The 144,179-nt window shown below is 40.7% G+C and overlaps 4 protein-coding genes across 17 annotated transcripts in view; 3 read left to right on the top strand and 1 right to left on the bottom strand.

Annotated features, from left to right (window-relative positions):
- Maml2 (mastermind like transcriptional coactivator 2) overlaps positions 1-8,492 on the top strand; it is a 318,636-nt gene extending 310,144 nt beyond the window's left edge. For both annotated transcript variants that reach the window (XM_052189129.1, XM_052189128.1), the window contains 2 exons: positions 1,133-1,244; positions 4,600-8,492. In XM_052189129.1, the coding sequence (XP_052045089.1) occupies positions 1,133-1,244; positions 4,600-5,612 (1,125 nt within the window). In that variant the 3' untranslated portion in view covers positions 5,613-8,492. The remainder of the gene's footprint in view (positions 1-1,132; positions 1,245-4,599) is intronic.
- A 37,922-nt stretch (positions 8,493-46,414) lies between these two features.
- Positions 46,415-101,760, top strand: Mtmr2 (myotubularin related protein 2). 5 transcript variants are annotated; one of them, XM_052189115.1, is made up of 17 exons: positions 46,533-46,620; positions 52,769-52,839; positions 54,019-54,136; positions 77,942-78,047; positions 81,370-81,445; positions 84,180-84,274; positions 84,612-84,722; positions 86,953-87,054; positions 88,177-88,260; positions 90,186-90,335; positions 90,743-90,931; positions 94,229-94,414; positions 94,918-95,124; positions 97,058-97,150; positions 98,606-98,719; positions 99,930-100,106; positions 100,499-101,760. In XM_052189115.1, the coding sequence occupies exons 5-17, from the start codon at positions 81,400-81,402 to the stop codon at positions 100,658-100,660; spliced, it is 1,716 nt and encodes a 571-aa protein (XP_052045075.1). In that variant the 5' UTR covers positions 46,533-46,620; positions 52,769-52,839; positions 54,019-54,136; positions 77,942-78,047; positions 81,370-81,399; the 3' UTR covers positions 100,661-101,760. The 5 variants fall into 5 exon arrangements, with proteins under 5 accessions (XP_052045071.1, XP_052045076.1, XP_052045075.1 ...); XM_052189116.1 differs by lacking the exons at positions 52,769-52,839; positions 54,019-54,136 and adding an exon at positions 68,296-68,363 and having other exon boundaries at positions 46,527-46,620; XM_052189114.1 differs by lacking the exon at positions 54,019-54,136.
- A 1,125-nt stretch (positions 101,761-102,885) lies between these two features.
- Cep57 (centrosomal protein 57) lies at positions 102,886-121,980 on the bottom strand. Of its 7 annotated transcripts, none has more exons than XM_052189123.1 (11): positions 121,894-121,980; positions 117,703-117,859; positions 114,585-114,764; positions 114,056-114,177; positions 112,537-112,653; positions 111,894-111,971; positions 109,286-109,396; positions 108,531-108,608; positions 105,770-106,005; positions 104,984-105,128; positions 102,886-103,962 (listed from the first exon to the last, which is right to left on the bottom strand). In XM_052189123.1, the coding sequence occupies exons 2-11, from the start codon at positions 117,821-117,823 to the stop codon at positions 103,729-103,731; spliced, it is 1,422 nt and encodes a 473-aa protein (XP_052045083.1). In that variant the 5' UTR covers positions 117,824-117,859; positions 121,894-121,980; the 3' UTR covers positions 102,886-103,728. The 7 variants fall into 7 exon arrangements, with proteins under 7 accessions (XP_052045083.1, XP_052045081.1, XP_052045080.1 ...); XM_052189121.1 differs by having other exon boundaries at positions 117,801-117,859; positions 121,894-121,965; XM_052189120.1 differs by lacking the exon at positions 121,894-121,980 and adding an exon at positions 121,446-121,885 and having other exon boundaries at positions 117,801-117,859.
- A 270-nt stretch (positions 121,981-122,250) lies between these two features.
- Fam76b (family with sequence similarity 76 member B) lies at positions 122,251-141,195 on the top strand. 3 transcript variants are annotated; one of them, XM_052189127.1, is made up of 10 exons: positions 122,251-122,594; positions 123,293-123,357; positions 124,280-124,334; positions 125,308-125,463; positions 127,213-127,412; positions 130,600-130,647; positions 130,835-130,915; positions 131,576-131,711; positions 134,544-134,645; positions 137,278-138,682. In XM_052189127.1, exons 1-10 carry the CDS (start codon positions 122,508-122,510, stop codon positions 137,338-137,340), a joined length of 993 nt encoding a protein of 330 aa, XP_052045087.1. In that variant the 5' UTR covers positions 122,251-122,507; the 3' UTR covers positions 137,341-138,682. The 3 variants fall into 3 exon arrangements, with proteins under 3 accessions (XP_052045087.1, XP_052045086.1, XP_052045085.1); XM_052189126.1 differs by lacking the exon at positions 137,278-138,682 and adding an exon at positions 138,689-141,195 and having other exon boundaries at positions 122,252-122,594; positions 131,579-131,711; XM_052189125.1 differs by lacking the exon at positions 137,278-138,682 and adding an exon at positions 138,689-141,195 and having other exon boundaries at positions 122,253-122,594.
- The last annotated feature ends 2,984 nt before the right edge of the window (positions 141,196-144,179 follow it).

Genomic DNA, 144,179 nt, shown 5'->3' with positions numbered 1-144,179 from the left:
ATTACTTGGTGTTCAAAAACACTCTATGAGTCTTTCAAGTTTCCTTTTTTTTTTTTTTAGAAACAAGAGATGAATTTGGTTTGTTGTTATTTTAAGGCCCTTCCCTGCCCCTTCAGAGCATACACATCCTACTCAGAAATTCAGAGCTGAGTGGAAGTTGTGAGTTGGGGGTGGGGAGCGCTGAGCACAAATGCCACATTGGCTCTGGCTAATGGCCTCATCGGTCTGTTACAGTTTTCTCTGTGTTTATTGACTTTCCTATAATTACAGTCTTCTGTCTCTACCTATGCCAGTTATTCTTATCTTTAGAAGTAGATATTGCTTTATAGTGTGTTCAGAATTGCACTAAAGCAATTCCAGAAAGTTCCCAAATGCACACTAAGAAAGAGAAGGAGTAGGCATCCTTGCCCTAGGCTTATAGTAAGCACACAGCTGAGGCATCGTGTTTCCTATATAACATAAAGCCTCAATGCGTGCCAACCTCAGACGGGGTTATTCTGATATCATGATAAACTAAGACCAAATAGGCTACTTCATAATATTTTCTAAAAACAAACAAGGTAAATATGTGACCCCCGCCAAAATGCTAAATGATATCCTCTCCTGCTAATGGACAATAGCCATGTCCCTCATCAATTTGGGAAAATAATCCGGGTGTTCTCTGTTTTACCTGGCTGGCCAACTATTTTCCATAGTCAATAGACAAGAAAGCTCATCAGACATACTACAACACAAAATAAACCCACAGACATGTAGTTATCACTGAAATCTAATTAACAAATGAAGGAAATGAGCATGCTCAATAGACACAAAGCAGGTGCGGAAGTGCGTGGGGAGCAGAAAGGTCAGATCCATACAGGAAGTGACTCAAACTGAAAGTCCTGCCTCTGGATTTACACGACCACCTAAGGCAGAACCGGAAACCCTCTGCCCTAGTCCTCACTATGGAGCCTACGCTTGCTTCAAGCCTGTGATCTTCCTGCCACCAGTCCAGAGCAATGGGATGTCAGGTGTACTTCACCCTGCGTAGACAAAATTATTCTTATGCTTGCACCCTTTGAACTTTATGCAGATTTTTTTAGGTGAAAAAAGTGTTCACTCAATTCAATATGTTTTCATTTGTGTTTTCAAGGAGAAACACTCCCCTCAGGATCAGATGAACCGACATCTGACAAGGCCACCCCCAGACTACAAAGACCAAAGGAGAAATGCGGGCACCCTACAGCCAGCTGCTCAATATTCTGGTAAGAGTTCTTTGACACAAATACACACCGTAGTTGTGAAAAAGAAAAACGATTCTATTCCCACTACTTCCTTTCTCCATCTTGGAGACTATACCTGCCCTAACCCTTTCTCTAGCGCCCACCTAGTTTTCATCCAAACATTTAGAATGCAGTGTTATGGCTCACACCTCACAGCACCTCACACACTCACAGCACTCCCGAGGCAGGAGGAGCACCGTGAGTTCAAGTCCAGCCTGAGCTACATAGTAAGTTCCATGCTAGCCCAATAGTGTGAGATTCTTTCTTTGTCCCATCAACTTCAACCCCACCCCCAAATTCAGCCCTTTCCTGAGTTCCCCGTGTCCTTGCTCTGGGCTTACGTGTTCACTACTTGTGAGAACCTTAAAAATTTGACTATTTTCTAACTGCCTTGTTCATCCAATGTTGACTTTGACCCAGGGAGTACAAAGCTAAGTAGAAAGATCTCTCTTTTAGAACATCCGCTGGCAATTTTCACGAGGTCTTTCCTCATTCTTCCTTTGAGCCCGCCTCCCCAAGTATTCTCCTCCAAAGACAATACACCCTGCCAACAAGGAACTGCTAAAACACAGATCATGTTTTTAAAAAGGTTCTCTTAACCAAAGGTGAATTCTATTTAAGTCACAAAACCAAATTTTTTAATCACTCTCTCTCAGAATGAAAGGGGTGGGAAGGAGCGGTGGTGGCGGTAAATCTCTCTCAATCTCCAGGACAGGAGCCAAGGGTCTCCACTTGGTGTCAGAGTTCAGGCTTCTTTTGTCTTTCTGCTACCTTAGCATGTGGCTCCCATCCTAAGGGCTGCCCTGTAGCCATCACAGCAGGGAGGGAGAGGAAGGGAGAGCAGGTTAGCAAAACTCCTGGGGGATCCACGCCGCCCCCTCGGAAAGCAGTCTGCTGGGGCCTCTGCCTGCTTTCATCTCCTACCGAAGGTGTTCCTGTGGATTTTCCACCAGCAAGAAAACTTATAGTATGTGTTTTGTCACATAACCGCATTGCTATAACTATCAGGGCACAGGACAAGGACACCCACCCAAGAGCTCCTTCCAGGGAAGGCCTATGCGTCTCCTGAGAGCCATCTTTTGCATATCGATGCTGACCCCAAAGTGAGTAAGAACATTTCTTCCTGAACCTCCGAGATAAAGCAGGCAGCACCAGAGCAGGATGACTCCCTTCATATTGCTTTAAATCTTAACATTAGTCTAGAAACAATTCTTTCCCAGCTATTATATCAAGGTAAAGAACAAAAGGGATCTTATATCACTACTTATATCTACCACACATTAGGGCCATCTAAGTCTTAACTGCTGTTCTGTGTGCTTTATGGAAATTCTCTCTGCTCTGGTTCTTTTCAAATGCTCTTTTCCAGGCCGGTGAGATTGTTCAGTGGGTAAAGGAACTTGCTGCCAAGCCTGATGACCTAAGGTCCACCTCAGGGACACTGCAAAGAGAGAACCACCTCCCACAACTAGTCTTCTGACTTTCATATGCATGTGGCCGCATCCCCATGCCCAACACACATACACAAACACACACAAAAGTAACCAAATGTAAGATGCAAAACAAACAAACACAAAAACCCCTGCCTTCTTCGTCTGTGTAGGGTGTACTGTTTCTAACAAGACAGCTGAGTATGGTTTTGCTGTGGAGGGGATTGAGCCCAGGGTCTTGTGCTTGGCAAGCATTCTCCCATCAAGCAGCATCTCCAGCTTTAAAACTTCTTATTTTTCCCCATATTATTTGCATAGAATAAATTCCTTTGCCACAAAAATCTTCAATTGCAAAGATGACATTGCTTAAATTCATAGTCTCTTCCTTAGAGTTAGTGTGATCATATATTAAAGTACAGCACACCATAGAGGATCTTGGGTAAGGAGGTAGAAGAGACTCCTTCTGCACTGGAAGAACTCGTGGTCTGGTTAGGGTTGCATTTTGCAGTACAGAGCAAAACTACTGCGTTGTCGTGGCCCCTGTCTTTTGAGTTGTACAACATAATGCATCATCTTTAACCAACAGGTGGTTTCTTAAGTGGTCACTTGTGGGCATGATCTTCACTTTACTCTTATTTCATACATGTGTTCGTGTGTGTGTGTGTGTGTGTGTGTGTGTGTGTGTGTGTGTGTGTGTTCTGTTTCCACATCTCCATGAGAATCTTGTTCTTCCTTCGATCTCTTTCATTAAATCATTCAAAATTCAATTGAATTGTCAGCCATTGTACTTGGAGTACAGCTGTAAACCAAACAAGAAAAAGGGTCTTCCCTTGTGGAATTTGTCATCTAAGCTACTTCTTTCCTCTCCATTTTTGCCTCTCAATCTGATTTCCCAGGACTACTTCAAACCTTACTGAGCCAAGGATATTTCAGGGCATTTATTGGTCACTGCATGTTGAATGGAGCCATCCTGTTAATCAGCTTGGGATTGTCCCCCCCACACACACACCAATTAGTTGCTGACAAGCATCAGTTTAACTGGTAACCCTTTTGAGGCTTGCTGGATTCCCTTTTGAGGCTTGCTGGATTACCTCAGTGCTCAGCGGAAGGGTCAAACAGAAAACAGCAGACAAAGAAACAAGGCAGGATGTTAGGAAAAGCGTCACACCAGAGCTTCAGGCTCAGCCTGAAACCTGAGGAGAATATAAGGCTCCGGAGCATAGTGGCCATCTTGGGAGCAGGAAACAGATGAGCAAAGGTGGCTGGTGGAGTATTTCATCACGGTGCAATAGCAACTGCACATTCTCCAGCCAGTTTCCCATATGGAAATAATCAGAGCACAGATTACATCAAAGTCCAGATTCTTGAGCCTTTGTTTGCCCTTTGGATGCAGGGAAGCCACTCACAGCAGCTTCCGAATAAGAGCAATACAGATAAAGAATGAATCATGATTGTCTAGGCCACAAGCTAGGGATATCAGTGTGGTAGCCATGGATAGGATTTATCCCCCATTTCCTCATTGCAACCCTGGGGTGAAGAGTGACCTGGATTCCATGACAGCCAGCTAACCAAAGTTGTAATCTTCGAACTTGGAGCATAATAAAAATAATTCAAAAAGAAAGATTGATTATCACCTCAGTGACTTCAGGAAACAAATAAAATAAAAACCATAAAATAGAACCATTCTATTTCACTGTGCTTTCTGTATGTGTAGACTCTTAACCAAGGAGTGGCCCAGGGCAACTTGTTCTCCCAAATCTTTTCTGTTCTTTTTTGCAGTGTGTTTGATATATGTTATTTGTCTAAATCATCTTGCACACGAAAGTAGTTCTGGAGATGATAAGTTGTTCGAGCTGCAATTAGAGATGCTGTACTGTCATGAATGAATGTGATTCTCTTCTCTGTCATAGGTGGCTCCTCTACAGTGAGTTTAAACTCTAACCAGGCCTTGGCAAGCCCAGTTTCAACACACACCATTCTAACTCCAAACTCCAGCCTCATGTCTACATCTCATGGGGTGAGAATGCCCTTGTTATCCACGGTTCAGAACATCGGGATGTATGGAAACCTGCCTTGTAACCAGCCTGGCACCTACAACATCGCTTCAACAATGAACCAACTGACACAACAGAGAAATACAACTCAACTGATGACAAATCAGAACAACCCTCTGATGTCACGGCCATCTCCCTTAGGGGCAAACAACGGTGACACTGTGGCCACCTTTGGAGCTGGATCTGCTGGCAGTTCGCAGCAATTAAGACCAAATTTGACTCACAGTTTGTCAGGCATGCCAGCCCAGAGGTCATCAACTGTCATGATCACAGCCAACACAACAGCAACAAACTGGGCTTCTCAAGAGGTGACAGGGAAACAACAGGAAGCCCTCAAATCTACAGGAGTCCGCTTCCCAACAAACACATCTGCAACCTATTCCCCAAACCAGTCTTTGCAACCAGGAGTAGGGAGCCAGCCATTTTCCCAGAGGGCAGTGGCACCCCCTAGCCAGTTAACGCCAGCAGTGCAAATGAGACCTATGAACCAAATGAATCAGACATTAAATGGGCAAACCCTGGGTCCACTCCGGGGTTTGAACCTCAGACCTAATCAGCTGACCACCCAGAGTCTGTCTAATATGAACCCATCAGGAACAGGATTGAATCAGTCGAGGACAGGCAACAACCAGCCTCCATCCCTGACTCCCAATGCTTTTCCTTCATCCAACCAAAGTTCCAGGGCTTTTCAAGGACCTGACCATAGCAACGACTTAGCTTTTGACTTCCTCAGCCAACAGAGCGACAGCATGGGCCCTGCCCTAAACAGTGATGCTGATTTCATCGATTCTTTATTGAAGACAGAACCTGGAAATGATGACTGGATGAAAGATATCAACCTTGATGAGATCCTGGGAAGCAATTCCTAGGAAGGAAGGTGGTCCAAGGCTCCCAGCAGGGTTTTCCAAGGATACTGCGACGCCAAACTGCTGAAGTCTGTGGGGAACTACAGACATCAAAACAGAAGGTTGGCAGGAACCACAGTGGTGAACATTTTGGTTCACATGCTTGTTTTAAGAAATTTTGAGCCTGAGTAAAACATTGGGATTGTTTTTTCCCTGCCTGAACTTCGGGATGTGTTATCCAGTTTGTCCAAACACAGCTGTGATGCTGATGTGTAATTAATTGTGTAAAATGGTCTTCCCGAGTTCCTTTGCTCAGTGAAGGCAGTACAATGGAACTCGAGACCTGTTTCAATCCCATATTGTCATGGACAGATGCTTGTTCTAAGCGACAGGCAGCTAACTGTCAGCTATTGACAAACATGCTTTGACTTCTCTGCTGTTATTTGTCTTAAAGCTTGCAGGAGAGATTGAAATGTTGCATTGTTTGGAGTAACCTACAGGTTATCCTAAGAAAGAGGGAACCAGAGAACCTGAAAGCTATCCAGCAGATTAATTAATTTCTTTCCTAGACGCACTCCTAATTTTTGTAATCTTCCCATGTGTTTTGTATTTTGGTGAGATGCTGTCTCTCATGATAACAGAAATGCAGGGCTTACAACCTGACTGGGGCTTCCCTGCCCACTTTTATAGATAACCAAGACTGGTTCTGATCACGGCTGAAATACCAGTGCACACATGCCTGCATCAAACTTCACTTCAAAAAAAAAAAAAAAATTAAGCCTTGCCGTGTAGGAGAAAAACATGGCGGTGGATACCCAGCGGTGCTGCTCACTGTGATTGCTAGCCACTGGTCTGTTTCCAAACAGAATGAAATTGAGCCTCCTAGTTTTTTTGGTAGTCAGAGACTGGTTTGTAAAAAAAAAGAAAGAAAAGAAAGAAAGAATGAATGAAATGGAAGTGTGAATTAGAGTCAGATTAGAGAACATTCTATTTTGGTTGAAGGTAAGAAATAGGGAAAGGCATGAGAGGGCACAAAGCTATTACACAGAGCTCAGAGGAAGCAGTAACTGACAGACAATACCGCTTTTCCTTGGACATAACATGTGGACTTAGGTGGGCAGCTGAGCCCAGTGTGGTCTCTGTCGAGCCCCCCACTCACTATTCCTGATGCAGGGAGCCCTTGCTGTATGGTGCCCTTCTTATCCAGGTTTCCTCCCTCAGGGCTGAGTGCTATAGCAAAACGTGCATGTGCCTGGGTCACTCAGTGCCCACATCTATGTACACTGCAAAGGGGAGCAGGTATACAGGTTTGAGAGGGTTCTAAAAGACCTCTACCACCCTCCTAATCCAGAGACTCAAAGGCTAGCTACTCTCAACCTTTGAGTTAGACATCCACACACTAAAATACCAAGTATGACTGACTTCAAGTCATTTAAGCACCTGATCTTCACAAACCTGTTCAGAAAAGGAGCACATTTTCGAAAGCTCTGCAAAGTCCGCTTCTTGTCTTTATGATGCCTTTGGGCTCTCTCTGTCTTTCCCACTGCACCAATATTACTGGCCCGGAATACTTTCTGTGCTGGTTTGTAAATATTAATAAATTACTTGTTTTGTAAACTTTTGTAAAGAATATTTTGGTAGAAATACTTAAAACATATTCTTTGGATTATATTTATACATATGTGAAATAAATATACTATCGAAAGGTTATATTTTATACAAAAAGTAAATTGTTACCTTTTGTATGCTAATATACAAAGTTTTGTATAATACAATGGTTTATTTTTAGCTCTACATTTAAACTATAGGTGATGGAGTGGAAGCTTTGAAAAACCACCAAGAGGCTTGTTAAGCAAATGTACATCCTGAGACCTCACTCGGAAAGCATTCCAGGTCGCATCCCTCCCTGTTATTGTCATTTCCAGCTCAGATCCTTTATTAAGCCCATAGTTCTCACGTCTCATTTGATGATTCTGCTGTGCACACCGTACCAGTCCCTGTTGCCTGCGTCCTACTGTGTGTCTCCCCATTATACAAAACAGTGTTTCCCCATGAAAAAAGAGAGGAAAAGCAATGTGTGTGTGTGTGTGTGTGTGTGTGTGTGTGTGTATAAACGCTGTGATTGTGTGGCTCCTCCAGATGACTGTACATATCTTCAGGACTTCTCAGTCATAATTCAGCTTGTTTCTCCCAACACAAACAGGACATTCTACAGCAGCTGTCCAGTCGTCCAACTGAAGAGGCAAAAGAAACAAGGCTGGTTTTTCTTCTATCTTAATGTGAATTTCATAATTAATGTCTATTTATTCAGCTATTCATTAAAATACAGGATTCTTTGGGGGGGTTATAACCTATAGTTTTTCTGTTTGTTGGCAGCCTATTACCAAAGATGATGTAATTTTCCTGAAAGCTGAGATAATGACAATTTGATAGACAAACTTAGTAAGAGCCTCAGGATTTACAGTGTCAGAGCTATCGGGCGGGACACAAACTCCCGATTATAGACATGCCGGACTACTTATTACTGACATTGTTTATCACTCTGACATATAACAGAAAAGGTAAGAATCATTTCTCTTTCTTCTATCTTCTTCTTCTTCTTCTTCTTCTTCTTCTTCTTCTTCTTCTTCTTCTTCTTCTTCTTCTTCTTCTTCTTCTTCTTCTTGTCTTCTTCTGCTCCTCCTCCTCCTCTGACTAGAAAGTAATGTAGGCAAATACTTCCTTCTTGGCTCTGTGTTCAGCCCAATGAGTGAAGTCACTGAGTGAAATACTGATGTCACCTGCATTGCTGTCCTGAACCCACGAATGTAAAGATTTCAACTTGTAATACAAGCATTTTGTACTGTGTGTAATTCCATGTGTAAAAAAAAATAGTTTAAAACAATTCAAAAGTGGTTTTCTTCTATGAAGTCACACTGTCAGTCACCAATAACATCATTACAGTTGGGATATCCAATGTTAACAGTACTGGACACATATACACAAACGGTTCTTTTTAAAAGATTTATTTTATACTTTTAAATTATATGTATGTGTGGTATGTAGGTATGGGTGTTAGTGCCTGCCAAAGCCAGAGGGTGTCCTTGAGATGGAGTCGTCACAGGGTGTGATGAGCCAGCTGTTGCAGGAACTGAACCCAGGTCTTCTGGAAACAGTGAATAGCACTCTTAGCTGCTGAGGTATCTGTCCAGGCCCCTGCCAGCTGTATTGTACAGGAAGCTTTAGACAGGAGTAAAATGCAGACTCGGCTCTTTTCAATGTTGGTCTGTTCACTGAGAAAGCTTGTATTTTATATACTTAAGATAATATATGCAGGACCAGGGAGATTGCTAAGTTGGCAAAGAGATGGTGGTAAAAGAATGAGGGCATTTAAGTCTCCAGCATCTGTGTGAAAAAGCTGGGTGTGGTGGTGCACACTACTGCTGGAGGAGCCGATCTAGCGTAACTCCATGCCAGTGAAGGATACTGTCTGAAAAAAGTGACTAGTGTTGCTGATGCTGGCATCTGAGGTCACAGTGTGGCACACACACACACACACACACATATTCATGAGTACTCACCCACATCAACATGCACACACATGCAGGCACACACTCACACTCATATACAGAAATAAAATAATAAAATTTTATATACGTAACATCTACTAAGTGCTGGGAATGCACTGATTACTTTTAAGGCACTGTGGTCATTTGTCTGCCCTGGTATGTGACCATTTGGCCATAGGCCGTGTGAACACAGAGTTTAGTAAATACACCTGACTGTACATGTTTACACAGCCTTCAGCAGAACCAAGACGACTCAGAGAAGGAACGATTCTCTGTTCTCCCACCTTCCTAATTATGCTGGTAGGGTTCCATGTCCTTTCCCCTCTGCCACAAACGGAAGTGTATGGCACTGATGGAACCATGACAAAACTGATATTTTATGTGGCCTTGTCCCAAAGAACCTGGAAGGTTGGATGAAAGACAAGATCAACAGCAATAAGAATGAGTACTATCCACATACATTAGGTAAAGACATGCGCAATTCAGAGCTGACCTCTGAACTCCAGCTTCTAGCCTCAGAAGGGAATCTGAACAGGAGGGAGTGAGAAAGGGGGTGCGGCTGACCTACAGCAGGCTCCTCCTATGGCAGATGCTGAAGGCAGGGCCAGATTTTCATCATGTTACCCACAATGACCACATTATATCTATGTCTCACATTGAGATATGTCTCATCACCTAAGAAAGTTGGGGGCGTGGCTGAGTTTGAAACAGAACATCTGGACTCTAAAACTTGGTGATTTATTTTCATTTCACAAAACTAAAGAGACCACCAAGGGGACTCAGCAGCATTCTTTTTAAGAACCTTTCAGATTGCCAGGCAAGTTCATGCAACACAGCAAACGTCTTCTTTAAGGTTGAATCATAAGCAAAAGTGCATCGAAAGGAGGACAGATCGAGGAAGGGGGCAAAGAGAAAGACTGTGTGGTGCCCACACTGCCAGCCACTACCAAGCATGAGGAGTGTGTAGGAGGAGGTCCTCTATGTCCATGCCCATGAGACATCACAGAATCCCGTAAAGTACACCTCCGTAACAGGGAGGAGAGAAACGTGTCTTTGTGTATTCATCAGATTCTCATCCCTGTGACAAAACACCCAAGGAAGCAGTTTAAGAAGGACAGATCTGTTTCAGACACACTGACAGCTTCCACCTGTAAGGAGGGGCTGTGGGCAGCGCAGATGACTGGGGTCCCCTCCCGGGACGCTCGGGAGAACACCCAGCCTGCTTTCCACTTCCCTCCTACTCCTCCAAGCCCCAGTCTTTAGGATGAGTCTTTGTTTATCCTATCTCTGACATCCTCACCTAGAGGTGAACTTTGCCAGTGCCCTAGGTGCTTCTCAGTCCAATCTACGTGACAATCCACCAACACGTACGGGCAGCAAACTCCACTAGTTAAGTAGTAATGAACATTTGTGAGTTTTCAGTAACTACGTAAGCTATTTCATTTTCTACTGTACTCTGGTCTGCTCTACTCTCTTCTCATCTGTAACCCAGTTAGGTTTTGCACTTACAAGCAGAGGATAACTTTGAATTTCTTGTCTTTCTGCTTCTACCTCAATAATCCTGAGACTACAGGCATGTTCCATTATGAAGAGGTTTTCCAGTTCCAGGGATTGAACCTGGAGCGTTGTGAATGCTAAACAAAGACTCTACCAATTGAGCTACATTCCTAGACTTTCGGAGGTCGGTTTGTTTTAAAAGAAAATCTTTTGAGTATCATTCCGAAGTTCCTCAGTAGACAGTGTATAGGTCTAATCACTGTAGGATCAGTCTGATTCAAAGCACCGATATATGTAACGCCCTGTACTATGGGAATTAAGAAATCACATTGACTTTGAAACTAAATGCTCCCATCCCTGGCCTGCATGAAGTCATGGCGGAGGACTTTTGTTTACAAAAATGGTATTTTAAGTTTCCCTCTTGACAAATTTAAGTACTTTTTAGTAACAAGAAGTGTGTCAATACACAGCTATTGTTTATAGTGGTTACAATTCTTTCATAGAAAAGGAAAAGAAGACAATATATGAACAACTCTACCTGAGCCCAAAGATGCCTCTCACAGGGATCTATCAGTGCAAGAGAGAAAGAGAAGGAAAGAAAACACATCTCAGAAAGCTTAGAGAAAGGGATTGACTGAGAGGCACAAGTGAAATTCCTAGAAGATAGCCCTGGGTTGGGGCCTCACTCATCCAGCAGTTCCACAGTGTCCCTGGCCGTTGGGGTTTTCTCTCACCTCTGACTCCCATGTCTCTGCTACAGCCTCGGCTGCACTCCTGGAGGGCTCCTAGGAGCTCCAGACTCACATCTATCTGTAAGTTAGCACTGACAATCTGGAATCTTCTCTTACAAAGCTACCGTGGTCACCCACGGGCTGAGCATAGCTTGCTTCCTCCCCTGAACTAGGTTGTGTTAACTTTATGCAAACCACACGGGCTGAGAGTCAGAGAAGGGCGACCTCACGAAGGAAGACCAATGTTTTCCTGTCAGAAAAGCAATCTGAACAACCAAACCCATGAACATCACAAATGTTTACTCTCATTTGAGTTGCTCTTTTCTGTTCATAGTTTCCCCCACACTTCCGGTTTTTCAGTCTCACTGATAATCTTGGCAGCTCTACCTCCTACCACAACAGCTTTCAAATCTCGTCCCTTTTGGGCATCCACCTCCTAATTCAGCTCACCTGAGGCAAATGCTTCTGCAGGCCTGAGCTGAACCAGTGACCTGAGCCGGAAAGGCCCCTGAACACAGTGTGGCTGCAGGCATGTGGGTAAGAGAAGAATGAGGAGCTCTTCCTGGAAGATGTGGTTTGAACAACGCGTGCACTGTAGTCTTAGGCACCGAACACTTGCACTCGGTTGTTGGCACTGCCTGGAGGAGGTTTGGGAGGTGTGGCCTTGCCAGAGGAAGAATGTCACTGGAATTTGAGATTTAGAGCCGCCAGCACTGACTCTGCTGCATGCTCATATCAAGATGCGCTCTCAGCTTCCCGTGGGCTTCGCTCCAATGCCCTCTGGAACTACAGGCCCGAATCAACTGTCTGCTGTACGGAGGAGCCTTGATCAGGGTATTCTGTCACAGCCACAGAACAGTAACTAAGACAGATGAGAAGTTAGCATGTGTTCGCCCCATCCTGCTGAACAAGACTAAAATCTGTTTTACCTTTGGGCCTTCAAATATATCCAAGAATGGGGGGTGCTGAGCCTGCCCCGCCCCATTTGCTTTGCCAGTCAGCTTTTCCAGTGGGAATGATTGTCTTCTTATGTGTACTGCCACCTTACTGTAGTCTATTCTTGGGGTGACCAGGGAGCCTGAGTTCTTTCCACTCACACGTACATCTTCTGGCGGAATACCTGTTTCTCTGATTTGGTGCCATACCTTTAATCTTAAGACTTGGCGCCCAAGCTCAAAAAAAAAAAAAAAAAAAAGCCTATTGAGGGAAATAAAATTCCTTCAATGTTTGCGGGAGGTGGGGTGGGGGTGGCGGCAGGGCATGTAGCAGAGAGTTAATATAAGAAGTTGGGAACTCAGAGGACAGACGAAAGCTACAGTGGGAGTGGAAGGTGCTACCCAGACATAGCAAAGGAGGAAGCCATTACAATTCCCAAGGTAGAAGGGAAGAAGGTCAGGATGGGGTTCAGTTGGTAGAGTATTTGCCTAACTACATGGAGCCCCAAGTTTGATCTTCAGCACCTGGAGGTAGAGGCAGGAAGATCGGGCATTTCAAGGGCATCTTTACCTACATATTAAGAGCTAGGCCAGCCTGGGCTACATGAGAAAACTCTCTCTCTCTCTCTCTCTCTCTCTCTCTCTCTCTCTCTCTCCCTCCCTCCCTCCCTCCCTCTGTCCTTCCCCCACTCCCTCTCCCTCTTCTTCCCCCTCTCTTTCTTTCTCCTTCCCTCTCCCTCTCTCCCTCTCCCTCTCTCTCTCTTTCTCTCCCTCCCTTCCTCCCTCCCTCCCTTTCCCTCTCTCTCTCTTTCTCTCCCTCCCTTCCTCCCTCCCTTTCCCTCTCTCTCTCTTTCTCTCCCTCCCTTCCTCCCTCCCTCCCTTTCCCTCTCTCTCTCTTTCTCTCCCTCCCTTCCTCCCTCCCTCCCTCCCTCTGTCCTTCCCCCACTCCCCCTCTTCTTCCCCCTCTTTCTCCCTCTCTCCCTCTCCCTCTCTCCCTGTCTCTCTTCCTCCCTCCCCTCTCCCTCTCCCTCCCTCTCTTTTTCTCTCCCTCCCTCCCTCCCTCCCTCCCTCTGTCCTTCTCCCACTCCCTTTCCCTCTTCTTCCCCCTCTTTCTCCCTCTCTCCCTCTCCCTCTCTCCCTGTCTCTCTTCCTCCCTCCCCTCTACCTCTCCCTCTCTCCCTCTCTCTCTTCCCTCCCCTCCCCCTCCCTTTCTCTCTCTTCCTCTTCCTCTCCCTCTCCTCTCCCTCTTCCCCTCCCCTCCCCCTCTCCTCCCCCCTCTGTCTCCTGGAACTTGCTTTGTAGACCAGGCTGACCTTGATAGCAAAGCAGCAGAGGTCACAACTTCACCTCCATCCATCCTGTCTCCTTCTCCAGGAAACTCATTTCATACACTGAGCCCACTGGAGTATCGTCTGCCTGCTGAGAAAACAAGCCCAGAATGAGGCTGCCTCCATGCAGGCCTGGGCTCGGCAAAAGGACCCTGGAGACAACTGGGTGCAAAACAAACTTTCTCAGTAAAACTCAATCCTGCTATCAAACTCCTTATGTGCTTGTAGGTATAACAGTTGACCTAAATGTATTTATTATAGAATGATCCCAATAAGGAAAACCCGGATGAATGTGCACAACCCCCCTCCACACACACACCATAATGGGTCAGAGAATGGTATTTTATATTTCACTGACTCAAAGAAAACAAAATAAAACAACCAATGTCCTGCATTCTATAGTGCTGGTCATCACCTGCAGTACACGTGAGAGAAAACATCGTGTTACCATATAATATAATGCTATCTCCGCGGAAGGTAGACTAGTAGAATGTGGTCATGTCTTACAATAAACAGCATCTTTGATTTGGTGACCTGCAGCATGTGTCTGACACAAGCATTCTAAGTGCAGTCCTCACTCTCTATGATGGTCAAACTCGACTACCAGGTGACCAGGCATTATCACCTTTAAATCTGTCATGAGGATGTTCAGGAGCCTTTTCCTCCTTGTCATCTTGTGGTAGCAACATGGTTGTTCCAGCTTCTACTCAATGTCCCAACCTAGAAAAGAGAGGAAAAGAAAAGACAATGAAAAGGGGAAAATACTGCTGTCTGTAGAAACCCTTGCCTTTTCATTTGGGCAAGGCAGCCAACCCAGAGACTTGTGTAAATACACCTCTTCAGCCATGGCTGTGTTGTGGGCTTTGGGATCTTTGGGAGAGGCTGAATGGTGAGTGTTTAGAGTTGTAGGTGCTGTAATAAAGGATGAAAGGGGCAGTGGTCGTAAATGACCATAAACCAGAGTGTGAAGACTCAGTGGAGAAGAGAGCCATGAACTCTAGGTACTGATGGTCTGAGAAGACAGGCCGAGCAGCGCATTGGGGACGTGCAGGGCCCTCAACAGACCTCTGCCCTGCTTCCCACTCCCTGGAGACTCCTCTGCTGGGGTGTCTGCATGGCTTAGCATGTTACAAAGCATGAGAACACAGCTGAGGCAAACACTTCTGATTTCTGTCAGTAGCAGTCTGCTGTGAGGAAAGAATTATCATCTTGGGCTTATAATGCTATGAAGGCGATACAGAATGGAAGTACCTTCTAATAGAAGTAATTAAAATCCTAGATTTAAAAATGAAACTTACTGAAAATCTACAGACACAAAGATGGTGTGGTATCACACAAGCAGAGACTTAGGAATAGATGTAAAACCCATGTTTATGGCTAACTGACCTCTGACAGAGCACCAAAATAATTCAAGAGAACCAAAACAGTCTTGGAAAAATAGATTTCTGCAAGACATTCTGGAAGAAATGTCTTTAACATTTAAAATGTCGTGACAAAGGCTGCAAAACTCTTAAAAACACTCAAAATCACTGAATTGTATTTTTTTAAGATAGAGTCTTTCACTGGGACTGTGTCTGCAGTTAGACTAGCTGGTCCATGGTCCCAGGGATCCTCCTGCCTCTGTCTCCACAGTACTGTGGTTGGAGATGTGCTTGCCTTTGAAGAACTTTACCCATGGCACTATCTGGGTTGTGTTCTTTGTGGGGAGAGACATGCCCGGCTGAAAAGTGCCTTTCTTTTTCATTTTTCTTTTTCTTTTTCATTTTTCATTTTTCATTTTTCATTTTTCTTTTTCTTTTATTTATTTATCTATTTATCTATTTATTTATTTATTTTGTACGAGACAGGGTTTCTTTGTGTACTGATTGACCTGAAACTCAGAAATCTGCCTGCCTCTGCCTTCTCAGTGCTGGGATTAAAGATATGCACCACTGGAATTGTGTTCTTTATAGGAATATATTTTATGGTCTGTAATTTATAACTCAATAAGGTTGTTCTAAAAACAACAACAGCAAAGGTGTCTGCAAATACAACTGCTGAAGTAAAGACAAACTAACCCAGAGATGCTGTGAAAGCCAGAGTGTAAAGATAAGCATGTGTGTGTGTGTGTGTGTGTGTGTGTGTGTCTCGGGCTTTCCTGACAGACGGGCCTGGGAGGCCTTGAACTTGCTCCCTGGCCACTGTGACGGTGATACTGTGTAGGATGTACAAGGGAGGACCCATTCCAGATGAGACCTATAACACCAAGATCCCCCATGGAAACCTATCACTGTTACATAAAAACAGAATGGGGCTGCTATTTCACAGGATCCCATTTAAGAACAGTGATAATAAATCCTTGGAATCACAGAAGAGAAACCCCACCTTGAAGTCATATGAATACAAGACATCATTCCCCACTTCATGGGAAGGAAAGAGAGACAGAGAGAGGAAGGGAAAGAGAATGAAGGGGGAGGGGAGGGAGGGAGGAATCTGGAATTGAGAAACAGGGAGAAGAGAGAGAGAGAAAGAGCGAGGGAGGGAGGGAGAGAAAAGGACAGGAGGGAGGGGATGGGAAAGTGATTTGAAGTTTGGGGGGGAAGGTGGAAGTGGATTGTGGAGGAGTTAGGAACATGGCTGAGTGGTAAACATGATAGAATAGATTGCACGTATATATAAAATCACAAAGGATAACAATATATTTAAAATGTATATGTCCAAAAGCAATATCCTGAGTGAGAATAATTGTATGTGAAGCATCCCCTGAAATAGAAATAAGCACTAATCCTCTTAGAAGGCTCAAAACAAAAAAATTCCTACAAAGCTTAAGGAAAACCAGTATCACATCCCTTATCAAAAATCCTAAAGTCCAGGATGCAGACCAGAAACCTGGCACCAGGTCTCCAGAAGGAAACGCCACCAGAGACTGCCCCACCTGGGGCTCCATCCCATATACAGTTACCAAACCCAGACACTATGGTGGATACCAAGTGCTTGCTGACAGGAGCCTGATATAGCTGTCTTCTGAGAGGCCCTGCCAGAGCCTGACAAATACAGAAGTGGATGCTCTCAGCCAACCATTGGACTGAGCACAAGATCCCCAATGGAAGAGTTAGAGAAAGGACTGAAGGAACTGAAGGGATTTACAGCCCCATAGGAAGAACAACAATATCAACAACCAGAGCTGCCAGAGCTCCCAGGAATTAAACCACTAAGCAAAGAGTACACATGGAGGGACTCATGGCTCCAGCCACGTATGTAGCAGAGGATGGCATTGTCAGACATCACTGGGAGGAGAGGCCCCTGATCCTGTGAAGGCTGGATGCCCTAGTGTATGGGGAATGCAGGGCAGGAAAGTGGGAGTGGGTGGATAGGTGGGTGGAAGAACACCCTCATAGAAGCAGGGAGAGGGGAAGGCGATAGGGGGTTTTTGGAGGGGAAACCAGGAAAGGGGATAACTTTTGAAATGTAAATAAAGAAAATGTCTAATAAAAATATTAAAGTGGTAAAAAAAGAAAGAGAAAAGCAAGGAAGGAAGGAAGGAAGGAAGGAAGGAAGGAAGGAAGGAAAGAAGGAAGGAAGGAAGGAAGGAAGGAAGGAAGGAAGGAAGGAAGGAAGGAAGGAAGGAAGGAAGAAAGGAAGAAAGGAAGAAAGGAAGAAAGGAAGGAAGGAAGGAAGGAAACAAACAAGGAAACAAGGAAACAAGGAGAAGGAAACCGAGCTCGGTAAGCATACAGCCCCTGCCTCCACACCGACGCCTAGGCTCCTCCCAGCCCCGAAGCGGGCCGGGCCACACCTGCCTCCCTTCACAACCATGCAGGCTCCTGTAGCTCAACTCAAGTGCAACTCAAGTCAGAGTTGTGGCTGCTTCCACCACCCTTTCTCCAAAGTTCTGCTCCAGAACCTTGATAAGGAGTATATCGCCACCTGCTGGGAAGAGGCACTCAAGCGTCAACAAAGGATTAAGCTGAGGTCCTTTTATGCGGATCAGGGCTCACAGATTGAGGACATAGACTGGTTGCCACATTAGGTAGTGAGGTCTGCATCCTGAAGAGACTTCAGCCCCCAGTAACTGTGAGTTTCAGGTGCTTACAGCTTAGCGTCTTCCTTTGTGGCGGAAGGACTGTCTGCAGCATTTATCTTCCAACCTAAGGAAGCAGCTCCTATGGCCATCAGTACAACCAAGCTATCTAACAGTCACCGTCAAGAGACCAGCCCCAAGCTCTCGGGACAGGTATAAGTTTGGCTCTCTGTAACCCAACCTATACCATGACCTAGGCCCAGCAGGATCAGCACAATGCTAGATTTGGCCCAAGGCCACATTGTTTTGAATGACCTATTGCTGAGGGGGACACATAGCTCAACATAGGTGCACTTAGAGACAGCTAATAAGCCAGCAGGAATAAGGGTCAGGAGAAGCTGCTATGTGATAGCTCAGGTAGAGTGATAGCCTAACATTAGCCTGATAGTTTTGATCCAGTATGAAGAAGGGAAACGAAGAGGAGAAATCACAGAAACAAAACCTGTGGGGAAACTCTGCTAATCAGGGTCGAAGTCTAGCATTGATCGGAAAGCCTTCTGGTGCTCAGCACGTAATGGGGTACGCCCTTCATTAGTGGGGCTTCTCCTTCTCTGACCCTGTCTGGTGACTTCGAAGCCCCCATGTGAGGAATGTCATGTAGCCTCAATTAGATTACAGGATCAATTTCCTTTGTACTGATAAGAACCTGTTCAGCCAACGCCATAGATTCCTGAGATGCTTCCCCATGCTAATAAGGCAAATCAGTACCCTAAGACCCCAGCCAACAGCCCTTTCTCATCCTGCCTCGATGTTGCTGCCCTCAGCCCCCCAATTTTTTGTTTCTTTTTTTCTTTTCTTTTCTTTCTTTTCTTTCTTTCTTTCTTTTTTTTTTTTTTTTTTGATATTTTCTTTATTTATACTTCAAATGTTATCCTCTTTCCTGGCTATCCCATCCCCCCTCCTTGTGCTTCTATGACTGTGTTCACCCACCTACCCACCCATTCACTCCCACCTCCCCACCCTGGCATTCCCCTACAATCAAGCCTTCACAGGCCCAAGGGCTTCTCCTCCCACTGATGTCTGACAAGGCCATTCTCTGTTATATATGTGGCTGGAGCCATGGGTTGCTCCATGTGTATTCTTTGGTTGGTGGTTTAGTTCCTGGGAGCTCTGGGGGGTTTGGTGGGCTGATACTGTTGCTCTTCCTATGGGATTGCAAATTCCCTCAGCTCCTTCAGTCCTTTGGTTGGCCTTGAGCAGCCACCTCTGTACTTGTAAGCATCCACACTTTGGTCTTCCTTCTTCTTGAGCTTCCTGTGCAATGTGAATTGTATCTTGGGTATTCCAAGCTTTTGGGCTAATATCCACTTATCAGTGAGTGCATACCATGTGTGTTCTTTTGTAAGTGGGTTGCCTCACTCAGGATGATACTTTCTACTTCCATCCATTTGCCTAAGAATTTCATGAAATCATTGTTTTTAATACCTGAGTAGCACTCCATTGTGTATATATACCACATTTTCTGTATCCACTCCTCTGTTGAAGGACATCTGAGTTATTTCCAGCTTCTGGCTATTATAAATAAGGCTACTATGAGCATAGTGGAGCATGTGTCTTTATTACATGTTGGAGCATCTTCTGGGTATATGTCCAGGAGTGGTATAGCTCGGTCCTCAGGTAGTACTATGTCTAATTTTCTGAGGAACAGCCAGACTGATTTCCAGACTGGTTGTAACAGCTTGCAATTCCACCAACAATGGAGGAGTGTTCCTCTTTCTCTGCATTCTCTCCAGCATCTGCTGTCACCTGAGTTTTTTATCTCAGCCATTCTGACTGGTGTGAGGTGAAATCTCAGGGTTGTTTTGATTTGCATTTCCTTGATGACTAAGGATGATGAACATTTCTTTAGGTGCTTCTCAGATTTATTCAGCTGAGAATTCTTTGTTTAGCTCTGTTCCCCCCCCCCTTTTTTTAAATAGGGTTATTTCGTTCCCTTGAATTCTTTGTATATATTGGATATTTGCCCTTTATTGGATGAAGGATTGGTAAAGATTGTTTCCTAATCTGTTGGTTGCTGTTTTGTCCTATTGACACTGTCCTTTGACTTACAGAAGCTTTGCAATTTTATAAGGTCCTATTCAGCTATTTTTGATCTTAGAGCATAAGCCATTGGTGTTCCATTCAGGAAAATTTTCCCTGTGCCCATGTGTTTGAGGATCTTCCCCACTTTCTCTTTTATTAGTTTCAGTGTATCTGGTTTTATGTGGAGGTCCTTGATACACTGGGCCTTGAGCTTTGTTCAAGAAAAGAAGAATGGATCGATTTGCATTCTTCTGCATGCTACCACCAGTTGAATCGGCACCATTTATTGAAAATGCTGGCTGGGCGGTGGTGGCACACGCCTGTAATCCCAGCACTCTGGGAGGCAGAGGCAGGCGGATTTCTGAGTTTGAGGCCAGCCTGGTCTACAGAATGAGTTCCAGGATAGCCAGGGCTATACAGAGAAACCCTGTCTCAAAAAACCAAATCCAAAAAACCAAAAAAACAAACAAACAAAAAAAACAAAACAAAAAAGAAGAAGAAAGAAAGAAAGAAAGAAAAGAAAAGAAAAGAAAAGAAAAGAAAAGAAAAGAAAAGAAAAGAAAAGAAAAGAAAAGAAAATGCTGTCTTTTTTCCACTGGATGGTTTTAGATCCCTTGTCAAAGAACAAGGGACCAAAGTGTGTGGTCCCTTCACACTATTCTATTCTATTCCATTGATCTACCTGCTTGTCACTGTACCAATAACATGCAGTTTTTATCACAATTGCTCTATAGTATAGCTTGAGGTCAGGGATGGTCAAGTTCTTTTAGTGTTGAGAATAGTTTTTCCTATCCTTCATTTTTTGTTCTTACAGATGAATTTGAAAATTGCTCTTTCTAACTCTATAAGAATTCAGTTGGAATTTTGATGGGGATTGCATTAGATCTGTTGATTGTATTTGGGAAGATGGCCATTTTTACTACATTAACCCTGCCAATGCATGAGCATGGGAGATTTTTCCATTTTCTGAGGTCTTCTTTGATTTCTTTCTTCAGAGACTTGAAGTTCTTGTCATACAGATCTTTCACTTTCTTGGTTAAAGTCACCCCAAGGTATTTTAAATTATTTGTGACTATTGTCAAGGGTGTCATTTCCCTAATTTCTTTCTCAGCCTCCTTATCCTTTGAGTATAGGAAGGCTACTGATTTGCTTGAGTTAATTTTATATCCAGCCACTTTGCTGAAGTTGTTTATCAGGTTTAGAAGTTTTCTGCTGGAATTTTTGGGGTCAGTTCAGTATATTATCATATCATCTGCAAATACTGATAGTTTAACTTCTTCCTTTCCAAGTTGTATCCCTTTGACCTCCTTTTGTTGTCTAATTGCTCTGGCAAGGATTTCAAGCACTATATTGAATAGATAGGAAGAGAGTGGGTGGCCTTGTCTAGTCCCTGATTTTAGTGGGATTGCTTCAAGTTTCTCTCCATTTAGTTTGATGTTGGCTACTAGTTTGCTGTATATTGTTTTTACTATGTTTAGGTATGGGCCTTGAATTCATCATATTTCCAAGACTTTTACCATGAAGGGGTATTGAATTTTGTCAAATGCTTTCTCAGCATCTAATGAGAAGATCATCTGTTTTTTTTTCCTTTGAGCTCGTTTATATAGTGGATTATGTTGATGGATTTTCATACATTTAACCATCCATGCATTCCTGGGAAGAAGCCTACTTTATTGTAATGCGCAATTGTTTTAATGTGTTCTTGCATTCCGTTTGTGAGAATTTTATTGAGTATTTTTGCATCAATATTCATAAGGGAAATTGGTCTGAAGTTCTCTTTATTTGTTGGGTCTTTGTGTGGTTTAGGTATAACCATAATTGTGGCCTCATAGAACAAATTGGGTAGTGCCTTTTCTGTTTCCATTTTGTGGAATAGTTTGAATAGTATTGGTATTAGGTCTTCTGTGAAGGTCTGATAGAATTCTGCACTAAACCTATCTGGTCCTGAGCCCATGCAGGCTCTCAGAAACTGAACTGCCAACCATGAGCCTGACCGTGGTCCTCTGCACATATATTACAGCTGTGTGGCTTGATCTTCTTGTGAGACTCCTAACAGTGGGAGCAAGAGTTGTCTTGGACTCTGTTGCCTGCCTTTGGGGTCTTTCCTTCCTAATAGAAATTCTCAATACAAGAGGAGGTTTCCAGTTTTACTGAAACTTGATATGTCATGGCTGCTGGTTGATATCCAACGAAGCCAGCCTCTCTCTCTCTCTCTCTCTCTCTCTTTTTAATTGGATATTTTCTTTATTCACATTTCAAATGTTATCTCCTTTCCCAATTTCCCCGCTCCTGGAACCCCCCTATCCCATCCTCCCTCCCCCTGCTTCTATGAGGGTGTTCCTCTACCCATCCCACTCCTACCTCCCCATCCTCAATTTCCCTACTTTGGGGAATCTATCGAGCCTTCATAGGACCAAGGACCTCTCCTCCCATTGATGCCTAACAAGGCAATCCTCTGTTATGTATGCAGTTGGAGCCATGTGTACTCCTTGGTTGATGGCTTAGTCCCTTGGAGCTCTGGGGGGCGGGGGAGGTGTGTGTGTGTGTGTGTGTGTGTGTGTGTGTGTGTGTGTGTCTGGTTGGTTGATATTGCTGTTCTTCCTATGAGGTTGCAAACCCTTTCAGTTCCTTCAGTACTTTCTCTAACTCCTCCATTGGGGATCCCACACTCAGTCCAGTGGTTGGCTGTGAGAATCTGCCTCTATATTTGCAAGGTTCTGGCAGGGCCTCTCAGGAGACAGCCATATCAGGCTCCTTTCAGCAAGTATTCCTTGGCATTCACAAGAGTGCCAGGGCTTGGTGACTGTATATGGGATGAATCCCCAGGAGGTACAGTCTCTGGATGGCCTTTCCTTCAGTCTCTGCTCTACACTTTATCTCCATATTTACTCCTGTGAAGAAGCCAGCCCTTCTCTGAAGAGAATCAGACAAGTAGTTTAAGAGGAGTCAGGAGAGAGGACTGGGAGGAAAGGAAACTGCAGTTTAGGATGTAAAATATATAGATATATGTTGTGTATATTTTATGTATTTCACAATAAATAATTTATAAATGCTATCAGATTACATATGTGAAAATTAGGCTGAGAGATAGCAACAAAACAGTATTTCAATCACTAAAGATTTGCTTTAGAGTCTCAGATTGCTTTAAAGTTTCTTGGGTGTTCATTCATTTTAATACAGCCTATGTTTTGAAATAATAGAAAATGCATTATACAGTGACCTGCACAAGAATCTGAGTGAAGCCATAGCTGAAAGAAAGGACTCCGCCTGACACAATCACAACAGCGAATAATAGCTTTTATAAGTATTGACTAAAAAGGAAGTTTTAAGCTGAAACATTTACATTACTTAATTAACTATGCATGTAAGTAACTCTATTCCTTATCCAATTTTACTTTTGTATTTTAATTTAATTAGCTACTACTTTTGAATCATATCATGTAAAAGATAAAAGGGAGATCTGCTTAAAAATACCAAGCAAGCTGAGTTTACATATAGCTTTGAAATATCCATAAACAGAAAATGAAGTTTGCATATAGTCATGGAAGTAGTGGGAGGTGAGGTTAGAATGGTGTCGAGGCTGCATGTTTAGAAAAGTAGATGTTCTCTATTAAGTATTAAGAAAAGTTATATGCAACATGAATGTATCTAATATTAAACTATCTTTAAGGTTGTGTTTACTTATTCTACAGTAAACTTAAAGGTACATGTCACCCCAAAGCATTCTAGAACCAGTGTATACAGCAGAGAATGAGATCACCCTGTTCTGTGTAACATGTGCCTGTCTCCTCTTCTACGGTATGCCTTTTATCATTTCTGGGGAAGATATTCTCCATCTGGTCTTTGGTTAAAGTTACCAGAGCATTTCCCTTGGTCTTTGGGATGGTCAGTGATTTGGAGACTGCTCATAATCCTTCTTGGAGAGTAGCAAATCGCTGTCTTTGTTCATCTCATAAAACCAAACACCAGTGGTGTTTGCAAGGATTAGGTTTTTACAGTTCAAGTTAGACAACCACTTTAATATAAAAAACTATTCTGTATCTTATTTCTAACGCGGAACTATAGAAAGAGAGCATCACTGTAGCTATGTCACAAGGCAGTTGTTAGTACTGGGAATGAGAGCTTAGAAGACACAGAGCTGCTGTGCAAGAATAGAAGCTGAGTGGATCCGTTTCAGTAATAAACGGTCGTGCTGATGAGAGTTATGAAAGACTTCCACCAAAACTCAGTTCAGAGCCTGTCCCTTAGCATTTCAATGGTAATGGAGACTCTCTAGAAAGGGAGTTTCATTTTTTCTAAATAGAGTAATCATAGCTTACTCAAGCTAAATACACAGGCTTATAAAATAATGTCCACCTGGTGTTCTCCACACTGACCATACTCAGATGTCACAGGACGAGGCCTTCTCTTCTTACAGCCTAGTTTTCATTTCTAAGGATGTCATTCACATGACCAGGGCATCATTTGCATTCATCATGGAACTTGGAGAAGGTTGAAGGTCATTTTAGAGGTATGACTTGCACTTCTCTCTGTAGCAACCTCCTGTTCTCCATGGATACCATGTAAGCTGTTTTACCTATCATGTATGGTTTTATTTTCAATTAAAAATATATATGCATATATATATATTGCATATAGTGTGTGTATGTATGTGTGCATCATGCATGTAATAGTCCTGTGACACGTGAGAAGGTCTGTATTCAGAAGGCTTGTCCAGATACTAACCACCACCACAGCAAATGCTACATTCCATGTGACAAACATTATTGGAAGCATACGACATGTTCAGAGACTTTATAAGACAAATGTGACTATTTTTGATGCCAAAAGAGGTTGGATCATTTTCTGGGTACTGTACACATAGTGGACTCAGGCTTAAGTCAACTACCCCATGATCTTAACAATGCAGCATAGGTTACAAAGATACAACATATTATGAACTAGACTTTTAAGTTGCATTAAGGTTTTCTAAATATATAATTGTTAGCTCTGATATATCCATGAACCCTAGTTTCTAAATTCTAACTGGATTCACAGCCATTATATTAGTTTACCAAGACATTTGTAATACAAACGGTACTCCAAGAAGACAGAATTTTGTTGTTTAGCTGCAGTAGCTGAGATTGAGCCCAGAACCAGGGGCATGCTGAGAAACTTCCGCTACTAAGTCAATTTTCACTTGAGATAGAATCAAAGTTTGAGAGCAGAGGCTGGCTGTGCAGTAGTGAGAGTGTTAGGGGATAGAGGGGAAATGGAGGCCAGCTTATAAACCAAGCCCAGCACATGGGAGGCAGCAGTGGAGGAAACCCTTGGGCAAAGTTTCCAGCTAGACTCTCAATGAGCTTCAGTTTCCTGCTAGACTATCTCAATGAGCTTCAGTTTCCTGCTAGACTATCTCAATGAGCTTCAGTTTCCTGCTAGACTATCTCAGTGAGCCTCAGTTTCCAGCTAGACTATCTCAATGAGCTTCAGTTTCCAGCTAGACTATCTCAATGAGCTTCAGTTTCCTGCTAGACTATCTCAATGAGCTTCAGTTTCCTGCTAGACTATCTCAGTGAGCCTCAGTTTCCAGCTAGACTATCTCAGTGAGCTTCAGTTTCCAGCTAGACTATCTCAGTGAACTTCAGTTTCCTGCTAGACTATCTCATTGAGCTTCAGTTTTGGCTGTAGCAATAAAGACAACTGGAGATCTATAGAGAAAAACATAGAATGTAAGTCATGAGCCTCTACTTCTACTCACACATATGTGTCTAATATATGCAAATGCGCATGCATAGACACCACACACAAACACACAGGCACTCACTAAAATCAGTATTAATTTCCCTTGAATGTTATGGATATAAAAACAGCATTTCATAGTACAGTGTTGTGATTCTATAATCTGAACTTTGAGACTTAAACAAGGCTCAAAGGTCATTACAATATAATACAAAGATTGGCTAGGTTTCGGTCTTTATACTAGCACATAGATGTTATATTTTGAACTGATTAAAATCACTGTGAACAACATGAAAACACTAGTAAGAAATGAGTGTGAATTTTAGAATTAGACCTGGTCATGGGCAGACTCTGCAGAAAAGGAAGAATCCATGAACACATTCTAACAAGAGACACACTATTCAGGAACTTAAACTAAACATGCTCCCTTTCTGTTTAGGTGATCTTTTCATGAAGATTACCAAATCCTATCAATATTTTAAACTGTGAATGGCATCCATCCATTCATTCATCACAGTATCTTCTTGAACTTTTATCTCATGTCATTGCCTCTTGTACATGCTTAGGAAACACTGGTGGGCAAAGTTGATAGACTGTTATCTACAACTAGGGATCATATACATATATAATGAACAACAGACAATAATATTCTGATTATACTATAAATAGGTGAGGGAAGATATAACAAAGACAAAGGTAAATGAGGGAAGCATGAATGCAGAGTGAATGTAAAGATTTTAAACAGGATATTCGAGGTAGGCAGAAGGAAGGGGATATCTGGTTAGACTTGAGCATTAAGGATGGAATCATTGTTAGCAAAGGTATATCACTTTCTTTGGTTATGACAAGAGAAACTCAATCAAAAATAAGCTTTAGATTATTTTGACTCAATTTTATTTCATTTCTGAATGTTTCGAACTGAGTTGGGCCTTTTGTGAAGATATATGTGTTTTGATTAGATTTCAGCTAAAAATACAAACTTCATTTAAGGTCAGAGAGAGGTAACTGCTGGTGTATTCTCATTCATTGTTGTTGGTTGTAACAGACATGCAAGACTTCTCACACCACATAAATGTGATGTGCATTAGTCAGTGAATATTGGACACTTACGACAGGTACCAAAGCTTGGCAGTTCATATAACTCTCTCCAAGAGATGCAATAACAATATATCAAGACATAATCTCTTCCTGGACAAATTAATCCTTCCCAATATGCAAGCAATCTTTTATCTACTTCTCAGTGCTTGGAGCAATATATCAAGAAGTCATGAGGAGGCAGTGAATGTGAAAGTCATTTTAATGAATCAAAGGAAGATGGCAGCCTTTGCAAAGCTGTGGAGTTTAGTAACTAGGATCAAACTGAGATAAATCATTTTCTCAATGCAAGAAATAGCCATTGCTCAATTAAATTACAATCATATAGATCACATTACTTGGGATTTAAACCCAGAAACAGTTTTTCTGTAAAATACCTGTACATCATAAGAGAGGAAAAGAATGTGGGTGTGGGTTATAAGGTGTAAGAAAGCGTGTTGGGGAGGTTATAAGGTGAAAAGGTTATAGGGTTAGCAAAGGGTGGGAGGGTGCAGGGGGAGTAGAGTGACAGAAACACTCTTTGCTTAAATATATCACAGTGGTATCTTAAAATATTTACTATATACCGTGTGTGTGTGTGTGTGTGTGTGTGTGTGTGTGTGTGTGTGTGTGTGTGTGTGAAGTGGTTATGTCTTTGAATATTGTTCAACATGTCCCTGGGTTCTCTTAAAAAAAATATCCATGGGGATCTTCATGCAGTTCCAAAAGTATAGCAATGCTTAATCTGCTGTGCCCTTTCGGTCTGCCCCACGCTGTATGTCTACCTTAATGCAGCCAAGAGTCTTAGCAAATTAGAGTTATGAATGTTTCTCGCCAGATGCTCAGTGGCTTTATATGAGTCAGTTTACTTCATGCTTATAGTAGAACACGTGCATACTTGTGTTTATGTGCACATGATTTGAGTAGATGGAAAAAGATAAAAAGTCACCAGAAAACGCATCATTTTACATCATTAACAAGTGCTGATTAAAATAAATAAAAAAGACTAGTCTAGTGTGATGGCTCCTGAGTATACACAATCCGAGAACTTGGGAGGCAGAGGCAAGAAAGACTGCTAGTGAATTTGAAATCAGGTTCATCTACATAGCAAACTTTGTGCTACAAAGTGGGACCTTATCTCAAAACATAAAAAAGATAAATAAAAGAAGAGAGAGAAAGGAAGAAAAAGATAAAATGAATATTTTTAAAGGAACATTAACTACATTCCCACATTTACGGAAAGCCCAGAGAGGATAGGTAAACCAAATCCACACTCTATACCAAGTGACAAATCTGGAATCTAGGACTGAACCTCTGAACCATCTAGTACTCAAGAGAGACCACTGAAACCACTACTTTTTGCAAGTATTTTATTGATTATCACACATTAATACTCCATTTGTTTATATTATTATATTAACATAGTAGTTATTTCAATTTTCTTTGTAGCCTTCAGTCTATGATATTGCTATAACTGTAGATTCTGGAAAGGGTGTACAGTCACTTTTGTGTACAAAATTTCCCACATTACACTGTCATAATTGGCTTCAGTTGTCAACTTGACACAGCATAGACTCACCTGGGAAGAGAGTCTCAGTGAGGAATTATCTATGTTGTTGGCCTATGGGTCTGTCTGTGGAGGACTGGGAGCTCATCAAACTGGAAGTCAGGAATTTCATGAGATTATTTTGAGAACCAACAGTTATTGAATTTGTATATAGAAAGCAGTTGCTGTAGTAAGAAGCAATGGACCTCAACTAGCAGAGATGCTGAAGGAAGACAGAAGGAACATGGAAAGAAATCTTAAGGAATTTTAACTATCCACCAAAGTCTTAGAGATAAACTGCTCACTATAAAAGCTGGGGAAAGGACTCAGTGAACAAAGTGCTTGTTGTGGAAGCCTGATGAGAGAATTCAGATCACCAGAACCCATATAAATGTAGGATATAGTAATGCATGCATTTGTAATACATCAGCACCACAGACCACAGGAAGATGGACCTGGATAATCACCAGATACAAGATCAATGGTGACCATCAAGAGACCCTAGGTCAAAGAGGATGGAAGTGGGAACTGACACTCAAGTTGACCTTCATGAACACAAACATGGAGTACACACACATACATACACACACATACAGACACACACACACACACACACACACACACACACACCATATTTTCTTCCTTGCTCAGCATCTTGATTTATGTATCTTTCTTTTCCTCACTGTGTTATATATCGTGGCTGCTCACTTTCATCACTCAATAATATCATTAATCAGTTCCATCTTATTAGGGCATCATTTTGTCACTCTGATTTATAGAGAAAAAGAATAAACATTACTCAGAGATACAGATCCAAGGACTTAGCATGCCCTCTTTAGGAAGTATGTTTTTATCTGTGTCTAGGGTAATTTAATTATGGCTGGTAACATGTATTTTGTACTGTTGAAGCTGTTATTTGGAATTCTAAGTATCAATAGGATGGTGCTCATGAAAGTAGAGTAGTGAAATGTACTTCTTATGCCAAAATCTGAAGGAAATGATGAATTTCCTATCCAAAAAGCTTTAAGAACCTCTTCATTCTGCCACAAGAAAGGTGAACTAGTCATCTTGGGTAGGGATACTGCTGTATTTAGTGTCTCATAAAGGTATATAGAACAGAATCACAGCACACATACAACTGCCAAATAAGTATAGAGAGAAGTAAAACTTTCTCAGTGGACTCCTTCTGAGATTGATAGATTGTTATCACAGTGCAAGCACATAGTAAAAGCTGACTCATGTGTCAGTTCCTTTCTTACATCCCTAGGACCAGTCACCAATCTCTGTATCTCTTAGTATGTTTGTCTATCTCTGGGTATGGATAGAGAGATTAATAGGTAGATAAATGGATAGTTGGCAGATGGACAGATAGACAGACAGACAGACAGATCTGTGGATAGGTACTAAATGTGGAGTCTATATCCTAGAATGGTCTGTAAATTTCTGTGTAGTTGAGAATGACCTTGAACTCTGATCTTCCTGATTTCACCTCTAGAGGTTATAAGTATTCCCTACTGAAAGGAGTTTTATTCAGTACAGGGAATTGAACTCAGGCTCTCCTGCATGCTAGAAAATCTATACTTGGGCCTGTGATGAATAATCTCATCTTGGATTATGATATACCTGTGATAAAAAGCATATCCTTGGCTGTGTCTGTAAGATTATTTTTAGAAATTATTGGATAGAGCTGCCATGTTAGATCCCAGTAGGACGGGACAGGAGACCCCAAGTACGGAGATATCCCAAGTCTAAGACCTCTGGGGACGCAGACCGCCAAGCTGCTGGATGCTGCTTATGCCCAGGACCTGGGCAGAGCAGCAGTTCATCTGTGTGCCAGCCAGGTGTGGGTACTGTGCCCTGTGGGATCTCTGCTGCCATCTTCACTCCATGACAGAGCAGACGGGCAGCACCAGGTTCGGTCCACAGAGACAACCCAAGTATAACATTGCTTGGGGCAGGACACACTAAGGCTACAACAGCACCCAAGAGGAGGGCAGCATCAGCAATCTGTGCCAGGGGAAACCCAGTCATCCAGTGGTGTGCAAATAGCCTTATGGGCTTACAGGAGGTTCAAGCACCAGCCAGTGACAACAGGACAAACTAGCACCAGAGATAACCAAATGGCAAAAGGAAAATGTAGGAACCTTAACAACAGAAATCAAGACAATATGGCAACATCTGAACCCAGTTCTCCAACAACCGCAAGTCCGGAATAGCACAACATCCCAGAAAAACAAGATTTGGATTTAAAAATCACTGGTCATGATGCTGTTAGAGGAACACAAGAAGGACATAAATAAATCTCTTAAAGAAATACAGGAGAAAATGGATCAAAAGTTAGAAGCCATTACAAGGGAAACACAAAAATCATTTAAAGAAATCCAGGGGAATATGAGTCAAAAGATTGAAGCCAATAAGGAGGAAATGCAAAAATCATTTAAAGAAATACAGGAGAACTTGGGTCAACAGGGAGAGGTCATGAAAGAGGAAATACAAAATTCTCTTAAAGAATTACAGGAAAACACAAACAAGCAAGTGAAGGAACTGAGCAAAAGCATCCAGTATCTAAAAACAGAAATAGAAACAACTAAGAAATTTCAAAGGGAGACAACTTTGGAGATAGAAAACCTTGGGAAGAAATCAGGGACCATAGATGCAAATATCAACAATAGAATACAAGAGATAGAAGAAAGAATCTCAGATGCCAAAGAGACCATAGAAACCATGGACTCAACAGTCAAAGATAATGCAAAATGTAAAAAGCTTGTAACCCAAAACATCCAGGAAATCCAGGACACAATGAGAAGGCCAAACCTAAGGATTGTAGGCAGAGATGACAGTGAAGATTTACAAATTAAAGGGCCAGAAAATATATTCAACAAAATAATGGAAGAAAACTTCCTTAACCTAAAGAGAGAGATGCCCATGAATATACAAGAAGCCTACAGAACTCCAAACAGGCTGGACCAGAACAGAAATACCTCCTGTCACATAATAATCAAAACTCCAAATGTACTAAACAAAGAAAGAATATTAAAGGCAGTAAGAGAAAAAGGCCAAGTAACATATAAAGGAAGACATATCAGAATCACACCAGATTTCTCACCAGAGACTATGAAAGCCAGAAGATCCTGGGCAGATCTCATGCACACTCTAAGAGAACACAAATGCCAGCCAAAACTATTATACCCAGCAAAACTCTCAATCACCATAGATGGAGAAATCAAGATATTCCATGACAAAACCAAGTTTACCCAATATCTTTTCACAAACCCAGCCCTACAGAGGATAATAGGAGGAAAACACGACTACAAGGAGGGAAACTTTGCCCTGGAAAAAGCAAGATACTAACCTTCTTCTTTCATCAAACCCAAAAGAAGATAACCAATCAAATATAAAAAATAACATCAAAAATGACAGGAAGTAATAATCACCACTCCCTAATATCTCTTAACATCAATGGACTCAATTCCCCAACAAAAAGACTTAGACTAACAGACTGGATACGTAAACAGGACCCTACATTTTGCTGCATACAGGAAACACACCTCATTGTCAAAAACAAACACTAACTTAGAGTAAAAGGCTGGAAGACAATTTTACAAGCAAGCAAATGGTCTCAGGAAACAAGCCAGAGTAGCCACTCTAATATTAGATAAAACTGACTTTCAACCTAAAGTCATCAAAAGACACACTGAGGGACACTTTTTGCTGGTCAAAGGAAAAATACACCAAGAAGAACTCTCAATCCTGAACATCTATGCTCCAAATAGAGCCAAAGGGCACCCTCATTTATAAAAGAAACTTTACTAAAGCTCAAAGCACACATTGCACCTAACACAATAATTGTGGGTGACTTCAACACTCTACTCTCCTCAATGAACCGATCAGGAAAACAGAAACTAAACAGAGACACAGTGAAACTAATTGAAGCTCTGGACCAATTAGATTTAACAGATATATATATAGAGAGAACATTTCATCCTAAAGCAAAAGAATATACCTTTTTCTCAGCACCTCATGGTACCTTCTTCAAAATTAGTAATATAATTGGTCACAAGACAGACCTCAACAAATATAAAAAGATCGAACTAATTCCATGCCTCCTATCAGATCACTAAGGAGTAAAAGTGGTCTTCAATAGCAAGAGAACAACAGAAAGCCCACATTCACATGGAAAATGAACAATAGTCTACTGAATGATACCTTGGTCAAGGAAGAAATAAAGAAAGACATCAAAGTCTTTTTAGAATTTAATGAAAATGAAGACACAACATAACCAAATCTATGGGAAACAATGAAAGCAGTGCTAAGAGGAAAACTCATAGCCCTGAGTGCCTCCAAAAAGAAAATGGAGAGAGCATACACTAGCAGCTTAACAACACACCTGAAAACCCTGGAACAAAAAGAAGCTAATTCACGCAGGAGAAGTAGAAGACAGGAAATCATCAAACTCAGGGCTGAAATCAATCAAGTAGAAACTAAGAGAACCATACAAAGAATCAACAAAACCAGGAGCTGGTTCTTTGAGAAAATCAACAAGATAGATAAACCCTTAGCCAAACTAACCAAAGGGCACAGAGACAGTATCTAGATTAACCAAGTTAGAAATGAAAAGGGAGACATAACAACAAAAGCTGAGGAAATTAAAAAAATCATCAGATCCTACTACAAAAGCCTATACTCAACATAACTGGAGAATCTGGAGGAAATGGACAGGTTTCTAGACAGATACCAAACACCAAAATTAAATCAGGATCAAATAGATCATCGAAACAGTCCCATAACCCCTAAAGCAAAAAAAGGGGTCATAGAAAGTCTCTCAACCAAAAAAAGCATGGGACCAGATAGATGGCTTCAGTGCAGAATTCTATCAGACCTTCAAAGAAGACTTAACACCAATACTCTTCAAACTATTCCACAAAATAGAAACAAAAGAAACACTACCCAACTCCTTTTATGAAGCCACAATTATGCTGATGCCAAAACCACACAAAAATCCAACAAAGCAAGAGAACTTTAGGACAATTTCCCTTATGAATATCGATGCAAAAATACTAAATAAAATTTTTGCCAACCAAATCCAAGAACATATCAAAACGATCATCCACCATGATCAAGTAGGCTTCATCCCTGGGATGCAGGGATGGTTCAATATAAGGAAATCTATCAATGCAATCCACTACATAAACAAACTCAAAGAAAAAAAAAACTCATGATCATTTCATTAGATGCTGAGAAGGCATTTGACAAAATTCAGCATCCTTTTATGCTAAAAGTCTTGGAAAGGACAGTAATTCAAGGCCCATACCTAAACATAGTTAAAGCAATATACAGCAAACCTGTAGTCAACATCAAACTAAATGGAGAGAAACTTGAAGCTATCCCACTAAAATCAGGGACTAGACAAGGCTGCCCTCTCTCTCCATATCTTTTCAATATAGTACTTGAAGTTCTAGCTAGAGCTATTAGATGACATAAGGAGGTCAAATGGATACAAATTGGAAAGGAAGAAGTCAAATTATCACTACTTGCAGATGATATGATAATATACTTAAGTGACCCAAAAAACTCCCCCTAGAGAACTCCTACAGCTGATAAACAACTTCAGCAAAGTGGCTGGTTATAAAATCAACTCAAGCAAATCAGTTGCCTTCCTATACTCAAAGGATAAGCAGGCTGAGAAAGAAGTTAGGGAAATGACACCCTTCCCAATAGCCACAAACAATATAAAGTATCTTGGTGTGACTCTAACCAAACAAATAAAAGATCTGTATGAGAAGAACTGCAGGTCTCTGAAGAAGGAAATTGAAGAAGACCTAAGAAAATGGAAAAATCTTCCATGCTTGTGGATTAGCAGGATTAATATATTTAAAATGACCATCTTGCCAAAAGCAATCTACGGATTCAATGCAATTTCTATCAAAATCCCAACTCAGTTCTTCATAGAGTTAGAAAATCAATTCTCAAATTCATCTGGAATAACAAAAAACCCAGGATAGCTAAAACTATTCTCAACAATAAAAGAACTTCTGGGGGAATCAGTATCCCTGACTTCAAGCAATACTACAGAGCAATAGTGTTAAAAACTGCATGGTATTGGCACAGTGACAGGCAAGTGGACTAATGGAATAGAATTGAAGACCAAGACATAAAAGATCACACACCTATGGTCACTTGATCTTTGACAAAGGAGCTGAAAACATCCAGTGGAAAAAAGATAGCCTTTCCAATAAATGGTGCTGGTTCAACTGTAGGTCAGCATGCAGAAGAATGTGAATTGATCCATTCTTAGGTCCTTGTACTAAGCTCAACTCCAAGTGGATCAAGGACCTCCATCTAAAACCAGACACACTGAAACTAATAGAAAAGAAACTGGGGAAAACCCTTGAGGATATGTGCACAGGGGGAAAGTTACTGAACAGAACACCAATAGCTTATGCTCTAAGATCAAGAATTGACAAATGGGCCCTCATAAAATTACAAAGTTTCTGTAAAGCAAAGGACACTGTCAAAAGGACAAAGCAGCAACCAACAAATTGGGAAAAGATCTTCACCAACCCTACATCTGATAGATTGCTAATATCCAATATATGCAAAGAACTTAAGAAGTTAGACCCCAGAGAACCAAATAACCGTATTGGGGTACAGATCTAAACAAAGAATTTTCACCTGAAGAAATTTGGATGGACAAGAAGCACCTTAAGAAATGCTCAACATCATTAGTCATTAGCGAAATGCAAATCAAAACAACCCTGAGATTTCACCTCATACCATTCAGAATGGCTAAGGTTAAAAACCCAGAAGACAGCACCTCTTGGCGAGGATGTGGAGAAAGAGGAACACTCCTCCACTGCTGGTGGGATTGCAAGATGGTACAACCACTATGGAAATCAGTCTGTCATTTCCTCAGAAAACTGGACATGACACTTCCAGAGTACCCTGCTATACCACTCCTGGGCATATACCCAGAGGATTCCCCGGCATGCAGTAAGGACACATGCTCCACTATGTTCATAGCAGCCTTATTTATAATAGCCAGAAGCTGGAAAGAACCCAGATGTCCCTCAATGAAGGAATGGATACAGAAAATGTGGCATATTTACATAATGGAATACTACTCTGCAATTAAAAACATTGAGTTCATGAAATTTTTAGGCAAATGGTTGGAACTGGAAAATATCATCCTAAGTGAGATAACCCAATTGGAAAAGAATACACATGTAATGCAATCACTGATAAGTGGATATTAATTAGCCCAGAAGCTCTGAATACCCAAAACACAATTATCATATCAAATGGCTCCCATGAAGAAGTAAGAAGAGGGCCCTGATCCTGGAAAGGCTTGATCCAGCATTGTAGGGGTATACCAGGACAGAGAAAAAGGAGGAAGGTGATTGGAGAATGGGTGGAGAGAAGAGGGCTTATGGGACATATGGGGAGGGTTAACTGGGAAAGGGGAAAGCATTTGGAATGTAAACAAAGAATTTAGAAAAAAAAGAAATTATTGAATCATGAAAGCTCTGACATAATGTGTGGTTTAGTTCCATCATGGATTCTTAACATTATGACATTGTTGGGAGGTAGTGTCAAGTAGTAGATGGTCAAGAGTAGGAGATGGGAAAGAAAAATAAGAGTAGGATACAAAGGTCCAGTTGGGAAACTAGGTCACTGCAAGGTGGGAGGGGCTTTGTCTTGCCCTGGCACCTTTCTGCAGTCCACTTTTCTTTGCTTTCTGTCTTCTGTGATATGAATAGCTTTATTTTGCTTCTTGTCTGTGGTGATGTAACCTAATTGTCATTGATCTTTGTCCATCATGCTACTATTGGTCCAGAAACAACAGAGTTGTTCTTGATGGAATCAATCCTTCAAAACTGTGATGTAATATTATCTTTATTCTGTTTATAACAAGTCATTCTATCACAGCAATTCAGGCCCAATCACCAAATACAATATTACATGACAATATTTTTATATTATATTTATATGTATATATATCTATATATCTCTCTCTATATATATATAGATATATAAAATGTAGTATTGTGATGGTTTATATATGCTATGCTGCCTTCCTATTAGATGAGCCATCTGTAAATACAGTAAGCACATTTTCTATGGGCTGTATGCATAAATTTACAGGGAATACAAAAGCATGCATAGAGGCTAATTATAACAACTCGTCTTTTGGATAATGATTACCAATTTTGCCTAGAAAAATTGGACATGCAATAGGCCATATATCGGTATTTTGAGATAACCAATTTAATTGCTGTTTGGAATAAGGAATATTTCATTAGGTTCTTTTCCAAAATACTTTATTGATTCTGTCCTATAATTCTGTATTAACACAGCAACAGCTTCATAATAAGGTGTTAAAAGTTTCTTTGGAGACGAAGAAAGATGAAGTCACATCAATGGTACCTTTTGCCAAAGGTCTGCTGTCAGCGTGTGAGTTGTAGGAATAATGCAAGCAGCCAACAATTGATCATAATCTATATAATGTATCTGTGGTTGGCTAATAGCTTCCTCTACTTTTGGCAAAGCTATTCATCCCTCATCAGTTAATTGTCGAGGGTAATTAGGATTTGCACCCCCCTTGAGCGTATCAAACAACGGTTTAAGCTCTCCTGTAGTAAGCTTAAGATGAGGGCTTAGCCAATTACCATCTCCTAACAACGTTTGAAAATCATTTAGGGTAAGTAAATTATCTTTTATTTGAATTTTCTGTGCTACAATATGTTTAGAATATAACTGATGTCGCAAATATTGAAAAAGATACCACCATTGATTCTTTTCTGGAACAACAACAACACCAAAAATTTTAAAGCCCATTGTATTAGAGCAAATGTTTATAACAAAACTCCATGAATAATATACACTGAAATATTCAAAGTCCTGACTTCTTGTATTGAAGCAGAGACAAATTTTTCTCTCACATAAGCTAAGGATATTAGCTATTCCTTAAGGCAAAACTTTCCAATGATTATGAGGTCACTAGAAGCAAACCCTTTACAATTATCAGGATGCAAAGAAAAAAATCAACCCACCAAAACCATAATAATTCTATATGGAGTAGGCAGGCCAGATTTTAATGACTTCATAAGTTCCATAGCCTCATTAACCTTTCATAAATCTTAAATTTGAACTTTGTTTTGAACAATACCTTGATAAATCTCTAATAATGCTGCTTTGGCCTAAGAATAATTCCTGAAGGTGATGCGAGGGCACAAAAAAACTTCCCTAGGCAGAGAGGATCACACAAGCCTCTCTGAGGCAGCTCTGAGCTTTGCAGTAACGCAAATGTAAATATTTCTTTTTGTATGGCCATATGGCCACAGAGAGCTGCATTAGTGTTCTCAAAAGACAATTGTGTAACAAAAAGAAATCCTGCTTGAGGGTTTCCAAAATTTCTACTAGCTGTTTTTAGTAGTCTATCCACAAATTCCTGAAAATAGTTCATTAAGAGCCTGTTTGGTACCAAATACATTCCCACTGAGATCTCCTTTCCAATCTTGGGGTGGGGGGGCTTAAATTTTGTTTCTACTACTGTATCCAATAAAGCTTGTGCAAAAGGGGTAGTGGGCCCATACTGGTCACAGCTGTTTTTAACTTTTATCACTCTAGCAATTATCCTAATCACAAAATATGTGTAAATTAAGAATGTGAACTTTTGATCAAACTGCAAACTGCAGCCAATGGAACACTGCCAATTTAGCCATAATTTTTAAGTTTCTTTTGCAATATTAGAGCATAATCATAACATTGGAAAGCAAAACCCAATTTTAAACAATCCATTCTCTTTAAAATCAATACCAAAAGCATTATGTTCATGCTACAAAGCTTGACTGCCAGTTATTATATATGAATGCTTGACAGTGCAACTTTCAATACCTCATTGAAGGTTTTAAATCTTACCCTTTATAAGTCTAGTTTCTAGGATAAGGATTACATAAAATATTATCCCAATTTAGAAGTATCTTTTGAGGCCTGATTTCCTGGGCTTGTTCATGCCAGGTGTTATTGTTTAAAATTACTCCAATGTTCAGTTAATACATTTAAGACTAATCAGAAACAAAATAAAGCGGCTACACATATTTTATAAATTTAGATCAAATAAAAGTTTTTCCAACTAATTTCAAGAGAGGAGCTCCTTGTTACCTGCTGAACCCAATAATCACAGTCACAGAGATTTTTGTAGGAAAAAACAGCCACCAGCTCCCTTACCATAAAAGCTGAGAAGCTTCTGGCCCCTCTAAGATTGGCTTGTGCAGTAAAGCTCTTGGCAGGGCTTCCCCAGCTGTACTAGACTCCTAACTACAAGTGTAGGGCTCCAAAGGCTAATTGCGACTGCCATTTATTTATTTATTTATTTATTTATTTATTTATTTATTCATTTATTCATTTATTTATCTATTTGAAACAAGTTAAAACTAAATCAAGGTGTGAACAATTAGCAGATAAAGTTTAAACCATTTTTTATTTTAAACATGAAACAGAACATTCAAGCAACAAAACAAAATGAAATTGCAGACATAAAATAAAACATTTTTGATGGACATGGATAGATTAGGGCACCCAGGACAGACAATAGACAGAGAGGGAAGAGAATTAGAGGTCCTGAAGGGACCCAGATGTCCTACCTAAGAGACCCAGAACCGAGCATTGCTCCAGTAGGAGCCAGAGGAGGCAGGACGTTTCCTGACCTCCTCCTGTCCCTAGAAGAGCTCTGAGTCACCTTACCTTCATTTTTCTTCTCTTTCATCAAAGCTTCCCAGATAGTTGGGAAGGACTGCTTTTCTCAAGCCCATTCTCTCACGTCTAGGGTGTATCTGTCTCTAGTCAGGGTCCAAAGACTCAATGCAACTATAAGAATTACCTTTGTTTCTCTAAATTTTAGCATAACTCTAAACACATACACAAAACACATTTTACCTTTATCTTCTCCTTCTACATGGTTTATCACCCCTAGCCCAAATTTTCCTCTGTGCCACCCCCAGGTGTCCTTCACTGTAACCTGCTTACTGGAGCCCTATGTTGGGCACCATTTTACTAAGCCAGCTCAGTCAGTCAACAGGCTCTCCAACCCAGTAGTGAGGATTGAAAAGAAAAAAGATGATTAGACAACATTGTAGCATTACCCAAGTTAATTCTGAGACTGAGACAGGTTTAAATTTTTCCAATCTACTTTTATACCATTTTAATGACATGCAAGTATTAAGGGCAATAGTAGTACAATGAGGAACAAGCAAGACAATGAACACAAATAGTCAAGGCAATAAGCAAAGCCCTGAGATTACAGTTGCTTCCAAGGGAGTGTCAGAATGACCAAAATACCTGAGCCTACTTCCTTGTCCAAGCCCAAAATCTTGCCTGAAGCCTACTTCTTTTGTTCCACCCTAAGATTAGAATTCCTGCCTTAACCTACTTCCTTGTTATACCCTGGAGTTAGATTATTGCCTGAACTTAACTTCCTTGTCTCGGCCTAATTTCAGATTCCTGCCTGAAGACCATTTCCTTGTCCTTTCCTTGGTCAATGTCATATTCCTGCCAAGTAGCACCCCAAAAATGCTCTCTGCACTGAGCCTTGATTGAAGACATGGATTGAAGTAGTGATATTGTCACTCTGTTTATATATGGAGGTAGCTCCAAGTAGAGTATCCAGTGATAAGTTTCTTCTTGTACAAAGAAGGTAGCATGGGATTCTGTCAGCTAGTCAGGATATCATGTACTGTAAAAATGCACCCTTTCTGGAATTCTCCAGGTATTGCTGAGCACAGTTGACTGAAACTGTGAGATATGTGATCCAAGACTGCAGGTAGCTATTATAGATAATTTAAAGTTTCATGCGTGCTTGAGGTTTCTAAGGATTGTGTTCATGTGTTTTGAGAGAAGTACGCATTACTGTCCCTCTGCTTTTCCATTCATAGTTCTTCATATCACTGTCTCAAAAGACACTTATTTCCTTATTTAGATTCTGGTAATCTAATATACAGCCTTTGACAAAGTGGTGGATAACACAATCGTAGATCTACAGAATGATTTAAAAAAAAACAGTGTCTGTGGGATGAAAATGTTAGTTGTCTAGTATATAATGAAAGAATATTTATGTTTGTGAATTTTTCATGAAGTAGTGTGCTAGGTACTTTTAGAAAGAACTCTGACCTTATACTTGTGCATACCTTCAGTGTTTTATATTTTGTTTTTTTAGCAATTAATTTTTCTTTTATTTTTAAAAGTATTGATTAATAATTGAAATTAAAACCCTAATTAATGCTCTTCTCCACAGACAGTTTGAGAAATACTAGTAAAGTTAAATACTAGAAATTAACTTTGGAGAAGAACTCTAAATTTTTTTACATAAGATATGTCCCTAGACTATAAATTATTGCAACATCTTATTTGATGTGGGATATGTTGAGATTTTCTTTATACATGTCTGTGTGTGCCGTGTATATATGCATGTTCACATGTGTGCAGGTGGGCATACACAGGTACACATTTGGAAGCCAGAATCTGACATCTGGTGTCTTCCACAGTCTTCCTTTATCTTATATATTGATGGAGGGGTTCTCTTCAATTTAGAGCTGAATGATTCTTCTAGTCTAGCCAGCTGGTCTGAACCAGGAAATATGTCTCCACATCCCGTGTGCTGTGATTATAGGCAGGATGGCCATACCCATCAGCATTTACCTGGAACTCTGGGTGTATATGGCTTATACTTTACCCATTAGTGAACCTCTCTATTTCCTGTCTTTTATATGAAGATAGTGTATTTGTGAGTATTGTGTGTACATGGAAATCTGTGTGCTTGCATAGGGACACATGCACATGGGTGTGGAGGTCTCCTCTGCCTCCAGTGCCTGTCCTAGTTTGGTTCTTTGCTGCTGTAATAAACACCATGGCCCAAAGCATCTGTGGTTGGAAAGGTTTAATTGGCTTATGCATCCCCATGATCTCCCATCATTGAGGGAAGCCAAGAACTGTGGAAGAAAGGTATTTACTGTCTTGCTTTACCCAAACTGATCGGCTAGCTTTCTTTCCTTCCTTCCTTCCTTCCTTCCTTCCTTCCTTCCTTCCTTCCTTCCTTCCTTCCTTCCTTCCTTCCTTCCTTCCTCCTTCCCTCTCTCCCTCCCTCCCTCCCCCTCTCTTTCTCTTCCTTCATTTCAACTTTTGATTCTTTGTGAGTTCTTTGTCCCCTCGTATCTGCCCTCCACCCATGCAACCTCCCCCCCAAAGGAAAATAAAAAACACAGAAGCAAAACAAAAAAAGCATAGAAAATCTCTCTTGTGGAAGGTATAATGTGTCACAGTGTATACCACAATATACCCCTCTGCCCACACGTCTTTCTCTTGCAAATGTTCATTGCAGTGTATCATTGGTCTAGTTCAAGGTCTCTAGCTTCTGTCACAGTGTTAGTGCCAGGGGAATGCGATTCCCCAAAACACAGACAGGAGCCAATCTGATGCAACTCACAGCAGGGTCCTTATTCTATTTGAGCTAGCTCTGGGGCCCCCTAGGGCACCACCATCAAACAGGACCAATTTTGGAGGAGGGGAGCCCTGAATATTTATCAAGGCTTTATAGTAATTACCAAGCAGGGGGTGGTGGTGGTGGTAAATGTGCAAACACATAATTGGAAAGCTACTGAGGACTTTAACATAATTGGCTGGTGGTGGGAGTCATATAAACTTAATTTCTGCTCCCTTCTGCATTGGTGGCGTTAGACAGGGGTGTGCTTGTAACCTGGAGGTGCACTTTGTTGGAGGAATAACTTGGAAACTAATGTTAGGTACCAGCCTGTTAGGTTGCCTGAGTTCAAACTTAGGTCAGGTTCTCTAAAATGGAGTCTGAACTTAAAAGATTTGGCCTCTCAACAGCATCAATATTGGATCTTCACCAGGACTCCTCCTGGTTGTGCGGATATGGTCCTTTGTCGAGAAGATCCTGCAGCTTTTTATCAGCAGGACCAGCCCCTCATACACTCTTTAACAGTTCACAGATAATGTAGATTTCAGGTGTGAGCCTGGGTGGTTCAACTTTCTCTTCCTTCCTTCCTTCCTTCCTTCCTTCCTTCCTTCCTTCCTTCCTTCCTTCCTTCCTTCCTTCCTTCCTTCCTCTCTCTCTCTCTCTCTCTCTCTTTCTTTCTTTCTTCTTTCTTTCTCTTTCTTTTTTTTAGATTTTCATTTATGTGAGTACACTGTAGCTGTCTTCAGACACACCAGAAGGCAGCATCAGATCTCATTGCAGATGGTTGTGAACCACCATATGGTCGTTGGAAAGTGAACTCAGGACTTGTGGAAGAGCAGTCAGTGCTCTTAACTGCTGAGCCATCTCTCCAGCCTTCAGCTTGCTTTATTATATTGTCTAGAACCGCCTGCCTGGGGCTGGTGCTGCTCACAGTGGGCTGGGAATGGCCACCTTCATCATGAGTCAAGAAAATGCTCCACAGTTAGGCCCACGGGCCAATCCGTGGGGTAATTTCCTGACTGAGATTCCTTCTTCCCAGTGGACTCTGGTTTGGGTCAAGTTGACAGAAACTGACCAGCACACCACCCTTCTTGCTTTGTGAGGCAGACTTGTTCACTTTTGCCTGAACTCAATTTGGCTAGGCTTGCTGGCCAGAGACAAGCAGGAATATGCCCATCCCTATCCTCTTGGCAGTGAGATTACAAGCAAGCCATGAAAGTCATCTTTCTCTCTCCCTCCCTCCCTCCCTTCCTCCCTCCCTCCCTCCCTCCCTCCCTCCCTCCCTCCCTCTCTCCCTCCCTCCTTCCTTTTTCATGTAGGTCCTTAGGAGATGAAGTTCAAGTCCTCACGGTGGTTACACAGCAAGCCCTTTACTGAGCCATCTCCCCAATATCTGATGCAGCATTCTTATAAAAAGTGAAGCAACTGGGGTCTAAAAACGTCTTAGGTTCACATTTCCCTGCTATCTGACATAACAAGCAAGGCGGAAGATAAAGAATGCAGCGATTTAAACTTCATCTGAAATTATTCTTTGCTCTTTTTATTCTTCATCATTCAGGTTAGAAGTAAAGCTGGAGTGCTTGGGGGAAAGGAAACAGTAACAGCAACAGCTCTATTTACGAAGAACTTCCGGTACGACTGACTGTTAAGGAAAACAACCTGTTCTGTGTTTTTAGAGATGAAAAACAAACATTCAAAGTAAGTTTAGCAACAGATTCAGGATCGCAATGCAGGCTTTTCTGGGGGTAGTCTCTCTCCATTTGATATTGTTCAATAATAATCACTAGAGAGGGTCATGCACAAGCTATATTACCCAGGAAGTCAGGTTTATAATAATCAATACAGTGCTAGAAACGGGTCTCTCATTTAAGGGTTCATTCTTCAACATTCATAGTTGGGAAGACATAAGTTGAAGTGTTAAGCGATCATTAGCATTTAAAAAGGCCGGAGAAGAAATAGATGTATTCTATCGTGTGAATCTTACAGATATGTGTTTGTCAAACTGTTTCATTTGATTATTTTCCTGAACTATCAGAGAGGGGCAATGAAGATCTCTTGAAAAATTACAGAGATGAAAATAATTGCTTGTCATTTTTCCTTGCATGGAAAATGGAAGAGAAGGGCTAAATCTTTTGAGGCTAACTGATGAACCAGCCTGTCTCCATCTCGGATTTAAAACCCATCTTACAGTAAATACGAAATATGTTCATGCCTGTCTATGATTAAATCTGTGTTTTCAAGAATTGGGCTACGCTCTGCCTGTAACCTTAATTACAAATGGTTCTGTACTGTCTGTTTCAGAAAAAGGAAACCATGCTTTTTGTTTTTAAAAGATTGCTATGATAGCATGTTGTTATGGCTACCTTGCATTCCTGTCTTTGTTTCAGGAGGTTGTTATGACCAACATGTCCAAAACTGATCTCTTCAACCCTACATTTAGGGTGAGATAGTTCATGTATATAAATTTTAAAAAGCTTGCTTTAATTAATTTGGCCATGATGATTTGGGTCGGTGAACTTTCTCCTCAAATCTGTGGGAATAACATAATCAATCACATATTCATGATAACTTTTTTAGTTTATATGGAACACAATTGGGATAAGTTGATCTTTTAGGGAATGTATGTTGTGGTAAATATTATTTGGGGGTTTCTACTCCACCTTAGCTGATCTAGTTGCCAAGTAAAAGCTACATAAGCCTTTATATTTGATAATAAGCCTCTGAGCTTATTATACTAACCATTTGAGCTAAGTACATAGTAGTCCTCTATGCTATTTTGTCTAATTCCCTGTCAATAAACCTGAGATTACACTTCCCATGCTCTGCTTGAGCTGCCCCTAGACAGGCTGGCCCTTGTGAGAATTCCTTCCTCCTCCTCCCTGCTCCCTTGTTCCTGCCTCAGACAGACTTCAAGCCCAGGAACCAAAGCCCCACCTCTCTTCTGCCCAGCTACAGATTGTAGGCATCTTTATTAACCAATTACAGATAACTTGGGGGTTAAGGTTTGTACAACCAAAGCTGGTATAGATGAGAATCTGCTTGTCTTAGAGAAACCAGGTATTGGCATGCAGAACTCAGCGTTTGAATACAAGCGGCATCAGACGGACCAATTACAAATGTACTTACACCAAGTAAAGGTGTTGGAACTGAAATATTTCCCTCAAGCTATGTGCTCTAGAGGCTAGAGTGTCAACTGATAGTGTTACTGGGAGGTAGTGGGACTAGTCGGTTGAGGGGACTAATTAAGACACTGTCCCTCCCTGGGCAGTGGTGGCATATGCCTTTAATCCCAGCCCTTGGGAGGCAGAGGCAGGTGGATTTCTGAGTTCAAGGCCAGCCTGGTCTACAGGGCGAGTTCCAGGAGAGCCAGAGCTACACAGAGAAACCCTGTCTCGAGAAACCAAAATAAGTAAATAAATAAATTAATTAATTAAAATAAATTAAAATAAAATAAAAATAAAAAGACCCCGTCCCTTTCTCTTCTTTCCTCCTTGTCTCCTGTCTAGTCTCTTGGAGATGAGCAGAGTTTTCTATCACGTGTTCCCAGCTCTGCTGTTCTCTTTTATCACAGGCTCAAAACACAATGGTGCCAAGTGACCAAGGACTGGAATCTTTGAAACCATCAGCCAAAAGAAGTCTTTTGTTGGGAATACTGTAAAGGAAAGCTAGCACACAAAATATTTCCTTGGTTCTATAAATTATGATTGCATTTTAAAATCAAGTAATTGTTTTAAATTAAATCTAGTTTGTAAGAGCACAATCATATTTATCCTAGCAGGAATTTTTAAAAGATTCTTTTATTTACAGAAATAATCTGTGTTTTTGCTTTCCAGACGCATGAGGTGATTAAGGCAGAGTCACAATTAGAGAAATTCCTCGAGTACTATCCTTCCTGTGCCTGGAGTAACAGAAAGTAAAGGGTATTAACTTCCCCCTTTACCCAGTTCCTGTTCCTTCATCACATTCCATCTCCACACTCCCTGCTTTGCAAGGGAATATGAAGGAGCAGACAGGAGGTAGGTCTATTCTGTGTTATACCATGGCATTCAGCAGTGTTTGTGTCTAATTCTTTTTGTAATTTTAGCAGATTCTCCCTCATTCTTACTTTAACACTTAACGAAGCCTTATAAGGTCAGTGTCAAAGTGCTTCTTAGCCACAGACACACCTTCAAGCCACTTTAACCCATACCTTTGTCACTGGAGACCTGAAAATTCAACACCATTCTCACTTTCTTTTGTATAACGAAATGTAATTTTCAGCATTTTCCCTCCCCTCACCATTTGGGGTAGCTGTTACTACCTTTCTCCCGCCAACCACTTGTTAAAGGTCTTTCATCCTTTAGTTTTCTTTCGTTAACAGTTACCATTTATTAAATGTGTTAGGTTGTTTACATATGGGCACCCACTGACTGCTGTCTGCGTGCTTCTTAAGCAGGCAGCGTTTTAGGAAGTTTACATTTCTCAACACACTTATTCTATGAGGTTAACACACAGAAGGAAGCAGATGTAAATGCAAGGTAACTGGAGGCCGTGGAATCAGCCTGCTTAGCTTCACTGTTACCTTTACAAAATGGGCTTTCACATCACGTATGATGTTTATTTCCTATCTGTAACCTCATCCTAAATACTTCTGCCCTTCGATGTCCGACCTCACCCCCTCATCCCACAGGCTGCCCACGGTTCCTTTCATTTTCCTCGAGCCCACCGCTCCCAAGCCTTCACATCTTGTGTCTTTCCTCTTCTGGAAATTTTCCTGGTAGCTGAAACTCCAGGTAGCTGGCAGCAGATTCTGGCTGCCTCTCACTGGCGGCCAGAGCGCATGAGCACCGCAGCTCTGTAGAGCCCCGGGCCCGACTCCCAACAGCGCCCGCGCGCGGTGCAGGCTGGGGGAACATGGCCGCTTCCGGCTTCGGAGTCCGCCTGGCGCGGGGCTGACCGCGGCTGCGGCCCGGTGCGCTCCTCCCTCTGCATCTCGCGCCGGCGGCCGCGGAGGGCGCAGCGGCCTCCAGTTCTCGCGCCATGGAGAAGAGCTCGAGCTGCGAGAGTCTCGGCGCGCAGCTCCCAGCGGCAAGGCTGCCCAGCGAGGACTCACTGTCCAGGTAAGGCCGGGGCATCTGGGGACGGAGGCCGTGCGGTGCCGGGGCAGAGGCCGGGAGCGAGTGTGGATGGAGATGCCCGGGCGTGCGGGAGGGGAGGCTGAGGCTGCTCCTGCGGCAGGGACGCTCGGGCGTGCCGAGGAGAGCCGGGGCCTGGAGAGGCTGGACCGCGGAGAGAGGAAAAGCCTCGGGGACGGAGAGCGCAGCGGAGCCGAGCTTCCTCCTCCGGGCCTTTGGTGCGAGAAGTGAACATACAGTTTCTTTATGGCCATTGCCCCTCTAATTCCTGCTCATTTTCCCGTCGTGGATTTTGCTCCAGTTGTGTTTAAGGATGCAGCTTTTTTTTAAACTTTTATCAGGAGTTCTGTTGTCAAGGGCGTGACATTTTCATTCTGCGCTAGTCACAGAGTTTGGGGTCCAGCCCATCACCAGACAAGTGGCCTTAGATGGCACTCTCAGACAAGCTTGCTTAGATTTGAAATGGAGAGGAGACGCAGCCACACAGAGTCAGCCTCTCTGCTTAAACATCAGTGACATTACCAACACAATGTGCATTATATGTGGCATTGGTTTGGAGCACTCTTCAATTAACTGTAGATAACAGCTTCATTATAGAAATTTGTCAGTTTAAATTTTAAGCTTAATGTAGGCAGATAGCCACAGGTGATTCTAAGTTACAGGCAAGGTATACTGTTACTTCCACTTTGTTAAGTGTATATCTAAATTATTTCAAGTTTTGTTTGTCCACAAAGTACTACAATCAAGTATTGGAGTTTGATTATGGTATCTCAGCTTTGTTCTACAATATCTCAGAGTTGTATTTTGGGTTTTTTGGTCTTTTTTCTTTCTTTCTTTTTCTTTCTTTCTTTTGTCTTTTTGTTTTGTTTTTATACAGATGCTCAAATAATAAATTTTCTTATTTGCTTTCATATACTCTACAAATCATCTTTAATATTTCTTAATGTGTCCACACAATTTCTTTCACCCAGTAGATTGATAAATGTATTACTCTTTGAAAGTGTGTACTTGCATGAGTTCATGTGTACTGAATTCATGGAGGTGAGATTCCCTTAAACTGGACGACAGGCAGGTGTGATCCCCATGTGGGTGCTGAGAACTGAATCCTGGTCCTCTGCCAAAGTAGCAAGTGCTCTCACCTGCTGAGCTATCGCTTCAGCTCTGACTTAAATTTCTCTTGAATTTAGCTATGAGAATTATTTCTATTTGTTGGAGAGTGGAGATTATCTCAGCTTAGCAAAAACTTGAAGTTTATAACTGAAGTTCATAAAACCCTAATGGTCTCAAATGCTTCTATTATGAGATGAATTTAGTTGAAATACTGTGTTTGAATAGTTAATTTCTGGGACTAACATAGATATGAAAATGAACATATTTCAGGTCCCTTTTTAAGGTTATGCATACTCTGTTAAAGTTGGATGAAAGGCTTTGGGAAGTGTAGTTTCTACTAAAAGTGTGTTGTCTTGATGGACATGAGTTATTTTAGAGATGTTGGTTTAACTCTGCCTTCTGTGTCAGTATAGATCTGATATTTTTGGTTTCAAAAGACCATTTAATTTTTTTCTTTATACAACATTCAGAAGTTTCTAATCAACTGTAGTAAGCAGTGACCGGTGAATCTTGCACGGCATTGTCCTCTTTAGGCAGTTCTTGGGAATTGCAGACATATGGTTCCCCTTTCCTAGGGTGCTGCGACAAAATTTACTTTGACATCCTGGTCATCCGGCTGTTTCTATAATTGTATTTTGTTGGTCTTAATCTGATTCTTTGTTTAAGTTGGACTCTGGAATATAAATATAAATAAATCCCTACTGTAGGCTAGTTGTGAAGGCTCGCGTAGACCTGGCCTTCAGCGGTGTTTTTATTGCCTATATCTAGTTCTCATCTTCCAGGCTTCCATTAAGCTTCTGGGCATCCTCAAATTCATCCTCAGCATACCTGCATGTGAAACCACGTGGCACCCTGGGTGGTCTTTATTGATAGCATTTTTTTTTTTTTAATTTCCTTCCTATATCCTCAAGCTGTAGCAATTCTGGGGAATACTTATTTGTCTCTGGTTATTTTGATATTTATAAGTTGCTTACTAGTTGATAAATGTATTAGCTTGCTTGGTCCATGTCCCATATTTATGCCTAACTTTCATTATAGATCAAGAGGATCTACATGTACTGAAGGCCATTCACAACTGCTTTTTTTTTTTTTTTTTTTTTTTTTGAGAAAGGCTCACCGTGTAGTCCAGTCTGGCCCTGAACTAAAATTCTTATGCCTCAGTCTTGTGAGTGCCATAATTATAGGTGGACACCATCTCTCCTACCCATCAACTTAATTGCATTTTTAAATTGTATGTTTTTCTTAAAGTTATCATCAATTGAAAATAATGATTCCTTTACTGTTTCTGTGAGTTTTAGTCATGTTCTTAAGAAGTAAAGAGTTCCCAGATGCCTGGGGCATATTTTGTTACAAAATCTCATCTGTAGTTTTAGCTTCAACATCACTTGAGAGTGATATGTTGGTAGCAAATATGTTTCTGTGTTTTTCTAGTAGTGATAGATTTATATAAAATCACATTCTTCTGTATTCCCATTGTGGCTCGTGGTGTGTTTTCTGAGGCAGCTGGCCAGGACTAGTGTCAGGAGTTGCAGATTCAGGACAAGGTGACTGGCTGAATGTCTCCCTCGACACTGTTCTTATTGGCACACAGTCTTGCACTGATTGTATTGGTGGTAATCTAAAATTATTTTGAATTTCATTATTTCTAGACCTAAAAGAACCTTAACATTCTCTTATTTAAGACCCAATATTATTATGAACTCACAGTACTTCTTATCAAGACTTTCTTTTTTGTTTTCGAGACAAGGTTTTTATGTGTACCCCTGGCTATCCTGGAACTTGCTCTGTAGATCAGCTGGCCTAGGATCAAAGATCCCACCTGCCTCTGCCTCCCAAGTGGTGGCTGGGATTAAGCCACCACCAGCAGCCTTACTATCATGATTTTGTTCAAGTAGGAAAGTTAATGCTGAGATTAAAGATACGTTTGGGCTTTGTATACTTTTTTTTTTTTTAAATCTCAGCTTTAAGGGAAATTTTCTGAGTATTATTTGCAGCTATGAATAACATAGTCAAAAGTGTAGACTTTAAGACTTTTCCTAATAAGATATATCACATAAGATATACTTATAAAAAAGTATAGTAATGGAAAAATTATATGAGAGCATAAATAACCAAACCAAAGTAACCTGACTTGTACCCAAGGGAAGGAAATAACTCAGCAGGGCACCGATGTGCAGAAGGCAGGAAGTTTATTTTGGAAAGCTGCCAAATTAATGCTATTGTATTAAAAACAACCAGGCCCTAAGATTGCATGTGATTTAAGGTTTTGAATAGTGGAAATTCTCCAGATTCTAGTTGTGGAATGTTTTTCCATTTTTAGGGAAAATGGCTTTGAATATGTAAAGTACTAGCAATCATTATGCCTTGTAATTAGGTGAAAAAAATGCCCGAATGTTAATTAAGGACCTGGAATGATTTTATAAAACTTATTCCTGAAGGAAGCAGGTTAAAAATGGAGCTCTAAAAAGTGATGATGTTGGGGCTGGAGAGATGGCTCTGGTTAAGAGCACCGGCTACTCTTCCAGAGGTCCTGTGTTCAGTTCCCAGCAACCACATGGTGGCTCACAACCATCTGTAATGGGATCAGATGCCCTGTGTCTGAAGACAGCTGCAGTGTACTCACATACATTAACTAACTAACTAACTAACTAAATAACTAACTAACTAAATAAATAAATAAAGTGATGATGTCAGAAGGTTCCTTATACTCAGAGTAGAAGAGACTGTGGAAGATGCCCTCCTAAGGGATGCAGTCATACATAGTTTCAGTCCCCCTATCCACACAGCAAACTGGGCTCCCACTGTGATGGGAGACCTCTGAAAGAGCAAGTGTCCTTGGTGAGTACTCAGGACCCAGGGTGGGAACCACTTTCTTTCACAGACCATTGCTACTGTGAATAACCTTGAGCTCTTTGAATACTTTTTAGTTTAGGTTAAGTTATGACTGACAGTGTTGGGCTTTAAATATAAAAAAATGAACTTTAAAAATATGCTTTAGTATAACCACATCACCCATCTAAAAACTGTATTAGTATGTGAGAAATTCTTATTTTTTTAAGTTAGGTTTTGTGTATGTGCAGCTGTGCCTCCCCCCCCCCCCCCCCCCCCCCCCCCCCCCCCCGTGTGTGTGTGTGTGTGTGTGTGTGTGTGTGTGTGTGTGTGTATGTAGGTGCACAGCTGTATTTGTGCCTTTATGTACTGAAGGCCTAGGTCCCAGGTGTTATATTTTTATTACTATTTTAGCTATATTTTGCAATGCTCATGATGGAATCCTGGGCTTCATGAGTGCTAGGCAAAAAGTGATCCATTGAGTTCCACCTAAAGCTGGAATTAGACTTAGAGTACAACAGAAAACCTGGACTGATGGTCACTGGAAACAAGTTTTTTTCTTTTCTCATATGAAAGCCCACAGAGGCAGTGCAGTTGTGATGTAGTGGGTCTGAGTACCAAGGATACAAATTTGTCATGTGTTTAGATTCCAAAGTTACTGTATGAGCCAACATTGCAGTCAGAGCCTCACACTGAAATTTCAGATAAAAGGACAGCTCCTCTCTTTAAAAGGCACGCTTTGGGAGATGATAGGTTGCCTTAAACCTGCTGTCTAGTTGCATCTTGCATGGTACTATGGCCATGGCTAGCTATAAGGCAGTCTAGGATATTAAGCTCTGAAGGCTCTAAGACTTCCTGCTAAGGCAAAGCTTGGAGGTTTTGACTTAAGAAATAGGAGAAAAAGAGAGACAGATAGTCTAGGAAACAGGCAGCAGAGTCTTCCTGACACAAATTAACCATTTAAAAGCAAGAAACATGTTCCTGTGTCGCTGATGTAAACTGGAGATGCCTCTGGTTGCCAGGCAGTGGTAACAATAGAAAAGGAGGGCTGGTATATTGTAGCAAACCACAGAGCATGGAGTTTAACTTGGAGTTGAAGGTGTTGGCAAGTTTCTTGGTCTGCTACAATACACCAGCCCTCATTTTAAATATTTTAAGAGTATGATTTCAAACGTAAGGAGTTGAATATTCGAGAATGAGTGGGTAAGTGTTCCGTGGCGTGATTAGACCACTGTTCATTAGGCTGTAGTATTCCACGGGTACAAATAACAGATCTGGCCATCTCCCTCTCTGTAGGATTCCTTTTTCTGATGACAGAAAAAGAGTGCTCGCTCAAGCCGTTGTGTCTCACTTCAGGTTTGTGCTTCCGTAGAAAGGGTAGCAGCTGACTTGTGACAGGCCACTTACTGTAAGCCGTGATTTTCTCGGCCTAAGTAAGCAAAGATGCCTGCCTGTACAGGTCAAAAGTAAAATCAATCACTGTTCTTCTCCTAATATTACAAAGGCTTCATATCAAAGGGAGCAGCACAAATAGAAGCACTTGGGGTAAGTCTTGCTTGCCATGTCCTAGTTATTACAGCAAAGTCAATAGGGCTGAGAAGCACAGTATAATGTAAATGATAGCGCTGGATGCTTGTTGTGGGCTTGCTGTTGCTGACTGACACTAAGTGACTTATGTTCTTTTCTCACATAAGCCTGTATAAGCTTGACAGTATTAAATTTTCCATTTTACAGATAAGAAAATTGAAACTTAGACTTGACTGACATTGGAGTCCAAGTCTCTTTGACTTCAGGGTCTGTGTGTGACACAGAAATGAGTGTGCCTGAAGATGAGGTGCCTGGGGTCCAGACAGCTTTGCAGTTAGAGAGCACTTCTCGCATAGATCCACGCTGGCAGCCCAGGTGTGATCTTGTCATGTGCTGTGGGGAGATGTGGGGAGGCACGTGAGGGAACTGAAGACTTTCTTCAGCTCTGAGCAACTTGTTTTTCCTACAGAAAGGAAGATGACTGGTGATGTATAGTTTTCTTTTACAAGGACGGTTTTATGTTTTGAAGATCACATGAATCATGCAAGCAAAAGCTTTCCCTTCCTTCTCTGGCCCCCAGACTCTGCACACTCATTCAGAATTCTTAATCCCAGGGCTCATTCGTTCAGTAGCGGAACCCCCTAAGTTCCTTTGTGTTTGTTTACAGTTAATGTGTTAAGAACCATTGACATTTGAAGATCATCAGAAGTGAAGATAAAACATCTCAAAAATTATAATGTAAGTGAATGGGAAACTGCAAAAAAAAAAAATGGACAGAAATTAACATTTCCAGTAAGATCTTTGGAATCCGATATTGTCCCAAATAAAATCTGTGCACAAGTAACCAGTGACTTCAAACTTTAATCTCAATTCAAGTTCCAGTCAAGAGCATCCTGTGATTTCATCTACCTGGGTAAAGCAGTCATTACGTTTTAGTCACCCAGTAATTTTCCCGTTGACTTTGAGACTTGGGGATGCTTCTGTGTCCTTCATTTTTCTCCTTTAGGACTCTGAAGTTTGATATGAGACAGGATGAATAGGGTACAGATTATATTTGTGTGGACACTGTTTTCTGGTAGCACGTCTGTGTTGGCTTATGTCACTACTTTTTGTTTTTCTTAGTCACAAAGAGGGCAGTGAGATGCAAGCCTTCCCCTCCCTTTTCTACCTGCTCCTTTCTCTCTCTGTTTCCTTCCAAGTTGCTGAGTATTTACTATCTCTTGTACTATGCACTGGTACCAGCATTTTAATTAATTCATTCATTAATTAGTTTTTTCTGAGACAGCAACTAATATATATATAGCCCACCCTGGCCTCATACTCTGTACCTGAGTGTGATCATGAACTTCTGATCCTCTGTTCCACCTCTCTCATGCCAGGATTATAGAAGCGCATCACTGCACTTGATTTATGATTCTGCAGATCAAACTCACGGCTTTTAAGAATGCTAGGCAAACTCTCTGTCAATCAGTTCCTGAGTTCTTGAGAGCTTGGTGCTGTGGCTGCTGTATTACTGTTAGGCACAGCGGGATCACTCGGTGCTTCAGACACTCTGGAAGCCTGCATGTTTTCGTCACAGGTGCTGCTGCATGAACATTTAGTTTGTAGTTTCCAGCTTATTCTGGATCATCAGGAACAAGTCCAAGAATTTGTACCGAGAAGTCTGAAATCCATCATTGATTCAGATGCTTTGTGGAGTCTTAGTCCAACTCCAAGATTTTGTGGATGAGGGAAGAGACTTTGTTGCTCTAAATACAGTTGAATTTGGGAGGCTGGGAAAGGTTAGTGTTTTTGTACTAAGTACCAACCCTGAGATTGGAGATTTCACGGGTCATGCTGCAATTGTTGCTAGACAGCCTCACTGTGCTTCATGTTTCTAAGCCCCTCCTTTGTCCTACATTTTCATATCATAACCAGTTTACCATTGTACCTGGAAAACCCTGAATGCCACAGATGCGCCATTTACCTGAAGCTGGCATGCTGTTTCCCAGTCATTAGCCTGAAGTGTGGCCGATTGTGATTTTTAAATCACTGGGTAAGGAAAAGCACTTTTTTTTTTTTAATCTAGGACATCCCTATTCCTGTGTGGATTGACTTTTATATGATTCCGAAGTTCTGTTTTTAGTGTCTGAGTGGGAGGTGCTGGCTAGCTGTGTCATGAGCAGCTCTGTCATTGTTTCTTCCCCTTCAGCTCTGTGAAGCAGTGTTAGGAGTGATGAAACCTGATGCTTCACACACCAGACTGTAGCCATTGAAATTAACTTGTATCTGTAATACGTCAGTATTTACTAAAAAATCTTAAGTAATCTTTTAAACCATAGGTTTTGAATTAACTATATTAGTGCACATATTTTATATTGTGTCCCATAGTTCCTGAATCATATCTTGTATTAGTAAATGAAGTTAGCCCACTTTTTAAAAAAAAAATCCTATGATATTGGAATTATTAGAAAGTGGGTTGTAAACTGTTACAACTCAATTTTTGAGTGTTTCGGGGTATGTCTTAGTTAAAGGATGCTTTTCACATGTCATTTGCTTTATGATGTGGGGGGCCAAACCCGGCTCAGTGCACAAAGTGCTGCTTGTAAGTAGTCATTCATCTGTGCACAGTTATCATCCTTGGCTTTACAGATACCTGTACCATTGTTATTGGTTTTGTAACCACAGAGTCAAAGTTGCAAATATATTGTCTCCTAAATGAGACTTAGCCTGAGAATGTAGCTCAGTTGTAGAGCCTGTGTTTGGTATTCAACTTCCAGCATTACAATAGGAAAGAGAAAGAAAAGGAGGACTTTATTATGTGGTGTTAATTCCCCACGAAAGGAACCTACTTAAGAAGTCTCATACATGCTGAAAGATACGTCAGAATGACACTGCATGTGTATGATGATGTGAAATGTTTTGAAAACTAGAATTTCTCAGCTGTAATGTAACTGTTACTTACATTTCCTTATTATTTAACTGTATATGCTTACCATTAATTTTAGCTTAAAATCAGAATGAAGACTATAAATTCTGATCACTTGACTTGTTATTTCTTGTGCTCAGACTTTATTCAGTCATTAAACGTATGCTATTGTTATAGATGTAGCCTAGATTTCTCTTTTAGAGTCTGTGATGGTTAGTGTCACCTACTTGACGGTATAGAATCACCTGGGCTGTGGGCCTCTGGATATGCCTGTGGGGAATTATTCCATGTGGGAAGAAAACTTATCTTAGTAGTGGTTGGGATCATTCTCTGGGAAGGGGGTGTTGACTGCACAGAACAGAGCGAGCAAGTGAGTGAGCGAGCACTAGTGCACTCATCTCTGCTCCTTGACTGTGGGTGTGAGCAACCAGCTGTTCAGGCCCCGCTGCTGTGACTTTCCCTGAGGATGTGAGCAGCCAGCTGTTTCATACTCCTGCTGCTGTAACTTTCCCACAATGATGGACTTCACCCTTGAGTTGTAAGTTGAAATAAACTATTTGTTCCTTAAGTTGCTCTAGCAACTAGCCAGGTATTTTATCACAGCAACAGGAAAAGAAACTAGAGAAGAGTCTTAGTGTTCAATCCAGATAATCACCTTTAGTGCATGAAATACTCAAGGATACTGTATTGGAAGACTTCCTTCAGCAAATATTCATGGAAAAAATGATTAGCAAATGGTCACTTATCTTTTCAGTGTAATCACAGTAGCTAATAAGCATTCAGTTAGGTGTCGGTTTGGTTTTACAGTTGCAAAGCTGTTTTGCTTGTACAGTCTGAGGTTCTCAAAACAGCCCTGCTTTGTTAGATAGCAGGCCCAAACATTTCCAGTGTCCTTGCTAAGATAAAAATGGAACTGGAATTTGGATTTTCACCTAAATGCTCTGCTGTCTTTACTCTCTGTGTAAGTTATAGTGCAGAAGTAGTAAAAGTTTACAGGGTGTACATTTTGCTGATTAAATAAAATTTCTTTTGTTGGAGAATTGATGACAGCTCATCTTGTTCAATCAGTTCAGTTAAGTCTAATTACAAAGTTTCTCACTTCATCTAGGTCTTCTCTTTCTAAGAGAATAGTCTAAGGAATAGCATCAATTTATTTAATAATAATGAATTCACATTTGCAGGTAGCATGAGAAAATTACAAGAGTCATGTAGTGGTGAGTTTAAAGTGCTCTGCTTTGTGCTTCCTGACACCCACCCAGCAGCTGTTTTGATCTCGAACAAAAGACACATAAACATTAGTTTAATTTTGTGAGGCCTTAAGCTACTCAAAGGCTGGGCATATCTAATCCTCCTATGGCTAGCAACTTTCCCCTCAGGTGCTCATGGGTGTTTGCAAGATATTTAGAAATAGCTGAGAGTAGTTAACTGACAGCAGTCCAGATTACTTTACATAGATAGTCAGTTTTCAAAACTGTCAGAAATCCACAGAATGTGGCATTTAATGTTATTCTTTTGTTGTTGAGACAAAGCAGCTCCCCTTCTGTGGACTCAGAAGCAGCTGAGCATCTCTACCTCCAGGTGAGGCTGTGCATTGTGGGTTGGTGGCCACTGGGCGGAAACTGCCTATCTCTCCTGCAGACCTGAGTGGACACAGTTACAGGTTAGGACAGCTTAGTTCTGCTGAGACAGAATAAGCTGGTCCTTAATAAGTCCTGTGTTACAAGGTCTGTCAGAATATCCTGGGCCGGAAGACTGAAGACCGACGCTCCAGCTTCCTGACTTACTGGGGCTGTATAGGTAGGCAGCTGTCTCTACAATTTGTCTAAGTTCTGGAAGCTGTGTTAGGCTTCCTATGTTTTCAGATAATATTGGTCATTCTCAGATTTCTGATGGGCGTGAAAGACTAGTTATCGTCTCATAGACAACTGAGTTTATTTAGCATTGAGAGAATATATTTGAGAAGATAGTTTTCAGATAGTATACAAACTAACCAGGACATAACATATGAGTTTTAAGTCTTTTTTTAAGTTAGGATAGATAACAGAGTGTTCTGTTTAATTGACAAAAATGATGGACTGGGTGTTAGGTGTATTTTGTACTTTATAAATTACAAAATGATAATAGTTATATATTTGGGAGCAATAGTTTATATTTGAGAGAAAAGTTTTTTTTTTAATTGGCCCTAAAAGGTGAGATGTGGCAGAACCTTCCTCTAATGAATAAAGATTTCAAGGGACCAATCACTGGGCACTGGATAAAGAAGGTGAGCTGGGAGTTTTAGAGAGGAGAGAGAGAAAGAGACAGGAGAGAAGGAACGGAGATGGAGGAAGAGAAAGATGATCCAGATTGTGTGTGGCTTTAAATAGCCACAGGTAGCTATGAATATCACGTAAATGATGGATAATTACAGGACAATTTGTCTTATCAGGTGGGCACTTTATATCAATATCAGCTGGCTCTGAGTTCAGTGAACCTTTTGTGGAGTGAGAATTTACTGATATAAATCTGACTGATAAATTACAAGCCTCTAGAGTTTTAATTTTTCCTGGTTACTGGGATTCGTCACCACTAACCACAGCAGGCAGATGGCTGGGAATGCGAGCAGGATCCACAGCTAGAGAACTGAGAGACGGGTGGACGGGTGGGTGGGCGCTGCATGGGCTAGCCGTGGAGGCGGCGAGACCACCGTGGTCAGAGAGTAGCCAGCGTTGTCGTGGGATGGCGCCCTTCTAAATGCTCCCTGCTGCAGACAAGGACCTCCAGTGTTTGGACATGCAGATTCCTGATGGAATCAAAGCATTAGAACTGATCTCCAACAGTCATTTGTTCAGATGCATAAAGAGTCTGAAGAGATGGCTCAGGGTTCCGTTCTCAGCTCCTACAGAGCAGCCCACAACCATCCATAACTCCAGTTTCAGGATGTCCAACACCTTCTTTTGACCTATGCAGGCACTAGACATGCATCTGGTGCACATATAATCATGCAAACAAAACACTCCCACAAAATAGAGTCTTGGTGCTCATGTGTTTTTTGTGCTTGCTGAAATCAGAAAGCTGCCCAGTCCAAGCCTTACTGACTAAGCTGGCCACCATGCTAGTAACCCGAGACAGAAAGTGACAGATTTCACTTTAGAATGTTTTTCTCAGTTAACTGATACATTAGGAAGTTTTCCTTGTAGGCCACACTTGGGAGTCTACTTAAGTATTAATTTAAACTGTTTGTTGACTATAGACTGGTGAATAAAATAGATTTTGAGAAGTTATTTTAGGAGGGCTGTGGAGGGCTGTGGCTGCGGATGCATGTGTTCATGCTGGAGCCCAGGAGCGCCCTCTTCTGGCCCCTTCCCACCTCATGTTGACATTCACTTTGATTACAGTGCATTGGTGTTTACCAGTTTTATTAAACTTCTAATATAATCTTTGCAAAACCAGTCTGTGGGGGAAAGTCTTGTAAGCTGTTTTCAGTGTAAATTGGTTCAACTTTATGTTGGTACTAACAGATCACATGCACTGAATTGATCTGGGAATAAAATGACACAATTTTACCGTGTGCCCTCGATGATCTGTTCTTACTTCCTTGGCATTTCCCAAAGTGCCAATAATCACCAGCCAAGGCCAGCAGAGCTCGGATCCGTCTTCTCTGAGTGAAGACTCTCGTCTGTCCATTCCCTTGATAAAACATCATTTCTGACGCCCCTCTTATCCTTTAGATTGGTTAAGTTTAAACACTAGAACTGGCAAAGCATTTAAAAAAGTGATTAAACATGCCCTTACTGTGTTCTGGTGAAGTTATTTTCTGGTTTGGAGACAGATATTCTGACAGTAAGGTTTTTGTTTTATGAAACACACTGCAAGCCTTTTATTTTTTAAGTAAAATTTTCAGCAGAATGACTACCAAGCCCAAGCACATGCAGTGCTTAGGAAGGACACTGCAGGCCATTGTGTGAGTGGTGAGAGCACAGTCTGCATTCCTAGAAAAGCTTCTCTCCAATCGGAATTCAGGAGGCATTGTTTAATATTCATGGGCAGCTGGCATTAGTAACCAGAGAACACTCTGAAAGAGCCTCTTCCCCAGAGACTGAAGTGACAGTGAGAGCCTGGGGGTAGAAAATCTCTGCCTGACCCTGGACCCTCTTGAGACTTGTTTACTAGGAGTGTGAAAAGTAGGTGACATGGGTCTAACTTCTGGGCTCTTTTGAGTTAAGCATGTGTGATGCTAGTTACATTTGTGTCTAATTTTCACTTTTACAAGATGAGTTTTATTGACTTTTGGAATCCTGGGTTAGGAGGAATCGGGAGCATGAGTATTGGGATCTATTAATGCTTGGGTTTTGTATTCTGTTTATTATCGTTGATTGCTGCCAAGTGACAATGTGACGAGAAAGTAGTGATGATTTTTATTAGCAGTGCTACAAACCAGCATTTCAGAGACAATAATACTTTGCTGTTATTTTCCTAAAAAGTACTGGTGGTAGTAGACTTGATAGTCCCAGGTGTGAATCCCCAAAATAGGTACCGACATTCATTTGTTTAGGAGGGATTTTCTTAATTTGTAAGTTTGCATCCTAAACATTTCTCTGGAATATGTGTATCTGGGGGTCAGAGGTTCCCAAGTAAAAGAAACTCCAGGACCGTAGAAGGCTCTTTACCTTACCTTTGGACACTGTTTAGAAAAGGTGAGCACAGTTCCTGTCTGTCTGAGGATACCTGGCTTGTATTAGGGTTCACATCCGCACTGCAGTGGTAGTGTTGAATAGGGCGACAAAGGAAAAAAGGACATTGTGGTACAACAACAGAGATAAGTGTGAGCAGATGTGTGGGGATGACTAAGAGTCAGATGATGGTTTCTGTTCGGTTCTTGTGGTGGTGAAGCTGTGTCACTGACAGAGTGGGGGACGACTGGGGATGGAGAGAGAGTGAGCGCGCTTGCTGTTCTGTCCCTGCCTTCAGTGTAGATTTAAGTTGTGTTCATTCAGAGGTATGTGTGGACACATGGATGCATTCTTTTCTGAGACCAGGAATTAGCATTTAAATAATGCCAGGTTTATTCCATTTTTAAAAATGATGCTGAAAATTTAGACAAATGCATTTGTGATGGTCATTGAGCACAGAGGCCTTGACATCTACTAGGCCCGCACACAGCCATTAAGTTGTATCCCAGCTGTTTGTGAGTTGTTAATGACCTTCTTACGGGGTGATAGTCAGAATCTAATACATTAGAGTATAATTATAGGGCTGTTACGAGGGGGTATTTCTCATAGGAAAAATTGTCTGCATGAATAATGTAAAGTGTAATTGATGCCCCGGACAGTTTTCTAGAGTGCTGGCTATATTTTGACAAGCTTTGCTGTAATGCTTCATTAATTTCTAAGATTTGTTCTGTTTATGCATCCTGTCTTGAAATAACATGCTCAACTGTCTGAAGAGAGAATGCTCTGGGGCATGGAGCATTGTGAGTGTGTTCTGTGGCAGAACACACTTGATTTTATCTTGTTTTGAATCTTACCAATATCTGCATGCTAGTTATTTTGTTGAAAGTGTTTGAGTGTGTGTTCATGAATATGTGTTTTGTATTGTGTTTATATGTATATATTTGTGTGTATGTGTATATTTATGTGTGCATGTTTGTGTGTGTATGTGTGTTTCCATTGAAAGCTATAGATTAATAGAAGAGGATTGTGATTTTAATCTAGTTTTAGTTCTTGCTTCTGCTTGCAGGCTTGGACAAAAAGGCCATAACAATTGGGAATGAAAAGCAAATGGTGCTGCCGTTCAAAGAGCATGGACAGAGATACAGTACAGTTAAACAGTGCTGCGGAGGGACAAGGATTTGCATGGACAGAGATACAGTACAGTTAAACAGTGCTGCGGAGGGACAAGGATTTGCATGGACAGAGATACAGTACAGTTAAACAGTGCTGCGGAGGGACAAGGATTTGCACGGACAGAGATGCAGTACAGTTAAACAGTGCTGCGGAGGGACAAGGATTTGCATGGACAGAGATGCAGTACAGTTAAACAGTGCTGCTGAAGGACAAGGCTAACGGTTTTCCAGTGGTTGAATTGTTCTGGTTGTGCATACACTGGGGGAGGGGAGAGTTGGGAACTGTTTTCAATCTCAGGAGCTGAAGAGTTATGGAAACCATGAAACCTAGTTTAGCAGATGATTTCAGTATTTGTAACTGACTCCCGACTGTCAGCCCTGTCAGCCTGTGCTCCCAGCACGGGCTCTCCCTCCGGCAGCGCTGTCTGACCATGGTGATCTGTTTGCTCTCTTGATGCCCACAGTCATGGTGCAGCAGGATTTCATCATTTGCCTGTAGGTGGGCCAGAACTTGCCATCCTCCTTCCTCTGCTTGCCACGTTCTAGGATGACAGGCCAGCCCTGCTTCTTGGTGTTTTAGTTGTGGGCTTAGCCTTTAATGGGTGAGCCATCTTTCTAGCCTTAACTCTGTTTCTCCAAAGAGCAAATTGTTAAGAATTTCACCTAATTTAACTTTCCACTTTTGTATTTAACTCTGTTGTTGTAAACTAGGATTTCTAATGCTTAGGAAGTATCCTTTTCTAGCTTCTTTTAGCTAAAATAATAGTTGGTAAGGTGTTGTTTGTGAGGTAATGTGCTGAACTGTTACATGTGTTGTTTTATTTCATCATTGTGAGTGTACAAATAGCTCTGAGCATGTGTTTAGTACTCAGTAGGTATTAAGTAATTTATCTAATAAATTTATATAAAATTAAACTTGCAAGTTGTTATCATAGAGCTAAGACAGTGTTTATTATTTCTTTTTTTTTTTAAAGATTTATTTATTATCATATGTGAGTACACTGTAGCTGTCTTCAGACATACAGAAGAGGGCATCAGATCTCATTAAGATGGTTGTAAGCCACCATGTGGTTGCTGGGATTTGAACTCCTGACCTTTGGGAGAGCAGTCAGTGCTCTTAACTGCTGAGCCATCTTACCAGCCCCGTGTTTATTATTTCTTAAGAAAATTATTGCTGGGTGGTGGTGGCACAAGCTGGTAATACCAGCACTCTGGGAGGCAGAGGCAGGCAGATTTCTGAGTTCGAAGCCAGCCTGGTCTACAGAGTGAATTCCAGAACAGCCATGGCTATACAGAGAAACCCTGTCTCATAACAACCAAATCCAAAAAAAACCAAAAAAAAAAAATTATTATCCTTATAAGGAGTATTTTAGACACATTTCTTTCTGTTCTGTCCCCCCCCATGTTCACATAGTGGATATAATTTTATCTACTATGTTTTTTGTTTAAAATAATAGTTTTCTTTCTGCTTTTGTTGGTACATGCTTGTAATGCTAGCAGTTGAGCAGTGGAGATAGAAGGATTAGGGGTTCAAGGCTAGCCTGAGCTACATGAGAGTCTATGTCAGAGAACAAAATAAGATTTACATTTTTTGTTCTGTTTGGCTCTTTTTTAAAGGGCCATTTTATTCACACCTATGGGGTTCATATTGTTCCTTTGGGAATGCATGTCTGGACTCTGGAGATCTCGTTTAACTTGCAGTCTGTACACCAGTAGATGTATAGTTTAACCAGTAAATACTCAATGCTTTCTCTACTTCTTGTATCAGTAAAGTGTTCTGGATTCGATATAGCTACTACCCAGCTTTAATCTCTCCATTGTTCAGTGAACATATCAACTTCAGGAGATTTGTGAGAATCTCACCTTCAATGAAATCAACATTTTATATTCTTTCTGTATTCCCCATCTGTTTAGTCAGCTGTATCTTCTGTGTATCTCGGGTGTCATACCATGGTTTTTTTGGTTGTCTATTAAGTGATGTAACTTCCTGATAAACCAAATTCGTCCAGAATGTTACCAGCCTGAACCTTTCTTGGTTACAGTTAATCCATCCTTCTCTGTGTACCTGTAGTATTTCTTTTTAAAGTTAGTCTTAGAGCATTACTTTCAATAAGGGGCATAGTTGAATAGGCCCCTTCCTTAGGTGCCTGTTCCCTGGTTGCATACCTAATATTGAACTCTGTGCATCTTTACAGTGTACTCACGCAGCATAAAGTCATGACTAAGTCAGCACCGAGTAAATGGATAAGTCACACATGCGCAGATGCGTGGTGTGTGGGCTCCAGAACCTTCAGCCTCCAGTACCTATGGCAGCACACATGCCAACTCTGTCTGCAAAGTTCCAAAACTAATGCTACGGTTTCACACACGACTCCGTTTTCTACTTTGTTGTGTAGTTGGCAGAGTGCCTTCTTGATTAGAAGACTTGGGATCATATTTTGACTCATCCCTTGTCCTTGCTGTCTTACCAAGCTGTTGATTCTGGTCCCTGTGTGCCTTATGGTCACTTTTATTTACATTTTTATTGCTAGTTTGGTCTCTACCTCTGTCCTTAGGAGGTTCTTCTTGTCTTAGTGTTTTTACTGCTGTAGTGAAACCATAATGACCAAAGTAACTTGGGGAGGGAAGGATTTATTTGATTTATTTCCATATCACTTGTCATCACTGAAGGGAGTCAGGACAGGAGCACAGACAGGGCAGGAACCTGGAGACAGAAATAGTCTGGACCAAGAGACTGGCCAAGAGAATAAAGGCTAGACTGAAAAAGGGCCATGTAACCAAAATGGCTGGAGCATGCAGGGAAGGCCAGCTGGGTGGGGCAGCCCAGAGTATTGGGTGTATAGATTGAAAGAGATGATTTTAGCATGAGTGAGAAGACAGCCAAAAGAAATGTACAATCTTGAGCTTGTGACAATGATGACACTAGTAGTCAGTGCTTACCAGAGCTAGATTAATAGTTTATCAGAACTCCACTAATCAATGTTAAAATTTTCAACTTTTGAAGTCTTAATGTAACAACAGCACAGAGGGAAAGAGATCTTGCATTTACATACCTTAAAACACTTTCTTAGACCTTTATAACTTGTATAAATTTTAAACATTTTTTTTCTCATCCAATCATTTACCATGAGACACAGTAGTTGGTTACTGAGAATAGTCCATTGCAAAACAAGTTTCTTAAAATAAAGGATAGTAAAAAGTTACATTGAAATCTGTCTTATGAGTTTATCATTTTTAGAGCCTGTTAGCAAGGTAAAGTGTGCTCTCCAGTGAGTTCTTTTTTTTTTTGGATTTGTTTTTTTCGAGACAGGGTTTCTCTGTATAGCCCAGGCTGTCCTGGAACTCACTCTGTAGACCAGGCTGGCCTCGAACTCAGAAATCCGCCTGCCTCTGCCTCCCAAGTGCTGGGATTACAGGTGTGCGCCACCACTGCCCTGCCAGTGAGTTCTGAGGCCTGATTTTTACATATGAAGAGAAGGCAGCTGTAGCCTTGGGAAAGAAGCTGGTATACTTGATGCTTTTAAAGCTACAGTTAGCCCTCAATATCATTAGAGATCCGAGAAGGATAAATTATAGTAGGAGGTATAATCTAAATAGCCTATGTATCAGTTAAAATGACATTACCCAGATGGTTGCCTGAGGCTCCTGTGGTCCCCATGACTGGGACAGTGGTGTCAGGTCTTCAGCTGTCATATAGGACAGCATTTATCTTCAGCTGCCACCTGGAGCAGTGGGTCTTTGGGACTGGGAGTGGCATGGGATATGAAAATGCTAAGGGATAGAAAGGGCTTGGATAGGGTTTGGGAAATCTGAATTTGGGGCCATTGTTCAACTGGAAGGAGGCAGAGGCAGGGACCTATCTCCCAGAAGAGGATGTTGGCGTCTGTCTGAGCCCTTTTGTTGGTGGTGGGGATTGCCTCTACCCACCCTGTGAAGGTGTCCGCCAAGACCAGAAGGTACTTACATAGCACTTTTGACTGTGAGCATGTGGGGAAGGTCAAGTCACCAGTTGGTTCCAGGAAGAGAGCCTCTGGCCTGGTGAGTAAGAAAAGAGGGGCTGCAGGAACTGGGGCTGGAATGTGCTACTGGACAGATGTTTTACAACTGTGACGAGGAGGTAATAGCCTCAGGGGAGGGCTGCAGGTGGGCTTGAGCATGGGGAAACTAGTTTGACTACTATGGTGAAAGAGCTGGTATGTAGACAGGACAGCATTTGTCGAGTGGCAGGAGGTGATATGGGGATGTCCTATGCTGTGTGAGATGAGTCCAGGTTCCAAGGGCTGCAGCTCTAGCCGCTTTGTCATCATTGGCTTGGTTATGACTGGCAGTCAGGTCCTCTAGCTGTGAGGAGATGGGAGGCTTTTAGCATTGCTATAATTTGGTGTTAGTTGGTTATGGATCCTTCTTTTGTTGTAAGTAGTCCAAACTCTTTCCAGATGGCAGCAAGGGAAAGGAGAATGTGAATGGCTTATTTGGAGTCTGTGTAGATGGATAGGGATTGTCCTTATGCAAATTAGAGTGCACTGGTGAAAGCTATTAGTTCAGGCTGTTGATTAGTAGTGTGGGCCTGGAGGGTCTGTACCTCAAGCACCCAGTATTGATTTATGACATAGCCTGCATTTTTGGCCCCTTATATATGTGTACCAGGTATAGATGGCCGGAAGCAAATGTGTCCTCTTGTATGTTCGAGGATGGGGCAGTAGTTCCTCTAGTTTTTCAATGCAAGAATGAGATGGGAGTGATCTCTATTTGGTTGGGGAAGAAGATTTGAGACGTTGAGGGGTGGGCATGATTGAAAATCAAGTGCAGTATCTTCTACTAGTGCCCCCTGGAGAGAAATAATCTAGATGGGAGGTAGAGGTTATAAGCCTTTATATGCTGAGGTGGGGCAGGTTGTGAGAGGAGATGATAGCGAGGTGACTAAAAGTTACTTTCTTAGATTCACAAATGTGGAGCTCAGCAGCTGCTAAATCTAGTGTGAAGGCTGCCCATCTGGTAAGGTTGTTTGTTTGTTTGTTTGTTTGTTTGTTTGTTTTACAGCTATACCACAGGTGTAAAGGAAGGTCCCAGTTGGTGGCCTAGGATCCCAAGTACATATCCCTCTTTTTTTTTTGTTGTTACAGAGAGGGAGAAGGGATGGGTCAGGTCTGAGAGTGATAGAGCAGGGGCCTAGATGAGGGCCTGTGCTTGGTAATGGGTAAGAAGGGGTTTGTGTGAGGGTCATACAGTGGGCTGGTGGGGAGGGGAATGGGGGCATTTAGGAATGTAAGAGCCTAGCAATTCCCAGGAATGGGAACATCTCCTTTTTGGCAGAGGGGACTGCATGGGGCTGCTTTAGGTGTTTTATATCCATGGTAATGGTTAGTCTCAAGTAGGTAACCTGAAGGGTTGACAGTTGGACCTTAGAGAGACTCATTAGCCCCAACTGTACAAGAAGTCTTTTAGAGGAGCAGAGGTGTCAGTTTAGCTCATTTGTAGGGAGGGATTGCAGAGGAGATGGTCATCTACAGACTGTATAATTTTAGATATGGAGAGGGGGCGAAGAGAAAGAGAAAGAGAGGGAGGTGATAACCAGCTAGAACCTGGCCAAATGGGTATGGGCTATCCTGGAACCCCTAGAGTAGGGCAGTCCAGGAGCCTTAGGTAGAGACGGGAGTGTTAAGGTGAGTCCAAGTGACAACAAGGATGTTTTGTGACTGAGTGTCAAAGGGAATAAGAAAGAAAGCATCCTTGAGGTTCAGAACTGAGAAATGAGAGGTTCCTGAGGGGATAGTGGGCAGGAGTGTGTTGTGTAAGGGTTAGCAATCACAGGGCTGAGCAGGACCACTGCAGAATGGATGAACTGGAGATTTTGAATCAGGCTGTAGGCCCCATTGGGATTTTTAGCTGCAAGTATGGAGGTGCTAAAGGGGTGAAATAGTTTGTAAATTAATTGATTGATGCTTATCTTCAGCTAGCTTACAAATGAATGAGAGAGACTCTTATTTGGTTTTGGCAATTCCTGGGGATAGTCCCTAGTAAACTTTTCTAGTGGCTGGACTGGCTATTTCACCAGCTGTGGACCGTAAATACTTGGTGTTTGAATCTTTCTAGGTTATTTCTGCTCCATCAGTCTGATGTCCTGGGGTGCATTTTACTCAGGCATGTGCTACTGGTTCATCGCTTCTAATGGAGACCTCCTGTCTTCCTTGTCTTCTCCTCCTCTGTTTTCTCTCCCTCTGCTCCCTCCCCCCATCTCCCTTCCTCTTCCTGAGGAAATGTTGTGTTGGAACCAGTAGGTTGGGTGGCTAGGAGGAGGAAAAGGGCTTCTGGTTGGCTTGGGGGATCAGGCAAATGGGGGGTTCAAAGGAAATAGAGGCCACTTTGGCTAGAAGATCCCTTCCCAGTAAGGAAATGGGTCAGGTTGGCACCGCCAGAAAAGAATGGGTGAGAGGAAGACCCCTGAAAATGTAGTTGAGAGGTGGGGTCTGGTGAGTTGGTAAGGCTGCCCCCCTGCCCTGACTGTAGGGAAATGAGAAGGAGAGGTGGGTCCCCAAACTGCATCAGGCTGAGTAAGTGGCCCTGGTGTCCAGGAGGAAGGAGATGGGTTACCATACTGCTCACCCAGAGCTCCCTGTTAGAGATGACAGGGCTCAGGCCAAGGGAGACTGCACCCCTTCAGTCGTCCATGGCCAGGCCTAAAGGGGGCCTGGAGGGCCATCTGCATCTGATGTCTCTGTGCTATGAGGAACTCGCGGCAAATCAGCAGCCCTGTGTTGCTCTCTGGGCACTTGGACTTGGCCAGGGTGGCCTGTGGGGCTTAGGGCGGTGGGGCCCAGTGACCCTCCTGAGTACATCTGAGACAGAGACTTGGTGGCCCTAGAGCCGTAGGGTCAAGGGAGCCTGGGAAGTAGCTGACGCTGGTTGAATGGCCCTGGTCCGCATTTGTTATTTTCGTTTATGGCCTTTTTCACCTCTCCCACCAGCACGAAGACTTCTGCCTGTGGGGTTATGGGTCCTGCCTCTAAGGACTTAAGCTTGGCCCTAATATTGGGGCAACTCTGGGTAAAGAAATAGGTCATGAAGAGCCGTCTGTCCTTTGGGATTTCAGGATCGAGATTTACCGTGTACTGTAAGCAGGCTGTTGTGAGGCGTTCTAGAAAGTGAGATGGATTTTCATGTTTGTCTGGATAACCTATTGGAGACTGGTCAGGAGGCAAGTTGTAAACTGATCTCTAGCTAGAATACACCCCCAGGAGTATTGTAGTCCCATTGGAGATCCCCATCAGACTGCCTCCTTGAGAAGTTAATTGTTATTTAGAATCATATATATGTCGCAGAGGGTGAGACTATAGTGTTTGGTAATAAATTGGAATTCTTTAATGAAAGTAGATGAATTAGAGGTATAAGACCCCAGGTTTTGTTTTGTTTCTGTTTTTATTTTTGTTTTTGTTGTTTTTAATGTTTTTTCTTTCTATTTAAGGGAGTTCACTTAATGCAAAGGGGACATGTATGTTGACCAGGCCGTCCACCTCAGCAACTTCCTGCAAGGTGAGAACTGAGGTGGAGTTAGGTGGATAGGGAGAGACAGAGGCTGTCCCGGTGAGCAGCAGGAGAGTGGTAGGGTAGGGGTGTGGCTGGTAGTGGGCTGAAAGTGGGTGCCAGAGTGGCATGGTTAGAGCAGCCTGTTGCTGAGGGAGTCAGAAGAGAAGTAATTGTGGGTGGAGACTAGCAGGGGATCAGGGGGCTCTTAGCACAGTCAAGAATAATGGAAGTTTCCTCTTATTCAGATTACTTAGCTAGAAGAAGCTGAGTAGGGGAACAGGAACAGGAAGAACAGAGGGAAGGCTTGGACATAGAATCTCCCTCCATTTCCCATATTGCTGGAGGTATCTATAGAGGTTCCTAATAATGTCCAGATCTAGAGTGCTGCTGGGCAGCCATTTTGATTATTTATCTAAGGGGTATTGAGATAAATTCCACTGCAAAGGCAGGTGAGTTTAGAGGCCTTTAACTTGGGTGCTAGGTCAGAAGTTCTCCAGAAGGCATGCCAAAGGGGAACCTGGAGGTATGGCTGAAGATGCGGTTCTCTTGGGTTGAGGTACAAGGCTCAAGGTCTGAAAGCCTAAGGTGTCCCAAGGACTGGGGGAGGACTGAATTAAGATGGTGGCACAAGTCGAACAGTGGATTGTCACCTCACAGTTCAAGGGCCAGGGCTAAATGCTGGAGGAGACACAGGTACTAGGTACCAGGACTCTTAAATAAAGCCAGAAGGCAAAAAACAGAACAAAAGACAACAGAACACAACACAACAGAAAAGAAAAGAAAAAAAAAAAAAACAAAAGCTCAAAAGTGAAGTCTCTTACTCAAGGAAATATTCAGAGGTTGGTTTCTATGAAGAACTTCAGTAGTAGTCTTAAAGACCATGACTGGGGGTAGAAACTCAGTAGTTGCTCCCTCGGATCCAGGGAAGCATTTACTCAGACAGGAGGGAAAACTTGATTGGGTGTCAGCATTAGGTGAGTCAGAAAGTGAGTCTGTTGCAGGGGGATTGGGGACAAGGGATAGGGTCCCGGTGTGACTCCATGATTGGGAAGTGCACAGTCACCAGGATATCCTACTGAGTCATAACGAATGTTATGATTTAGTGGCCGAGTAACTTGGGTGTGGGCTAAGGCATGCAGCAAACATCACACCATGCAACAGATCTCATGCAAGAGGTTTACTGGGGCGTGGGATGCAGTGCAGAGGCTGCCTCTGGGCAAGTGTGGAAGGGGAAAGAGAGCAGGAAGAGAAAGAAGGCACTGGCTTTTAATAAGGGGTGTAGCACATGTGCACAGGGATAATATGCACTTAATGGCAGCAGGGGGATTGTGTTGTATCTTGGCAGCTGATGATGATGTGGCCTGCTGGAGCCAGGTCACTGGAGGTGGGCTGGGGTAGGGCTTCCCACAGCCTCTGAGGGGTTTGGTCTCAGTCTCCCTGTTCTGTGGTCCTGGTTCTTTCTCTTATGGATTTACCCAACAAGGACTTTGTAAGTATCTTATCAATGCCAGCGGCATGTGAGATTTAAGGACAAGTTGGATAGGAAGGGGAAGGGAGCAGGCACGGGAGAGCAGTGGGTAAGGAAGAATGGAAGCATTGAAGGACTGGTGAATTAGGCTAAGAGTCGCCGAAAGGTTCCTGGAAACGGAGAACATCTGTGGTGAGAAATTGAGTCCCTCAGGTTAAAGATTATAGAAGCAGAATTGCTCCAAAACTGATAATGTCCATGTTGATGAAGCGGAAATGTGGATAAGGAATGCATCCTAGTGGACAGTAAAATTGTCACAGTTTTAGACAGCAGTTCTGAATAGAAAGAAATAGGAATGGGCCAGGTGACCAGGAAAAGCCCTTTGTGAGTAAGGTGTGATTAACAAGGAAGGATTATAACCAGTTGTATAAAAGGCCACTTATATCAGAAGTCTTCTATATGTGAAACAGAAAAGTATACTACTATAGAAACAAAAGAACTCAGCTAGAAAAATGGTGGTTGTATTTATTAGTTGTGGAAAAATTGAAAAAGCTGCTCTAATTCAAAGGCGTTCAAGAGAGTAGATTCCTGGGAGATGTCAGCCGAGGCAGTGAGATGGGAGAAGTCTGCTGCAGATGCCAGGGCAGTGGTCTCTGTGGAGTAAACATCACAGCACACGTGTTTGAGGGGAGTTGTTGATGGATGCCCTGAGCAGGGAAAGTGGGTGGAAGAAACTGAGTAGCTCGGTAAGGAGCACATGTAGCTAAGAGCTGATGAGTAGTAGAAGGGGCGAGCATAGCAGGAGCAACGGATGTGGGCTTGGCTGATGCAGTGTGCACCTAGGAATCCTGCGGAGCGAAGTGGCGTGGCTGATGAGTCATGTTATCAGGCTGCACGATTTGCCCTGAGATGGAGTGCCTTGCCAGTTACAAGGTTCTTAACTGTCTGGCAGCTTAAGATTTAAACGGGAGGGGACCATGCAGCTCAGACTCTGCAGTATTGTGAGGAAAGTGATTGAGTGCAGTTACAGACTGTGGAAACCTAAGATGGAGAGTTCAGTTCCAACTGGAAGGCTTTCACTGAGGCTGATAGGAAAGTTAGTAAGTGGGCGGAGCTAAAACAGCCTGTATGGAATGGTATGAGGTTTGGGCTTATGGAACAATTGGCAGAGCAGATCTTGACATGAAGTTGAGTAATGGAGAAATGGGAGGAGGGGACAGTAGAAATCAGATGTGGTGTAATAGTAGCCACGGCGACCAGAACGTCCATCATACACAGTTATGTGAGAAGGGAAAAAGCTGTGCTTCTGTGCTGTGGCCCCTTAGTCTGAGATGCTCACGAAGGGCAGCATTTGATAAGGACAGCAGCTTTCGGCAGTCCTGCCAGTGTGTGTGTCTGACATAATCACAGGGACGGTGCTGTGACACACGCACACCCTGCTGTCCTCCAGTTTCATTTGTATGAACAGAGAACTTAAAGGCTGACCAGCGCATTCTTGCCTACAAGCCCAGACTTTTAAATCTGAGACTCAAACTGTGGTGAATCTTCTCTCTCCCTCTACCCTTGCCCTGGCTGGGCTCAGAAGTCTATTCCTGTTATCTCCTCTGCCCAGTCAGTGGCTGATCAACTTTTTTTTTTCACCAATCAGAAGTAATTGGGAAGCAATGCTTTCATAACATTGAAACATGAGATTCTCAGAATAAGCATTACAATGCCATTTCTGGATTGCAACCAGATATAGGGCCATAGAAATCAGCATTTGAATAATATAAGTATAATCTTTTCACAGTGCGTGATGACATTATGCCAACATTTTCCCCTTTTAGTCTAATAAAAGACTTTTTTCTAATAACAAACTATATACAATAATAAGTATGAAAACTAAGTAAGGTAAGTCTATATGTATTTGGCATCCTTGAGAAAGTATTCTACCATCTGTCCTATTTTAGTGAGTGCCAAGTTTTGTACTTAAATCAATTTCTATTACAATTTGCACTATCAACCTAAAACATCTTCTTATACTTAACTAAAAAAAAAAACAAACAAATAAAAACCTAAACAAGTTAAGCTTAATTGTGAGACTATAACTGTCTAGTCTTCAACCTCATCAGAGACCTGAAGGAATAAATATTACCTGAGTATGTAGGAAGTGCAGAGCAAGCAGCTTCCAAAACCATAGAAATGACAGAGAAAATGGATTGAACAGTTCCCCACGATTTCTCCGTGTGGACAGAGCATCCACCTTCATCCTTCCAGCCCATGTGTCTGACAGACTTTTTCTGGAGCAGGAATTATGAAGGACTGCTTACCTTGTCTTGGCACAGCTCAGCTGTAGACTTTCCTGCATCTTGCTTGTCCATTCTGTGCAGTTGAAGCAAGGACAGTTTTCCCAGCGGCTAGCTTGCCACTTTTGAAACAAAAATGTTATTATGGAGGTTTGTCACCGTGCATCATCTTCTTTGAAGTAGAATGGAGTTGCTACCAGGAGTAGACTGTCGCATTTTCTTTCTTTCTTTCTTTCTTTCTTTCTTTCTTTCTTTTCTTTTCTTTTCTTTTCTTTTCTTTTCTTTTCTTTTCTTTTTTTTTCTTTTCTTTTTTTTTTTTTTTTGGGGTTTTTCGTGACAGGGTTTCTCTGTGTAGCCCTGGCTGTCCTGGAACTCACTCTGTAGATCAGGCTGGCCTTGAACTTAGAAATCTGCCTGCCTCTACCTCCCAAGTGCTGGGATTAAAGGCATGTGCCACCACCGCCTGGCCCTGTCTCATGTTCATAAAAGCCTTTTAATGATTAAACATCTTTAAATGCTGTATTCTTTGGATCTCTGAGTATTTTGAAAACTGTCTTATCTATAGTACATCTGAATAAGCAAACATTGCTTGTTTCTAGCGATTCACTATCTGTTCAACCTAGGAAGCAGATTTCTGTAATTAACTAAACTAATATCTAACATGACAACAAGTTTGATTGATTTACTATTAACTTGCATTTCTTAAATATCCTAAACAGTTTGTAATAGCAATTTTCAAGGACTAGAATTTCACATTGCATTTTAAATGAATTGCATAGGTACAATACCTTAGTGTGTTGTAGCAAACAGAATATGATCCTAAATTTGTATCAATATACAAAGCTCTATACCAGGGTAACCAAATATAACCATAGTTTGTATCACTGTACAAAGTTCTATACCAAAATATTTGTCTTGTTGACATTCTTGGGAATAAAAGTAGATTCAAAAATCTACCCTTTTGTCTTATTATTCATCTATTTCCCCCTTTTCTTTCATCCCTTCTTCATCCTTTCCTTCCTAACACTAGATAGGAGAGAAAGGAGATAGAGGGAAGAAAAAGAAAACAAATCCCCGAATCTAACCTCCTTCATTTTGTTTCCTCCCTGGCTAAGATTAATAATAACTTGTATCCAACTCCTTTAAGTTGTGACAAACATTCATCATCTATTTAATGACCAAAACAACATCCATCCCACCTTTTGGGAATGGAGGCATCATTCTCTTAAAATTGTTTTCTGATGATTTGGGGCATTGTTTTCATTTTGATGCCACCCTAAAAAATTGAAATGCAGGTCAGTCTTAAGGAAGCTAGCTATAACATTTGCTGTCCAGTCTTCGTATGTTGAGAAAGTTCAGGATTTAACTGAAGTCTTGACTGGAATGGTCTGTAATGTTGGATGATCTGACCAGCCATATAGAAGTTGTCCTGGATGCAGATATTTGAGGAAACATTATTGAAGCAGTCTGAGATAGGATGAAGCAGGATGCTGAAATAATATGTCTCAGTATCCTTCTAGCATCCTTGAGGTGAATCTTTTCAGGGTTGCTACTTTGGTTATTTATCTCTATAAATACAAATTTTGACAGGTAATACACATTTCTGCATTAACATATGTATGGAATGTGTGATGTGTACAGTTCAGCAAAGATAATTCTTTGTTCTCTGTTTGAGCAAGTGTTTCTTTATAAGCTAGTTTAGACTATATAACCAAGGATGGCATGTAATAATAAGTCATGAGGACTCTGTAGCCTACAAGATTTGTTAGCTGTGCATAGCTGAAGTCCTGTCTAGAGACATTTTCATGTCTCAGCCAGCTCAGAACTGTTCCCATGCAGAGGGATCTATAATACAAAATTACTTGCTTTGGTGGTCTTTCTGACTTCTTTCTTTCTGTCTGCAGCCAAGATCTTCTGAAGTCTCCCCTGTCAAATCCAATTTTTATTACTTTGAAAGGAATCCACAGCTTTTCTTTTCCTGTAGAAACAAACACAAAACCCCTTCCCCAGTACAGGACATTTCCTGCCTTCCATTCTGAGGTTAGGACATCCCTAATATAAACAGGCTGATTTACTCATCAGTTCTTCCCAAAGTCCAGTGTCTCAGCAGCTGTTAATTTTTGTTCACTCACTGTCAAAATATTTTAAGTCCATAAAACACTATGCAATCTGTCTCTGGGGGTTTTTGTTACTCCTTTTTGTTTCTTAGTCATCTCTTTTTGTCCTGTTGGATTGTGTGGTTATACCTGTGATACGCTTTATATTATAATATGTAAAAAATTGTTTCATTTTACTAGAGACATATGCTGGAGCATTGTCAGTCTTAATTTGTATAGGCATCCCCATAATTGCCACAACTTCTAATAAATGTGTAATTACTGAATCAGGTTTTTCAGATTTAAATCAGTTGCCCATTGAAGTCCAGACATGTATCTATGGTATGGTGTACATACTTAAATTTTCCAAACTCTGCAAAATGAAACACATCCATTTGCCAAATTCCTTGGGAACTTTTTGGGTTACTCCCCCAGGTGATAGATTTTTGTTATGTAAACAAGTAGGAAATTTCCATATATTAATCCTTGGCTTGTTGCAAGTGATAGAAAAATCCTTTTTAAACCTTTGCTCTTAACATGGTATTTCTCATGAAATTCTGAAGCTTCTAGCAACTACTAATAGTTGATCAATTTCATTATTGCTTTGTGCTAGAGGTCCTGGTAGACCCATATGGGATCTGATATGTGTTATATACAATGGGTGATTTCTATTTCTTATAACTTGTATCTGACTTAAGTAGTGAAATTAATTCGGAATCATCCTGAATAAGTTCAGCAGTTTCTGTATGCAAAACAACTCTTTCTGCATATTGTGAGTCAGTTACCATATTAAGAGATTCTGCAAAATTTCTAGTAATACAATAAGAACTCTGTGGTTGATTACTGTGATTGTTGAACTGAATTATAAGGCCTCTGAGATACTTTACTTGCTTTTTTTCTGACCTATAGCCTGCTTTTCCTGGTTTATTTGCACCAGTATAAAATGTAGGAGCCCCAGAAATTGGAATCCCTTTATTATATCAGGGGCAAATTAGTTCTTTATATAAGTTAAAATTGGGTATTTGAATTGTATTGAATTTTGGGTATTTGTTGTTAATTCCCACCCCCTCCTTTACTGTAGGCTCTTTGGCAGCATTCATTTTCGGCCCATAATGAAGCAATCTCAACATTATAGTAAAAGGTACCACAATCTATTCTAGGTAACTGACCAAGTCTAATTTTCCCTTTCAGAATCAATTCAGAAACCTTTTCTTTTTTCTTTTTTTTTCCTTTTTCTTTTCTTTTCTTTTATTTTTTTTATTCGATATATTTTTTATTTACATTTCAAATGATTTCCCCTTTTCTGGCCCTCCACTCCCTGAAAGTCACATAAGCCCTCTTCCCTCCCTCTGTTCTCCCATCCACCCCTTCCCACTTCCCTGTTCTGGTTTTGCTGAATACTGCTACACTGGGTCTTTCCAGAACCAGGGGCCACTCCTCCGTTCTTCTTGTACCTCATTTGATGTGTGGATTATGTTTTGGGTATTCCAGCTTTCTAGGCTAATATCCACTTATTAGTGAGTACATACCATGAATGATCTTTTGAGTCTGGGTTACCTCACTTAGGATGATGTTCTCCAGCTCCATCCATTTATCTAAGAATTTCATGAATTCATTGTTTCTAATGGCTGAATAGTACTCCATTGTGTATATATACCACATTTTTTTGCATCTATTCTTCCGTTGAGGGACACCTGGGCTCTTTCCAGCTTCTGGCTATTATAAATAGGGCTGCTATGAACATAGTGGAGCACGTATCCTTATTACATGCTGGGGAATCTTCTGGGTATATGCCCAGGAGTGGTATAGCAGGATCCTCCGGAAGTGACATGCCCAGTTTTCTGAGGAACTGCCAGACTGATTTCCAGAGTGGTTGTACCAATTTGCAACCCCACCAGCAGTGGAGGAGTGTTCCTCTTTCTCCACATCCTCGCCAACACCTGCTGTCTCCTGAATTTTTAATCTTAGCCATCCTGACTGGTGTAAGGTGAATTTCTGTATAGTTTTTTTTTTTATTCTGTGTGCTAAAAATATTAAGATATAATCTCTCTGCATAAAAATTTATGTGGGAGAATGAGTAGAAAGAAAAATTACTAAGATATAGGACATCTTTGTATCGAGATGATTTATTATATGTTCATCTTGCAATTTCTTACTGGAGTCAATTTTTTTCAGTTTCAGCTAATAGTTTTCTTGGACTATTAAGGTTTTATCACCTTGTAAGGTTGTTAGCTCTTGAGTAGTTAATCCATTTGTGGACCTTAGCCAATTAATGTCTCCCAATGGGTTTTGGAAAATCATTAAGCGTTCTTTTTTTTTTTTTTTGGTTTTTTGGATTTGTTTTTTTCAAGACAGGGTTTCTCTGTGTAGCCCTGGCTGTCCTGGAACTCACTCTGTAGACTAGGCTGGCCTCAAACTCAGAAATTCGCCTGCGTCTGCCTCACAGAGTGCTGGGATTACAGGCGTGTGCCACCACCACCCAGCTCCATGAAGAGTTCTTAATTGGTCTCTTCTGACTTGTATGGTCAGATCTTTTATAAATATATTTTACATCTTAGGTAATTAATAGAATCTCCTTTTAGAATTCTTTTTAGGAGCAATTTATAATCCCTAGCAAGGCAAAATTCTCTTTATTTCATTAAACATTTTTTAAAGGTATTTATATCTGAATCAGCCAGTAAGATATCATGCATATGGTAAATTATGGATTGAGGAAACTACTTAAAAATTATTTCTAATGGTTATTGCAACAAATATTGTCATAAGGTAGGACTATTCACCATTTCTTGTGGCAAGGCTCTCCAGTGGTACCTATTGGTTGGCATATAGTGGTTAAATGTGGGCACTGTGAAGGCTTATCGTTTTCTATGATAGGTCATTCCTTGGGTAACAAGGAAGGCCATGAGCGTCCAAGCTGGAATGATTTTACTAATTGCTTTTAGATTCATCAACATTCTCCACTAGACATTTTTTTTTCATGACAAATGCAGGAGGTTCTAAGGGCTGGAGGACTCTTGTATGTGGTGACCCTCCGGCTGCTCTTAGACTGCCTTCCAGTGTTTGTAATTCTTTGTTTGTCATAAGCCTTTGTTCTATCCATCTGACTGGTTGAGCAGTCAACTGTCTTAGTGGTAAGGCCACTGGTGGTTTTTCAGCAGTGGCTACCCAAAATAAAGTTGGAGAGAGTTAGCCTCTGCTGTGTCTGGTTTATGGACAATTTGGACAGTCTCAGACTGTTCTTTATCACACTTTCTAATACTTCATCAGGAACATCCTTTATTTAATGATTTGTCTCTCAAGTTGGAGGAATGCTAATCCATGTTTCCCATTGCTCTAACAAATCTCTTCCCCATAAATTCATGTCTGCATCAGCCACAAATGGCCTTAATTTTCCTATTTGACTTACTATTTATGGAGTCATCTCATCAGAGCCTCGCCATGGATGTTCTTTAGATAGATAGATAGATAGATAGATAGATAGATAGATAGATAGATAGATAGATAAATGGATGAATGGAAGGAGTTCATCCAAATTATGTTTTTGAGTACTGAGCATATTTAACTCTTAAAGAACAGAGTCTGCAGTTTTTCTGTCTTTTTAGAAGTCATTGAAGAGGCAACCCAGAATCTGCTGACAATGCAAGTTGCAATAACTATTGGAGTTATAAATCAAACATTTAAAATTGTTCTGCTAAGGCTCATTTTCCAAACATACTGTGTTTTTGTCTTTTGTAGTGCTTCCACTTCTCATTCAGAGAACTCGGTGCATACCAAATCAGCTTCGGCTATATCATCAGATTCCATTTCAACGTCTGCAGACAACTTTTCTCCTGATTTGAGGGTATGTATGCTGCTTGAACATACTGATGCTATCCATACTCCCAGCACTGTCAGTAGAACCTGTAATAATGAACTAGCCGATAATAGGAAATTCTCAAAGCTCACACTCATTATTTGTGATGGTTTGTATACTTCTAATAGTGCCCAGAGAGTGGCAGTGTTAGACAGTGTGGCTTTGTTGGAGTAGGCATGGACTTTAAGATCCTCATCCTAAGATGCCTGGTAGACAGGAATCTTCCATGAGCATTCTTCAGATGAAGATGTAGAGCGCTGAGTTCCTCCTGCGCCATGCCTGCCTGGGTGCTGCCATGATGATAATGGACTGCTCCTCTGAACCTGTAAGCCAGCCCCAATTAAATGTTGTCCTTTAAAGAGTTCCCCTGGTTAGTTATAGTGTCTGTTCATAGTAGTAAAACCCTAACTAAGGCACTATTCTAGCAAAGGTCACTAAATTTGAATGTTTACTTACTACTTTCAAAATATGAATGATTAATTCCTTTAGTACTTTTAAATATTTTGTTTAAAGATATTTCTTTCATGATATGATTTTCCTGATTAATTTCATAGTAACAGAATAATAGCTAACATCCATTGAAAATGTACTATAGCCAACCATTACTCTAAGTACTACACTTAAATGTTCTAAGACTTCTGGTTTTGTCAATTCCACATAGTATCTCAGATTAATATATCCAGTCTCATAGCTAATATTTTACTGTCCTGTACTTTACTGTATTGCCAGTTGCATTAGTCAGGTTCTCTAAAGGAATAGAATTGATAGGATGAAAAATATAGATATAAAGGGATTTATGAGAGTTTCTTACAGGATATGATCCTAGTAGTCCAATGTAGGCTGTCCCCTGCTGGAAAGGCAAAGAATCTGGCATCTGTGCAGACTGTCTTCAGCAGTCCCTATCTGGTGCTGGAATTCCAGAGAATTTGTAGAGAACTGATGTCTTCAGTCTGTGTTAGAATCTGGAAAAAGTAGATTTTAACAACAGTGAAAGAATATCTCATCATCAGAATAGATGAACTTGCCAGCAAGAGTGAGAACAAGCAGGCAAAAAGCAAAAGCTTCCTTCTTCCATTTCCTTTTATATAAACTGCCCCCAGAAGGTATGACTCAGATAAAGGGTAGGTCTTCCCACTTTCAGTGATCTAATCAAGAAAATTCCTTACGGGAGTGCCCAGCTGCTGGGTTTTAGTTGATGCCAGACATAGTCAAGTTGACAGCCAAGATTAGCTATCACACCAGGTTCTATCCTATTGAATTCATTTCTATAGGTAAGTCACATAAGTGCTAGGTGATGGATCACATCTCAGTGCCTTTTAAGAGTATTCCAGTATTTATGTCTTATTTCTACAAAATTAACTACATCAGTGAAGCACTGAGATTTTAATATATTTGTGGATTCATCTGCTTTTTTTCAACCACTTACCCATGAGTGATGGAAAAACACATTTTGTATGATATGAATTCTACCCTTTCTTCAGAGTTTCTTTTTAAACAGTGGACATTCATTTTCAAGGTTCTGAAAGGTGGGAAGTTCAAGTGCCTGCAGTGTGTCCTTTCTGGTTTCATTCAGACATGGAGAATATAAATATCTTTAAGTAGTGAAGTTCTCTGCTGTTGACACTCAACAGTAGTGTCAACAAGACATTCTCGATACTGTGACAGTTCTAAGACTCTTGTTCCCAGTGATTCTCAGTTTGAAGAAGCTGACCTGATATTCTGTAGACTATGTATCATCTTGCTCATTGTTGACCTGGGGTTGCAGGCTGTGGAGTGACCTCAGAGATGAAGTGCTGTATCCTCAGCCTTGTCAAGGTCATATTGTATCACCATGGCTCTTCACCAGAGAGTTCACCTTGAGTCTTTACTGCTGAGGTGTTCAGTTTATTTAAGGCAGAATATTCTGAATCCTTACATTTAATCTTCAGAAAGAAGTTGTCACACACAGCCCATCCTAGAGAGCTGTGCCCTGCTATCTGACCCAGGGCAGAACATCTGCGTACATTTTTTGGTATTATTAATGTGACATGTTTTTCTCTGCCTTCCCCTGTTGAGTTAGTTACCTGCTATCTACTTCACTGTGGGCCTATGAATATTAATGCACACTTTAGGGTGACTGGTGCTCTCACTGTGGGAGCTCCCACTGGGAAGATCTTTATAAGCTCTTGCACCCTTGGTGATATTTGAAAATTCTTTACTTTATGCATTGTGAGATGCTTATCCAATACCCTGCCCTGGTTCTAACATTGTAATCTATTTTTTCCCAAAAAACTTTTTTCTTTTCTTTGATTTATTCTTTGACATATAAACAATGGGTCTTGGTCATATCCTCTTACACACACACACACACACACACACACACACACACACCTCCCTCCCTCCCTCCCTGGTTCCTGTTACCCACTGCCATTTTAGCAGTCATCCTTCACTTCATGTTCCCTTCCCTTATTCTCTCAGGTGACTTTGTTACACAAATAAGCACAACTACAGTGAGTTTACCAGTATAGTGACCATGTCATGACCAGAAGAGCTTTCCAGAGCATTCCTTTCCAATTTTCATCTCTTACATTCCTCTTCCTACTCTTCTGCAGTGTTACCTGAGCTCTGTGTGTGTGTGTGTGTGTGTGTGTGTAGGGACACATGACTGGCAGGGTGGGGTATAGATATCCTTTAGGGCTAATCGCTCTATAGTGAACTTTGACTATGCATTACTGACACCTTTGTACACACTACTATTTAGGAGGTATCTGGCAGCATAACCTTGAGTCTGTATCTGCTTCTTGGAAAAGTGGAACATGTTTCCCAGGGTGAGGATTTAATTTAATATTCCCCCTTTAATAAGGTTATTGGTATCACTTAAGAATTCTCTAAATAGTAAGTCTACACAGGGAGCGTGGTTTATGGACGCGGGCCGGGTTCGGACTTTCCTAGTGTCATGATGGGACCCAGGCTGTGCTTGTAGCTTTGGGACTAAGTAAGTTCACTGCCACTTGGACCTATTTTTCCTCACCTGTGAAGTGAGGATTAAAAACTTACTTTATCTTTATGCTGTTTCAGGATTTATTGTGAAAATAGGTAAATTTTTTTTTTAAGTGAATGCAAGATTTTATAATTCTTAGGCATTCAGGAGATACTACAGAAAAATGGCAGCTTCAAATTGTATGTGGCAATACTGCAATTTCTATAATTTGATTTAAAATTAGTGTAGTAAGATTATAATTTCAAATAAAAGTAAACAGTCTAAAATGAAATTTGAATGAAAAAATAGCCTTTGAATAAAAAGTGTTTGTTTCTTACATGTCCCGTCTAGGTCCTGAGGGAGTCAAACAAGTTAGCAGAAATGGAGGAGCCAGCCCTGCTTCCAGGAGAGAACATCAAAGATATGGGTCTGTAACGCCTTTGTCTGCACAGCCACTCACGCTCCGGAGCCTCCAGCCTGTGCTGCAGGCCCAGACCGGGGCTGTGGGGAGTGGTCCTTGTCGGTGTTGGGAAATGCACAAAGCCAGTGTTACTCTCTTTTAAATTGTTGCTGAACTCTGTGAAGAACAGTTCTGTTATTCGAATTGCTTCATTTAGCCACTGTGTTGGCCAGCTACAAACATTAAACATGTGATTTTTATTAAAGTACAGCGTCTTATTTTCTACTTTTTGTAACTTTCTTCCTTGAATAAGTTCAGGTTATTTTTTGCATGGGGTCTTTGATGTTCAGTGTGGAACAAGCATCTGTGTGTAGACAGGGCTTGCGTCCCCATGCAGTCAGTGATCAGTGAAGCTGGACTTTGTCTTCTTGTTTTGTTATGCTTGTTCACAAAACAAATATTCATAGATTAAGGAGTAAAACATTGGGAGGGTGAAAAAAGTGCTTAATAAATAAATAGCTAAATAAAGTAAGCACATCTTTCATATATTATTACTGTGGATGCTAAGTGATGGGAATGGTTATTAACCATAATGATCCTTAGGATAATATGAGAACTTATTGTGAAAATATGCAGTTTTCTTTAGTGAATGCAAGATTTTATAATTCTTAGACACTCAGGAGATACTTTAGAAAAATGGCAGTGGGAAAGATGTTAGCTTGCTTTGGTGGATGAGGAAACTGTAGTGTAGGGAGCTTCTTAGCTAATAAAACCACAGCTCAGCCCATAGTGGTTTCTTTCTGCTGTTCTAAGATCAGTGCCCTTGCTGCTTCTATTATAGTGTGTGGCCTAACAAAGACTCTTCTATTGGCCACTCTCCTTCACGGTCAGCACACCCTGGGACTTCACCCACAACCAGGTTCTTTATTCTTATTCTTTCAGTTGATTATTATCTCATTAGTCTGTTTACCCACATATGGGTTAATGAGTACAGATGTGTGTGGTTCAACCTGAGGCTCCACTTTCCAGCATGTAAACTAGTGCCTCTGTCTCTGAACCAGGCCTGACTATCCCATGTATCCTACCCCAAATGTTCTTAGCCTCAGATTCACTCCTTATCTTGCATTTTCACCTTCAAGGGTTGCTACCTCTGCTTCTGCTTTTTAACTGTTCTCCTGCTCACAACACGTGGAGAAGTATCTGAGCATATTAATGCAGCTACCTACGAAGGGCTTGAAGTGGACATAGTGATGATAAAGTGTTATGTCCTGAGTGTTATGGCCCTGGCGTAGACATGCGCATATACACATACAGATAAATACATGTAATAAGAAGTGCAAATGCTAGTAGAGCAGTAAATGAATTCTGTGGAAATTAATTAGCTCAGAATATTATGGCCTGGTATTCCCTCACTTCAGTTACTAAGCTTTAATGGAGGAGTCAGATACCAAGCAGACTATGCTCTGTTAGAAGGGCAGAGCTAAGGGACAGCCTAATATTTGTGGCCAAAAAAAAAAAAATTGTTAAGAGAACTGGGTTTGTCTTAAAATAGTTACTGGTTCTGGAATGCTGCACAGTTCTTTCTGCACATTGATATTCTCATCTAAGTTGTTAGCAAATATATTCATATATATATAATGTATTATATATATATATATTTATACATTTATATATATATAATACATATATATATTATATATATATATATTTATACACACACACACACACCCCTCTGATTGCGGCTAAGTTACACATACACAGGTGAAAAGTACTTCATAAACTAAGAACTGGGTGACCAGTGAGGGCTGCTTCTGCCCTTCACTCGCTCAGGGTACTGCTAGTCAGAGTCTCTTTTCTCTGGTGTGAGCCAGCTAAAATCATCTCCCTGTCTGCAGTGAGGGAGGGTGTAGAACAAAGCAGAGGCAGGTGTTGGTAGTGGTGATGGTGTGTCTTCTCTCCTTATCTGGGAGTGAGGGAGTACAAGGAGGACATCCGTGTTAGCTGTAGGATGAGAATGCCAGTCGCTTTTCCTGAAGAAGAAAACTGGGTCTGACGTCATCCATAACCATTTCAGTGACACTGATAGAACTTTTTAAATTAAGCTACAAGAGCATAACAGATAATGGGCTTATTTAATTTCAGAAATTTCTAAGTGAAACTGATTAAGAAAATGTACCTCACACTTCCTAGGGGATTTGAGGTGGAGTTTAGGACAACTGTTAAAAGATTGGTCTACTTCAAATCCCATACAAAGTAGTCAGCTCTTCAGATTGATTAATATGAAACCAAAGTCAGGAAGTTTCAGTGTCATAACGATTGTGTAGGTTGTCTCCCCTAAACTCCCCTTGGAAGTTTGTGGAATCTCTGGCTCTTCAGAGTCGACCTGCATCTCCTTGGGGCTTTCTGAGATTTTGCCATAATGTATGAAGGGAATTTCTAATATTTTAAGATTAAAAGACCCTCATTAGCCAGGCAGTGATGGCGCACACCTCTAGTCCCAGCACTTGGAAGGCAGATGCAGGATGATCTCTGAGTTCAAGGCCAGCCTGATCTGCAGAGTGAGTTCCAGGACAGCCAGGGATACTACAGTTCTTAGATTAATATAAAGTTGAAAGTTTGAATTAAGCTTCTGAAGGATTGTTTTACATCATTTATTCTGTGATTTGTTACAATTAGTCAAGCAAATTAATTTTATAAAATGTGTAATCTGTTTTTATTAGAACATAGTATCAAGTAAACTGTGGCTATTTTGTCTTTTCAGCCAAAGATGTGACTTACATATGTCCGTTCACTGGTGCTGTCCGAGGAACGCTGACCGTCACAAATTACAGATTATATTTCAAGAGCATGGAGCGGGTGAGGCTTCTTGGGATTTGCTTCTGTCTGTATTTGTGTGTGTGTTTGGGATGTTTGCTTATTTATTATTGAGAAATAAAGTCTTAACTGTAGCCATAGCTGTCCTAGAACTTGCTATGGGACCAAGAGAGACTCAAACTCAGAAGTGTTCCTGCCTCAGCTTCCAGGTGCTTGGTCTAAGGGTGTGCTCCACCACTCCCAGGTCGCTTCCGGATAACATTTGGTGCAGGAATTTCTGGTTAACCAGTGTTGGAGATTAAACCCATGGTCCTGCTCATGTTATTGAAGCATTTTGCAGTTTTTTTAATAAGTTGCCTGTTTTCTTTTCATCTTGCAGGACCCTCCATTTGTTCTAGATGCTTCTCTTGGAGTGATAAGTAGAGTAGAAAAAATTGGTGGTGCATCTAGCCGCGGTGAAAACTCTTATGGTTTGGAAACTGTGTGCAAGGTAAACTTTACAATATTGGTGTGCTTGTATTTGCTCTAGAAAGCTGTTAAATAGAACCTATACTTGGAAACTGGAACAAGTGGATTACATAGTAGAAATGTATTCTCATAGTAGTGAATGTTATTTGTCAGGTCACGTGGCATTTAAACCCAGGACCTAGTCAACCTCTTTGCACATTTCTTTGTTTTTTCTAAGACAAAGTCTCTGCCTGGACCTTGCTCTGTAGACCAGGCTGGCCTAAAACTCATAGATCTGCCTGCCTCTGCCTTCCAGGGTGTGTGCTGCCACCTCGTGGCTTGTGCACATCTCAGTTCTAGACCACATGACTTCTGTCTCATTCTCTCAGTGCCCTAAATAAAAGAAACATTATGTGTATCATCCAGAACTTTTGCAGATGTTAATCTTAAAAGCATGTTGTTAGAATGATTTACTTAGTTTCTTGATGTCGAGAAGGTTCTGAGTATAATGGCTGTCATCTGTGTATGTAGTGTACCTTGTTTCTTGGTACTGCTTTTTAGCAAGACATGGTACATAAAGTTTCAGGCAGGCTGACTTTTGAAATCGTAGATATGTTTTTCTGTCAACCTGTACCATTATAGTTGGGTCTTAGCTGGAGTGAAGTTAACAAAAGAGGTTATCGGAGTGTCTTTACTAGTCACAAGGATGTTTACAGGAGGACATAGTGTACATATGTATGTTTTCACAGAATGCTACAGTTGATACTCATTTGGCTCAGATTTGCAATAAGCTATTTTATTTGTATTGAAAGTACACTGTGTATTGTCTCTCTGTGTGGTTTTTTGAAATTATCAGGAGTGTTCTATGCCCTAAAACAGAAGAACACATTTATATATTTCTGATGTCAGAATTATTAAATAGCAGTACGTTCACGTTTAGTGGTTTCATTGACAGCAGTATGTCTGTCATACAGCCCCACCACCCTTGTAGCCTGGCTGAAGGTTCTTTTTCTAATCTTAATTGCTAATATGAACTCTCAGGTCACATAGTAAATATTTCTATATATTGCTTGGCATATAGATGGATTGCAGAATGGATACCAGTTGTGGAGGCTGCAGTGGGTTTCAGGAGTTTCAGAATCCTGTGGAGAGTGTGTCTTATAAGTTGTAAATCAGACCAGTGCTGGAGGGAGCAAGCTGCCACTGGGTGTGAGGCCAGCCAGCACAGGAAGGGAGACTGAAGCAGGGGGATGACAGGTTAGATTCAGATGGGAGAACACATAGGCAGTCAAGAACTTGAGTAGGCTAGCCCAACCAGAGCTTCAAGAGCAGTCAGGGAGTTCTTAGTTTTTGACACACTAGGTTTCAGATGATATAGGAGCTATGGGGTCCAGGCGAGGAAGCTGTATTTTCCATAGTCTAGTGTGTCAGTTAAGTTCTTGGTCTTGGTTTCCCTGGTAGGGTTTCAATCCACCATGTGCCCTTGCAGTCTCAGCTCAACACAGTGGACTATAGAGCAGCCCCTTTCTCCTCTCAGGAATAAGCCATTGATCAGTGTCTGCTGGCTGGATGGGTGGGTGGTGTGTGACACATAGTATCATTTCTGGGTGCTCTCAAGGAATCAGTTGTCTTTCTTCTCTGGAATGAAGTCTAAAATGGCTTGTAAAATGGAGTGTCAGTATTGCAAAGAAAGTTTCTTATTTATTATAAATATATTATTTCATATTGTACAGAACTGAGTAACAGCTAGTAGGCATGTCACTGAAGTGCAGGAAGAAGAAAAGGCAGTTTAATCCTGTCCAGCAGAAGAGACATGAAGTGAGCCCTAGGAAGCAAGAATAATAAGAGAATGATCTGTGCATGATGGATGTGTGTAACAGCTGATAGTGGGTTTTATTTTTAAAAATTAGGTTCTGGGAATTGAACTCTGGTCCTATGCTTGTGAGGCAAGCATTTTACCTACTGAGCCATCTCTCCTGCCCAGAACAGAACAAATGTTGAGAGTGGGCGTGTCAGTACTTACATCATTTTCTTCCCCAGTGCTGAGCCGAGCACTGGAAGGTTCTCTGTCATGTGGTAGAGTTCTGGCTTTCTTCTGCTCCCACTTACCTACCCATCGCTATTTTTTTTTTTTTTTTTTTTTTTTTTTTGCCTGTAGGAGCTGTTTTTGTATTGTAAATGCAGATCTTCCCTTTACCCAACATTTCCAAGTAATCTCATTTATTCATTACAAAGGAACCAAGTGATTTAATTAGATGCTATATCTTTTCTAGGACATCAGGAATTTACGATTTGCTCATAAACCAGAGGGCCGGACAAGGAGGTCCATATTTGAGAACCTAATGAAGTATGCGTTTCCTGTGTCGAACAGCTTGGTAAATGCTCCTCTCATCTGTACTGTAATTATCAGGGTAGAAGGACAAATTCAGCTAAGTTGTCCAGATTCTCCTTTATGTTCCTGATTTGGCACTTAGCTAGAGGCTATCTTGTGCCCAAGGTCCATTTCAGTAATGGCATTCTGTAAGTGCATGTTGATTTCTTGGGAGGAGGAACAAACTAGAGATTGAACCTAGGGCTTCCTACATGCTAGGCAAGTGCTGTACCATAGAGTGTCTTTGTGTCTTTATTTGAGATAGACTGGCTTCTCCTGCCACAGCTCCATGAGGTCTGGATTATAGCCTGTGTCATCATCTTAGCTTATATAATATTTTTATTAGGATGTTTCTATAATAAACCCTTTATCTAGTTGTTTGAAATCTCCCTGGGTGCGGCTGGCATAAGACTAAGCGTTTGGGACAGTTACCAATGTAGCAGTGTGGTAGCTGTACTAGGTTCTCCCAGCTGCATGATGGGATTTCACCTCCATGGCAGCCATATTCATTCCCATGGGAGAGCCAGAATGATATGACAGGGAAGTGACCCAGTCCTGCTATCAACACTGGATTTCTCACTTGAGTTGCAATTATTATTTTAAACACCATAGTTTTTTTTCTAGTTACATGTTTAAAAAGCTTAAATACCAATGTACAGAAAGCTTGTTCAGTATATTAGAGCATACAGTATGGATTTTAGAGCCGTTCACTGCTGCTGTCTAGTGTTGGACCAGTTATTTCTGTTGGAAAGCACCTTCTCAGAGATGTCAGTTATTGCTTAGAAGGAAACCTACTAAAGGTGCCAAAATACCTTTAAAGGAAGTAAGGTAGCATTTGATAAATTTTATAAGTGGGTCTTTCTGTTTTGGGTTAGCATTTGGTAAATTTTATAAGTGGATCTTTCTGTTTTTCTGTACTTTTAAAAGCGTATAAAGATATTAATGTTGTAAACCAAATAGTAATTTCAGTCATAAAAAAACTAAAAGTTTTTAAAAACTATTTAAAAAACATAAAACTATACAAAATATTCTTGCAAATAAGTAAATCAAAACCGAGGTACTTTAGGAACATATTCTGATTCATTACCTTCTTAAGTGTCTTTTTAAACTGCTGTTCATTTTGTAGCCTCTTTTTGCTTTTGAGTATAAAGAAGTATTCCCCGAAAATGGATGGAAACTGTATGACCCCCTTCTAGAGTACAGAAGGCAGGTACGTGCTTTTCTGTTCTAGCACTTGTATTCTGTGTTATTTTCATGACAGTCGATCACAGTGTGGAGTTCTTTCAGTGTCTCTTCCTTTTGTTTTAACTGGAAGCTAATCTGGTTTGCTGGGTTTCTTTTCATTTCCTTTGAGTTGCTCTTTAGAATACAATAGTGATCCTCAATGAGTCTTTATACAGTTTATAAGTATCAGTTTGTCTAAAAAATGTTTGCTCAGTATAAAATTGAAAATGGGATCAGTATGGGTAAACTTTTATGTTCTTATATAATATCAGTCTTTTATTTTATTTTAGGTTATCTTACAATTTATGAAATAAAAAAGTAACTGTACTGCTTCTAATTTATCTCTGCAAATTTTTTGAGTTCCATTCTTCACAGAGGATAGAGAGATACATTCCCTTATGCTAAGGGCAACATTTCACTTACCTTAGTACCCATACATTTTAACTTGGTGTTTGTGTGCATGCTTGTAGGGCTTGAGTTCATGGTTTCACATGTGCTGGGCAAACACTCTACTACTCAGTTAGAGCTCCCTTTTACGTATAGATCAAAGTTTAATTACCTGATAGCTTCTCAGATATTTTCCACTCAACTTTGATGAGTATTTATTAGTGGCACATGTGGTTTTCTTTGTTGAGGCTCTTCCTTCTCTTTGTGAAGGAATCATGTTATTTCTTTGGTATTGTTACTGCTTGTGCTCTAGTAGGGAAGGTACTGACTGGTTTCCTCACTGATGATGGCATCAGGATTAGCAATGCCTGCTGTCATAGACTGTGTTGTTGAATGAGTGAATGAAGGGACGCTAACAAGAATTTGCGTAGTGTATGCTCTCTATGTTACTAACATTTTGCATACTTGTTTTATTTACTAAACCAAGGTACTAAATATCTGTATAGCATGGGTAAACTGAGGCATGGGAAGGTTAAGCAATCTGTCGGTGTTAACATAGTTATTATTGTGGAAGGTAGGATTCACAAAATGCAAGCAAAACTGTTTCACTAGCTAAGTTAGTAGTAGACTTGAGTAATGAAAGATAACCAGTTTATACAGTGAATAACATGAGTTAATATCAGATTACTGTAAAGAAGTTCACATACAGACAGAGTGACTGTACAACACCAGCCCCACAACGTTTTAAAGGTAGCGAGGAGTAGCTGACCTTAGGCTTGTAAGATGGTGTGTGGCACGCAATCCTGGAGAGCAGAGTTGAACTCCCCACATGCACACTGAGATGGAAGCAGAAAACCAGCTGCACATAGGCCGCCCTGGCTCTCGGCGGGCTGTGGCCCCTGCCTTTACTCTTCATGCCCACTCCCCACAACAATAACAATAGTAATAATAGTAGTAGTTTTAATAGTAATAGTCACAGTAGATCTCTTTTTATTATTATCTTTTAAAGCAAAAGTTTGGCTGGCAGGTTGTTTTTCAAAAGTGGGAGCTAGCGGATAGTGTGACCTGGTTGTGATTAAGTGTTCTCTTTGGTAACTCCCAGCAGTTCTGTCCTGCAGAAATGGACTGAAATAAAAACATTTCCTGACAGAGTGCTAGCAGCCAGAGAAAGTTTTAAAGGACGTATACCTAATACAGCAGCAAAATCAGTCTACTCACTACCTGAGACAGCTCTTAGGAGAGAGCTACTGCTATCTTTCTGTTCCCTGCCTCCCCCAGATATGCTTAGCACAGGCTCACATGCTGTTAGTATCTAATGAGTTAATAGGCTTACTAATATTACATCTGGTACCAAGTAACTCCTGATCCGCATATTAAAATGTGTCTTCCTAAAACCGTGGCCACCTCTGTTGGAGCAGCTTTAGGACATGGGTGGCAGAGGTAGGTGACACTGGCTGAGGCGGCTGCTGTCTAGTGTAGGTTATGTCTAACTCACAGGTTGTCTTGTGTTTGTGTCATTTGTAGGGAATTCCAAATGAAAGCTGGAGAATAACAAAGATAAATGAACGCTATGAACTCTGCGACACATATCCTGCCCTCTTGGTCGTGCCAGCAAACATTCCTGACGAGGAGCTAAAGAGAGTGGCATCCTTCAGGTCACGGGGCCGGATCCCAGTAAGTAGGCTGAGTGGGTAGGTACACCAGTGGGTCCAGGGTGATAAGCCACAGCACCCACTAATCTAATGAGGATATTAGATATCAAGTTAAACGGTGAAGTTAAACAGTTTTGCTGGCTCCTGACGTAGACATTTGCTCTGTGTATTGGTTACCATTCTATATCTTATATATTCTTTAGTTATGGTGATAAATGCTTTTTTTCCCACCAAGTCCAAGAATGTAGGAAACTTTACAATTAGGTCATTCCTATAATGCAAAGTTGGCTAGAAATAAGGGTTGCATGTTTTCCTGGTGCCCTGAAAGGCCCTGAGCCTGTCCTGCCAGGCATCTGTATAGAGACTGCTCTCTAGGAGGCTGAGAAGCAGGGACACAGTAGGTGTATGTCACCATGTCCTTTTATTAAGGTTTTATCATGGATTCACCCTGAAAGTCAGGCCACAGTCACTCGCTGCAGCCAGCCCATGGTCGGAGTGAGTGGGAAACGCAGCAAAGAGGATGAGAAGTACCTTCAGGCCATCATGGACTCCAACGCCCAGTCGCACAAAATATTTATATTCGATGCTCGGCCAAGTGTCAATGCTGTTGCCAATAAGGTGAGGTTTTCTTTTAATTAGTTGTCACTAGTATGGTGTTACTCAAGGCGGCTGAGTTTGTCTGTACAAGTAGCCCTGTAAAAGAGTGGTCAGACCTACAGAGGCAGTGACAGACCGTGCGCTCAGCTGAGGGTGGGAGCTCAAGCTCATTTTCAGCCTTTAGAAGGCTGTATTAAAGAAAAATTACTGCAGTTAGTAAGCAAATGACGAAATGCTTTACACACCCAAAACCTTTAGCATCATTAAATTTTGCTTATATTTCCAAACCTGTGTAGTTTTATATAAATATTGAGGGTAAAATGGAATACTTTGTAAAATCAACACATTTTATTATGTCAGTGAAAATTTACATCACCTTAATGTCTGATAGCGTCACACTTAACTGCACTTAGACGGTTTGTCTCCTGCTGTGAGTGGCCTTGAGTGACTGCCCTTAGCTCTTGAGAATGTTCCTCATTCTGCATTTGCATAGTATTTTGGGGGCCTTGTGAGTCCCAGGTGTATTCTGCAAATGGTCCTTTGCAAGGAGGCAAGGAGAATCACGACATCTACCATCATTATAAGCTGGAAGGCGTGGTCATTTTATCATGTCTTTCTTGTCAGTTAAACTGATGGACTGCATTGAGGTTAAAACTCCAAGTTCATCCTAAAAGATTTTGAAATGCAGAATTCTTTCATTCAGTGAGTATTTAATAATTTGAATGCCAAAATTTACAATTTTCATAAACAGACTCATAAACATTATGTATCATTTGAACTACATTTGTCCTACAAACATCAGGCAGACATCCCCCAGAGACATGCTAAACATGACTTTTCTTTCCACCGGTGAACACACCGTTCCTCCTCACCAGCAGTCTTCGTTCTTTACGGTCTCCTTCTTGATACTTTATAGAATGTGATGTATAAAGGAACCTTATAGCCAAGAAGTCAGATGAATTTTCCAAGTGCTTATTTTCCTTTCTAAAGTCTGTGCCTTGAATAAAAGCAGGAGTCAGACTTGGCTGTCTCTGAGGCACTAAGGACTAGAAGGCAGCCACTGTGGTAGGGTAAGTGTTGATGAGCTTGTGTTTGCCAGCACCCCCTACCCACCCAATTCTGGGAAACTCTTTAGCAGCACACACATGTGTACTCTGTTGCAGCAAATGTAGGAGCCTCACAGCCAGAAGAGTCACTGCTGTGACTGCCCCGGACCCCAGGGAGCCGTCTGTCCTGGAGCAGCCACTCCTCTTGCCCTGCATTCCTCACAGTCCTCGCTACAGTTCCCATTCCTATCCCAGAACACACGCTCCGTGTCTTAGGAGTCCTGTCTGTGGCTCCCTTGCCCCTTCAGCTTTTCCTTCTGTGTTACCTGACTACATCAGAGTGTGGATTGTTTTCATTTTGTCCCCAAATCTGAGATGAACCCGAAGTTTATTCAGATGTAGGTTCCATTCGTTCTGTGGGCTACTGCTGACCCTTGGATCCAAGTTACTTTGATTAGCTTGGGTTATGGTAATCCTATACGTTGCACCGTCGCATCCCATGCACTGACGGCAGTCACCCATGGGCCGTCTTGCAGTCTTTCCTACACTGGCCTATACTTGGTATTGTAAGACTTAGTAGAGTAGCTAATCACTGAGTTCAGTTTAAATGATTTTCATGCTTTTTGGTTTATCATCTAGTTGCCTTAAAAAAATAATGGAAAATGTGAATACTTAGTGTATTCACATGGCTGTGGGTTCTATAGTATTTCCATCCTGTTTCTGTAGTGGGTCTATAAAGTAGCTACTGCCATGATGTGGGTTTTGTAGTATTTCTTCCTGTTTCTGTGATGGGCTTGAATAGAAGCTACTACATCTTCTGAAATTTGTTGCAACAAAATTTCTTTGCAAGTTTCTCTATGGTTTCTCTATCCTGAGTTTTAGGGTTACTTTGTTAGTGACTTTTTATGTCCTGTGCTGGAAGGCCTGCTTCCTCTAGTCTGGCTTCACATTGTGAACCTCCTCCAGCAATCTTCTAAATAGTGCGAGCAGCTGGGGAGCAAGTAGACAACATACAGCCCGTGGGTGACGTGCCATGGTAAGCTATCACGTCCACAAGTTGTCGTTAACAAGTACTATTGACATTTGACATTAAGTTTTGTGACAGTCTTGAAATATAAATTATTCTGTAGTCTAGAAATCGGACCAATTTTTATAATTAGTTTGGAGTTGAACTCAGAGGTGTCAGTCATGATCACATCAGTGTGGCTGCTCTGGTATCCTTACTTGCTTTTGTTAAGGCTCCACAAATTGTGATTTTGTATCAGTTAGGAAAGATAGGGTTTTTTTTTTTTTAAACATAAAATATAATATTAAACTTGGGAAAGTTAGGTTCTCTTTCCCTGCTATAGCTTGTTTTGAAGAGCATATATTTCCTTTTTTTATAGATTTGAGGATAGTAATGTCAGTAGGATTCTGTTTTATACCTTTTTAAATTTAAAATGAGTTAGCTGCTTATAGTGTAAGCAAACTATGATTGCTGCTCATCTTGTCAACTTGATTGAAAAGAATGCTGGTGAATCCATGAGGACATTTTGAGATATAAAAGCTCTGACTTGACCAGTGGGTTAATGGATTTTGAGTCAAACTGTCGATTTTGGAAAGTTGAGTACAGAAGACAGAGCTTGGCCGGGGTCAGGCTGCCTGGGACACCCCTTCCCTTTGAGGGGGGGCCTCTGCCATCCTCCTCTCCTTCTCCTGACTGCCCTGCTCCTTTCCAAGATGAACACCACACTCCAGCAATGGGGTGCCTGCCAGGGAAACTGAGACTGGAAGTGAAGTAAATCCTCCTCAGATGTATCCTTCAAGTATTTTGTTACAGCCACAGAACACTAACTTGGACATCATTATGGCTACAATAAGTTTTGTTTTTTAAATATATGTGAAAAGATGTGAAAAGCAGCAGCATGGGTATACCAGTATGGGATTATTTTATATGAAATTTATAATTGATTATTTCAGTAAATTTGAAGGAAATTTTTTGTTAAGTTACAGATAGGATTGATATGCACAGGGGACGCTTTCTTTAAAGTGCTGCTATACTTTGGGACGGCACATGACCAGTGAGCTAGCCGCATAGGCTGAGCACAGGCTGTTTCAGAAATAGTGTGAGGCCCGTGTGTTTGCTCCAGGTGGCCGAGCTTCCCATGCTTCCCTCCACAGGGTTTCCCGATGGACAGCAGGGGTCTTATTTTGTACACTTTAGGTATTTTATGCAATTTGTAATGGATACAGTAAGGATGGCCATGCACTCATGATTTTTTCCCTTTTGCAGGCAAAGGGGGGAGGTTATGAAAGTGAAGATGCCTATCAAAATGCAGAACTTGTTTTTCTGGATATTCATAATATCCATGTTATGAGAGAATCATTACGGAAGCTCAAGGAGATTGTGTACCCCAACATTGAAGAAACTCACTGGTTGTCTAACTTAGAATCCACACACTGGCTGGAACACATTAAGGTATGTATTTGCTAGTCTCTCTAAGCCTCCGTCCCTGTGTCTACCTTGGCTCTTGCACTTCCTTACCTGCTGAGTAGTGGGCCAGTGACAGTGTGCACACCCAGGTCTGAGATAGCTGCATTGTAGGCTGCACGTGCGCACTGCTGCTTGACTTCTGCTTTCCCATCCATCTGCATTCTGTCCATCCTCCAGAGGGTGTCTTTAATCTCTGACAGGCTTCCCCGTCGTACACAAGCCAGTCTCCTATGTCCTCAACCCCAACCCCATTCAATATGCTCTTCGTTTGTTTGCTTGTCTTTGAGACAAGTTTCAGGCAGTCCTCAACCTCAGACTTTTGGGATTATAGGCATGAGAGTTGGCACCTGCCTCCTTTTTATTGGTTGATTGATGCTTCTTTCCATGTGACTGACATGGTTCTTGATCTATACAGGTCATATATATCTGATAAAGTTGCATTAGTTCATTTTAAGAAGTGTTTAACTTTTTTAAAATCTTGTTTCCAGCTCATTCTTGCAGGGGCTCTTAGGATTGCCGACAAGGTGGAGTGTGGGAAGACGTCTGTGGTGGTGCACTGCAGTGATGGCTGGGACCGCACAGCTCAGCTTACGTCCCTGGCCATGCTCATGCTGGATGGGTACTATCGGACCATACGAGGGTTTGAAGTCCTCGTGGAGAAAGAGTGGCTGAGCTTTGGACATAGATTCCAGCTGGTGAGTAAAGAACTCTTGAGTCCTGGGCGTGCTCGTCATACACTCCCGTGGGCGTGGGCGTGGGTGTGTGTGTGCCACCCGGAGCATGGCAGTTGTTTTCCCCAGTTACTTTCTACCTTACTCTTATTTACAGACAGTCCCTCATTGACCCTAGAGGTCACAGATTTGGGGTAGGCTGGCTAGCCAGCAAAAACAAGAGATCTGCCATGTCAGGCTCTCCATGCTGGGATTACAGGCATGCATATTATACCTAACTTTACTTAGGTGTTCGGACCAAACTCAGACCTTATGTTTTTATGGTAAACACTGGTCTCACTGAGCAGTCCGAACCCAGAGCAGAGCGAACGTTAGGGCCGGCCTTGTCCCTTCCTTGGTCACTGCCTAGAAATCAGCTCTCACTAATGGCACTGTCCCGCTAATGAAGCTAGCTTTCCCTTTGGACTTTATGAAAAATGACAGTGACTCGGATACTAATTCAGCTATATAAAGTAATATTACCAATATAGATCAGGGTCCGAAGTCATTTGGAACTAAAATAATCATGTAAAAAAATCTGGGTCTCAACAGTTAAGAACACTTGCTTTTGTCAGTATTTCCGTTTGTTTCCCAGCACGCAGGTGCGGCACCTGAAAGTGGTTAGCTCTTGAGTGTGAACTGTCATGCAAATTAGGTGCTGGAGGTGTCGTTCCCAGTAGCTTACATCTTCCCATTTTCCTCTGTACAGTGATGTACTTACCAGAAAACTCTTTAAAACAATTCTTCCTTAATGAGGAATTTAAAGGAAAATTTTCCTTTCCTATGTAGGTAGACAGTATTTTTAGTAGCCTTTTTGGAGAATTAAAGATGCTTCGAAATCTGTCAAAAGTTAGCAGATGATAATAGTTTCTTAGAGGTTGTGGAATCCAGAAAAAATAAAAATCTTTTTTTTTGTTTGTTGTTCCACAAAAATACTAGCTTACAGTTAAACAGAGCCTCCTGCTCTGTTGTTTGGTTCTACTGTATCAGAGGCATAGGCAGGCATGTGGTTTTATCAGAGAAGTAGATAAGGCAACTGTTTACTAAAACTCTAACCTTCAAATGAGGAGCAACAAATACTGTCCATAGTTTTTCACTTTAAGGAAAACTGTACATTTTTGAAAAACATCAAATCTTCAAGTCTTATGATCCATACTTAATATTAAAATGTTATTGTTTCTTCCTGATGCACAGGATAATGGCAAATGAACCGTGTGCCTTCTCCATTTTGTCATAGTAGTTAAAATGGTCACTCAGTAAGACTAATTTCTCCTGCTTTGCTAATGAGGCTTGTGTAAGGAAGCTAACCACTCTTGCTTCAGCAGTGAGCATCTAGCGGGACAGACGACCCGCTGCCCGATGCCCACGGCCTGCGTGACAGCAGCAGCAGTATGAGTGCCAGTGCTGCTCCCTGGCAGTGGGAACGGAAGGGGCACCTTAAGATTATGATGGGATCTGGCCCACAAGTTGGACACCCCAACTCTGAATGATTCCCTGCTTTGGGATTTTCAGTTGCATGGGTGGAAACCTATTTGTATGAAGAGTAGATCCAAGTAGCTCTGAAAGTTGTTGAGATTTGTGCTATCTAGTTATATAGAAAGGGTACCTCCCCAGGTGACGGTCCATAAGAAATGTCTTACCACAGGGAAGTTAATCTTTAAGTCAAAAATCTGAGCTCTTAAAGATTTTCTCTCCTTTATTTTAGTGCCTGGGTTTCATTTATTAAAGTAGTCATCTTGAAGTTTGCATTGTGAAAATGTTAATAAATTTCTGCTTAGTAGAGTTGCTTGCTACTTTTCAACATTTTCAAAAGATGTTTTGAAGAAAATAAAAATACTGACCAAATTATTTTTTCAGAAAATAGAAAATCTACTAAGTGAGTTATCCTCCATGTAACATTTCATTGTCTTTGCCTCAGAGAGTTGGCCATGGAGATAAGAACCACGCTGATGCAGACAGGTCACCTGTCTTCCTTCAATTTATTGACTGTGTCTGGCAAATGACAAGACAGGTAAGATGTATCATCTGCTCGCACCCTTGCCCACACATCTCTAAGCTTAGAGTGGTCCTGATTGGCTTATGATTCTTGGACATAATAACTGTTGTTATTGTTGGGTATTAAAACTTGTTCTTTAGGGTAATATTAACAAATATTAATTAATAAACACTTGGATTCTAGTAGCATCTTGGCCTGGGGCACTGATAAAAATGAAAAAGATTCTTTGAATAGTCCTTTGTTCACTGAGAGTTCTGTATTTCTTTGCTAAAGAAGATGAAAAAACAAACTGCATCAAATTCCAGCCAAAAATAAATACTATTTTGAGCCATTTTATCTGTTTTAAAGGAGGAAGTGTTGGGGCAGAACGTGTAGAGCAGGGATAGCTTAGCCCTGTCAGTCATGGAACTGTTAGAAAACCCTGTAACAGCCTTTTAGGCAGCAGGGTTGTTTGAAATAGTTGTATAAATGATTCAGTCTAGAAAGGTTCATGATAGGACACAGAGTTGCAGGGTTTTGAAAATGGTTTAGCAGGAGTAGAGTTAAGCTTTCAGGCAGTTTTTGTCACTGGTGATATTCCAGTAAAACAGTAAGATATGGATGGCCCAGCTGTCTGGATTGGTAGAATCTAACCCCTAAGTCACCAGGTATTACCTGGGAGTTGCGACTGATTAGGGTGCTATTTGGATAGGATGGGGACATGATTTTTAGAAATGTGATACAATTCTAAAGCAAGAAAGGGGCAAAGAATATTGAAAGGAACTCATCAGTATGTTAGTTACGTATCTAAAGGATTAGGAGTAAACTACATGTCTCCATAGATTTTAGTTAGGTTGACAGAGACTTTTTCTAAAATACCAAGGCAGTATTTTCCAGGTCATTGAAGAATGTTTTACAAGCTCATAATTCATAGATTTATTTACAAATAACTTTTTGAATGGTTTTGCAATATTAATAGGATTTATTATCTTCTGGGCAGTTTTTAATTCCTTTGATAGCCCTCCAAAAATGACATATAAAATTAAGATATCCACTGAGGGTGAATTCTATGTTGGACTAATGCTACCAGTTGTAAATGATAAGAACCTGTTCTTCCACAAGACAAGTAGGTTGATTTACAAGTTATCTGCACAGTTGTATAGCTGAATAGCTGCGTATATACTGATGACATTTGCTGGGCACATTCGGTAGTTTTAATTCTTAGAAATAAGACATGTTGAAAACTAAAAGAAAAGAATACCAGACTCACCAGAACTGTTCCATGTCAGAAGTCAGTGGTTGGCAATTTTAAGGTCAAGGCCGAGCAAACACAAACCATTCAATACTTGCTACATGAGACTCTACCTTGGAAAGGAAAACAGATAATGCCATGATGGCTTAGGTGGGTTTAAATCTGTCTAAATACTATTGTAAAAGATGTACTCGTGACAGGGAAATGCATGAAAAATGTCTGTGGTGCTCACTTTGCAGTTCCCCACCGCTTTTGAATTCAATGAGTATTTTCTCATTACCATCCTGGACCACTTGTATAGCTGTTTATTTGGGACATTCCTCTGTAACAGCGAACAGCAGAGAGGGAAAGAGGTAAAGTATGATCTCTGGCTCTCTTGGCATTTATTTGGTTATATAGTATCTCAGAAGATGTATTAGGATGACTTTAACCCATAAATTGGCGCTAAGGGATCACACTTAAAATCCCAGAGATTCCTGAGGCTAAGGTTGAAGGATCACAAATCTGAAGCCAGCCCTTTAAACATATATCCTTTCAAAATAAATTTGAAGATGCAGAGAGAGGATGCTGGAGAAATACAGGGTCAGTGCTATAGTGCTCTCTTCAAAGTGCTGGGTTCGATCCTGCTACAGCAAAACAAAAGAGCCACTCTCTGTAGAGGATCACATACATCAGCTTTCATTCTGAAAGCATTATCAGAAAGTAGGTTATTCTGGGAGGGTACTTACTCACACTGAAAAGCCCTGCTACCACGTCCGGCTATTAGACTCACTAACACATAAGTTCATTTCTGTTTCTGTAAGACAGGAAGATAGTGTTTAGTGTTGTGAAAATCAAGTTCTTCCTAGACTATATCTTGCAGGTGTTATACTTTATTTTGAAAATATTTCCAAGGATGGTAGGCTTTCAGTATATTGTGGGTTATTAGGAACAAATACCATACCAGCAGCATTCTAATTACTGCCAGTCTTTTGAGGAACTACCCTTAGGTCTTAAATCATAAAATTTAAATACAAAATTCTCTTTTAAAGTGATAATCTAATGGTATAACCACAGAATTATGGGCCATCACCATTTAATTTAGAGCATTTTTCATCACTCTGAAATCACCCCACACCTGCTAGTCCATGTTCTCCCAGGTTTGGGCAGATAACTGACTGGGTTTCTCTGTGGAAGGCCACTTATGAACCCTTCATTAAAGGGGGGGGTCTCTCACCACGTGACCTTTGTCTGGCTCCTTTCATTACTGTCTTACTACACACTTCCTTTTCATGTTCAAATCTTCCATTGTGTATATCCCATCAGGTGGTGGTTCTTTGTTTTGGCTGTTATAAATAGTATTGATTTCACTGTCTATGAACAAGTGTGTTATACATGTGTTTGGGGAAACCAAAGAGGTGCCTTGGAGCCAGTGTTTGGATCTACCCATGCGGATGAACTCTGATCCTATCTCCAGCATCCTCTATTTTTAATTTTAATGATCACACAACCCTACACAAATTTTACCTGAGGTTTAAGCAGCTGATGTGGTAGGGGATCTTTACCAATTTTTCCCTCTTCTAGAATCTTCCTAAGAAGACAGTGTCACTGTGGTCCTATATAAATAGCCAGCTGGATGACTTCACTAATCCTCTTTATGGAAGCTACTCCAATCATGTCCTTTACCCAGTAGCCAGCATGCGCCACCTAGAGCTCTGGGTGGGTTATTATATAAGGTGGAACCCCCGGATGAAACCACAGGTACGCATCTACAATATGACCCCACTAGGTTGGTCACACTCAAAACTTCCCACTCTGTCCCTTAGAGTTACGAAACTTTCTCAACTGTACATGTTTCTGTGTGTCTTTAAGTATACAGAAGAAAATAACTTTATAAAAGCCTAAAAACTGCAGGTGCATAGTCCTGAAGAGTTTTAAGTAAATCATATTTATAAAGTAGCATCTTCCAGGAACATCTGAAGCCATTGAAAGAACAGAGGTGACAACAAAACATTAATTTAATTCCACTAAGGAACTAAAGGTGGGGCTGTCCAACTGCTTAAACAGCCAGTACCACAAAGCTCAAGGAATGGTTAAGTCCTCAAGTTTGCCTGGATTCCTGTTACAGTCATTTTGTTCTTTTGCTCTTGTAGGAACCTATCCACAGCAGATACAAAGAACTTCTTGCCAAAAGAGCAGAGCTTCAAAGAAAAGTAGAGGAACTTCAGAGAGAAATTTCCAACCGCTCAACCTCCTCTTCAGAGAGAGCCAGCTCTCCTGCACAGTGTGTGACTCCTGTCCAAACTGTTGTATGAAAGGACTAGGCCAGGGGCATCATTGCCAGGAACTTGACATTATAGCACCTTATGGGTAGAAAGCCTTCTGTGTTTTAAACCCATCTATGGGAGAATCCTCCTTCTTCAGATGCTGTATTTATTTCAAATCTCTCTTAGATGAGTTTAGAAACATAGCAGTGCAAGTGACAATGAAGATGATCTCATTTGTAATTAAAGTGTGACACTAATCTTAAGTCACCCAAAGAATACTCAAGTACTGCAGTCCTGTATTCACACTAGGAGCAAGTTTTTTCATTTAAAAATGTCTTAAAAATCTGAGCACCTGGTAAGAGCTCCAGGAGGAGGAGAAAAGCAAGGGCATCTGTGAGCATGCATACTGAGCCTTGATGGCGGTCTCAGGTCCAAATACTCCTTTCTCAATTTCCCAATTTTTTTGTGTTATTTAATATAGTAAAAAGCATTGTTTTGAGAGTATTATGGCATAGTAGGAGTTAAAAGTTGCTGCTCACATTGCAATTAGTTTATTTCCAACAACAGTTAGCAAATGCCTTATATATGTGCTTTGGGGGAGTTAAAGGGACAAAGTAGTAGCTGTCATCTAGGAACTCAAAGAATATTCCATAACCATCATCCTAATTTCCATTTACATATTGATCACAAACATCACAGAAGACATTTTAAAACCTTACCATTATTCCACTTTATCTCAATGCTATTTGGCAAATTTTAAGACAGTATTTTAAAAACTTAAAAGTCTGACTTTAAGAGCTACGTTTAAATCTCACATGAACACTTTACCAAAGACCACTCTGCATGTGCGTTAGTCTCAGTGCCAGCAAGTGCAGCCTTGCGTCTCTGCTCACCTGAGTTCGGTGCTGGTGTGGACAGTTGATCCCTGGTGTCTGTTTTACTCTGTACAAGAGCCATATGTAATGTACTGTAACAAATGAGCTTCTTACCACTTGGTCTTTTAATTAAATGACTTCAAACTCTGTCCTTGTCCACAGTTGTCTACAGTATCCTCCCCACCCAACCCCCAAAATGTTAACCTGGAATTGTCCAATTTGAGGCCACTTGTTGACACCTAAATTCAAACTTTAAAAACCATTGTTCTCTCATTGTTTGAACTGTAGTCCTGTCGTCAGTGTGGAATTGGCATATCACACTTATATGCACACAGATGTCTTCCCTACATTTTTTTTGCTTGTATATTTTATCTGGATATTGACCCTAGAGCCTCACTTGCCTGGCAAATGCTGTACTATTGAATATACCCCAGCATACCCAGTACTTACAAAAATTGGTACCAAATAATTTGGTTGGGGTAAAAATTAGCTATAAATTTTTTTCAGGAGGTATTTATGTTTCCAGCATTCAAGTAAGGTTTCAATAGTAGTTCACTTTCCTCCCTAATCTGTTTTTCTCATTGAAACCTTTGACCATCTTGGTATGACAAAAGGAATGATGATCAATCACTCAAAAGGCAGAGGAATGTATCTCCAAAACCTTCAAATGTTTTCTGCGACCTCCAAGAAATCTTCAGTGTGGAATGGACAATTCAACTACATTCCTGGTATAATCAGTTCCCTCTTAGCACGAACGCACTTTCTTATGCAGCATGAGATCCATGTTGACATCTTGTACAGAGTAGAAGGGAGCTCTGCTGTGAGTGAATCAACAAGAAATGAAGCAGAATCAAAACCCAAAGCCTACAGTTGGAATCTAGCTGGAGACAGGTAGGATTTAGTATCCTTCAATTACTAGTCTAACTAGGAGTTGGTGCCATTATCATTCAAATGACAGTTATCCAGTTTAATGTCCCGAAATCCAAATAAGGAGGTAACAGAAGTGGTTGAGCCATGAATATTTACCATGCCACCAGAGCAGTTTCTCACCTTCCTGGGGTCTATGGACTCACTGTTGTCAGTTCATCGTTCCTGCAAACCTGCTCATCAGAAAATTGCATACACAAGACTTATATACAATTTCAGGAGACTCATGGATCTCAAAAATCTATGTAAGGACTCTTGCCTTCCGGTGCACAAGCAGCCAAACAATTCATGCTCTTCAACATTAGTACATGGCTAGTATGTTTACCAGCCTGTCTAAACCATTCAGTACCACTGGCCTTAGGTCTCTGTAAGCACAAGAATGACAAGCATGCATCAAATATTCTTGTTTCTCAATCAGGATACTAATATGCACTTTTTGAAATTGTATAAAAAAATAAAGCCTTTGTTAGCTGACTGTTAAACAAAGTTTAAAAATTGCTTTTATTGATTTGAAGTACCAAATTTAAAGATTAACATGTTGAGCTACTAAAAGTTAATAATTTACATTGACATGATAGACGTGTATTCAGTTCACATATCACCTTCATACTGTATGCTAAGAGCATGAGATTCTCTTAAGTCAAGATTAAACAGTGCTTATTATGACATGATTACAAATAGGTACTGTCAACATGTACATTTATGTACATGTTACAAACATGTACGTTTTACAATCCTCCCTTCTCATTCTTTATTCCAATATTTCATTTATTTCATTAACAACTGTTTAGAGTTTTATTGAAGACATTTCTTGGGTATCTGACTTAATGTTTGGGTTTTTAAGAGTGAATTTACTATTGACCAATGTCTGAAATACCAAAGCAAAACAAAGTCCTCTTGAAAACAGTACATTTAATGGTCATCTGGAGAAGGTAAAGTAGTGTGCACTTCATGCTGTGGGAAGATTTAAAAACAAGACTTTCGAGTACTGACTATGGGGACAGTCACATTCTGAATTTTCAAACCCAATTTACATATATACCTACTTAAAAAACACACCCACAAGTACAAAACTGGTCATTTGTTTACAAAGTGCAGTGTATGAGTACAGCATAGTCAAGCCACAGTGCGGCTTCTCTGCTGTAGAACTCCATCTCCATTCAGTTGTGCCGCACAGCACAAGACTGTAATGAAGCTTGGCCTTAACACCTGCCAGTAATGGCAGCTTAGCAAGCATGAGACCTGGAAAGTCTGCTCATTGTCCAGTAAGTACATCATTTATGACCAGTAAGGTACATCATTTATGACCTGCTGTCAGTAACCCCAACACAGATTACTGCTCTGCAGTGAATTCTGTATGATTTGCATATCCTTCAGTAACTGAAGATTTTTCCTGCTTTTTTCTCCAGGTCTCTGTTTGGTCAGATCCTTCTTACTCGAGGTCCTTGTGACTCCAGATGAGCGACTGCTGCTGTTTCCTTCTTCATCAAGAGTCTTTTTGTTAACTTTTAATTCCTTCTTCTGCTTATCTATGCTTTGTTTCTCCAGCTGACCAAATAATCAAAGCAGGGAAAAAAATGAATTCAATAAAAAAATTTTCTTTCAGCTTTGTTTTTGATACAGGGTCTTATTATGTTCAGTCTTAAAACTCTTGATTCTCCTGCTTCAACTTCTTAAGTATTAACTTAAATAATCTTCCTCTAATGCTCAAGTGATAGATTCTAGGTGGGTTTTTTTTTTAAAGCACATAAATTATAAAGCATTTATGTAAAATATACAACCAGGTAAGTGTTATATAAATACTGTAATATTCTCCTAAAGGAGAGAGGGGCAGGCTTCTAATACTTAGGTTGGTCCCTGCTTGACCAGACTATAAACTCTGATCTGCTAGTTAGTTGGCAGTCCAGCACCAATATTAACCACACAATAAGGATTTTCTTGGGCAGGTTATTTTATTCACTAAGATACAGCCATATCTCCCAGAAGTATGGCCCCAGTTACTTCATCTATAAAATGGGTTTTAAGGAAATTAAGTGAGATGGCATTCTCAATATACTTGATTTTGTGCCACTGAAACAGTTCTTCCACATCATACAGATTTTGGAAGCTTGAGAGGTATTTTTACTTCTAAAACCTACTTCAATTTGTCCACTTCTCCCACACTCCAGTTACTGTCGGCTCAGGAGCTAGACTCTACCCATCCTACCTCTGTGTCACAGTAATCTCAAATGTGTGGTCTGTTTCTCTAGGTGAGAACCCCAAGTAGGCTTATTACATGTGAGAAAGCCTTTTACTTTTAGTCATTCTTTAGTATGAGCAAACATACTACCTTTTTTACATATATAATCTGACTTTGAAAGCTAAAAATTCTAGCTGATTAGTCAAACTAAACCACTTAGATTTGTTCATAGAGCTAAGAATATTAAATATAGTCAGTAAAGACACATCTCATATGAAATCTAAGAACACTTCTTTACTAAACCAATTAACACAGACTGTTAAAAAAATCCTCAGAAACAGCTTAGCATCATCATATGAAAGGGGAAAAAAGAAGAAGGGCAGCAATCACCTGGGCTTGGTATTTTCGGACTTTGGTTATCTGGTTGGCCTTTGCTTCCATTCGTCCCACTAATGCCTCCAGCTCACACTCCAGGTTGTCTTTTAGCTCCACAGTTGGTGATTCCTGTATGAGTTTAGTGAGCTGCTGATGATCACTGCATACAAAGCACAAAGGAGACTACCGTAAGTTCCTCATTTTTAACAGTTATGTCCTTTATATCCCACTGTGGGATTCGCCCTTTACACAAACTGCTGCTCCTCAAGGGAACTGAGTTCAGTTCCCAGCAAGGACTTCATACAAAGGGGGCTCATAACCACCTGTGACTCCAGCTCCTGGGGCTTCTGGCCTCCTTGTGCACCTACACATGTGATATACAGATAAATAAAAACAAATGTTTACACCATGAAGATACATGTAAGTATTCTTAATTCCAGACACATTTGGATCCATCCAGGGTTGCAGGCTAATATAAACTTTTATCTGCTTTTCTGCTTCTCCCATCAGCATTACTTATAAAGCAAATCCTCTGGGACATTGGACATTGGTTTTCAAACACTGTCCTAAATCATTAGTTATATTTGGATGACCCTCAATACTATTAAGCTTTTACCTAAGCCTTGGTATTTGACATCTAACAAAATTAGAAAGGAAGGTTTGTTTAACTCCCAGCCAGTGGACTACTGTACTGATTATGCTCAACATCAGTGAATAAAATTAGGATTCATAAATCCAAGCAGCTAAAAAATGAGATTTTAGAATTAAATGTAATTTTAAATTCAAAAAGTCAAAACTCACAAGCTCATTTGCCCAAATTCGTCCTGTAAAGTCTGTAAGACTTCTGAAAGTTCCTCGTCAACACTGCTGGAAGGCGGTGTCACTGACTTCTTACACGTACGACTTCGTGAACACGCTTGCTTTGTCAAAGGAACACTGTTAACAACTCGATCATTGCACAGGGCTTTACTGTGGTGTTTCATCAGATGCAAGACGTGCTGAACATTGGCTACCACGGCATGGCTGGGACTGGTGGACTAAAGAGAAAAGTAAATCAAGCAAATAATGTCCTCGATTCCCATGTTCTAGTTTGTAACTTGAATAAGAGTACATCTCTAAATCCTAAGGCATAAATGTACTATACTGTGGTAAATCAGCAACCAGCCAGCCACCTGGATCAGTCCTTAAGTTGATGTACTAATGTCTGCAGTAAAGGACATCCTGTTGGGGATGAAACTTGGCTGGCAGGTACAAGCAGCATGTAAGAGGCTCTTCTTTGGTCCCTAGCATCATGTAAATTGGTTGTGGTGTTATGCACCTGTAATTCTAACACTTGAGAAGGCAGGACCACCAGAAATTATTCATCCTGTGCTAAAGTGGGGTTCAAGACCACATCTAAAGTCAAACAAAAAAACCAACTGGCCTTGCCTCATCTACCTGTTCCTGGCTTCACTCCTATCATTCTACCCCGAATGCTATGAGGTACTCCTAATCAGCCAAACAGTAGAATGGAGAAAATGGCTCTATAACTGTAGAGTACAGATATATTTTCTGCTTTACCTTCTGCAAAGTCTCTTATTCTATGAGTAAATTATATTTGCAGATGGCATTTCTTTGATGAAGCAACTTTTAAAACCTGCCTTAAAGCCTAGTTCAGATATACCATTTCTAAAGGCCTGCCTGGCTAAATGTTCCATTTCTCAGTCCACGGACAACTTCTATATCTATCATTGTGTTTATCACAATATACTTTACCTGTCTGCTTGTCTATTCTACCTACTCAACTGTTTGTCCAGGTCCTCGAGCAGTGGTTTTCAACCTTCCTAGTGCTGTGACCCTTTAATATAGTTCATGTTGTGGTGACCCCACCTATAAATTTATTTTCATTGCTACTTTATAGCAACAATTTTGTGACAGCTATGATCATAATGTAATTATCTGTTTTCTGATGGTATTAGGTGACCCCTGTGAAAGGGTCATTTGACTCCCAAAGGGTTGAGAGCCTTATCCTAGGCTCTTAATGGATTTTTAGGGTTTTTGTTGTTTTCTAGACATTTTCTGTGTGTGTGTAGCCATGGCTATCCTGGAACTCACTATGTAGACCAGGTTAACCTCAAACCCGGAGATCTGCCTGCCTCTGCCTCCTAATTGCTAGGCTTCTGTTGTGCACGACCACTGCCTGGCATGTAGTCTCCATACTGTAGTCTCCACTCTGTCCTCTCTCTCACCTGGCTTTAACCATGCCCCTGCCTCAGCTACCCTTGGACTAGTAAGCACTAAAGTTTATCTGTCACAACATAAAAATAGAATAAAACCTGATAGCTTTCTTAAACTTGCTTCCAATAGGAACAATTTCAATAGTTGGCTGGCCAGGTTTAGCTACATAAGTCACCAGCAGACAACTTGTGTAAAATGCAGACTTGGGGGAATAACTTAAAACTTAATGTGCTTGTTGCTTAAAAATGTTTCTATGTTTAGTTTGTTAATTTGTCTTGACTAGTTGCTGTGGGGAAAGAATCAAACATGCCAAACTCAAATGAGGTGATCCTAGGAATGAAATGGTAGCTCATGACAATCAGAATACTCACTACTTGCTAGTAATATACACAAACACACATATCTCTTCCCTCCCCCCTCTTTCTAATGGCCAGTGTAAAAGTTTTACTACTGTTAGAAGCTCAACTAAGCAATTGCTTTCTTAAACTTTTGGAATAACACTTCTAAAGAATATATAAAACAACTTTAAAAGGAGTTCACATTACAGAGCCTTGTCTTGCCCTTTGTGATTAAAGGCTTCAGTGACAATTAGCCAAGATAACAAAATGGGTGGAAGGACTCTAGCCAGGACTGTATGGACAAATACAAAAATTGTCAAGTAGAATAGGTAAATGTATTATTACTGATTTAAACATACAGTATTGGAATACCATGATGATTGCTGTACAAGCATGATTTGAGTTCTGTCTACAGGACCCATGTTGAAGAGAAATCCCTTCAGGTTGTGCCCTGACCTTTACATGTCCGGGGTCAAAGCGCCCAACTCCCCATTTCTTCACATTGAAAACAAAGTTTGAAATAAGCACACAAATTAAAAAGAAAGTTTGTGTAAAATATAACTTTACAACTATATTTAGAGAGACTTATACAAAGACTCAGGTTTTACAAGAACTACATGTGGTAGCTCATATCTATAATTCCAGCACTTTCATGGATGCAGGGTTTTTCTTTTAGTTAATGTCCCCTACAATGTGTTTTCTGAAGACTGAAATAAGGTCTGAAGAGATGGCTCAACAGTTAAGAACATTGGATGCTCTTTCAATGGAATCCCATGTTCAATTCCCAGCACCCACATGGCAGGTTACTCTAAGCTGTAACTCTAGTCACAGGAACCCAACATCCTCTTCTGGCCCCTGTGAGCACTAAAACACAGATGGTGTACACACACACACACACACACACACACACACAGACAGGCAAAACACCCATATACATAAACATAACAGGAAATAAAAAAAGCAAAAGATATTGAAAATAAACATAAAAATCAATAGTTACAACTCACCGTTCCAGCAACAAAAGGCATATCACCTAAGCACAATCTGTAATGTGGCTGTGCACCAAAATAGTTCCTAGAACCTTTCTGGATGGAGAAAAAAAGAAAATCATTTTATTTTATGTTGGTGAACTAATTCAAGACTCCAGCTCACTGTGGAACTGCTGGGTACCTTGTTGTACCACTCTTTTTTTTCCTGCAGAAACCAGGCTTCACAAAGCTACTTAAGGAGGGGCTTACTTGGCCTGTAGTGTACTAAGATATACCTCATGATGGAAAAGCATGAGAACTGTGGGCCTGGGGATGGGTGTGCATTCACACTGTACCAACAGTCAGGAAGCAAAGACAGGGCAGGAAATGGGTCAGCCTGAGAACCTCAAAGCCTACTTTCCAGTGATTTAATGGGGGACATTTCATATTCAAACCACATTTGTTTATACTGGGATCATATAGTGTTGAACAACCTAGTATGACTTGAAGGGTAAGGAGGTTGGGGAAGAGTACTAACGAAACAGATTTAAGTAGAAGAACAAAAAAGATAATGAAAGTAATGAACAGGCTAAATATTTCTAGTATTTTTATGATCTTCTTTAGTTCCCTATTTTCATATAGGTCCTCACAACCAAGGTAAGAATTCATGAATAAATCTTACTTTGAACATAGAAACTAAGAATGAGAGTTACCTTCCAAGGTTCTAATACCACAGAGCTTTGAGTATTTTTTTTTACACAGAATTGGTACTTTGACTGGTTCAGTTTTCATACCTTTTCTGGTGGTTTCGACTTCTTTTTTTTAATTTTTCTAGTGCTGGTTGGAGCACTTGAAGTAGTCTTATCTTCAAAAATAAGTCTATTTGCTTCCAGACCACTCTGTAACTAGAAAAAATAGCATAGAGCTAATGATGTAAAATAAAAGCTACAATTCACATTTGAGATGCCATTTAAGTCTGTACAATACAGTAGTAATCGTCTCAATGAAAGAGACAGCATGGCTGCACTGTCTCCAGTCTCTCATTTGTGTGAACTGCTGAGCCACAGTGGCTGTGCACTGCCTGGAAGCATTGTTTCACTACTGGTCGGTAGTCTACAAATTCTTGTTCAGAAATTAAACAGAATGTATGCAGCGCCAAACTGACACCATGCTATGTATGTTCTTTTTAAAAACACATGATTACAGTAAAAGGAGACCCAAAGCAACTCAAGAGACATACTGACACCTTCCTGTTTGAAGCTCAAAAGTAGCAATAATTATTTCAGCAATTGCTATCTTTTTAGTAAAAATTCTACACTTTTTTCCCCCTAACTTGCACTTTTCTGGGCTGGAGAGCACTTTCTGGCTGTTCCCACGAGAGAAAATGTTCTCAGCGCTTTTAACCATTTAATCCCAAGTTCAAGAGGACCCAGCACCCTATTCTGGCCTCTACAAGCACTGAACACATGTGGCGTATACACAGAACACCAAGGCAAAACTCCTGTATACTTAAAATCTTAGGAGCGTGGAGGGGGAGCCACAACTTTCTCTTTCAATAGCCCCGCTCTCCAAAAATCCATAAAAATGGCTATTTTGTCTCTCTATATAACCAAAAGCCTGGAGTTTGGTAAAAATTCCAATCAGCAGATCTTTCCTCTAAAGAGTTTACACTTTCCATGTGAGGAAAAGTTCCCTAGAAGTTGTAACTGAACTTTACGAAACAACAGAAGTAATGAATGAAACACAACACTGAACATTCCTTCCCATCCTATGCACTCTTAGGGTCACTGCAATGGCAGCTCTCTACCTGCAGGCAGGAGCATGGCGCCCTTGGACACACTTCAGTAGTAGTTTATATTACATATAACTCCACAGGAAATCATCCTTACAATGTCAGCCAGTGTCAGCAGCAACAGAATTCACTTAAGAACCACTTTTTGATTCTAGCTTATACATCTAGTTTTCCTAGCTGATTTCTTGTAGGTATGCCTGAATTTTAAAGTGCTTTTATTATCATTTCTTGTTTGAGTTCCCTAGCATTATAAAATCCAGGCTCTAGATGGCTAAATAATCTGTTTTGGATTATACAAATCAGAACCAACAAGATACAGAAATACACTGTTACAAGATACACTGTTAACAATTCATCAATCAATGAATCTGTGAAAATTTCTATTTGGCATACAAGGGCTATAGACTACAATTTAATAAAGAATTATCCATACATATGCACGGTTACATGTAAGGAACAGAGAGACACAGTAAAATAGTTTTCTCTAAAGTTGGAAAAATTCTCTAAAAATCAAAACTGGTTAAATGGCCATTAACTCAACAAGTATACAGACAGTAAATCTACTAATCATACCAGTTTTAATAAAAAAAGAAGCAATGACTCAAAGAACCGTCAGAAGAAAAAGACTGCAGTATTTCTATTTCATCTATGAGAATGCAGGACACTAGACAGCGCCACAAACTCAGCCATAAAGGCTTCACCAGGAACTTCTGAGATCAGAACCTGCTTCTTGGGTTACTATAAAAGTTACATACACTGTAATAATCTTAAAGAGGCTGGAAAAGAGAGACTATCTGGAAGATATGTGAGCAAATAATCAGAGAAAAGTCTCTAGCTAAATCATAAAACAACTTTATCTTACAGAGTCTAAGCAGTGCTTTATTATTCTTGCAGAACTTGATAATGCAGTTCTGCTTGAAATACATAAACTGATGTTTTCAATTTACCTCCACTGGCTGACCACAGAATTCAAAACTAGGAGAGTCCGTTCTTCTACTGTCTGACCTGGTATGTTAACAGTGTCAAGGGAAGTGGCAGTTTTGTTGCTGCAGTACTGAGGACTGGACCAAGTGTCTTATGAATGAATGCCAGGCAACTGTTGTACCATTCACCTTTACCTCCAAGCCAAGACATACTTTTACACTGGATACTGAATGATCTGGTAGTAGCTCATCAGACCTTAGCTTTACATGAATACTACTGCGTCTGATCTGTTTTTATCTCACAAGTATTTACATGTATGGATGTTTTGCCTACATTTATGGTATGTACATGTGCCTGGTGGCCAGGGGTTAGAACAGTGTCAGCCCCTATGGAACGGGAGCTGAAGATGATTGTGAGCCATACGTGGGCTGCACAGGATTGAAATCAGGTCCATTGTGAAGACAACAAAATATCCTAATCCTCTGCAATCCCTCCAGCTCCAACCTCGAAGGTCTGTGAAATACTAATTCAGACTGTAATTTGAAACATCAAAAGAACTGCTCAAATTTTATTTTTTAAATTATATTCCTAATTTCCATTACTAAAGCATCTGAGGCCTCCACAAGCTCTGCTGTGCTCGCCTCTAACTGTTCACCATTACAAACACCTGCTTTCCCTCCACTCACCTCTGCAGCCCGGGCCTGCATCCGCTTCCTTTCCTGCTCTTCTTCTCGGAGTTTGGACTCCAACTCCTGCATTTTTTTCTAGCAATAACAATATCAAAACACTAATGGTTAAAAGTATCTTTTTGTAGAATTTTAAGGATAGTTAAAATAAGCATGTTAATTCATGCCGCTAGTGGTCCAGGCCTTGATAATATCCATGATTCTCTCTTAATAGTGTCTAATAGATCAACTAATAGTAATTAGTGAAGCAGCTGTGAGTTAAGTGGCCAAATTATGAAAGAAAATCTATGACTGAAGAACATAGGTTGTACAAAAGTAAAGGCTACATAAAGACAAATCTAGATCTTCACTCAGTAGTATTAAATATCTCCAGGGTAAAACACATAAAATTAGTTCAGAAAAAAATTACATGATGCTAGACTTAAATATCAAAAACACTTCACTTTTCAGTTTAAAAAGAAAAAAAAGAACTACTTATACTCAGCCACCAAGATTGTGGAATCTGAATATTCCTTTTCAAATTATTTTTTTCTTTTTAAAGACTATGTGTAAGAAAGACCTTTACATTATAAATACCCATGTTTATGAAAAAAGTGACAACCACAGCATTTTACATCAGTAGGTAAAAGTCATGGTCACTGACTTCTGCAAGAGCCTGCATTGCGGTGAGTTTGTTGTATTCCTGTTCAAGAAGATCCAGTTTTTCCAGCTGGCTCTGAACATGGGTTTGATCATGCTGCCGTTCTCTTTCTAGGGAAACCTGAGAAACAGCATCAAGGTACAATGTAATATGATAATTGCAAAGCTGCAGGCTTTGCATACATCAAAACACAATATGATAATCACAGTTGTCGGCCTGTCCTTTCACAGACTTGCTGGTATGGAAACAAGTTCTAGGAATAGCACACTAAAACTTCAAGGGTCAATGATCTCATGTCTCATTTGGTCTGTGTGCCACAGCATGCCTTTGAAGGTCAAAGGGCATCATATACAAGCTGGGTCCCTCTTTTTGCTACATTGGTCAGAGGGATCAAATTTGTTTTGCAAGCCTCACTGCAAATATCTTTATCCACTAAGCTATCTCATCAGCCTTGGAATATTCTCAACATACAGTATTTTACCTAGTATGTGGTTTTATATAAGGAAAATATCCTTAAACCCTAGAATTAGGAGAATTTATTAGACACATAGACTGCAAATACTTCTAGTCAGTTGGGGCCTATTAAGTAACCCCTTAAAAGATATGAGAACTTGTATGCATTTATTTACTTTGAATGCAAAAATATCTTTTTTCCTCCAAACCTAGGGTCTGATTTGGGCAGACTGCCCATATACTTAAGGAATGGCAGTCTCAGAAAAAAACAAGTCAAAATAAGTGGGCAAATACACTAAGAGGATACATGTGTGAAAGCCCGGCACTAAGAACCTGAGTCTGCTAGTTCTCCACATGTCCATGATAATGGGGACTTATACAAGAAAAATTTCTAATCAAACTTTGCATACTAAAGTTAAACTGTCCATATAAAAAGGATGCTTAAAAAATATAATGGACACTGATGTTCTAATTGTCCTCTACAAATGTAGCAAGTTACTTAAAGACAAAGACTCTGATGTAACAGAAGAAAAATACTTTGCTAAAATGTAACATGTGTAGTAACTGGGCACATAGCTCTTTGGTAGAGTGCTTACCTAGCACCAGAGAAGCCTTAGGTGTCATCCATAACACTACATATACCATGTATAATGTGGTGAGTGCCTATAATCTCGGTACTTTGGAGATGGAGTCAGGAAGATCAGAAGGGCCAGGTTATCCCTGGACAACATAAATGAGCCAGCCTAGGCTATATGAGATCCTGTTTCAATAACCAAATTACTTACAAAGTATTTTTTTTAATTGCAAAGAATTTTATAAAGAACAATGGATTTCAGTGGTACATATGGTTATTTGCTTATTCAATAATGCAGACTCAAAGACATTAATATGATTATCTTTCAAATGTAAGCACAAGTCTACCAAGTACAAGAATCATAATGAATAGATCTAATCAAGCCACAATCTATTCCAGAGTCCAAGAACTTCCAGTATAACAACAGTGCCATCCGGGCTCCAGGTCTGCTGATCATCTGTTACCATTCTTGATTTCATCTGAGAGGTGCCATACCTGCTTTTCTAAGACAGATGTTCTCTCCATTTCTGCATGCTTTATCATATTTCGCATGTATTCCAATTGTTTTTCTAAAAGATTACATTTATTTTCTGCAGCTACCAACTGGGATGCCAGTTCTAAAATGAATACATACAAAAGTTTTAATTAGCTAACACACAGACTTGTCCCAAAGCTTGTAAGCAGGAACTGGACTTGCAGTAAATTCATGGGGTATAGGTAAGGTTCATGGTAGAGTGCTTGCTCAAAACAAAACCGCACCCCCTGCCCCCCAAGCCTCCAGTCTCTTCTCTTTCAGTACTCCTAGAAACCTTTCTGGACGACTTAGGTTCTTCCTTGAGTCACATATGCCACACACTGCCAATAAACACTATGCATGATGTCACTTGCTCTTCACAATACACCTGATTATGATGTAATTCTTTAATGGCTGAAGACAGTGACCACTACAAAATACCAATGTGGAATTTTGAAATATCTTTACAATATTTGGATAGATTTTAGTTTCCTTTATAATTAAACACACCTTGGTTGTGCTTTGATTCTTCATTCTTTGAATTCTCTCTCTCTTGTATCTGTTCATCCAATACTTTCTTATACTCAATTGTTTCCCTAGACAAGGTTTTCACACTTTCTTCTGCCTGAATCCTTTCCAGTTCCAAGCGTCGAATCTTATCTTGAAGATTCTTAAGAGCAGAAAATATGGCTGACAAATATAAAAAGCACACCACACCTTAAGTTAGCTATGCACACAGTTAACCAAAAAGGGAAATTTTGTTTTGACTGATTCTGTACCCCAGAATGACCTCAAAAATCATAGTAATCCTGCCTGACCCTTCCAAACATTGGGTCAGAGGTGTGTGCCAGAGAGCCCAGCTTGGAAAAGAAACTTTCCCAAGACTGATGCAAGTCAAGCAGCAGATCATTCTGCATTCACAAAGCATTTCCTATTAAAGGCATTTCAAAGCATCTTTTGAATTCTTTAAAGGTTCTACTAGTTACTCAAGTAAAAATTAAACAAGAACTATCACTGTGTTAAAACACATCAGAGTTTTAACTCTTAAAAAGAAAACCAAAAACTTTGGCTAATTACACATAAATTCACAACTATCTTAAGGTGTTTTGAGTGAGCAAAGACCCCATACGCTTGTATTTGGTCAACAGGGAATAGTACTACTTGTTGGGATAGATACAGCCTTGTTGTAGGAAATGTCACTAGGGGTGGGCTTTTAGGTTTCAGAAGCCTAAACTAGGCCCAGTGTCCCTCTCTCCCTGCTACTTTCGGATCTAGTGTAGAACTCAAAGATTCTGTCTTAGGGTTTTACTGCTATGAGCAGACACCATGACCAAGGCAACTCTTATAAGGACATTTAATTGGGGCTGTCTTACAGGTTCAGAGGCTCAGTCCATTATCATCAAGGTGGGAGCATGGCAGCATCCAGGCAGGCATGGAGCAGGAGGAGCTGAGAGTTCTACATCTTCATCTGAAGGCTACTAGTAGAAGACTGACTTTTAGGCAGCTAGGATGAGGGTCTTATAGCCACATCCAGTGACACACCTACTCCAGCAAGGCCACACCTAATCTTGCCACTCCCTGAGCTGAGCATATACAAACCATCACAATACCTCTCCAGTACCATGTCTGCATGCATGCTGCCATGTTTTCAGCCAGGCAGCAATGGTCTAAGCCTCTGAAACTGTGAAAAAGACCCAAGGAAATGTCTCTGCAGAGTTGCCATAAGCATGGTCTCTTCACAGCAACAGAACATTAAGACAGTGCAAAAGGACATCACTGTTGTTAACCTCTTGGCCTCTATCTAGATGGTGCACTGAATCAGAGCAGCTATGGCTATCCACATACAACCCTAAAAAAAAAGTGTCCTAACATTGCCTCTTGGCAGGTGATGCTCACAGAGCTTACCAAACAGCTCAGGAAGCAATATACAAGGCCCTCTTCCTAGAGATTCCTCAGAGGTTGTTATTACTGTCACTTCAGGGAAGACTCTTCATTAGTCACCTGTAATGTTCATGTAAGGAAGCTCAATAAACTTTTACTTCATCAAACTCATCTTTAATAGAATCACCTTTTGGTGATTTGAATATGCTTGGCCTAGGGAGTGGCACTATTAGAGCTGTGGTCTTGCTGGAGCAGGTGTGGCCTTATTGAAGGAAGTGTGATACTTTGGGGGTAGGCTTTGAGACACTCCTCCTAGCTACCTGGAAGCAAGTCTTCACCTGGAAGTCAGTCTTCTCCTGTTTACCTTTGGAACAAGATGTGGAACTCTCAGCTTTTCTTAGTTATGGTTTTACTGCTGTGAACAAACATCATGGCTGACATAAGTCTTATAAAAGACAATATTTAACTGGGGCTAGCTGACAGGTTCAGAGGTTCAGTCCATTATCATCAAGGCAGAAACATGGCAGCATCCAGGCAGGTATGATGCAGGAGAAGCTGAGAGTTCTACATCTTCATCTGAAGGCAGAATACTGGCTTCTAGGTAGCCACCATGAGGCCTTAAAGCCCACACCCACAATGACACACCTACTCCAACAAAGCCACACCTCCTAATAGTGCCATTCCTTGGGCCAAGCATATAAACAGCTCCTCACTGCCATGCTTCCTGACATAATAATGGATTGAATCTCAGAACAGAAAGCTAGCCCCAATTAAATGTTGTCCTTTGGACAAAAGTTGCTCTGGTGTCTCTTTACAGCAATGGAAACCCTGACTAAGACCTCTCTCTTCGGTCTGTTGTTGACACCTCTCTAAGGCAAGCAGACAGTTATTTGTTCATGTATCCCCAGCAACAAGGACACAATGAATGTCTCAGTCTTTTTACTCTAAGAACATACAAGTATATAAATATGCACGTGGAGGTAAAATACTACGCACTTGGTTACCATCCTCAGGTAACACCGTTTGTTTAGTCAGCGTCTTTCACAACTGAGGCTCACTGATTAAAGCTATGTTGGGTGGACAGTAAGCTCCAGAGATCTAGCTGTTTGCCTCTGCCACACAGCACTGAGAACAGAAACATGCCAAAGTTCCTGGCTTAAAAAATAAAGTCTTGGTTTTGTTTATTCTTTGACACCTTTTTAGATCATATTTACCACTTCTTATCACGCTCTCCCAGGACCTGAGCCCCACCAACACACACAGCCTCCTAGTGCCTGCCTTCTTTAGAAAAATATAATTCAGAGTCCAAATAATGCTACCTACAAGATGACCCTTACTTTTTACAAAAGTATTTATTTAATGGGTATGGATGTTGTGTGTGTGTGTGTATCCTGTTCATCAAACTAGTGTTAGATTCCTTGGGACTAGAGTTGTAAATTGCCATGTGAGGGCTGGGAACTGAACTCAGGTCCTCTTGAAGAGCAGCTAATGCTCTTAACTACTGAACCATCTCTCTCACCCCTACCTGAAACTTTGGTTCCTGACTGATTCTGAAGATGACTAGTGATAAGTGTCTGAAGTATTTTAGGTTCCATGATTTGGTGAATAATGTTCAGCAGTCTAGATGAAAAGCACAAAAAATTCACAACAGGGGAAAACCTATACTGTTCTAATATAAAAACAACAGATGTCATATTTAAGTTTCAATGAGTGAACAAATAGCATTTACTTTGCTACAGTTGATTACCTCTGCTGTTGCTTTCCGGATAGGCAAATGTGGGCTTATTTGGGGAGCGTCTCAGATCACTGTTAAGGAAAGGCTTATCAGGTGGATATAATACATACGGAGATGAAGAATGTTGAACCATATTTCCATTAGACCTTGATGGTTCAGCTAGGACGCTCTGAAAAATAAAATAATGTAATTATCTTTCAAACATTTAAACTAAATACTCATGACTGAGAACCCAACCACTATTTATTGTCAAGAAATACAATTTTTAGGATTAAAGGCTTACCTACATATACATGACCATACAACCCACATACAAATATTTAGGAAGTTAAATCTTCAGATCACAAACAGATACAAATTGCTGAATTATTCTAGCCTCGATAAAGAACAGAATGTTTTTATCTATTATTTGGGAATTTCATAGCATGCACTCCCATCACTCTCTCTTCCCAGTCTTCTTATGCCAACCCCCCACCCATGTGAACTACCCCCCCCCCCCAAAAAACTCTTGTCCATATATTTATTCACTGGGGTATGGTCAAAGTCCAAGTGGCCAGACCCTTAAAGAAAACTGAGTCTTTCTCTACCTGCACCCCTGCCAGAAGCTATCAACTGTGGAGAGCTACACTTCAGAGTCTTTATCAAATTTAAGAGTTCTCTTTGATTACTTCCTGTTTAGGCTGTTACTTTGGGGAGGGGAAAGAATGAGGGGTTGTTCTGGAAGCCTTCTATGCCCCCCTTTCTCAACTGTGCCTCTGTAGTCATCAATACCACTACAAAAGGAACTTCCCTTCCCTGTAGTGTCAGCATGAGCACAGATCATGGTCTTTCATGTGGCTTCTGGCAAGAGCATGAACCATGAATGTCATCAAGGAGTCCAGCATCTGCACATGCCAAGAACCTTAGCACAGTTTCCAGTGACAGTACAAAGACATGGCCACCTGTCAAAGCACAGGCTATAGACACCAACATAACCCTCAGCTGCAGCACAGGCCAAGGACAACACATGACCTCTGGGTCAGCTCGGGCCACAGAGGCCCATACAGTCCCTGGCCCAGCCCAGACACATCATCAACATGGCTTTAGACAGCAGCAGAGCAGACATCTGTACAGCCCTCAGTGGTGGTGGTAGCAACGTCCACGGACATCAACAAATGCCCCCAGTTTCAGTGGAACTACTGTCCTAGACATGGCCTCTGGTGGCTTCACAGGACACTCACATCGAGATGGCTCCTGCTGGCAGTATGGGCTTTGGGCAGCAGTACAGGACACTGATATCTAAATGGCCCTCAACTGTAACATCTGCATGACGTTAGGTTCAAGGCCACAGCTGCTGGAGGACCGTGGACCCAGGCAAGGTCCTCTTGGGCAGCTAAGCCCACAGACACCAACATGTTCTTTTCTTAATTCATATTTAGTTCCCCAAAGGGGAAACAACTATAAAACATTCAGGCTCATCAGATGTGCTCAAACAAAAGTATTTCTCCACATAAGCCATCTGTCATCAATCTGTCAAATTTGACACTATGTTCTACATGATATAAATTTACCATAGTGTACCTCTGAATGTTAACCAGAATTTTAGTAGTAGGTGAGTTTATAGTATTGGACACTTTAAAGAGGATTACACTAGTAATGGAGTTTCTAGGTGCCAAGGTAGAGGACAGGATGACTGCTAACTGTTCAGAACTCTCACATATTCATTTGCTCTTTTTAGAATATCATAACAAATTAGGATTTTCAATCTTGTATTAGTGTAGTCTGTATAGGTACAAAAGAATGAAGGGTATTCACAACAATAAACTATGTCCTGGAATATGCAGAACTACCCAAATACCTGTATGAGAATAAAAATTTGTTTTGAAGGTAACCTGAAAAACAGTTAAGTTTTCACTTCTTAAAATATTAAAATATGGTCAATGTTATTATGAATTGTCTGGTACCTTAATCTTAGTTTTTCAGCAGTATGTCCTTTTTAGATTTCAAACACCCACAATACACTCTCATTTTCATTTGCTACAATTATTCTGCCTGCAAAGCTCCCTTCCTCCCTTCAGCTGCCTGCTCACACGCCTAACACTAAGGCACTCTCTCTGGACACCATACTAAAAACAGCACCTTTCTATCAATGTATCTCCAAACCTTTTATTTGAAACACTACTATTATACACATGTACTGTGGTGGAGTAAAGAAGTTTCTCTTCTGTTTCCAATTCCAGACAGAGTCACAAGATCCATTTTTCCATTAAACAGGTTTTAGATTTCTGTTGGTCTACCATACGGACCAGGGATTAACTGTATCCTGGTGGCACTGCCTAGATGGCCCAGAGTGAAGTTCAATCTAAGTTTCCTGAGTTTCCAATTTCTAAGCTTTGAGAGCAAAGAGCTCTCCTTTCTCAGGTTCAATCAGTTGTATCTCTTATATAATTCATGTGTTCACTGACACTTAGTTCTGATAGATTTTCCTTTACCTTTCATTGATCTAGCAAGGAATTAACTCCCAATTGCTTGCTTTAACTCTTCTCCTTAATCTCCTCTAGCTCTTTGGCAAAGGTACACCGTACTGCTCTAAAAACTTGAAATATTCTGACCTTATCACAAATTCTAGTAGTCATAGAAAGTTGAAACCGAGATTCCTAAGTGACACTTTCTGTGTCTCTATGTCCTCTTCTTCATCTGCTGTTAAAATTACTCAGAGAATTTCCTGACATCCCTCAGTATTCAATTTCTTCAATTTTCACCTCTTTTTCTAGTTCTTCTATCTACTCTGCCTCTATATTATACCTGCATATTCAAAATTACCCTCTGGTGTCCCAAAGTACCGGGACACCAGGATTATCTTATCACATACCTTAAAAAACTTGTAGTGCTTTCTTCTCTTAAAGCTCCTTCAATGGGCAGCTAGCTAGCTCATCTTCTCTTCAAGATCCTATCTTCCCTAATACCGCTAATCAATCTCTCCCAGACTCCTCTGGTATCAGAACCTGCAGCGCAGTAATTATCTAATTAGTGCTGTGCTTTGCTCCTTCTTCAGAGTGGGGTTTCTATTCAATTCCTCTCTGTAACTCTAGGACCAACGGTCGGCTAGGCACAGGAGCACTTCTAAACAGAACTCCAGCTTCCTCACATTTTATTCTTATCTCTTACTGGGGCGTTTTCCAAAAGACTGAGCTCCACGATCCACGCTTCAAACACCAGTGACTAAGCCCGCCGGCTTAATTTCCCCGATCGCTTCTCCACAGCAACTTTCCCAGAGTCCTTAATGCCGTAGGAAGTGGGAATGCCTCGGCTCGGCTGCAACAGACCGAGAGGCCCCGGAGCCAGGGCGAGAGTACGCTGCGGGGACCACGGACGCCTCGGCGGCTGGCACGCTATGCACCTGCGTGTGCCTGCCACCTACCTGGGATAGCGGGTTTCCGAGCGGGGCCGTTACGCTCGCGTGACCGACGGGAGTGCACCAGCCCGGCTCGGGACCCCGCTCCACAGCACCGGCTGAGGACGAGGGAACTCAGGGTGGAAAAGGAGGTGGGCTGCCGCTTCAGAAAAGAGCTGCTGGCAGCCTCCGGGAGCGGCACGCGGTCTCGGGCAACCCGCCATCCTGCGGGACCAGGGCTGCCGCCAGATCTAGGGCCGCCTGAGAAGTGAGGCAACCCGGAGAGCCGCACGGGCCCACCTGGAACCCACGCGAAGGCCGCCCCTTACCGAAAACTGAGAATCAGAAGCCGCCGAGACCGAGGCTGCCGCCATCTTCCCACCTGCGCAACGCGGGCCGCCGTCCTGGAGCTCCTCCTCGGGATTCGACAGCCGCCCGCCTGGGGCAAGCCGAATCCAAGTCCCCGATGGAAGGGGCGGGCGAGCTGCGAACCCTATAGGAGCCTCGGTCTCGCAAACCACAAGGACGCCACACTCAACGCGCACAGTAAAGGCAACGCGTTTTGACAGACGCCTTCCAGTGACCAATCAGAAAAGAGGACTTCTGGTGGCAGGGGAGAGCCCGCCTCTTCTCTCGGTGACGTCACAAGGTAGCGCACCGCGGAGCCTGCGGGAATCGCAACGTCGTGGGGTTGACAGACGGCTCTGGGAGCGTCTGGAAAGGGATGGATGTTCTGGAGGAGGAAGCAAAGGCTAGGGCTTCTGGAGCCTTCAGCGCCTGCTGGGGTGGATGACGGAAGCTGAATAAAGGCGAATGGAAAGCTAACATACCCCATCAGAATCCCAGGAATGAACTCCGGAGAGTGTTGCTTCTCCAGGTGAAGTACTGACTTTTCGGCCAATGACAAACAGAAGTAGGAGGGGCTTAAAGACATGGTCCAATGGAAGCCAAGGACTGAAAAAAAGCGGCGTTTGTGGAGCTTTGCCCAATGGGCTCAAGCGCACCAACCAAAAGGAGACTGGCTGTGGCTTGTGGGCGGGATCTTTTCAAAGCGGATTTCGCGCTCTGAGAGCGCCGGCCTCCTATTGGTTCGTGCTTTCTCTCTTTGTGGGCGCTCCCTACATAACCTAAGCAAGGGACTGGGCGGAGCTACGAGTGACGTAGGGCTCTTTGTAGCCAATCATAGAGAGGGACGCGAGGCCAAGGAGGAAGCGGAATCTACAGCTTAGCTCCCGCTTGGTCTCCCTCCGCCACGGTCCGGGCCTAAGCGGGAGCGGCGGGGCGGGCGGCAGTAGGTGTCCCGGGACGGCGGCGGAGGCGGAGGGAGACGCAGGGGCCCAGACAGTTGCCAGGCCGGGGCCGCAGCAGCAGAAGAGCCCGCGGGCGGGGCAGCCGAGTTCCCGGAGGCCCCGCCTGAGTGCGCGCGGAGGAGCCGGAAAGCAGGATGGCGGCGTCGGCCCTGTACGCCTGCACCAAGTGCACGCAGCGCTACCCCTTCGAGGAGCTCTCGCAGGGCCAACAGCTCTGCAAGGTCGGTGGGCGCCGGGCGTTCAGCGCACCGCTCCCCGCCAGGGCCCGGGCATTATGTGGGCGAGACCCGTATCGACCGCGTCCCGCCTGCTCGCAGGCTGGGACGGCTCGGCCGCGCCTGGCGGTCTCGGGTGGGGCTGAGCCGGACGGCCACCGGTCCACCGTGTCGCAGAGATCCGGTGCAGACCCTCTCACCCCAGCTATGGCAGGGGCTGCCCTCTCCTTCCACTGGGAGGCAGGGCCAGTGTTTGCACTTTCTTGCTAGGAACCCGAAGCTGCAGAGCTGATGGATCCTGCTTCCCTGTACCGGAAAGCGATGCGACTGGTTTAGGAACAGAGTGCTCTGATTTGGAGCTCCTCCCATCCCATAAAAGCCAGGATGCTGTCTGTGAGCAACTGTACAAAATAACTAGTAGTTTTCAAAATAAACCACCCCTGGAAGTCAGTCCTGACAGCTTCCTTAGTTTTTATCTGTTCCATATACCCACCTCCGCCCCCCCCCCCCCCATCCACTAAGGACAAAAATATCCCCATGGAATTATACTCTGCCTGGTGGCTGATGTGATAAGTCACCCAGTTGTTTACATTGCCAGCCAGGTTTTGACGTTTCAGGCACTTGACTGGGTCGGTTAATTTCTACCAGAAGAGTGAGATTTGGTCTCTGAGATAAATACTGACATCTGTATTATCTTATTACAGGAATGTCGGATTGCACATCCTATTGTAAAATGTACTTACTGCAGATCAGAATTTCAGCAGGAGAGGTTTGTATACTGAGCAGTCAGTCTTTCATTGTTACAAATCCATATAAGAAATAATTGGGGGTTGTAACATTTGTGTTAAAGTGCTTTGAAAAAGTGATTTTGTTTCTGAAATTTAAAATTAAGAGCTACTATGTACAGTATGGGAAGACATTTAACTAAAGAAATCCTGGGTTTACATATGAAAATAAGGGATAAATTGATAGATGGAAAATGTACACTTCTGCCAACAATCAAAATGTAAACAGTTACTTTTAAATTGGGAAATTGCTAGTTTACCCGAGGAAGGAGCTACAGTGTTACCAACTGCCTTCTTCGACTGACGTCACTGCCTTTAGCAGTGTGATTAGCACAGATGTTTTTAACGGGCAGTAGTGGCCTGTAGTCCCAGCACTCTGGGAGGCAGAGGCAGGAGGATTTCGAGGCCAGCCTGGTCTAAGCTCCAGGACAGCCAGGGCTACAGAGAAACTCTGTCTCAAAAAAAAAAAAGAAAAAACAAAACAAAAAAAAAAGAGAGAGAGAGAGAGAGACGAGTGGGATGGGAAGTTGGGTGTGCGTTCCTGGTGGTAAGGGAAGTTGCTAGGGCTTCTGCTTCACTTTCTTCACAGAAAATATGCAGTAAGTTGGTTGCCTATAAGTGCAGTTTTGGAGGTGGAGGCAGGAAAATTACTACTTAGAGACCAACCTGGACATACATCCTGAGACCTGTAGGCACTGTGTAATACATAAATGGTATATGGAAAAATTGTCTTTAGGAAAACTAAATTTATAGAAAACTTTTAACATTAATACTCTGTTTTTAAGAAGGTACTTGTTAATTAGAATAATGTGCACATCTTTTGATTTGACCATTATAGGTCAGCATATGCTGCTTACCCTAGAAAGCTACATGAATGTAATCATCTGAATATTATTTCCTTTTCAGCAAAACTAACACAATTTGTAAGAAGTGTGCTCAAAATGTCAAGCAATTTGGAACAGTAAGTATGTTTTTCATTTTAAGTCATTATTAATGACTAGTTACTGTTCATGACTTTTCTCATAAAACAGTCCAGTAACTTATTTATCTGAATATATCAAAATAGTTCATAGAAGAAATTTTCTATTGTCTTGATGGATAAATGAAATCATTTAAAAACAACTGCATACTTTATGTACTATATAGTGAATTTCAGTGTGTAGGTGAAGCTGTTTTTTAAAAGTACAGATGAATCAGATTCCTTAATGTGAACATAATTATTTACAGTGTGACATAATCAAACTTTCTCCTGATTTCTGGAACTTTTTATATGGCAACACCATTCAAGTGTTCAAAACTAATGACAGTATCTTGGTACGGATTGGCTGATATTAATATATACATGTTGGTGATAGTAACATCTCACTGCTATTTCTGATTGGTCACTGTGCTGACCTTTAGACTTCATACCATCCTGAATGTCCAAGAAATCAGGGATCCTCATTTTACTTAAATTCAATATGCTTATATAGTTTTTTTTTAATATTGAAAAGATGTTTACTGTGACAACCTATACATGGTAAAATTATTTTTTAATTGAATAAAGGATGTAACGGTTAAGCCTGTTACATATCATTGCAAGATCATATCATCAAATTACAGGTTTATGAGACTTTCCTGTGAATAATTGTTTAACCTCATAAGCACATTTTTTTTATATTGTATAAAAATGCCATCGAAGTCCTGAGTGTATTTCTCCCAGTGGTCAGAGTTGTGAGCGTGGGGGGAGGGGGGTGAGCCTCACGACTGTAGCAGTGAATGTTAGCTGAATGCGTAGGCCCATGGTCTTTGTCTTTGAACATATACTGGGCAGAAACAAATGTTTTTAACTTAGCGCTTTTCTTTCTTAACCCTCTAAATGTTTTACTAACATTGGATGTGTCTCAGGCTTTGTTTTGAATATCTTGATTAAACTCAATGTGTTTGTTTTTCAGCCTAAGCCTTGTCAGTACTGTAACATAATTGCAGCATTTATTGGTACCAAGTGTCAGCGTTGTACAAATTCAGAAAAAAAATATGGAGCACCTCAGACCTGTGAACAGTGCAAACAGCAGTGTGCTTTCGATCGGAAGGAGGAAGGGAGAAGAAAAGTATGTTTCATTTATGTTATGATATCGTGGAGAAATAAAACAAGTTGGCAGTTGTTATAATCAGTGTACCTCTAAGGCCCTTGTTTCTGCTGCCTGAAAACAGAAATGGAGGAGTAGCATCTTTTGTCTTTGCATCGTGGATGGGCTCATGTAGGATGACTGTATCTGAAAGGTCCGTCCTGCTGGACAGCTCCTTAGGAGGCTGGAGCAGGGGGATCATGTGACTCCAGTAAGCTGCCCCAGGAAGAGCGGTTGCAGTCTTTGTGACAGGTTCTGCACTGTGTCCTTTTACATATACTCTTGCTAGTTACTTGACATTGTTGCTGTGAAAAAAATACCGGATGGGATATTAGCACATAAAATTCAAAGTTAGTGCTCTGCCTTTTGTTTGGCTCATGTTTGAAACTACTGTTTGTTTCTCTCTGCCTACAGTGACTTAATTATTAGGTGTACATGTGCCATTCCTCTGCCGATGAGCATTCCCAAGCCTCCTGTTTGTCAGTTTCAGTTGCTTTGGAGGATGACTATCACATTGAGGGGCTTACCCAGATCCCCCCAGCACTGTATGTACCTTAGTTGTAAGACATGTCCCTCCAGCTTTTCCTGTATGAAATGAGGAAAGGCAGAAACTGTACCTTAATTTTGGAAAGAAGTCCCTCTCTCTCTGCTGGACTCACATGATTGAGTCTCATTATTTGCAGTAGTTACTGTAAAGTTGCCAGAAGCACCAGTGAATAGTGAGCTGTGGCTTTTAAGAGAAATTCAGGAGTATGTTCCTGCCTGTGGTCCTAATATGCTTGACAGTTCACCAATACATTTGTAATCTTAGTGTCTCTTGAAGATAACTTATATGTGAATTTAATTGAACTCATAGCCAGGAGCAGTAATAATAGCTGAATAAAACTATAACTAGCTTTTTTTGTTTTTGTTTTTTGTTTTTTGTTGAGGTCCATCACACCCTTTTTTAAAACTAAAAGTGGCAGTACTGAATGGCTTCTGGAAAGAGCAGTGAGTTATGAAGCACAGAAGAGTATCCGGCTGGTTTTACTATAGCTGGGGCTGTAATGCCTGCTCACAGGAGTTTTACGCTGCTCTATATGTATGTGAATGACCATAAACATGACTCTTAGGGATCAATAGACAGATCTACAGATAGATACACTCTAAGTATAATGAGGATTATTGTTAAGGCTTCTGTTTTTCTTAAAGTCACAATGCTTACTGTTTGGGAAGTAACTATTATTTTGGTAATTACACTGAAACTGATTTATGTCTATAAATGTTTTGCCTGCATGTATGAATACGTACCATTTGCCTACCCAATACCCAAAGAAGCCAGGAAGTGCTGGGTGCCCTGGAACTGGAGTTATAGGTGGTTGTCAACCACTGTGTGGGTGCCAAGGACTGAGCCTGGGTTCTCTGTAAGAGCAAAAAATGTGCTTAACTCCTGAGCTGTCTCTCCAGCCCCTTTTAGACTAAATAAAGGCAGTGTCTCTCAAAATTAAAAATACTTTCAGCAATACTAAAGGTCTATAAATTAGTTCTCATAGCTAATTTTATAATACTCTTACAATATTCTAACATCAAATGTGTTAGTTAAAAATATCTGCATATGTACATTTATTCTGGACTTTCATGAAGTGCAAAGTGTTGCACACATGGAGTGAAGCACTATTGCAAGTTGAGTTGCTTGTTGGACTAACTGGAACCAGTTTGCACATGCACTTAATGCAGCTGTTTTCCTCAAAGGTGGATGGGAAGTTACTGTGCTGGCTCTGCACCTTATCATACAAGAGAGTCTTACAGAAGACAAAAGAACAGAGGAAGAGTTTGGGGTCTTCACATTCTAATTCCTCATCTTCATCTCTTACTGAGAAAGACCAGCACCATTCAAAACACCATCACCACCACCACCATCACCACCACCGCCACAGCAGTGGCCACCACAAGTAAGCACTTTGAAATTCTTTGTTATAACTGTTCTGCCATTGCTAATGATCTTTTCACTGGTATTTATTCTCTTACCTTCATGTAATGGTAAGATGCTAGGCCAGTTTCTGTTGCACATCATGAGCTGCTTATTTTATCTGGCTGTACCCCAATTATATGCTCTGAAAGATTTCCACACAATTTATTCAGTGTTTATTAAAGTAGTATAGAATTCATTTATAAAACCATCATGTGTGAAAATCAAGATATATCAGCATCGGCATTTCAGTTAGACCAATTAGCAAAAAAATCTTTAAAATTCCATTTTAAAGATAACTTTAGGTTTTATTTACATAAACTTTTTTTTTATCATATGGGTATATGCATGACAGCACAAACTTGGAAGACAGAGAATGACTTTGTAGAACCAGTTTGCTCTTCTACCTCTTAACTTCAAAGATGAAGTGCAGGTTGAATTCTTCATGGGAAGGCCTTGTTTTCTGTCCTAGATTTGAAGTTTATCTTATTTGCTATTTCTTTATGCTAGTAAAAACTTATTTAAAGCAGTGTAGAGAAATACACATTTAATCCTTTCAGAGAACAGGCTATAACATCAGTTATGGCCAATAGAAACTTTTTTTGTAATAAGGATTGAACCCGGGTCTCCTCCTACGTGCTAAGCACAGGCCCCGCTGTTGAGCTGTATGCCCTGCCCTATCAAAACGTTGTTAATCTTGGAGGTTCCAAAGTGTAAGAGACAGTATTTCTAATTATAGGTAATTTATTTTATACTTTTGTTGGTTGTTGGATTTTTTTTTAAAGCACAGGTGGTGTTGTAATACAAATACATCTTAGTGTACAACATCTTAGTGATTTCATGTAGGGAGAAATTATGTAGTAGTAATGTCTTAACTGTGTGTATGATTAAGAAGTTTTTAAGATGTAATTTTAGTGTTTGTAGAAAAAAACACTAAAACAAATTTAATTTGTAAATGAAAATTGCAAATAAGGATATGACAGATACTCATTTTTCAGAAGAATTTTGTTTTTTCTCTAAATTTTATTATACATCTTTAAAATTTCAGATAGTTATTTAAAATATGATTTTATATACAGGAAACACGGTTTCTACATCTTGTAACACAAAAGTTTTAGCTTAACTACTAGCGAATACCTCTTAGACTGTGAGGATTCCTTGAAGCGGTGGTGCTTGCTGCTGTATTGTAGTGTGTGCTAGGGTGCCAGTCACAGACTGCGTTCACTGACACAGAGAGAGAATGTAGGATTTAGATATGAGGAGCCAAAGAGCAGAGCAGCACGAGCCTCGAGTCTGTTTCTTGCTTTAAGAAGAATATTAAAAAACTATGTATCGTAGTCCTCTTTCTCAGATTCTAGGCTGTCTTCTTCCCTGGCTGTCTTTCAGAATGGTTTTTCTTAGCATAATGGGAAAAAAAAAAAAAACAAGATATAAGTACAGGTGGCAGCCATCTAACCTTTTAAAAGGATATCAGTTTTCTGACGAAAAAGGGGAAAAAGACAATGCTGACTATCTTTTTTCTCTCTCTCTTTTGGAGGGGTACTTAAGAAATACAGATACATTACCCCTGTCATTCACAAGACAAAGGTTCCAAGTCTATGGATATGAAAATCTAAAGTGCCCCAGGCTCATTCATGATGTGGTCTAGTGTTTGCACAACTTGTACCATAAGTGATCTGTAGATTACTTACAATTCCTAACACAATGGATATATTTAGAACTCATTGTTGACTGTGTTGTTTATGCAGAAAAGACAAACAGTTCAGTGTTGTTCACGCACCAACACCATAGGCTGACCTACATTTTCTCTGCAGTTAATTGGATCCTCAGATACAGAACTTGTCAATCCGTAGAGCTGGTGGTACAGTTTTGTATCTGATAACCAAAGACCATATTGTGAATAGGCAAGTCAGTTTGGTGGGTCCTGTCTAAGTTGAGTAGATAAAGAGCACGTATGATGATGATGGTTGATGAAGCCATTGCAGCAGGGCTTTGCACTAAAGTCAGTTTGGATCAAGCCTCTGGTCACTAAGAGGGCAATTCCAGGAGTTCCTGATAAATCATTACTGTGTTGAGATGGCGATTCCAGGAGTTCCTGATAAATCATTACTGTGTTGTTGCTACTTCTATGAGGAATTATATGACTTGGGAATGCCTACAGGTAGTGAGATTTGCTTTAATCACCCTTACACATGTACAGAGGAATTCCTCCTTAGAACTGCAATTTGATGCCTGGTGGAGAGTGATCCAGGGTAATAGGGTTACAGTTCAGTCTGTGGAACTTAAGGGTTTTTCTTGTTTGCTTTGTTCTTTTGGGTGCATTTTAATTCTTTATTTTACTTCTATTTAAAAATGTGGCTGATGGTTTTTATACACATGTAAATGTATATATTTGTTATACATGTTAATGCTGTATTAGGTTGTCTTCTTTGTATCAGTTCCTGTAGCCATAAACTAAATGAGTTGTACCCACTTTATCGATATGGAATGGAGACTTGGGGACTTTAAATAACTTTATAGTATTACAGCTTAAATGACGTGCATTTCTTAAGTTGAATAAATATGTGTTTCTAGCTTATAGGCTATGTAGTAGTTACTGATACTACAGAAAAATGGAAAGGAAGTCACACTATTATGAGTGAAACCATTTGTCTTTATGAAATTTTCCAATATGATGAGTGTTGACTTCTGTGCACTGACAAAGAGAGATCTAAAGACTTGGAGGAGGCTGCCTAGGGAGACTAAGAGGAAATAAAATAGTCTACTTCCTAGTCCGACTTGACACAGGATTCTTAGCAGCTTGAGTTATATCAAGTTTATCTGCATTTGGAATAGCTATGTAGATGCGGACTTCTGTAGAGTATAGCCAGGGCAGTTGACAGAGTCATTCCTGAATTCTTACATGATCCTGTGTGGCCTTGTGCTCGTGTATTCACACATGGAGTGCAATTTTAAATTGAGTTATGGAAATCTTGAAGAGAAATACAATCTACCATTGTACATGTGTTTAAAAAATATAAGCTGGCTTAGAGTTTATCCTATTAAAATGTGATGTGTTCCATATATTAGCTTATATCGCTACTATGAACAGTAGATTTATAACAGTTTGATTCTTTTGGGAAAGAATGTGTTAAATAAATATGATCAGATGTTACTTGTGTGTTTTTCAGAGTCACCGGTCTAAGTCCTGAGCAGGAGCAGGGACTGTGGAAACAGAGGTAAGTGCTGGGGCAGTGCATGGTGTGGTTGAGGTGCACATGGATAAATCAGCCTCTCTAATGCACTTAATTAGATTGAAAAAGAACTGGGGATGCTCAGTGATTTTTTTTTTTTCAGAGGAGGAGTAACTTATAAGTTGATGCCTCTGTTTTATTCTAATCATTTTTTGCTAATGTTTTCTTTCAGCCATAAATCCTCTGCAGCAATTCAGAATGAAACTCCAAAGAAAAAGCCCAAATTGGAATCTAAGCCATCTAATGGAGATAGGTAAAAATGAATGTCTTTAGTGCTATGAAAACTGAACTTAATTGAATAGTTGTGGTTAATTGTCAATTATTATTACATATTCTATATGAGAATAGAAACATGGGTCTCACACACCGACTTTTTTAAGTCACCTTGGAGAGTAAAGCATACATAATCAGTTAAGAAAACTTTAACTTTGGCAATAAGAAAGTGGCACTGAACTATGTTTTTCTAACTGGGGAATAAATTTGGGTTCTGAGGAAAGACAAATCTCAATAGAGAACATTACTGTAGTTGTTCTTCAAGGAAAAGAAACACAAATCTGATTGTGGTATTTTTCAGTTGACCTGCTTAGCAAATGTTTTGATTAAAAATATGAGTGTGACTTTGTTTTTAGTTCATTAGCCAACGTTTGCTGATGTTACTGTACAAATTGGCTGCCTATTGCTTTACACTAGAAGTATTGACCCCCTAAAAGCTAATACTGAATTATATTTCTGCAGGTGTATGTAATGTGTGCCATTAGTAAGGTAATTTGCCAGTTGCATCCATTTCTGTCAGGTACATATTTTTTTGCATTAGCCTTAAGGATGTTTGTGGAATTGTCTAATTTATGCAATTTGAACATCTGCAGATTTTCCTTCTACTTTATGTAATTCTGTGTTACTTCTTTCTTTTTAGTAGCTCTATAAATCAGTCAGCAGATAGTGGGGGAACAGACAATTTTGTCCTTATCAGTCAACTGAAAGAAGAAGTGATGTCACTTAAGCGTCTCTTACAGCAAAGAGACCAGACTATTTTGGAAAAAGATAAAAAGGTGAGAATATAGTTCACTGAAGCCTGATAAGATTTGCATCTTGACTTTTATTTAACCCTTGCAATTTTTCTGTAGTTATTTGGTAATGTTTGCATTGACTTATACAAGACAAACTATGAAAACACAAATTGAAGTCTGAGCTATCTAATGAAAATAAGTAAAAATGGTGTTTTAGAATATTCATAGTTCTAAGAATTAACTGAGAGTTAATTCTAGTAGTAAATTTTTGAGCATTAGTTTTCAGATAACATGCAAATTTAAAGTAGGTTTAATATCTTAATCTTAAAATGAGATATAAATGGAATATTCATTTTGGTTTTAAAGTAATTGAAAATGGTCTTTGATGTGTATTTACCATATGTCTGTGTCAATCTGTATCAATTAAGCCAATGAGAAGTAGTAATATTCTAGTGTCCTGGGTAGTGATTAGCAATAGGTGTCTAGAGCACTGTAAGAAGTGGGTGTCTTCACTAGCTTTATAGTTAACTTAGCCACATGCAGGATGAAATTTCAATCCTGGCCATTTCTGTGTGGCCGTAAGTAGAACATGTTCATTAGTTGAGGCCTTAGTTTCTCATTTTATAGAAATGTGCTCCATGCTACTTGATGATCATGTGTGTGAGAAGTATTCCTGCAGCTCCTGACACGTGTAATGCTGTGTTAGTGCTGCCATGGAAGAGAACTTCCCTGCACACTTAGTTACAGACAAGCATTCATGGGGAAAATAGTGAAAACATTCAAAGCAGTTTTTAATGACTCCTAAAAAACATTAGTTGTATGTTTAGCAGACAAAAGAAGTAAAAATAAAAAGAGACCTAGAATCTTTAAAAGGTGCTTGCCATCAGCAAAAAGAGATTAAAACTCAGGTCCAGCAGGACAGAATCAGTCCTCGAGCCTATGTTCATCAGCTTCTGTGCCACCTCCCACATTTAGCCCTCTGATGATCGATGGCCTTCATTTACTATATTCTTTCTTTCTTTCTTTCTTTCTTTCTTTCTTTCTTTCTTTCTTTCTTTCTTTTCTTTCTTTTTTCTTTTCTTTTCTTTTCTTTTCTTTTCTTTCTTTCTTTCTTTCTTTCTTTCTTTCTTTCTTTCTTTTTTTTTTTTCTATTTTGACCAAGAGTTTCTGTGTGTGCCTCTGGCTGGCCTGGAACTCCGGATCTGCCTGCTGTCTCCTGACTGCTGAGATTATTTTAGTATGTATATACCACAGTATAAGTAAATTTAGTTTGTGAAAATTGGCATTGGTATGCAAGTTAAAAATTGGATAGTTGTAGTTGTCTTTTTTAGGGTTCTTATGAGCAACAACTTTAAATTAATTTGCTTTTATGAAAATGTAAACATAAAACTTTAATTTATTACATAAAGCCCAATGTGTCTACATTAATCTTGAGCAAAAGTTGAATAAAATGTCAGATTTAATGAAAAATAGCAGTAATTCTAAACCAGACATTAACAAATTGTAGACCCGTAGTTCCCAACCTTCCCTAGTGTTGTGGTGACCCTCAACAGGCTGCTGCCACCCCCAACCCGGGTATGCCAACTATAAGGTTATTTTTGTTGCTACTTCATAACTAATTTTGCTACTGTTATGAGCCATAATGTAGATATCTGCGTTTTTAACGGTTTTAGGTGACCCCTGTAAACATATCCTTCAACACCTCACCCCTCAATAGGGGTCACAATCCACAGGTTGAAAACTGCTGTTGTAAACTCTTTTTTAACTCTTTATACCCAGCATTACTGTTGCCTTAACTACTTGTGGTATTTCCTTTAAGAACAAAAAGCACCAGCAAGTTCACAATTAGTGTTGTAAGGAAAATAACTATGTATCTAAAATTAATGACACATTTGTAGCTTTTCTTTGTAGTCTAAAAGGATCAGTTACTTTCCTGTCTCTGTTTTTCTATTGAGTGGCTTCCAAAGCCAGGCACTCACTGTACTAAGTCAGAAAGAATCACAGGCAAATAAACAGACACTGTCTTTCTCTTCCAGACGCTCACAGTCTGGAGCAGTACAACGACTAAAATAATTATCAAAGTTGATGGTAATAGAATTGACATTTCAGAACAGAAGTCTCTTTATGATAGCAATACTGACCCAGGAGAGGGACTAAACCCTTTTGTTTGGAAGAATGAGCATAAAACTCTTCACTTTTTCTCTTGGTGTTTGTGCCTTTTTATTTACTAGGTACTTAAGTAATTATGGGGAAAACACAAACTCTGCAAGCCTACATAATGGCAGAAGCTGGTTTTGTTTGGTTCTGTTGGTAGCAACTTGGGCTGTATATTTGAAATCCTAAGATGCCATACTTTTGTTTGTACTCATGTTTATAAAAGCGTTGTCTTGTGGTCCCTGCTTCCTCACTTAGGCTGTATTTTTGTCGTGATAAGAGGTAAATATAGTATAATGGCTTCATGTACATAATATTGGGCACAAATTAACAGTTAACAAACACCATTGCCCTTGGTTGATAACTTGGATAAATGTGCCTGTTATGGAGCCTTTTTCCTTTAGTTATTGAAGATAATTTTAACTAGAAAACTGTTGAGTTACTGTGAAATGTATTCAGCTGAAGCACTTCATGGGCCATTAAGCTTTGCTTTGGCATGCTAGTTATGAAAGTATGATCAGTGAAGCCCAAAATAACTTTTCAAAGATCATCCTTAACATTAAAATCCTGACTGCAGGAGGTCTCAGAGGATGCAGGCGCTACCCACTGCCTCTACTTGCAGGAAGGACATGCCTGTTGGGAAGAAGATTTAGTGTGTTCATATATGGGCAGATAAGTGTGTGCATGAATGCTTTCTCTCTTTGTTTTTTTAAATTTCAGTTAACTGAACTGAAGGCAGACTTTCAGTACCAAGAGTCAAATTTGAGAACTAAGATGAACAGTATGGAAAAAGCACACAAAGAAACTGTGGAACAACTTCAGGTAAATGATGTTCTTTATGTGAAGTGATAGTTGCAGACTAAATCTGTATTGTAGTATTTCTTGACTTAGGTAGATTACTTCTATTTTGTTCATTTCCAGTTTTAATTTTGACTTTATAAAGTTTAGATCCTGATCACATTAAAAGCTTTTGTTTGAAATCACTTGAAAGATGATTCACTGTTAATCTTTAAAACTTGTACACACTAAGTGGGATTCCAGAAACTAGGGAAGACTGTTTACTCGACTGCTGAGCTAAGATGAAACTGTCATATATGATACTAAGATGACTGTATGCACTTTAATCATTCTTCCCATTTCTTTCTGGATATCCAGAAGGGAAGGAGATAAAGAAAACCAGTCATGTTAGGTGGTTGGGAGGCAGAGACAGGTGGGTCTCTGAATTTGAGGCCAGCCTGGTCTACAGAATGAGTTCCAAGACAGCCAAAGCTATACAGAGAAACCCTATGTCAAAACCTCCCCAGCAAAACTGCCCCCAAAAAGTCAGGTCTCCAGACCATGATTGAAGGGTCTTCATGCTGTGTGCAAGTGCTGCAGATCAAGACAGTGCTTAATGGTAGACTGTCTGAAAGTGTCGAAGTGTATTAGGTATTTAATGTATTTAATAAGTACTGGTATATTTAATGTAGCTGTAGGCCTTAAATACACAGAACAACTGAACAGTGGGAGCAGAGAGTCACCACCAAAGAGGGTAGATAAGGAACACCAGCATAGAAAGGACCTATTCCCTTATTACAGCTTGTCTTTATCTGATCTGTAAATTGAGGCATGAAACCACACACATTGATTTCATGTTCTGTAGTTTGTACATTGTTACGTTTATAGAGTTAATCTTTGAGTAACAGGCTTAGGGTTGCTTTTATTAGTTTATTTTTGCTGTTCTAGTGATCAAACCCTGGTTCTTACACATGCTAAGCAAGTGCTACCTAATCTTAGCCCCTGAAGAAGCTTTCAGTCTTAAACATACAGATGATGTCATCTTCAGAGTTCAAACTTGAAGGGAGAGTGCAGCTTTGAAAGGAATGCATGAATTTTGCTTCATCTGTGTGTTTTATTTTCTGATTTTCCCCCATTACATCAAGGTATATTTTTATTCCTTTTGTGGTTTGGTATGTGTCATAATTAAATAGGAGTTACATACTTCTTGGAATCCAAATGAATATTCCTTGCTTCCCATTCTTACTAGTGACAGGAATTTGTAAATGAGCCTCTGTAAAACCAGGGGCATAGTACATCCAAGGAATTGGTTCATGTGTGGTGATTTGTGGAAATGCGTTTGCCCTCCCTCAGAGACTGCCCATCATGAGGTGGGCCTCTTGTGCATTAGTTACTGTTTTTACTCACCAGCGATTATTTTGTTTTATTATATTCTTAAGTTATGTTGAATATATACCCTGAGATATAATCAACCTTATGTAACAGAAGCGCTGAAGTAAATACTTCTAAGTTATAGAATAACTGATATCAGTAAGCACTTCCTGGGTTTGACTTAACCTGGTATGTTCTTCCACTGCTCCAAAGAACAGTTCCTTTTGTTAAAAGTGAGTTGCAAGAGAACTATTTTTATTTTAGCCTGGTTGGTCTTCATCCCACTTCCTCTTAACTGAATTTTTCTATACTACCATAGCAGCCACTCATACAGAAGGGAAGGTATAGTTAACGTGTTTTCTCTGTCCTGTTCTTTTTTGCTTCTTATAATAGCTGAGTGATGAATTACCCCCAAATTACAGGTGAAACCGGTCACATGAGCAGTAAGTGAGCTGTGGACACCACATTGTGTGCCTCAGGCTCACATGTACATTCTGAGGAATGTCTTGCATCACACTAACCTCAGGTTACCTGGGTTTATGAATGTCCTCCATGTCAGCTGCTTCGTTGAGTTTCTGCTAGAGACACTCTAGCTAAGTGTAGTTCCGACCTTCAGTAGCAGTTACTGAGCTGAGCATACCTAGGTAAATCTGTTTGTATGGTTTGTTTGCTGTTTTTGAGGTGGTGCTGCACTACATATCTGTTTGGCCTCAAACTCATCCTCCTGTAGCCTCTTAAGTTCTTGGGTTTGTATCCCTTACTCCTGCCTACCTGTTTCCTTAGTCTTTATGATACAGATAATTTAATGGTTAACAAAATTATCTTGCTCTAATAGCTCTTTTAAATATCTTAAAGTATCAAACTTAGGAATACAAACTGAAACTCATCCCCCAAATGGTATTGAATCCAAAGTACCAATAATGCCAAGGAAAAATCCTGTTCTTTAGTAAGACAAGCTAAAGGGAAGGGGCATTATGTGTGAGTGTTGTGTGCGGACTGCAGCACCATGTTTTTTCAACTCCCTGAGTCATTTGTTACAGATAAAGTGTCCTCCATTTAAGTCATGGGTAAGTAGAACCTGGAGATAGACAGGCAGGGTCTGTGTAGTTTCTTCCTTTATTTAGGCTGACATTTTTAAATGTTTCTAACTTAAGTATTACAGTAATTGCATTGGCTTCTGTAGGGTGCAAAATAAGTATAGAATAAAATTTCAATGTGTACATTTAACCACTGCAATATAAAGCTTATATTGCAAGTACTCAAAATAGGACTCAAAATAACAACCAATGCACTATTTTTCTTAAAGCCTTTGTCATATATAGTTTATCAACAAGTTATTGCTGTCATTGGGAGACTAACTGCATATTGAAAATTAGCTGCAAAAGTATTGAAGAGAAAAACTGCTTTCAAGATCTATTCTTTTAGTTCCTGCATTTTGTTCTAAGAAAGAAAAATGTAAGTTCATTTTTTCCTTGATTGAAAGCAGAGTTTTAATTATTTGGTAAGCCAAGGTAAATGCTTACCCCTAACTTCCTACCTCTGCAGACCTGGCTAAGGCCTTTCTGAGCCCTTCACTGCTCTGTACTCCAGAATTTTTTGCCACTGGGTCTGTTGTATTTAATGTTAAATAATACATAGTTACACTGTTACTCTTTACATCTGGCAGGAACTAGGATTTGTCAGAGTAATAGTTTATGCTTATGAGTAGTGGGGACTTCCCTGAGGATTTTAGAATTGTGTTATAGTTTAGTAGTGCTCTAACTTCTTACTGTTTCTGTTGGCTCAGAAACTTCAGAGCAGCCTTGATGATTTGTAGTTTACATGAGGAACTTTCATTATCTAACTTTCCAGAGGCTGCATAGAGTAGCAGAGACAGAAGAATGAGAAAAGACTCAATGAAGGTCCCACTTGGAGATCCCCTAGAAACCAAACCCTGCTACCAAACCCTGCAGGCAGTGTTCTCTCTGTTGAGCAGGCATTGTATAATCAGCTGAAAAGTCAGAGCGTTAGGAAATGGCTTAGATGATACTAAAGTCAGGGTTACGTGGACGGACCACTGGAGCTGGCGAAAATGGTAAAGAACAGCATCCGACCTCCAAGTCTTAGAACCAGTGTGATTTCCTAGACATGTGGTGGGAAGAGGGAATGGACTCCCTCAAGTTGTCCTTTGACCTTCGTGTGCATATGGTGGCCTACACATAGGTACACACACACATGTGCACGCAAATAGATAAGTTAAAACATGTATAAGAAGGGCCCTTGGCAAGGTGATACAATGATTTTTACAAAAACAGTTTCATACCTTTTCTGTATAACAGTGAACAGCAAATGGCCTCATTCAGCTTGCTGGAAAATTCTCCACAATAAATATTGATTCATCCTTTGTTTTGTTGAAAAACATGTACTTAAATAGCTTTCATGTTTTAAAGAACCAAAAGTTTTTTCTTATTTTAAATTTGAAACTTCTGAGGAGAGGGCTACTTGCTATTTGTCCAAAACTGTGGTTGTGGACAAGTACTGGCGTTTTTCAAGAGCTGATCAACCAATCTAGGATTTTCTGCCTGTCTAACCTTAAAAAGATTAAATATGCCAACACGTGGATCTCTTAGTGTTTCATTGGTATGACTTTTATATAAAGGAAATAATATTAAGTAGTAGTTCTCAGTATGACTTAATAGTTCCAATTTTTTTAAATCTTGAATTTTTATCTCTCACAGGCTAAAAACAGAGACCTACTCAAACAGGTTGCAGCCTTGTCAAAGGGTAAAAAGTTTGACAAGAGTGGAAGCGTGCTAACATCTCCTTGAAAAAGTCACTTGTTTAGCATTTCTGCCTAACAGTGTGTGCTTGAGGTGTCCTGTGACACCCTTAGAGTCTGTGCAGTGGAAAGATATTTTTACATGCCAAATAAATTGGTATGTCTCCTATTCACTTTTGTAACTTACACATAGCATTTTTTAAGTTGTAAACATGCAGATAAAACTTCAGCTGGTTTGGAGTGACTTCTTAATTCTTTGATACCTGGAACTTTTTTCTAGCAATAGTATTAATGGTTGTGGAGTGCACAAGTGTGCACTTTGTAAAATGCAACATGCAATAATGGTGTGGTTGGCAGAACAGCAGCAGGGGTTTGTGTTTTGCGTTTGTTTAACACTATGCTGTTTTCAAATAAATAGTTTTCAATTTAGAAATGCAAAACTTTTAAACAAGGAAAATGGTGAACACAGTTTTTTTGGGAATTGTATTTTTACTTCACATCAACATGAATTTAGAGAATCATGGTGCTTTTATTAAAAGAGCTTCAGAGTATATGTAAATATGTTTTTAAAAGTTGCATCACTAACATCAGTTTAGTAATCTAACATTTCATTACTGTTATAGGATTGATGTTTACTGTACAGCATTCAAGGTAAAATGTGTTTTTGTTTTGTAAAAACTGTAGATTTTTTACTTACAAGTGCCTTTTTGCCACCTAATGTTTTTTATTTATAGGAATGCTGATCTTTTGTACATATGGTTTGTTTAAAAATCATGTTAATAAGTGTTTGTATATAAGTACATATGTACATAACCGGATTTCAAAAAGAAATCAAAGTTATTAGTAACATGCAAGATTGCATATTAAGAATTAACTGATAATGCATAGACTTTAGGTGATTTTGTGGTTTGCTGCTGTATCATAAGGGAAGTTGTTGGTCATTGAGTTCATTTAATTATGTTGGAATACTTTCCTACAGATTTAATTTTAACTCCATTTTGATAGAGTGATTTTATTTTTATGTTGTGTGGCTTCATGTTTATATTTTGTGAGTTACATGTTTGGCTTTATTTTTATATAAAGTTTCTTTAAAATTTATAACGTTTCTATAACGGTCCATATATCTGCTTTTTTATAATGTGTTCTAAGTTAATATTTATGTATACCATACTTACTTTGTAAATTTAATACAAATCTGGAAAATTAAATAACTTTTTATAATCAAATCCGTGCTTATGTCTGAATAATTGAAATCTCTAAGATTCAGACACTATTTATAAGTAATTTGTCTCAAAACAGTAAAATTGTCTATAAAAGATTAAGATAGTGTGGGATAGATTCTGAGAAATAACAGATCAGCTTCTGACTCTAGTGGTTTTCAGCCAGTAACCAACATCTGCTTAGTTCTGGCTTCAAGGTGATTTTAAACCTTCAGGCATTGCTGGCCACACCATATGACCTCTTTCTCTTAGGAATGTGCAGTTACACTTGTTTTCATCAGTCCCGAAGGGTGTATTTTTAGAGAAATGTTTAGAGCTATGGTCTTCATATCAAAGATTAGTGTACATATATCAGTTCATTTTAAATTATTCAAGTTTTAGTAAACCTCCCACAGTAGTTTACTACATGTGAAAGGAAATCTACAAGTTTGGAAACACATCATTTTCAAGTGACAGTATGATCGAATTAGTCAGCTTTCAGAAGAGTCCGCTGTCTGCCATCATGAGGCCTCGGAAGCTCGCTCACGTCCTCAGCTTTGGTAGACAGTGCCTTACTGTGGGTGTTCATGTTGGCAGCATTTGCTGCATTCATAAAGTAGTTATTACGTTGCTTCAAGTTTTACTATGATTTATATTACAGTTTCCTGAACATTTTTCAATCCACAGTAGTCACAATTCTAAATGAACTACAGTAGTTCAATAGAAACAGAATCCCTCCTCCCCTTTTTAGCTAACATGGAAATTGAAAATCAGTTTAAAATAGTGAAGCTTTTTAAAGTGCAAGGCTAAAACTAAAATTAAGGGCTTTACGGTATTCAGCCCTAGTTAGACATACTCCTTATTCCATGATTTTATTTTATAACTTAAAATTATTTGCAATTGTATAAATTAGTGATTGAGTCTCAGTCCCAGATCTGTAGTATGTTGATCTAATGAGTTGATACTCTTTAAACGTGGACCTGTCCAGAGGTACTATGGTGTGCTGTATTGTGCTTTTAGCCTGTTTGCTGCAGTTAGCATATTCCAGTGAGGGTCATATGGGCTCCAGTTTATCATGTATTAATAGCTTGTGAATATTACAGTCATTTTTAGAGTATATTGGTCTTAATATGCATTTTACAATGAACCTGTTAAGCTGGTCACATGTATAGATTAACAAAATACTGTACCTGTACACATCTGACTGTTGACATTTTGTACTTTTTTTCTAAGTCAATATTTCACAATAAAAATATGCCGAAAGCTTTGTGTTGACTCTTATGTAATAAATCATTGTAATTCAGGTGGCAGCGCGTGTGCGAGCACACACACACACACATGCATGCACACACAAATAATAAGTCTTGGGACCACAAATCCAAAACTTGGCCTCAGTCTGAAATGACCGTGTTGGCAGAGTAGTCTTGAATACAACACAGTAGGAGGAGCGTGCCATTCCCCTGCCTCCTCCCGCTCAGTTTGCCGTTCTGTTCACTAGTTGGTCATCTTCATAGCCCAATGAACTAACTGAAATCTCTGCTCTTTGGTCCACTCTAATTCCTTCTAGCAAAGTATATTGTGTCATGCTGCGTCTGCATAATCTCCCCATTTCACTCTTAGCTACATCTGCAAATCCCAGTGCTTCAGTTGAATGCCATATTTCCAGGTTTAGGAATCCCGTTATGGACATTTTGGGGTGAGGCACTGAGCATACTGCAAGGATTGTGGTTTTCCGTCCTCCCAGTGAAGTCCTAACATAGTAGCTATGAGGGAAATGACTGGGACTGAAGATTAAAAGAACATCCTAGCTGGTTCAGTCTGCCTTGGTGAGATGGATAAGCTGATCAGTGCATGTCAATATGAACAGTTACAGAAGATAAGACCAATGGAATGAAACATCCAGTGAATTTATGTAATTACAGTGCAGAAAAACAAAACCAAAGCAGTAATTGGTCGCCATTGGCAAATGATTAGGGACTAATTCATTATTTTGAACATTGGTATTCATTATTTTGAAACCACTAGGCAAATCGACTAGATACAGTTTCTCTTGGGAGGAAAATCCACTTACTGCAAAACTTACAATACAATAATGATCTCTTGTTTTTGCAACTAGCAGCATAGAGCACCAATAGTAAAAGTAGGCAAGACATTGTTAACACAGAATGTTTCTGATGGAGAAACTATATAAAAGAGTTGCCCAGTTGGTAGACTTAGCATCTTTAAAATTAGAAATAGAACCCAAGGTCATATTGACAGTCACACCAAAGGCCATAGTTGACATTTTCTTCATAACTTGCAGGGGGTGGGGTGAAAGCAATAGAGATGTTACAAGAAGCACTTGGGAAATACCCAGTCACATTGGTAGCCCCTCGTTAGACTGTGAATCAAACTTAATATTTTTCTTTATAAAACTTGTACAATAGAATTTGAATATTGGTTATTTTATTATTTTCCAGTATTGGTAATGATATAATTATTCTTTACAAGTCTTTGTGATGCCTATTAAATATTTGGTTTTGATTCATCTCATGGAAAAGATGGATGGATTAAAGGTGTGCACCACCACACTTGGCATGTCCCATTTTTGTGATAGAGCTTTTTTATAATAAAGCAACACAAATGGCATTGTGCATGCCTGGAATGCTGACACTTGAGAGACTGAGGCAGGAGAATCACAAGTTTGAGGCCAGCCTAGGCTATGAAATGAAAACCTGACTCAAATGACAAAGCACTGAAACCAATAGGCCCTATGAAATTATACTCATCTTAACACATGCTCACTGAAGAAAACAAAAAACCACTATTCAAGTAAGAAAGTAAAAAGATACCCATGGCTTGGTTCTGTTCATCTTCCAACCATGTCTGAGTAATGGTCATCATCATGCCGCAGTGTAGTTTGCTTCCTGTTTCTCCGTCAGAGCAGAGGGAATCACTGCTACAAAACAGTGTAGGGCTGAACTTGGAACTGTGGGGTAGAACACAGGCAGTCACTTTTCATGTGCCATGTGCCAGTCACTGCGAGGAGTTGGAAGTGTGCGAAGATCTGCAAGCATCACATTGTTGCAGGGAGTGCAGAGTCTGCCAAGGATGGCATTACCAACTGATGCAGCTGTGGTCTAGATGCAGACGCTCAGCTTCCATACTTGCCTGTGTCTCCCGCCATGTTCCTGCTCTTGGTCCCCTTCATTCCATCCATTGGAAGGTAGAGGTGTTCAGGCTTCTAGCCTATGTTTCCTTTTAAATTTTAAAAACAATACTCATTTTCTAGTTTATTAAGTGCTCTCTGTAAGTCTAGTGTTGCATAAATGTGCAATAGATTATATCTACCTTCATTTTCATACTGTATTCAGTACAACTTGGCCAGCAACTCCATTTAGATGTCTAAGCCTCTTAAACATATTTTAATATTCTGTGTGTGTGTGTGTGTGTGTGTGTGTGTGCACGCACGTCCACACCCCACAGTGTGAAGATGAGAGTACAGCCTGCAGGAGTCAGTGCTCTCCAATGTGAGCCCTAGCTTTGAACTCAGGCCGTCAGCTTTGGGTGGCAAGCACCTTTACCTACTGAACTATCCTGCCAGTCTAAGACTCTTAAATTTAATATGCCCCAAATTGTGTCCTAGTGCTTAGCAGTGCCTCTGACTCCCAGTCCAAGTGGAAGCCCCTCTTGATGTTCTCACCCTAAATGGAAACAATTCAATTTGCTGGGGCTCAAGACAGTACTGTCTTGGACTCTTTCTTACACTCTGACCGTTCTTTCAAAATTTCTGCCAGTCTTAACTTCATAACATAACCAGAACTTAACTGCTCTCCCATACCCCTTCTCAATTCCTCTGGTGACACTTGGCTGTAGTCAGTTCTGAGAGTCACCTTATCTTTGGTCTTCCATGTTTTTGGACAATCAGGACAGCTAGGGTTGGAGAGGCCCTGCTCTGGGGATCAAGGGAATAAAGGTTAGTCTACTTCGTACATTCTAGCAAACAAAGCCTCCACACTCAAGAGCTGTTAGTAAAGGTGGCTGGAAGCCTGCATAACCACAGGCCATTAGTAAAGATGACTGCAAGCTCAGAGTGGGATCTCCTGATCTAGTCTACCTTAAATTGGTGCATCATTAACAACGCTGATTCTCACAGTTTCACAGGCTATGTACATGGTGAAGGCACTGGCTGATTCCACTGTGGAGAGTGCTCATTCTTGGGTGGTGGCTTCTCATCACATCTTCAGACAGTGGAAAGTCAAGGGAGTTGCT

The sequence above is a fragment of the Apodemus sylvaticus genome, chromosome 7 (genome assembly GCF_947179515.1).
Source record: "Apodemus sylvaticus chromosome 7, mApoSyl1.1, whole genome shotgun sequence".
Taxonomy (NCBI): domain Eukaryota; kingdom Metazoa; phylum Chordata; class Mammalia; order Rodentia; family Muridae; genus Apodemus; species Apodemus sylvaticus.
Note: the sequence above shows the minus strand (reverse complement) of the source record. Positions and strands in the feature narration are given on the sequence as shown.

Excerpts from the sequence above, each read along its gene's own strand:
- Cep57 (XM_052189117.1), bottom strand. The coding sequence starts at position 121,437 with ATGGCGGCAGCCTCGGTCTCGGCGGCTTCTGATTCTCAGTTTTCG. Across the intron at positions 112,654-114,055 it reads CATCTGTCTTAGAAAAGCAG|GTTTCCCTAGAAAGAGAACG; the intron begins GTATGGCACCTC and ends GCTGTTTCTCAG. Across the intron at positions 105,129-105,769 it reads GAATTTGGGCAAATGAGCTT|TGATCATCAGCAGCTCACTA; the intron begins GTGAGTTTTGAC and ends CTTTGTATGCAG.
- Fam76b (XM_052189125.1), top strand. The coding sequence starts at position 122,508 with ATGGCGGCGTCGGCCCTGTACGCCTGCACCAAGTGCACGCAGCGCTAC. Across the intron at positions 127,413-130,599 it reads CACAGCAGTGGCCACCACAA|AGTCACCGGTCTAAGTCCTG; the intron begins GTAAGCACTTTG and ends TGTGTTTTTCAG. Across the intron at positions 130,916-131,575 it reads AAGCCATCTAATGGAGATAG|TAGCTCTATAAATCAGTCAG; the intron begins GTAAAAATGAAT and ends CTTTCTTTTTAG.
- Mtmr2 (XM_052189111.1), top strand. The coding sequence starts at position 46,541 with ATGGAGAAGAGCTCGAGCTGCGAGAGTCTCGGCGCGCAGCTCCCAGCG. Across the intron at positions 95,125-97,057 it reads TTGGACATAGATTCCAGCTG|AGAGTTGGCCATGGAGATAA; the intron begins GTGAGTAAAGAA and ends TCTTTGCCTCAG. Across the intron at positions 98,720-99,929 it reads AACAGCAGAGAGGGAAAGAG|AATCTTCCTAAGAAGACAGT; the intron begins GTAAAGTATGAT and ends TCCCTCTTCTAG.